Source organism: Musa acuminata, chromosome BXJ2-5 (genome assembly GCF_036884655.1).
Source record: "Musa acuminata AAA Group cultivar baxijiao chromosome BXJ2-5, Cavendish_Baxijiao_AAA, whole genome shotgun sequence".
NCBI lineage: Eukaryota > Viridiplantae > Streptophyta > Magnoliopsida > Zingiberales > Musaceae > Musa > Musa acuminata.
Window position 1 is genome coordinate 30753782 of NC_088342.1, and position 144179 is coordinate 30897960.

At 39.6% G+C, this 144179-nt stretch overlaps 1 protein-coding gene across 1 annotated transcript; it reads right to left on the minus strand.

Moving 5' to 3' along the window:
- Window positions 1-33535: 33535 nt before the first annotated feature.
- LOC135612628 (sucrose nonfermenting 4-like protein) lies at window positions 33536-98785 on the minus strand. Its single transcript, XM_065109135.1, has 14 exons — window positions 98464-98785; window positions 97982-98391; window positions 97313-97400; window positions 96951-97136; window positions 75328-75435; window positions 75158-75217; window positions 65274-65363; window positions 62975-63109; window positions 50680-50818; window positions 50383-50556; window positions 49564-49627; window positions 49349-49418; window positions 33965-34082; window positions 33536-33881 (listed from the first exon to the last, which is right to left on the minus strand). The coding sequence occupies exons 2-14, from the start codon at window positions 98104-98106 to the stop codon at window positions 33784-33786; spliced, it is 1455 nt and encodes a 484-aa protein (XP_064965207.1). The 5' UTR covers window positions 98107-98391; window positions 98464-98785; the 3' UTR covers window positions 33536-33783.
- Window positions 98786-144179: the final 45394 nt, after the last annotated feature.

Here is a 144179-nt window from a genome sequence, read left to right on the forward strand (position 1 = left end):
TGTGTTTCCTCAAAGGGACAGATCGGAGGAGATTGAGTACCCCTAAAGACTAGTGTTTCGGGTTCTGGTTCAGGTTGAGGGGGATCGGTTCTTCTAGGTATTCTAACCCAATTACTGTTTCTATAAACACATCTCAATCGATGAAGTAGATTTTTGTTTATTATGCTAAACCTATCTACTTTCATCACTTCTTCATCGGGTGGTATTGGAATATCGTAGGCTTTAAGTATTCTAGTGATTATACCACCATATGGAAGCATCATGTCTCTCTTAGATAGTTCTATCATGTTTTGTTGTATAAGGTATACAAAATAGATGTTATGTCCTTTCATGATCCAATACATGGTTCCTAATTCTATTTGACTTACTTCATCATGATGGTATTGTTTAGGGAGAATGATGCTAGTTAGGATATGATGAAGTACTTTAGTATTTAGTGGTAGTAGATGTTCACAGCTTTTAGGAACTATCACTAGGTTGGGATTACCGAAAACTGTTCCTAAGGCTTCAACATATGTTGTCCCAACCGTTCATTGTCCCACGATCCTCTAAAATAAAGTCCTCTATTTTTATGGGAATGTCTATCATGTCGTAAATGAAATTATTCGTAATGGAGATGTGTTGTCCTAAGAGATAGGCAGACATTCTTTCTTCTTCATCTACTTGTAGATTGTTGTAAAACAGTCTAACAAGTCTTGGATAGATGGGTTCACTAATTTGTAAAATAGAGAGTAGATCTAGGTTTGCAAACCATTGGATTGTCTCTAAGTCTCTTAGTTCATCTAAATCTACATGTTTTCCCTTATTGACACTTCTAAATTCGAAAGAGGAAAATTTTTCAGCATGATATTTTGAATCGAAAAGGGTAAGATCAAAGTCTTCCACTAATCTCCTCTTCCCTTTGTCCCTTGAGGATCTTCTAGAGCCCATAACTACTGTTATTTAAGAGGATAGTAATAAGCAAGAGTAAATGAATCAAAAACAGAATTTAGAGGCTTCTTAGAGAATACCTTAAGTGAGATCTTCAAGAGAAGGAGAGATTGTTGATCTTTTATTTCGAAATAAGGAGTATTTGGGATGCTAAGAGGGGAGAAATGGAGGTGGAGAAGCTTTGGAAGAGTAAAGAGGGGAAGGGAGTGAGTTGGGGTCGGTTCCACTACCGGCCCTAGCTTGGTTTAAAAGGGGGCAGGATTGCGGGCGGTTGCACCGCTGGCTGGGGCGGTGCAACCGCTTGCAATAAGTGATAGCCGGAGGTGCTACCTCCAGCTAGGGCGGTGCCACCACCTGCAGGCGGTGAGCACTCGTTTTGACTACTGTGTGATCTAATTTGAATGTTTTTGACTTGAGAAGAATTTTTATTTGGAGCAGTCAACTTTACTTATGTAATTACGTAAGAATTTTCATTTTAAGATGAGAAATTTTGCACGATCAAGATAGATCTAGTGACGTGCATACTCTACTTCAAATGTCGTACGCATGTTTATGACAGATTATCCAAGTTGGTAAGCTTTGCAAGTCCATGACAAACTTTGCTTACAAGACATAAGTTTATGATATAGTTGGATTCGAACAAGTCAATTTGATGGGTTCGGAAATCCATAGGATATGTGAAGGGAGAATCATGGGTTTCTAATTCTGAGGGATCGGATAGGATTGTATCTGCATTGCTCTTGTAATTTTAATTTTTTAATCCTCTTTTTGTTATTTAGGCTAGGGAGCATCGCGTGTTCTTTTTGGATCTCGAGTTATGAATATCGAGTATCCAAAGAGCAGGATATTATTTCATGCTCCCAGCTTGGGATGGTTTACTTCTCTACAAGACAGGATAATTTTTAGGTACCCATTTACTTTTGGGTGCCTCAAAAACTGATCTACATCGTTTATCATGTTGCATAGAGTTTATCATGATTCCTTTAGGAACCCAAATTAATTTGTTCAGACTAATTTTCTTGTATGGACAATAATACGTTTTGTGTCCATGTTTACAACAAAAGTTGCATTTGCTTTGGTGTCGAACAAGTAGGATGAGGCCTTTTATGAAGGTGGTTGGATTTTGGTGAGGATTTCTTATAAATTCAATTCCACTTCTTTTGGGAATGTGACCCTTGTTTGTAAGGATCATGTTCAAAGACTTGCTACCAACCTCGAATTTCTTCAAGGTGTCCTTAAGTAGCAAGTTTTCCTTTTGGATAGTTTTTAGATCATGGCATTTTATACAAGAACCTAAACTATCATGATATTCAGTTTTTAACTTATCGAAATTACAAATAAGACTATCATGCTCCTTTTTTAGTAATTTATATTTTCTACTAATAATCTTGCATTCATCAAATAAGTCATGGAAGGCATTTAATAACTCATCAAATGATAAATCTGCATCAATTAAATTTGTTACCTCCTCTCCGATGGCCATTAAGGCGTAATGAGCAACTTGCTCGGTGTTGGACTCCTCTTCTTCGGACGCGCTCGAGTCATCCCATGTTGCTTTGAGCGCCTTCTTCTTTGATGTTCTCTTCTTGGCTTGGGGACAATCACTTTTGTAGTGTCCCGGCTTTTTGCACTCGTAGCAAATAACTTGGTCCTTTTTGGGTTCAAGTTTATTTTTTGTGTCATTTTTAAACTTGTTTCTCTTAATGAATTTTTTGAATTTCCTTGTTAGAAGTGCCAAGTCATCGTCACAGTCCTCATCACTTGAGTTTTCTCTTAAGTGATCATCTAAAGTTCTAAGTGCCATATCCTTCCTGTTCTTCGGAAGGATGTCGTCTTGCTCTTCATGAGCCTTGCATGTCATTTCATAGGTCATTAATGACCCGATTAGTTCTTCAAGAGGGAAGTTGTTTAAATCTTTAGCCTCTTGAATAGCAGTGACTTTAGGTCCCAACTCTTAGGAAGGGATCTTAGAATCTTATTTATTAGCTCAAAATCCGAAAAACTTTTGCCGAGTCCTTTTAGACCATTGACGACATCCGTGAAATGGGTGTACATATCCCCAATAGTCTCGCTCGGTTTCATTCGGAAAAGTTCGAAAGAGTGTATCAAAAGATTGATTTTTGACTCTTTCACTCTACTTGTGCCTTCGTGAGTCACTTCGAGTGTATGCTAAATATCAAACGCGGTTTCACAAACCAAAACACGATTAAACTCATTTTTATTAAGCACACAAAATAAGACATTCATAGACTTTGCATTAAGAGTGAAGGTCGTCTTCTCCAATTCATTCCAATCGATCATTGGAAGAGAAGACTTCGAAAATCCATTTTCGACAAGATTCCAAAGTTCAAAATCCATTGAAATAAGGAAGATACTCATTCGGGTCTTCCAATAGGTGTAGTCCATCCCATTGAACATGGGTGGACGTGTAATAGAATGGCCCTCTTGGTTTCCGGCGTATGCCATCTCTCTTGGGTTTTAATCCGTTTGAGAGTTAACCCCGCTCTGATACCATTTGTTAGGATCAAGAGCACTAAGAGGGGGGGGGAGTGAATTAGTGCAGCGGAAAACTTTCGACGATTAAAATCGCGTTCGTACGATAAGAGCGATTTCGATAGAAAATCCGATTTGTAAATCACTTTAACTTGTAATCAAGCAAGATGCAGTTAAAGCAAGTCTATGAAGGCAGTTTGCAGTTGTGACGGAAATTAGAATGTAAGCGTAAACTGAAATATGATGTTCGTACGATAAAACTTTAAATTAGAGTGGCACAGCGGAAGCGTGGTGAACCTAATTCATTGGTGGCAGAATAGTGGTAGAATAATGGGTGATGTGAATGAAGAAGATATTTGATGTACGAAATTATTCTGACGATCAAAAGATTTCTTTTGCCACCTTTGTGTTGGAAGTAGAGGCCGAGCACTAGTGAAAAAGAATAAAAATATGATTAGAAATGAATCAGAAAGTGATAACAAGAGGGTCAAGACATTTGAATTTGAAAAAGGGAAGTCACCACAAAAGACCTAATCATGTGTGAATTGTGGGTTAAATAATGAAATAAGTCTGTGTTTTCAAGTGATTGGAGCTTGTTTTACCTACGGGAAGTTAGATCATAAAGTAAGAAATTTCCCATTAAACAAGAAGAAAGAGTAACTGCCTCCTAAGTCAACAGTGTTAGGAATGAGTTGACATTAAGAGGCGGGGGGGGGGGGGGGGGGGGGGGGGGGTGGTGGGGGGGGGGTGGGGGTTGAATTAGTGTAGCGATAAAAATTACGTCGGTTTGAAAATCTCGTTGCGATTAAACTCGTTTTGGAAGATATTAACTTGAAAGCATATAGAAGAGTGTAGTGGATGCACTGGGTGGTACCACCGCTTGTAGCCTGACACTAGGTGGTACCACCACCCAATCTGGCGGTACCACCGCCTAGAATACTTGTCTCAAATATTGTGCCATGATGGTTTCACTTGTTTAGTCATTGTTTGGGCCTTTCTCTTTGGCCCAACACAACCCAAACTTAGGTCCAACTATCCCCTAATTGGGTAGCCCAATTCTAATCTCAATTATGTGCTAACTATGAATTTTAAGACATTTACTAAGCTAAATAAGTTCGTAAGTCTAGGTTTCTTTCCGATGAGCTTCCGACGATCTTCCGGCGAACTTCCGATAATCTCTTGGCAATATTCCAGCAGACTCCCGACAAGCTCCTGGACTTCACGATGATCTTCTTGGTGAGTTCCAAAGAGCTTCTTCGGCAAGCTTTTGGACTTCTCGGTAAATTCTGATAAATCTTCCGACGAACGTTTGGACTTCTGACGAACTCTCGGACTCCCAACGAAATCGTGTCCTTGACTCTGAGACTTCATTTTTCTTTATGCCTTGCTATCGTAGTTAATCCTGCATAAATAAAAACCTACTTCGATCTAGACAATTATTACAAAGCTTGAATCATGTTGTTCGGCATGTCATTGGTTCCTCGACGCTTCGTCTGATTCTTCGGTGTATCGTTCTCTCTTGCGGCCTATTGCCCAATAGGCTAATTGACCTCCGCAACTCCGATTTCCTTGGCATAATTTCTGCTCCTTAGCCTGATGCCCGAACCCATGGACCGAAGCCTTCTATTGATATGTCGATCGATCCTTCGGCTCGACGTCCAATCTTCTGACACAGTTTTCTCCGACCCAACATGATTTTTCCTGCTTCAATTGTCTCTTTTGATCGAAGCTACCTGCATCACTCAAAATGCATATCAAATCATAAACACTATCAATTGATTTCATTATCAACATATGAGATTCAATAAACAGCCCATGCTAGAGTATATGCTATAACTGAATATGATTCTAAAGCTTCTGAATCAATGGTCGAAGGTATTATCTATGTGTCTGAAAAAAAAAATTTATTTGACCATGGTTCCCATCCATGTTTTGCTTTGTATTTTGCTTATCACTTGAGCATTCTATCTAGACCACTAGATTATATGCTATATGTAAATACGACTATTGGGGATTTTTTTGACAATAAACTTGATCCGATCATCTTGTCTGATTTCCATTGGAGAATACAAACTTTTTGTTGATTTGGTTCTCCTAGATATTTGGAGTTTTGACATTATCCTTGGTATGGATTGACTATATTTTTATAATACCAGTATATATTATTATATAATAATAATCACTTCTTGGCATACTAGATTAGCCCATCTTTTATTTTGAGAGTATTAGACATGATTTACCTCCTTGCCTAATGCATTCCAGGTGACTTACTTGGTTTGCCTCCAGATAGAGAGGGTAAAATTTCTATTGATTTGGTCCCCAAGACAACCCTAATATTTTAGCCTCCCTATAGAATGTCACCACTCGAGCTAGAGGAATTGAAGAAGTAACTACAAGAACTATTAGATAAGGGTTTCATTCGACCAAATGATTCACCATGAGGTGCTCCGGTGCTATTAGTTAATAAGAAGGATGGAACATTGAGGCTTTGTATTGATTATAGACAGTTAAATCAAGTGACCATAAAAATAAGTATCCCCTACCAAGAATTGATGATTTGTTTGATCAATTATAGGGTGCACGAGTATTATCCAAGATTGATCTAAAAGGTCAGGTTACTATAAGTTGAAGATCAAGAAGGAGGGTATTCTAAAAATAGCTTTTAGAACTCGATATGGTCACTGTGAATTATTAGTAATGCCTTTTGGTTTGACTAATGGTCCTACAACTTTTATAGAACTAATGAATAGGACATTTCAGCCACTCTTGGGTGACTATGTAATTATATTCATTGATGGCATATTAGTGTATTCAAGGAGTAATCAGGAGCATGAGAAATATTTGAGAAATATATTATCCATAGTAAGAGAAAAGAAGTTATATGCAAAGTTTAGCAAATGTGAATTTTGGTTGAATGAAATTGCTTTCTTAGGCCTTGTGATTTCAAGGAAGGGCATATCTGTTGATCAAAAGAAAATGAAAGCTGTAGTTAAGTGGGAAGTACCAACAAATGTGATGGAAGTTAGAAGCTTCTTGGGCATGACAAGTTATTATAGGAGATTTGTGAAGGGATTCTCTTGAATTGCTCAACCTCTTACCAAACTCACTCAAAAGAATGTGAAATTTGTATGGGATGATGATTGTGAGCAAAGTTTTCAAGAGTTAAAAAGAAGATTGACTAGTGATCCGATTCTCACTATTCCAAGTGGTAACGAGTGATTTGTAGTTTATATCGATGCTTCAAGAAAGGACATTGGATGTGTTTTAATGTAAGAAGGGAAAGTGATTGCTTATGCTTCTAGACAACTAAAGAGTTATGAACTGAATTATCCAACTCATGATTTGGAATTGGCAGCAATTGTTTTTGCTCTAAAGATTTGGAGGCATTACTTGTATGGGCGAACATTTAAAATCTTTACTGATCATAATAGTTTAAAGTATATTTTTACTAAAAAAGAGTTAAACATGAGGCAGTGGAGATGGATAGAACTTATAAAGGATTATGATTGTATCATTCATTATCACCCGGGTAAAGCTAATGTTGTAGTTGATGCACTTAGTAAAAAATCTACACATTTTATGTCGACTTTGGTTGTGAAGCAATGAAAGTTATTGGAAGAAAATTATGATTTGAATGTTTTGAGAAAAAGGCAAGACTCGATGATATTGATGGACTCCATCCAATTGCAATATGGTCTCATTCAATAAATTAAAGAAGGATAACTATGAGATCGACGCTTAATCTACTTAAGGAATGAGGTAGAAAATGGATTGAAGTCGAATTTTCAAGTTCCAGCGGATGACCTATTGAGATTTGGGGATAGAATATGTGTTCTAAATGTCCCAGTTATTTAGAACCAAATCCTGAGGGAATGTCATAATTCAAAGTACACTATGTATCCTGGTGACACTAAAATGTTTAGAGATCTCCAAAGCCATTATTGGTGGGAAGGCACGAAGAAAAAGATTGCAATATATGTTTCAAAATATTTTACTTGTCAACAAATCAAAGCAGAACACCAGAAACCAAGGGGTTTGTTGCAACTTCTAGATATTCCTAAATGGAAATGGGAATATGTTACTATGGACTTTGTTTCAGGACCACCCCGAACTTCTAGAAAGCATGATGCTATTTGGGTTATCAATGATAGGTTAACGAAATCTGCACATTTCCTACCGATCAATATGACTTATTCTCTTGATAGGCTTGCATATTTATATATCAATAAAATAGTAAGACTTCATGATGTTCCAAAGGAGATAATCTCTGACAAAAACTCCAGATTTCTATCTAGATTGTGGAGAATGTTACAGAAATCTATGGGTAGTAAAGTCAAGTTTAGCAATGCATATCACCCTCAAACTGGGAAGAAGTTGGCGACATAAAATTATTAGCACTAGACAAAGTACAAGAGATTACATAGAAAATTCAAGTTATAAGGAAAAAGTTAAAGACTGCTTAGAGTCATCAAAAGAGTTATGCTGACAATAGAAGACGAGATATTGAGTTTCAAGTCAAAGATTTTGTATTCTTGAAGGTCTCCCCTTCTAAAGCAGTTGTAAGATTTGGGAAGAAAGGAAAGTTAAGCCCAAGATTTATTAGACATTTTGAGGTTCTTGAGAGAAATGGTTTTGTCACTTACAAGATTGCCTTGCCACCATTGTTGTGCCATATACATGATATTTTACATATTTCAATTATAAAAAAGTATATACCTGATCCCTCTCATATCTTTAAGTATGAGCCGATGATAATCGATAAAGACTTATCTTATGTGGAAGAGCCTACTCAGATTGTTGATAAGAAGGAAAAGATCCTAAGGAATCAGGTCATCCCTCTAACTAAAGTGATCTGGTGATATCATTATGGGGAGGAAACAACCTGAGAGCTTGAGGAAGAAATGAAGAAAGCTTGTCCTCATCCTTTCGTTGAAGGAGGTATGATAAATTTAGAGGACTAAAATTTTCTTTTAATGAGGGGAGTGTGTAATATCCCCCATTTTTTAAAATTTTGTAGATGCTTGTTTGTAAATATGAGGATTATTTAATATTTTTTATATTAAATAATTTTATATTAAAAGTTTATGGCTAGGGACCTAAATGTGAATCTTAAAAAATTGATATGATTTGTCAAAGATTCACATTAATTTAAAAAAAATGGAGGACATGTGTCACTAGCTAACTTAAGTATGGTGCCACCTATGTTTGTTCTATGGATGACACATAAGCTCTTTTCATGCATGTGTGCTACCTTGCAATCCTTGTGTTAGCTAAACCTAAGTAATTAGATGACAGATTAAAGGAAAACTTAACAAATGAGGGATACTTGTTGCAACCAGCATGAGTTTGAGAAGAGAAGGGAAGAGGAATTGAAGTAGTAGAAAAGAAGAAGCTTTGCTTTACTTGAGGTTTTGCATCAATTCCCCACATTTGGGAATCAAACTTCTCTAAGACAAGTATTCTAACCCCATCCCATAGTAATCCTAATATCTATTTTTGTTTTATTTCTACATAATTTCTGTTTCAATTAACTCAACAGATTTTGCAAAATATGAACTATAATTTCTGACCTTTTGTTGCTAAACTGATTATAACTTTCTGTTGGGAACTTAGATTCATGTAAAGTATGATTTATAGGAAACTAAACTCAAAATTATTTCTGTTCTATCCTGTTTTGAAATTTTTGGAATATAAATACAAACTAAAATATCTATTTTGATCGACCCTGTGGATTCAATAAAATAGAGTTGATGTTTTCAGACCTTTCGCAATGAAATTTTTTTTAACTCCATGTTGTAAACTCCAATTCATGAAAAACTTAATTTACATAAAACTAAATTGATGTATCTTTCAAACAACACCTATTTTGTATAAATTGGAGCATAATTGGTTATCCAAATAATTCATACAATATGCCTCTCATATTCTGCCAGAATCGAGCTTTGGTCGATTTCGCTTATTCTTGTTTCTTCTCTTTAGAAATTGATTTCAGCAAAAACCCTTACTTTAGTTGAGCTTTACATTATTGCTTTAAGTTCTTATATATATTTTTTTCCTTTATTTATTTGTATACCTGATTTTATTATGTAAAGTTCATGTTTGTATCGTAATGTTTCGTATAGGCACATATATTCCGTTGTTCCGCATGTGTTTCCGATATGTTCAAATTTTATTATTTACACTATCCTTTTGCACTCCGGTGTTTGTGGGATAAATGTGAACCTTTGCCAGAAATAGTAAAGGGAGTTATGCTTAGAGCACGCGATGCTCTACCGACCCCCTATGACGTCACTCAAACGTGGGTGGATGGAGCTCCTAGACGTAGGAGACTTATGTTTGGTGGTCATTCAGAAATGGATGAATCATATTATGTTATGATCCCACTTCACATTTTATGTATTTGATATGATATCCAAAGCTTTGGTTATGTGTTTCTATGTGCGCTTTGGATAAAAATGAAATGAATACGACATAATATGTGTCATTTGAGCTTCTATTTCATATTTGTTCTTTAATGTGCTTCGAAATGTTTATACGTCTTTGATATGCTTTGAAATATTCCATATGTCATGAATATACTCCTTATGCTAATGATATGCTCCAATTAACCCTTACTCCATTGTTATAAACAAAACATACTTCGAATGATACAATATTGTAATTCTGCATTCGACGAGTGGCTATCTTTGAACTCTTGTATCTTCGCCTTGTATTTTGAAATATTATTTGTTCGAAATTGTCCTCTTTGTCATGGATATGTTAGTCGCTTGCTGAGCTTTATATGCTCACTCTATTGCTATACAATTTTTTTTAGGATAGCTTGTTGCTCGTTAAAATGTTTAAATTAGGCTGAGGTAGTGAAAGGGTAGAAGATTTTTGGGGCAAATCTTTCGTAGTTGAAAGGTGGTTGATCTATAAGTACATTTTGTATGTAATGAGATATTATCAACAAATCTGGATTGATGTATCTTGTAAATGTTTGAAAAGTACCTATCATATTGGGATTTTGAGAATGTTAAGTTTAAATTGTGTAATGATATAAATATGTGGTACATGTTGGTTTTGTGATTGTATCGATTCCCACACTTATGGATTTATAATGTGGTTATAGTTTAGTTGAGTTGGCTTTAGATTTTATGAATCATTAAGTGATATAATGTATGATTATAAACTGCACAGGTTTTATGAATTGTGGATTATAGAGGTGAATTCTGACTTGAATGTTTTCTTAGTGGCCTCAAATGTGTGTTTGGATCCTGGATTGTTTATTGAATTATAATATTATCATTTTTGAATTAGGTTCACACCTCTTTTATGGGAATTAAATTCAGGGGGCGTGACACTCTCGAGTAACCTATGACCGGGATTATTTAGGATTTGTATTTAAAGGTGAATCAGTCTCATTATCGTGATCTCATCATGATTCCCGTTGCATAGATCGAAGGATATCACAATATATATATATGTGTATATGCAATAATTAATATAAAATGATAAAATACCAAATAATAATAATAAGTAAAAAGACTGTGTGTCAAGTCACACGTGCCATCACTCACGTGATTGGCTTGCAGGTCACTTATAGCTAGCAATCTCTCACTTGACCTAAAGTCAATCACCTATGTGTTTGATTCTCATCAGACCCTTGTGACGCTAAAAGACAATTTAAGAAAATGGCTTTGTTAGTGGATCTGCGATGTTATCTTCGGATGGAACTCTTTCGACTACTACATCTCCTCAGGCAATGATTTCTCTAATAAGCTGAAACCTCCTCGGAACACTTTTGATGAGACCCGAGTTCCCTTATTTGAGCAATCGCCCCGTAGTTGTCGCAATATAAGGGAATCGACTCATCGCCGTTGTCACCCCCTCCCCCGAATCGATAATATTAAAATTTTCTATCACAATCAATCTAGGATCCAAACTAACATTTGAGGACACTGAGAAACATTTAGTTAAATTCACATCCATAGAAACTATGCAGTTTAAGTTGAATCTCAGATTTTGATGATGAAATCAATTGATAGGTTAATTGATCTAATCTATATTATTGAGATAAGTGTGTAGGATTAATTATAATAGATTGAATACATAAAGCAAAGTCTACCAGAGTTAAGATTTGATGGGTGTTCGAGAGTCCGCCGAGAGTCTGAAGATTCGTCGGAAGTGCTTCCGGAACCAACCGAGAAGAAATCGGGGACTTGTCGAAGTGTTCGGAAGTCCGCCAGAGAGATCGTCGGAGGTTCGCGGAGATCACCGAGAAGGTTCGGCTACTTGCCAAAGACTTGTTGAACTCGCCACAAGATCGGGAGCCTGCTGGGAGTCCACCGGAAGAAATCCGATGGTGTATCGGAAGTTCGCCGGAAGTTCGTCGAAAAGCTCGCCGGAAGGAAACTCGACGTTGCTGGACTATGTCTTAATTTCATAGTTTGCATGTAATTAGGGTTAGGATTAAGGGTTAATCCTATAACCTGGTAAGGGGCCAACTAGGCCCTAATACAAACTGGTTTGGACCAAATTAGGAGCCCATCCAGTGACCCGTAAGGTCAAGCGGTGGCACCGCCGGACTGGGCAGTGGTACTGCCTAGAACCCGAAAGGTCGAGCGGTGGCACCGCCCAGAACCCGAGAGTTCCGACGATGGCACCGCCAGTACACTGTCAGTGTTAGACACTAACAGGCGGTGGCACCGCCAGCACCGGGAAACCCAAAAGCAATTCAAATTTGGAGCCCAAATTTTAATCCTTTTGGGGCCTATAAATACCTCTCAATTCTCAATAGAGAATACAACCTTTGAGAAGTTAGAGATTGAGATAAAGCCTTAGCAAAGTCTTTAGCAAGTCTTGTTTTCAATAGCTTAAGTGTTCACCTCCCTCTTTCTCTTTGAAAATATGTAAGAGTGTGAACCACTTGTAAAAGGTTGTAAGAGGGGTATTTGTCCTTCCCCTTCAAAGTGATTTGCTAGTGGAAGTTGGGAGCCTCATCGAAGAAGGCTTCGTAAGTGGATGTAGGTCATTTGACCGAACCACTTTAAATTGGTGTGTTCCTTGAATGTGTGAGTGTTTACCTTTCTGAAACTGTTATTTACATAGCAGCAAGCTTTTGGTTTTCATCTCCTTACTTTAATCGAGCTACTTTTACTAAGTCATTCTTTGTCGAATTGAAATCTCTACGCATTTACGAAATCATTTTCAAACTTACAAGTTTTAATCCGCTGCACTAATTCACCCACCCCCCCCCCCCCACCCCCCCCTCTTAGTGCCGCTCCGATCCTAACAGTTTATAATCATGCATCACATCACTTGATAATTCACATTTATGGAAACATAAGACAACTTAACAAAATATTAACAACACTTACAAATCCACAAGCTAAACAATTTATACAATCAGTACTCCAATCAATTACCACAATTTCTTATCATCATAAACTAAACATTCCATAATTCCAAATGTGAGAGGTTTTTTAAAACTTTTACATGTTACATGATATATCCATTAAGATTTATCGACAACATTTCATTACATACAAAATATGCTTATATAACAATAACCACAATATATCAACCAATGAGATTTGCCTACAATTCTGAATAGCTCTCCACTGTCTCGGCCCAATTCAAACATCTCAAAGTGACAAGCTAACATAAAAGATTTATATAACAACGGAGTGAGACAAAAATAGCTCAACAAGTGACAAAACATATCCAGAATGAAAAAGGATAGTTTCAAACAAATAACGTATCATAATGCAAGGCAGAATACAAGAGATTCAAGGATACCATCTTATTAGATACAAAATCGTAAATGTCATTTCAATCAAAACATATTTGGTTCATAAAAAATGGAGCATAGAGTAATTGGAGTATATCAATAGCATATGAAATGTTTTGGAGCATAACAATGGCGTATGGAACATTTCAAAGCATATCAATGGCAAATGAAACATTTCGGAGCATATCAATGGCAAATGAAACATTTCGGAGCATATCAATAACAAATGAAACGTTTCGAAGCTTATCAACGACGTATGAAATGTTTCAGAGCATATCAATGACAAATGGAATATTTCAGAATATATCAATGGTATATGAAATATTTCAAAGCATATCAATGGCATACGAACCATTTTGGAGCATATCAAAGAACAAATACAAAATAGAAGCTCAAACGTCGAATTTGACATTGCATTCATATCATTCTTATCCAAAGCATGTATAGAAACACATAACCAAAGCTCTGGATATCATATCAAACATATAGAAGGTGTAGTGGGACCATAGATAGAATGTGATTCATCTATTTCTGAATGACCACCAGACCGAAGTCTCCCATGTCTGAGAGCTCCATCCACCCACGTCTAGGTGAAGCCAAAGGGGGCCGACAGAGCATCGCAGGCTCTATACATAACTCCTTTTACCATTTCTATCAAAGGTTCACAACATCCCACAAACACCAGAGTACAAAAGGACAGTGTGAACAATAAAATTATCACATATCGGAAGCGCATGCGGAACAACAAAACGTACATGTTCCTTTATGAGTCAATATGATGCAAACATAATCTTTCACAAATGCATTCAAATTTAAAAGGAACTAAAGGCAAGATTATACAAGGATTTTGGCACATATCGGAAGCACATGTGGAACAACGAAATATACATGTGTCTATACGAAATAATGTGATACAATATAAACTTTATATAAAAGGTTTCAAGAATGTAAATAATTTAAGGACAAGATCATATGGGAATTCAAAGTAGCAATATAATGCTCAATTGAAGAAAGAATGCTAAATAAAATTAATTTCCAAAAGGAATAAAACAAGAATAGGGGAAATCAACCAAAGCTTGATTATTGGCAGAATTTGAGAGGCATATTGAACAAATGATTCAAACTATCAATTGTGTTCCAATTTGCTCTAGAAATATATCATTGAAAAATATTTCAATCTACTTTCAGATAAAATAAGCTTTATATGAATTGAACTTTCGAACAGAGAGTTACAAATAATTTGATAACCAAAAGTCAAAGAAAAATCTCTATTTTGCAAAATTCATAGGGTTGGCTTCAATAGAAAATTGGGTAGGCATTTGGCCTCTATATCTTTCAATCTAGGTATCAAAAGAAAGATTTATGAGTCTAATTTCCAATGAAATAAGTTTTGAATAAATCAGAGTTTCCAACAAGGACTTATAGGCAGTTTAGTATCAAAAGGTCGGAAGTTATGATCCCTGTTTCATAAAATCTATAGGGTCAATTGAACAGAAGTTTGGGCAGGCAAACTTACTCCAAATTCTTCAAATAAGCTATCAAAATAAAGGCTTACAAGTCTATATTTTGATCAAATAAGTTTTGTCCATATTGGAAATCTATGCAGGGATTTATAGCTAAAACAAGGCAGAAGGGTTAGAATCTTAGAAGTTTTCCATATTCAAATTGTTACATCTAAACAAGAGATGTGTCAAATGCAAGGCTAGAACAATTCAATGTTTCTTATATTCAAAGAAAATGCAGAGATAAAATCATCGTAAAGAAGGATCAAGACACTTGCAAAAGGAAAGATCAGAACACTTGCAATAGGAAAGATCAAAACACTGGTCTTTCGAAAGTTTTGATCCAAAGATCTGAAGAAGGTGTAAGCCCAAATCCTTCTTCTACTTTTCCTTTGTGTCCTCTCCCTATTTCATTTACCATACCTATCTTCTTTTTTTCCTAGCCATTGTTGCCACTGCCACAGTTGCAATTGCAACCGCAGCCATAACCCCTTTCACTACGCTACTTCCTTTCTCCCTCCTCTCATTTCTTCTTTTTCTTTCCCAAATGCAGCTGCAGCAGCCACCACCACTGTCACTGCCATAATTACAGCCGTAGTCGTAGCCACGGTCACAGCTATTCTCACAACCGCCCCTTCCACTGCACTACTTTCTTCCTCTTCTTTCATAGACGCAGTTGCTGCAGCCGTAGCCGCAACCACGACCGCAACCCCTTTTTGTTTCCCTTCCTTTCTTTCTCTTTACCAAACACAGCTGCTATAGCCACCGCTGCTGCCACAACTACAGCCGCCTTCCCCTCTTCCTCTTCTTCCCTCTCTTCTCCCTCTTCTTCTTCCTTCTCTTCTTTCCCAACTGCAACTGTCGTAGTCGCAGTCGCAGCCATAGCAATGGCCACAACCACCACAACCGCAGCCTCTTCTTCCTCCCCTGCTCTTCTTTCTCTCTTTGTTCTTGATGAAAATAATAGAAGATAAGAACAATTATTGAAGAAGCTTTATTGAAGTAGCTTTAGCTTAAATATATTAACATGTCCCTCTTCTATTTATACAGATTAGGAGGAAGGATTTCCCTCAACAGAATGGAGGATTTTCCTCAACAGAATAGAGAAATTTCCTCATATAATTTAGGAAATCTTATCTTCTATCATGCCCCCGTAAGTTGGTGCTCCTATTAAGAATACTAATCTTGGATCGATGTAAAGAATGGTTTACGAATGAGAGGCATGAGTAGAGCAAGAGTAGATCGCTGCTGCTACTGCGATTGCTGTTGCTGTGAGGGCATAGGCGTTCCTTTCGTTCCCCTTAAGTCCGCCCTTCGTTTTCCTTAAGTTCGCCGACTGTTGGTAGATCAACGAAGACTATCGCGGTGAGGAAGACGAGGATTGGCCGTGGAGCCTCTTAGGAATTTGGCTACAGCAGCGTTGGTCACTGGCCGAAGGCAAGGGCGAAGCTTTGCTTTTCTCAGCGGCATTGGTCGCTGGCCGAAGGCAAGAGCGAAACTTTGCTTTTCTCACTGCTCTGATACCATGATGAAAATAATAGAAGATAAGAACAATTATTGAAGAAGCCTTATTGAAGTAGCTTTAGCTTAAATACATTAACATGTCCCTCTCCTATTTATACAGATTAGGAGGAAGGATTTCCCTTGGAGGATTTTCCTCAATAGAATAGAGAAATTTCCTAATATAGTTGAGGAAATTTATCTTCTATAAGTTCTCTTCCAGCTGCAGCTGCCACCGCCGCAGTTGCAGGCCCTTCTTCTTTCCCTTCTTTTCTTCCCTCTCCTTCCCTTCTTCTTCTTCTCTTCTTCTCCTTCCTCCCCTTCTTTTCCCCGACGCACTGCCTCTCTTCTCCTTTGTTTCCTCCTGGGAAACAGAGGTGCCGTAGCCTCTTCTCCCGCTTCTTCTCCTCCCTGACGCCCCACACCTCTTCTCCTTTGTTTCCTCCTGCAGGAAACAGAGGTGCAGCAGCCGTAGCTACTGCAGCTACCTCTCTCTCCTCTCCCTCTTCTCTCTCTTCTCCTTCTTCCTCTTCTTTTCTTCTCTTCTCCCTCTTCTTCTTCTTCTCCTCCCCGACGCCCCACACCTCCTTTGTTTCCTCATACAGGAAACAGAGGTGCTACAGCCCTAGCTGCAGCCACCTCCCTTTCCTCTCCCTCTTCTCTCTCTTCTTCTTCTTCTTCCTCTTCTTCTCCTTCTCTTCTTCTCTTCTTCCCTTCTCCTCCCCGATGCCCCACACCTCCTCGCTCTTCTCCTCCCCGATGCCCCACACCTCCTCGCTGCAGCCCTTGCCGCAACAACCTTCCTCTTTTCTTCTTTTCTTCCCTTTCTTCTCTTTCTTTTCTTCTCTTCTCCCTCTTCTTCTTCTTCTCTTCTTCTACTCTTCTTCTATTTCTCCCCCCCATAGCTCCTCTGTTTTGCGTTGGGGCGGTTGGATAAAAATGTTATTTCCTTTTTTTTCTTTGTTTTTTCTACAGCCTAATAGTTTAATAACTATATTTACATATAAGTTCTCCGATTTACAAATATGTCCTTATAAATAAATTTCAGAAGTGAGGGATATTATAGCTGCCCAGCACGATTCCTAGATCCGTGATAAACTTCTTTATCCAGACTCCCTCCTTTGCTGTAGGAATGTGTTAGGATCAAGAACGACACTAAGGGGGGGTGAATTAGTATAGTAGATAAAAACGTCGGTTTTGAAAATCTTGTTTGATAAAATTGTTTCGATAAAGTGAGTTTAACTTGAAAGCATACGGAAAAGTCCACTAGCGGTCTTCCTTCAATAGGCAAAGATCAACCACCTTTTTACAACTCTATTCTCCTTTTGACAAGCTCAGGAGAGAACTTTTACACCCCCACTACCTCCTCTCTTAAACTTTACTAACACTTAGAGTTTGAGAGGAGTTCTCATAAGATTACAACAGCATTTACTTCCATTTTTTGCTCCCAATTCTTTAATAATCTAAGTAGGGATGAGAGGGGTATTTATAGGCCCCAAGTGGATTCAAACTTGGAATAAAAAGGTGTCTCATCCCTAGTTTTCAGGGTATTGGCGGTACCACCGCTTGTGTTGGGCGGTACTACCGCTTGTGGTGTACGGTACCACTGCCAGCAGCACTGACATTAGGCGGTACTACCGCTTGACATTATCTCTGAGATTGTGCCATTGATGGTTCCATCTGACAGGTCATTGTTTGGGCCTTTCACTTGGCCCAACACAACCCAAATTTGGGCCCAATTGGTCCCTAATTGAGTTGGCCCAATTCCAACCCAATTATGCCTAAAACTTACTTCGATCTAGACAATTATTATAAAGCTAATCAAATATTGTCTGGCACGTCATTGGTTCATTGATGCCTCGTCCGATTCTTTGACGCATCGTCTTCTCTTGCGGCCTATTGCCCAATCGGCCAATTGACCTCCGCAACTCTGATTTTCTTAGCGCAATTTCCACTCTTATTGGCCCAATGCCCGATCCCATGACCCGAGGCCTTCTGTCAATACGTCGACCAATCCTCCAGCTCGACGTCCAATCTTTTGACATGTTATACTCCGGCCCAACATGATTCTTCCTGCTTTAATTGTCTTTCCCTGATTGAAGCTTCCTACGTCACTCAAAACGCAGATCAGATAAACACTATCAATTGGTTTCATCATCGAAATCCAAGATTCAATAATCTTCTCCTTTTTTATTATGACAACCAATTGATGATGGAGTTAACCTTAACTCCTCCTATCGATATGCCATATTGATAGAACCTTGAATTCAAGTTAAATTCAAGTCAAAGTAATATTTCATCATTGCATGCATCATTATCATAAGTTGAAGTATTGCATGCATAATACCAAATCATCATGTATATTTTTAAAATATAAAATCATCATTACATGCATGGTTCCAAATCATTATTCATAATTACATCATACCATGCATGATTATCATCATATCTTCTCCCCCTTTGTCATCAACAAAAAGGAGAAGTGCATCTAGGCAGTTTTTGAAATATGTAAGTTTTACAACATACAAGCTGGCAAATTTCTTTCTTCTCTTTTGAGAAGTGCATTTTTTTTTGCTTCCTTTGCAAGTTAGCAAGTTATGCTTCTTGAGATAGCACTTTTACTTCTCTTGAGATTGCAAGCTAGCAATTTTGCTTCTTAGCAAGTTGTTTTTCTTGCAATTTGTAAGCTAGCAAATTTAGCTAGTTTTACATCGTTTTAGAACATGCAAGCTAACAAATTTTACTCCCCTTTGTCATTGTCAAATAAAAGGGAAGAATACAATATTATAATTTTTTTTTCTTTTACATCAATTTTTAAATCATGACAAAGATAAAGTATCATTCTTATTTTAATATGTTTGTGCATCATTATAGTTTTAAATTAAAACATGCATAATTTTAAAACCTTACATTTCATCCTTACTGCATGATACCAAAAATAAATCAATCATCACTGTGGGCATATCATAATACTCAAGGATTCATGATGCTAAGATATTAAAATTTTTAAGCATTTATTAACATTTTGATCATGATACCAAACATTCATCATTTCTCTCATGCATGAAACTAAAGCATTCATGATACCAAACATTAAATCAATATTTTTAAGCATTTATCACTTCATGATTGTTGGTACCAAACATTCATCATTTATTTTCTCCCCCTTTGTCATAGGCAAAAAGAGGGGAATAATAATATAATGGTGCAATTCATTTTCATTTTCATCAATTTTCATATCATCACATAAAGAATAACAAGAAAAATTAATTTGGTGATGAGTTATACTTTATGAACACAATGGAGTATTAAAACATGAAAGAAAAATCAATTTATGTATATAATGTTCCAAACATCATAGCACATCATCTCAAGTTGTGAGTATAAAAAAAAAATAATCAAGGAAACATTATGATTCATTTGGACAAATATTCTCTTTAATAGAATGAGAGAATCATTCGAGAATAAGGAGTAAGAGATCTTGATTCATATAAAGAAAAACTCATCAAATTGGATCAATTTATGAATACCAAAAGATATGATTCACTTTGACAAATCTCCTTTTTAGTAAATAACGAAAAGAATTCTTAGGAGAATAAAATGGTAGAATATTTTGATTCATGCATAATAAATCTCATTATTTATATAGAAAAGCTCCTCTTAAATATATAGTAAGTAGAATCATAGGAGAATAATGAAAAGTCTCGATTCATATAAAGAAAATCTCAACTTATCACAATTTGATAAATATTCTCTTAAAAGAGTGAATCATAAGTGCATATGTTTCATGTTGAATATATCATAAGTCATAAATACAATATGTGATTTAGTTGGATATATCATCTTGTTAGTAAAATGAGTCATATGAAAATAGATCCAAAATCATCATCCAAATTATTTTTTAGAAAATTCAATGAAGGCAACATAGATAGATTCTTATAAGATTAAAAATAGCTTAAGTTCTTTTAGTTCCAAATTTTGTGATTGATTTCATGCAAGCATGCCTTTGTCTTTTTATGCTAAATCAAAAATATGTATCATCGTTTAAAACTGAAAAAGTAACATTCATTATGACAAAGATCAATAATCCATAAATCACAAAAATCATCATGCATAATTTTGAAATATAAATTCATTAAGCATGATTTCATAGAACATAAGGCATCTTCAATCAAAAAGCAATACGGAAATCATCAAGATACACATTATTGCTTCTTAAAACATGTAAGGAATTAATCTTATTTGATGTGCAAGTATTATTACAAAACATGTAATTGTTAAGATCATATATATATATATATATATATATATATATATATATATATATATATATATATATATATATATATATATATATAACTAATTATGAAAAAACACTAAGTAATTTCATGGTAAGGAAAAAGAGATTCGATTGAGTTGCTTACCTTATTGACGAAAGTCACTAAGGCATAGTTTGTTACCTCGCCTTTGTTGGTTTACTCCTCGTCTTCGGATGCACTCGTTTCATCCCAAGTCACCTTGAGCGCTTTCTTGTTATTTGATAGTTTTTTCTTTTTAAGTTCACTTTTATTCTTAGTTTCATGTTTTATAATTTTTATAAATTTACTTGTGAGGAGTGTTGAATCTCGAATTTTGATGATGAAACCAATTGATAGTGTTTATCTGACCTGCGTTTTGAGTGACATAGGAAGCTTCAATCAAGGAGAGACAATTAAAAGCAGGAAGAATAATGTTGGGCCGGAGTAGAACATGTCGGAAGATTGGACGTCAACTCGGAGGATCAATCGACGTATCGATAAAAGACCTCGAGCCATAGAATCGGGCATCGGGCCAAGAAGAACGAAAATTGCACTAAGGAAATCGGAGTTGTAGAGGTCAACTGACAAATTGGGCAATAGGCTGCAAGAGAGGACGATGCGCCGAAGAATCGGACGAGTTGTCGATGAACCAATAACATGCCAAACAACAATTGATTAGCTTTGTAATTGTTGTCTAGATCGAAGTAGGTTTTAGGCGTAATTGGGTTGGAATTAGGCCAACTCAATTAGGGGCCAATTAGGCCCAAGTTTGGGCTGTGTAGGGCCAAGTGAAAGGCCCAAACAATGACCCAACAGATGGAACCATCAGTGGCACAGTCTCCGAGGCTATGTCAAGCGATGGTACCGCTAGTCTGGGCAGTGGTACCACCTAGACTCAATCTCCGAGACTGTCAAGTGGTGGTACCGTTAGTCTGAGCGGTGGTACCGCCAGACTGGACTATGGTACCGCTAGTACCCCGAAAACCGGGGATGAGACACTTTTAGGCTCCAAGTTTGAATCCACATGAGGCTTATAAATACCCCTCTCATCCCTAGTTAATACACATAAGCATAGAGAGCTTAAAATTGGGAAAACGCTGTAGCAATCACTTGAGAGATCCCCTCTAGTTCTAAGTTTAGAATTTTGTTTGGGGATGAGTGAATGCTTGTAAAAGGTTGTCTCTTAAACCTATGAAACGGAGAAGAGAGGTGTAAAAGGGTAGTTGATCTTCGTCCGTTGAAAGAATATCGTTAGTGGATGCCGGTGGCCTCGACGGAATAGGAATCGGGAGTGGATGTACGTCACGACGATCGAATCACTATAAAAATCTGGTTTGCATTTACTTCTTGATATTTACCTTTATTGCAAACTAAATCCCTACTTACACTACGCTTCTCTACATATTTAAGAAAAACGAAATGGTTTTCATTGAAATTGAATTTTTATTGTACGAAGATTTTCAAACCGATGTAATTTTTCTGCTGCACTAATTCACCCCCCTTCTTAGTGTCGACTCGATCCTAACAAGGAGTTCTATGTCATCATCACTTGATCTTTCGCTCGAGTGGTCTTCTATTATTCAAAGTGCCAAATCCTTCCTATTCTTTGTAAGATTGTTCTCAAGTTCTTTATCAGCATTACAAGTCATCTCATAAGTCATTAATGACCCGATAAGTTCTTCGAGAGGAAAATTATTCAAAACCTTGGCCTCTTGAATGACCGTTACTTTAGGGTCCCAACTCTTTGGAAGGGATCTCAATATTTTATCAACAAGTTCAAAGTTTGAAAAATATTTACCAAGAGCTTTTAAACTATTGACGACATCTGTAAAACGGGTGTACATGTCAACAATATTTTCGCTTGGCTTCATCTGAAACAATTCATAAGTATGAGCTAAAAGATTTATCTTGGACTCCTTTACTCTACTAGTGTCTTTGTAAGTGATTTCGAGTGTATGTCAAATATCAAAAGTCGTTTCACAAATAGACACTCGATTGAACTCGTTTTTATCTAAAGCACAAAATAAGACATTCATAGCCTTTGCATTTAAAGAGAAAGTCTTCTTCTCTAACTCATTCCAATTGTTCATTAGAAGAGAAGACTTTTGAAAGCCATTTTCCATGATATTCCATAATCAAAATCCATAGAAATTAGAAAAATCTTCATTCTAGTCTTCCAATAGGTGTAATCTGTCCCATTGAACATAGGTGGATGTGTGATTGAGTGACCCTCTTAATTGCCAATAATTGTCATCTCTCTTGGGTTTCAAACTAAACCGTGAGTGACCTTGCTCTGATACTAATTGTTAGGATCAAGAATGGCACTGAGAGGGGGGGGCGGTGAATTAGTGCAGCAGATAAAAACGTCAATTTTAAAAATATTGTTCGATAAAATCATTTTGACAAAGTGAGTTTAATTGAAAGCATATGAAAAAGTATAGCAAGTAAGGTAGTTTACAATTAAAATGAAAACCTTAAAGTAAATACAAACCAAATTTTTATAATGGTTCGATCGTCGTGACCTACATCAACTCCTGATTCCTCTTCCGTCGAGGCCACCGAAATCCACTAGCGGTCTTCCTTCAATAGGCGAAGGCTAACCACCTTCTTACAACTTTATTCTCCTTTTGACAAGCTCAGGAGAGAACCTTTACACCCCAACTACCTCCTCTCTTAAACTTTACTAACACTTAGAGTTTGAAAGGGGTTCTCACAATATTACAATAGCATTTTTTTTTTTTGCTCTCAATTATTGTGTAATCTGAGTAGGGATAAGAGGAGTATTTATAGGCTCTAAGTAGATTTAAACTTGGAGCCAAAATGTGTCTCATCCTCGGTTTTCGGGGTACTAGCGGTATCACCGCTTGTGTTGGGCGATACCACTGCTTGCATCACTGACACTGGGCGGTACCACCGCTTAGTCTAGCGGTACCACTACTTGGGAGATTGTGTCTGGGCAGTATCATAGCCTGACAATCTTAAAGAATAAGTCTGGGTGGTACCACCGCCCAGACTGGCGATACCATCGCTTGATATAGTCTCGGAGACTATGCCACGATGGTTTCATCTGTTGGGTTACTATTTAGGCATTTCACTTAGCCCAACATAGCCCAAACTTAAGTCCAATTGGCCCATAATTGAGTTGGCCTAATTCCAACCCAATTACGCTTAAAACATATTTCGATTTAGACAATTATTACAAAGCTAATCAAATATTGTTCGGTATGTCATTGGTTCATTGACGCCTCATCCGATTCTTCGGCGCATTGTCCTCTCTTGTGGCCTATTGCCCAATTGGTCAGTTGACCTCCGCAACTCTGATTTCCTTGGCGTAATTTCCACTCTTCTTGGCCCGATGCCTGATCCCATGGCCTGAGGCCTTCTATCGATACGTCGACCTATCCTCCAACTCGACGTCCAATCTTCTAATATGTTGCACTCCAACCCAACATGATTCTTCTTATTTTAATTGTCTCTCCCTAATCGAAGCTTCCTGTGTCACTCAAAACAAAGATCAAATAACACTATCAATTGGTTTTATCAATAAGATCTGAGATTCAACATAATATACTCCGTCTCTATGGTTGAGTCAGTAGTAGTATCTTGCTTGGAACTCTTCCAGCACACTACTCCTCCATTCAGGGTGTACACATACCCCAAATTCGACTTGCTATCATCAACATCGGACTAGAAACTCAAGTCTGTGTAGCCTTCAACCCTAAGGCTACTACCTCCATATAACAGTAAAAGATCCTTAGTCCTTCTCAAGTACATAAGGATACACTTTACCGCTTTCCAGTGCTCCAAGCTTGGATCCACTAGATACCTGCTCGTGACACTTAGAGCATGCACTATATCAAGCCTGGTACATAGCATGACATACATGATAGACCCTATCATTGAGGCATACGATATCTTATCCATGTTTACCTTTCCTTTGGGAGTCTTTGGGGACATACTCCTAGAAAGCAATATTCCATATCTCATTAGTATGAAACCTCTCTTGAAATTTTTCATGCCAAACTTTTTGACAATGGTGTCTATGTATCTGGACTCAAACAAGCCAAGTATCCTCTTAGATCTATCTCTATAGATCCGAATCCCTAAGATATAGGATACTTCCCCTATGTCCTTCATGGAGAAGTGTCGAGATAACTAAGCATTTACTATAGATATCATTCCTACATCATTCACAATGATCATGATGTCATCCACATATAACACTAAGAAGGTGATAGCGCTCCCACTTACCTTTATGTACACACAAGGCTCATCTTCATTCTTAACGAAGTCATAAGATCTGATTGCCGCATCAAATCTTATGTTCCAACTTTGAAAAGCTTACTTTAGTCCATAAATAGACTTAAGCAACCTACACACCTTATCTGGACAATCCTTAGACACGAATCCCTTAAGCTATATCATATACACCTCCTCCTCGAGGTTGTCGTTAAAGAATGCAGTTTTCACGTCCATCTGCAAGATCTCATAATCATAGTGTACTGCAATGGTCAATAGAATTCAAATGGATTTTAGCATGGCTACAGGTGAGAAGGTTTTGTCATAGTCAACCCATTTCCTTTGACGATACCCCTTAGCCACTAGCCTTGCTTTATAGGTCTCTCCTTTTCCATCTACTCCGATCTTCTTCTTGAAGATCCACTTAAAACCGATGGGTACAATACCCTCGGGTGCATCAACTAGGTTCCAAACCTTGTTGGAGTACATAAAATCCATCTCAGAATTCATGACTTCTTGCCACTTCCCGGAGTCTATACTTGTAATAGCCTCTTCGTAGGTCTGAAGATCAATATCCTCAACATCCTCTCCTTTAATGTGTCCCACATATCTCTCAGGGGGATGAGATACTTTACCGGACCTACGTAAAGTTAGAACTTATGTGCTAGGTACTTGAACAGACTTGGGCTGTGGAGTGGTGCTTGAGCTTGGTTCTCTAACTCTCAACTCTATCAAGCTCCCAATGTCTCTGCCAAGAATGTGTTCCTTCTCAAGGAACACCGCTCTCTTGACTACAAAGACCTTTGGGTCCTCGGGATGATAAAAATAATACCGACAAGTTTCCTTTGGGTATCCCATAAACTTGCACCACTCCGTCCTCGATTCTAACTTATCGGGGTTGTGTCTTTTAACATGGGCAAGACAACCCCAAATCTTAACAACCTTAAGATCAGACTTTTTCCCTTTCCATATCTCATATGGTGTAGACACTACCGACTTATTTGGAACTCTGTTCAGAAGGTAAACTGTGGCCTCTAGAGCATATCCCCAGAATGAGATGGGTAGGTCAACGAAACTCATCATGGACCGTACCATATCTAACAGTGTACGATTCATCCTTTCATATATACCATTGTGCTGAGGTGTATAAGGAGGTGTCTAGTGGGATAGAATCCCATGGTCCTTGAGGAACTGAGTGAACTCTGTACTTAAGTACTCACCTCCTCAATTTGATCGAAGAGTCTTGATACTCTTCCAGTTAGTTCTCTACTTCAATCTTATACTCTTTGGATTTCTCAAAGGCTTTAGACTTGTACTTCATTAAGTACACATGTTCATACCTTGAGAAATCATCAGTAAAAGTAATAAAGTAGGAGTAACCACCTATGACATGAGTTGATATAGGTCAACATACATCACTATGTATGAGTTCCAAGAACTCAGTGGCTCTCTCCCCAGTTCTAAAAGGAGAGTTGGTCAGTTTTCTATGAAGGCAATGCTCGCAAGATGTATATGACTCATAGTCGAATGGATCTATATATCCATCCTTTAGTAACTTTTGAATCCTTCCCTCACGGATGTGACCTAGCCTATAATGCCACGGGTATACACTATTCACCTCATCTCGTTTCCTCTTGGACACACTAACATTCATGATATGTGGAGTAGGGTCTAGTATAAATAAACCATTATATAATGTTCCTCTCGTGATGATCTTATCATCTAATAATATTAAATTATTATTTTCTAAAAAGCTAATTTATATCCACTAATTGTCAAACATGAAACGAAAATAATTTTTTTTATAATAGAAGAAACAAAATAGCATGCATCCAATGCAATAATAGCTCCACTAAGTAGATGTAGGGTGACCTCGCCAATAGCTAATGCAGCAACTTTTGCTCCATTGCCCATCTTGAGGTTCATCTCGCCTCTTGCCAATCTCCTAGGTCTTGTCAGAACCTGCAACAAATTGCAAATATGATAAGCATTACCTATATCCAATACTCATGTGTTATCATAAGAGTCTGACAAATGAAGACTGATCATGAATGTCCCTAAAGCTTCTCTAAGCCTCTGTTTCGCCTTCTCTACAATGTGTTCTTTGCAGTTCCTCTTCTAGTGCCCATCTTTGTCGTAGTGGAAGCACTAGCTTTTATCTTTTACCGGGTCTTTCTTAGCAACCTTTGCTTTACCTAATCTGCCCTTGCCCTTCTTAAGGGACTTTTCTGTTTTCCTTTTCTTTCTGGTCTCACCAGTATAGAGAACTGACTTCTCTTTCTTGATAGTGCTCTCTGCCTCCCTCAACATATTGAGGAGATCAGGGAGAGTCACCTCAAGCTTATTCATATTAAAATTTATTATGAATTATGAAAATAAATCTAGTAAGGATTAAAGCATAAGGTCCACACACAGGAGATCCTCTAGGACCATTCCTAGACCTATGAGTTTCTATATCCACTCAATTATTTTTATGACTTGGTTCTGAGCCGGTGTCCCCTTAGTCATCATAGCACAGAAGAGGCTCTTGGATATCTCATATCGCTGAGTCCTTCCTTGTTCCTCAAACAGTTTGCGGATATGTAGAAGAATGGATCTAGCATCCATCTTTTCATGCTGTCTCTATAACTCATGAGTCATGGAGCCTAACATGTAACACTAAGAAAGAGTTGAGTCATCTATGCACTTCACATAGCGAGCAATCTCATCCTCGCTTGCCCCTTCCTCGGGCATGGGCATCACTGTATCAAGGACGTACGTGATTTTCTCCGCCGTGAGAACAATTCTCAAGTTGCAGAGCCAATCCGTATAATTCGGACTAGTGAGGTGGTTGACATCAAATATGTCACGTAAGGGATTTAAAAGCGATATTTTCTAAAAATAAAGATACAGCAGAAATAAATAATATATAGATTTTATAAAAATAAACAAATAAGATATAGACTTTCATCTTAATGTGCTCCCACTATTTTACTAGCAAGTCACACGACACGTGTGAAATGGAAGTCTCCGACAGACTTTTAGTGGGGATCGGGATCCAATCAGCATCTTAGTATAACCTCGAGGGACTCGACCAATCACACTAAGCCCAAAAGGTAGGTAACTCTTGCCGATCACAACTCCTTGTGATTCTCATCCTGTTCGGCCTCTAAACCACCATGGTCTCGAGGGACTCGACCAACTATGATGTTCAGTTAAGTCAACACCATCGTTATAAGATGAGTCAGATTCAATGATATACCCTCGAGGGACTCAACTAAGCATACCATGTCCTCAGGTCACCGGTGACATCTCTCGTCGTAAGCAAGATAGCGAATTGCGATATAGGTGAGCCTCGAGGGACTTGACCAACTCAACCTACATCGAGAATTGGTCCCTACCTATAACGATGGAATGCCAGGTGTGTAATCACATCAAATATTTAAGTTAGGAATTGATTTTCTTTCCTTACTTGTTATTATAATTTAAGGAAATCTTAATCTACTTCCTTGTTTGTTGATATGAATTAAGGAAATAATTAGTAAGTATTCCAAATATGATGATATCATATTTGTTAGTATATTAAATGAAAATAATTTATATTAAATAAATACGAAAATTAAAATTTATTTCCCTTAATAGAGGCTCACCTCCTCCTATTTAAAGGGAGGGATTTCTCTCCTTCGTTCCTCACCTAGTCGAGTCTGGCAGCGGGAGGAACGAGGAGTTACACCCTGTTGACGAGAGAACGAGGAGTTACACCCTATTGATAAGAGGTAGGTTTCCCTACCTTTCTTAAAAGTTTTAGCTTTTATTTTGATTCTTTAAATATTGAAAGTTTTATAGTTTGAAAAATATGTATCAATTCTTTAAATGTCAAAATTTTTATATTAAAATAATCAGTTAAAGTTTTCATAATATTCTTTGACCCATGATTAAGGTTTTTATTGTAGAATTAAATATGTTAAAAATGTATATGTTTTATATGATATATTTTCTGTATTACAGTTTATCTTTAATCTTATCTGGATTAAAATCTTGTTAAACTAGAATATGTTATCTAAAATCTCTTTTTTGATATTTTTTGATCTGAAATTTAAAATATATTATTCTGAATGATTTAAAATATGACTAGAATATGTTAAAATTTTATGTGTTGAAAACATGATTTTTATTTGAATTTAGAAAGTTATTTCCTTGTGTTAAAACTTATCTCCTAGTCCCTCTTTTAATGTCTTATGATTTCTAGTTAAATTGAGAATGTTATTTCTTTGTATTAAAGCTTTTCTCCTCATCTATCTTTTAATGCATTATTATGTTTTCATATATGTTGTTAATGGGTATATGCTATGACTAGTCCATGGGCCAGGGCTGGGCCAGTTTTATGTAATGCATGCTCAATCATGTATAATGCACATGACCAGTAGATGGATTGGCTCAATCTAGCCCAATATTATTGTTGAACTTGAGCCTAAATATTGATTGAATTAAATTAGACTTGATTAGTCTAGATCAATTCAGGGTGATTCCGAATTGATTGACTTATTCAAGTTAGTTTAACCTAAATTGAACTTAATCTAGTCTAAATTATACTAGTCTAGGGTGGTTCCAGACCAGTTAAATAAGGATTAGAGATCAGTTCAGTTAGGCTCTAGTAAATCGAGTTCAATTGAATCGATTAAACTAGAGTTCAAGTCAATTGAGGGTTAATTTATATTATTTGATATTGATGATTTTTGAAAGAGATGTTTTAAATATGTTATTTCATCCAGAAATGGATATGACCAGTGTGAGACTATATTCCTGCCGAGAGCAGGTAGGGCGATTCCCTTCGGGGATTAGCGGGCCGTCAGACGTGGCGGCTGGACGGTTCCTCCATCCGCTGTTGGGAGGAACGTGTCCCCACTTTGGCGGGTGTGGGACACCACTCCATCCGCTGTTGGGAGTGTGATATGAGTTTGCCTCCATCCGCTGTTGGGAGAACACAAACTCATCCCGTAGGATAAAGCCTCTCCATCCGCTGTTGGAGGAGTGCTCCTTCGGGTATTTGATATACGCCAATGGGATGATTGATTGAATTTTGATCATGTATTTATTTTGATTTGACTTTTGGGGTTCCTACTCAGCATTACTGAATTTTCTTTGTTTTTGATTTTCAGAGCAGCCTCCTTCTAGTACTAAATCAGATTCCAATGGAGAGCGAACTTTCCTCTACCGCTAGGTAGAGCTACTTGGATGACTCTTGAAGTTAACTCTTCTATTTGTAATTTGATGAATAAATGAATTGTAATAAATGGTTATAGATGATGAATAAAGTGATGTTTATTTATTTGGCCTGTGTGAAAATATATGGAAAAAAAAAAATCCAGGATGTGACAAGGTGGGTCAATCTAATTGCTTCACGTTTACCAACTTAATATTGTCGAGAAAGGGGTTTCTTTGATTTGGTCTCTTAATATGATATGTCAAACACATACATATTTAATATATATCTACATCGCATGTAAATATATACATATCTAGTAAGTGTATAAGCAATCACACCAGATGATCATAGACCATGACCTAATGTGATCAAGCCCGAGCTAGTGAGCCTAATCACTTACATCAAGGTCTATGTGTGCAGCGATGCATCTCCATGCCTTATGATCGTTCATTTCGTCCTCGTCGGTTTTGTCGGCATCTCGACGACACATCTCAATGCATCGCGATCGTCCGTCTCGACATCGTGAGTCCCGCTATCGCTTCCACGCTCCCTCTGTGCCTCCTCGTGTGATTATAACTTAATCATAGGCACGCAGGTCTAACAATAAACGAGAAATAAAATAAAGACTCGCAGGCCCCAATAATAATAATCACACGTACACACATCACACGGTCCATGATCATCCGTCCACATATCATACATCACATGTACACATCATCATGTAGGACTACTAGATAATAATAATAATAATCAATTAAAATTTTTAATTAATTAATATTTTTTGAAATCAAAGACATGTAGGAAATTTTTTAAATTATGAGGGGTATTTTTGGATAAAAAATTTCTTAAAATTCATTATAGCTTCAATTTTCTTCTGCCTTATTTTTAAAAGCTCATGTTCCATCTACTCCTAGAATATTTTGTTATCAATTAATACAATCACAAAGTTATCGAATGATAGAATATTCAGTTCACAAGACCCATAAAAATAATTAGTGCATTAGTTAAACCAAAAGATATCACCAAGAAAGTTTCTTATTAACTATTTCTTGTTCTAAAGATAGTCTTCTATATATCTCCTTCTCTTATTTTTCAATGAATGATATCTAAATATCAAATCAATCATCCAATATACTTGAAAACTTTAAAATTTTTCAAATAAATCATCTATGTAGGATATTTATTTTTGCTGATCACTTAGTTGAATTATCTATAATTAATATTTAATCTCATCTCACCATATTTGTTTATGAGGATATTTGTTATTCATATTTCCTCTTCACAATTAAAATAAGGATAACCGATAGATATGCATTTGGTCGAATAAAATCATTATCTAATAGTTCTTCTATTTGCCTTTTTTTAACTCCTCTAGTTCAATTGGAGCCATTTTATATGGAGATTTAGAAATAGATACAGTGTGATGGTGAAAATAAATAGTGAACTTGATTTTTCAATTATAAGGCCATTCAAGAAAATTCTCATAAAAGACATGTAAAGTCTCTCACCATAAAGATATCTTCCTACCCAAGCTTCATAAATATTTTTTGAAATATAAGCTAAAAATCTTTATAATCTTTCGTCAACCATCTCTAAGCATCTGGTGTCGAGAAAAGAGGAGGAAGCTCTATTAGATTCTAGTGAACTTAAAAAGGCAACTAATCAAGGGAGTGAAAAGGTAACCACCTTTGAGAAACAATCGACGTTAGCATAGTAGACCGTGAGTTACTCTAAATCTAAAAGACCATTGAAGTCTTAGAATTATGTAACTTCTGACTCCACAAGGATATGTTTTTTAAATATGTGCTTATCCAGTGTAGGCATTTCTATTAATACTAAATAAATTAGCATCCCTCAAAAGATTGAGATATCATGAGCTTTATTAGATTAGTTGGTTATTATAGAAGATTTAACGAAGGATCTTCAAATATAGTAGCTCCCTATACTAGATTGACACAAAGAAAAAAAAGTTTATTTGAGATGATAAATGTCGATGGAGTTTTGAGGAATGAAAACAGAGATTAACTAGTGTCTTTGTTTCAGTGATTCCTATAGGACAAGGATTTGTGACATTTAGTAATGTTAAATGTATGTTTAACACAAAATTAGATATTAGTAGAAAATGCATCTAAACAATTAAAAGCACACAAAAATAATTATCCCACAAATGATTTAAAATTAGCAACTATTACTTTTTTCATTAAAAATAGAGATATTATTTTTATAGATAGTTTTTTGAGATTTTCATAGGAGCCTTAAATACATCTTGACAAAAAAAAATTAAATATAAGACAAGGTATGTGGATGATTTCTTAAAAAAAATATGATTTGAATATTAATTATCACCATAGCAAAGCCATCGTTGTAGTTTATGCCTTGAGTAGGAAGTCACCTAGTATTTTCATTCATTTAAATATTTCAAGAACAAGGTTGAATCGATCCAAAATGGAGGTAAGTTCTCTGATTCTCATCGGTTTTTAGTTATCATATAAATTTTATAGTTTAACATTTAGAAGTTATATGATCTGATTTAGATAAACTGTAAATTTTCTGAAACTTTAGATTTATTATTTGTTATTTTTAGATTTAAATATACAAAATCTATGATTTGTTAACTGTTTAGAAACATAAATTTAAATCAAATTTGAATTATATGTATCCTCTCTGACATGAAATTTATTCATATGATTTTATCTGAAATATTCATTTATTTATTGAATTTTTAAATTCATAAAACATAGTTTATTAATACTTTAATTCATAAAATTATATTTTTTAATTGCAAAAATTATATTTCAGTTCTTAATCATCTAATCTGATTCCTAAAATTTTATATTTTATTGATATTTTTATATTGATCGGATCATGCTAACCGAACCCAATCAGCCTGCACGGTAGTGCAACTCGGGTTGAGCTTAAATCCTGGCCCATAGCTTGGCCCAGCACAGTTTGGCTCGGGCTCACTGCGTGTGGCTTAGAGACCGGCGTGGGACCAGTGACGTAGGTGACCAGATGGGCAGGATGATTCCAACAGGTTAGGCAAACATTAAGATCTAGGAATTAATAAGAGAGAGAGAGAGAGAGAGAGAGAGAGAGAGAGAGAGAGAGATCATCAAGGTTGCATTCTATGAATACATTGCGAACACATGTATGAACAACTGATTGGAAGTTCCATTGCAGAAGTCCAGCTTAAATTGGACTGACAAGCAACACGACAGGACCATCACAGTTTAAAAAATAAAATTTTCCTCTATATAATAAGCAAACTTGATGCCCTTCTCAACCATTAATTGTCAAAGATGAGATCAAAAGTACGATTAAATACTCCCGAATGCTGTTTCATTAGAGTCTGAACCACCGTTGCATTCTAGGAAGACCACGGAACATTGTAAACAATCCTTTTTCTTCACTGGTATGTTCCAACACAGGATTAAGTTGTTGAATACAGCTTATCAAGTATATAACTATCTTTCCATCATAATGCTGACCCATCAGCTTAATGATCACTATAGGGTAGTACTCTACCCAAGTCATTAGCACTAGACTACTAAATAGAGAATAATTTTCCTAACTGAGTTCAAAACCTTTCCCTCTAATTTAGAGATCTTGTCATGACCTTTCTTAAAGACACGACTCTGAACCATTATAGCCCATTGATTTTTTTTTTTTCAAAGGATAAATGATAAAGATCAGATTCGAGCCCATGACTTTTCGATAAACTATCGAAGTTTTAACCAAGTTAGCTGACACATTCGAAATTAAAATAGAAAAACCATTTGAACAAAAATAATTTCATTTGCCTTTCTGAAGGTAGTGGTTTGAACACATTGACAGAAAGTTGAATGATCGATTGCTTCGTGACACTTAAGCCAAGCTGAAGAAGAACCTGAATACATCACTCAATGAAATGATGCCTTCCACACGGTTGCTTCCAGCTTCGACGACAAAAAGGCGTCGAACCCCTAAAAAATTTCATTAGGTAAAACTCAAAGCATAATATTCAATAGGGAAAGTGATGTTTTTAACTTTTTATGTGGTTCAATACCAGGATTAGCCAATTGCTCCATTACTTTCTGTAGAGAATCTGAATGAAGGCACATTTGGCATCTCTGCCCTTTGTAGAATCCATAATGAGAATTTGACTCTTGTCTGAGTTGCAAAGCCTGAAATTAAAGACAAAAAAACGATTACCTTTGAATGTATACATCAAAGTGAATTGAGTAGAGGCCTAAGTGACTGAACAACGACAACAACAATAACAATAACAAAATCATATATTCCAATTATTTGAGGCTGGTTACATGGATTTTTTACCGCCATTAAGACCGTAAAAAACCATAAGTCCTAGATGACTAAACAAAATTTTCATAATTTATCCACTAACTCTAACCTACTCTAAGCGCATAACATGATAGTTCAATTTAACAACATGGCAATAGCATAACATATTCACATGGACTGAAATTGATATTTATAGAAAGGAAGAACAAAAGAACTGGGAAACGGAATTGGATGTGACTAATTCCAAATATCCCATACGAACCAAACGAAACTAATTATGGAAGCCATGACCTGAAGCTATGGTATTTATGGACTCCGATGATCCATCAAACTTCTATAACTTCCACCCATGAAGCAATAAGATGATTGCCTTCTCAACAAGTTAAGAGATATTTGAGATACAAAATGAAGATAGGAGGATGACAGAAAGGAAAATAGATTGCCATAGACCTAGGCGTTCAGGAGCAATATATTAATTCATCTTTTATGTTCTTACTAAACAATCAAGTGAGACCAGATAGATGCTATATTGTAGAGACTCTAGACTACAAATAAAGGGGTCAACTGTAGCACTTCAGATCCAGAAAAGGGAAGGCCAGGCAGTTGTTATTTGTAATAAAACATAATTAAAGAAACTAGGCATAAGTGTTGAAGTAATCTTTGATAACTAGAGCTACCAACATCTTAGAGTTGGTAAAGTGTTGAAGTAAATATATCATATGTCCTTTTGTGTGACAAGTTAGATTCATAACTTGTAATTCTAGACTACTCATTTCTAAAAGTTTACCAAACTGAATTAACATATTAGATTTACAGAGATTTTTTTAAGCCTCAGAAAACAGATTGTGGAGTTGTTACTTGTTACTAAGACAAGAGAAACCCACAGTCGAGTTCCATTTTATAAGAATTGATCTCCTAGACTGATAGGAAAAAATGCTAGAAACAATGGATAGAAAAAGAGAAAACAAAAGGTAACGTTGATCAGGGTTTGCCGTGCTGCAGTATATCGCTCAGTATGGGCAATACATACCGGTTCAACAAGGGATCGATACATGGACAACCTTGTACTAGATAGTCCAGTTAAATTAATAAAATATTCAAAGAAATGGTGGGGCCTATGTCCAAATCAGCATAAAAAAAAAAGATTAGGGCTTGCGAACACATCGTGCAAGGTATCGCCGCCTCATGGTCACCGCTTTGCCTCTACTACCACTGCTACTTCGCCATCATGTAAGATGCCACCACCTTGCTGTCGTTGCTTCTCCTCTACTATCACTATTGCTTTGCCGTCATCTTAAAAAAAAAGGTAGCCTTTTTTACCAATGGGAAAGAAGCCATTTTAGAATATGGACACAAAATGGTAAACAATGGGGGTACAAGAGAAGCTAAGGTCGAGCCCACCACCCAAAATATCACTTTGGTTTGGCCTCTAATTGGTTGACCTCACAAACATTGTGATCCAACAGTTTTCTGTTATACACACATTTTCTATTGACCTCCTAGCAAAAGAAAAAGGCAGACACAATTTGCTAATAAGAGAAGAAATTGACATATCATATGGTACTAATTTTAAAGAGCAAAAGAAAGGGAAGAACTGATGGAAAAGAAAACAAAAAGAAATATGTTTAAGGACATAGGAACTCATCCACAAAGCAAGACAATGATAGAACAGTTTAAGCAGAAACAGAGGAAAGGAACAGCCCCCCTGATGCATATCACATCCGCCAATGGCAACTTAAGTCATTATCTAAGTATTAACAGCAGCACTTATTAGGCAATCCCTTTTGTGTTGTTTGAGACATACCTGAGATAATCTAACAGTTGATATATGTCAGATGTAATTTCTTTTGTTCACCAGCTATTTGGTAGAAATGATATGCTGGCTAACCTGATTAACCTATTGAAGAGCCAATAGCTACGATTTTACCAACTCAAGCTGACAATCACAGCACTGTTTTCTATTATCATAATTATTGAACAAAGAGTATAAGTTTGGACCAGCAGATCATAAAGAACTCAGCAATGGATGAGGTCCTGTCACGTGCAGTAACATGATAGAACATGACAGATCAATGGCCATTCAGAAAAGAATAAATAATGGACTAGTGATTTGAACTAAGTGGTAAAATATGTAGTAACATGATACCTCAAGCCTCACTAAAGAAAATGAAGAATCTGCATAGTTGAACAAATTAGCCAACAATGAGATGACTTGTGTCTTTTGGACCACATTAGCAGTACCACCCCATCTTAGTCACTCATTAGTCGTGTAGGTCATGCAAAAGAAAAAAAAAAATCAGAGCATCCTTACAAATTCGTCAACTTGAGTAATGCACCATAGACAGTTTGCAATCTAAGGAACTGTTACCCTTGGTTAACTTGAAGTATACAGATCATACAGATTTACTACCAATGGGACCACAAAGGACACTAGGCCATATTTAATGTCCTAGTAAGGATGGAATTTAAATAAGGGAGATTAGGATAGAAAAAACCAAGGATTTGATTCGTACCGCCCGTACCAGGCAATATGTACCGGTCCGCCAACAGACCGGTATGTGGACTGCTCGCTACTAGGCGGAACACTTGATATAGCCCCGTATCGGACGATACGTAGCTGTATCGAGTAGTAACAGTCAATTTTTGACCGTTACCGCTCTATCACGGCCTTAGCTGGAATTGCCTAAGGCGTGAGGCACCCTTGCGGCCAAGACGCGAACTTAGCTTGTGTTGCCTAAGTCGCGAGGCACCCTTGCGGCAAAGACGCAAACTTAGCTTGTGTTGCCTAAGTCGCGCTTCGCCCTTGCGATTTGCGTCCGCAAAGATCAGCCCACTTGTAACCTCTCGCAAGTCCCGAAGGACCTGTAAAAGAGAATGTTGATTAGTTCAAAGATCGAGCGACAGACAAGTCCCGACGTCTCACGAAAAGGGGAAGCTTTACAAGCAATTCAACGAGCACCTTGCGTGCACAAGAGAAAAGAGGGAGAGGAAAACAAGGATTTTAGAGGGTTGAACAAATAGCTGCAAGTCCACAAATAGCTGCTCACCGGGTGCCGGGCGCGATAACAAGTTCCCGTCAAGGTAACGTGCGAACTTACAAAAGGTTGTTCAACGCCCGACACTATACCGAAGCCCCATCCAGCCCTGTGCCACCTGGGGGGTTCCAGGGTGCTGAGATGGCCGACGTTTCGCGTGCAATAGCGGGCTGCAGAAATCAGCCCGTGGCACACAAAAACGGAGCTGTTTTGGGGCTGTTTTGCTCGGTTCGGTTAGCGGTCGCACTGTAGTATTGCAACTTGTTCGAACATACATTTTTACAAGCAAAATGACTTAAAACCAAGCCAAAACATGCTACCAAACAGCTGTACATGTAGATTAGAACGACGAACGGTTCGTTGAACGTAGTTGTTGCGGGTGCGCGACGATTGTTCGTGACATTCTCCCCTACTCAAACTATCGACGCCCTTGTCGACGCTTGTTAACTAGTTGTTGATGATTGCTTCTTCATATCGTAGGGCGTCTTCAGGCTCCCAACTGGCTTCAATTCGGGGAAGCTTTCGCCACTTCACCAAGTACTCGGTTTGCTCAGCTCCAGTGGGTAGCTTTATCTAGCGGTCCGCTAAAATAGTTTCAACTCGCTTCTCGTAGGAGGCTATGGTGGGGGGTAGCCGAGTTGGAACACTTCGGGAAGCATCTTACGGATCCGAGTGGTAGGCTTTCAAGTTGCTGGCGTGAAGAACATTGTGAATTTTGAACCACGCCGGCAGCTGCAACTTGTAGGAGACGTTGCCCACCCTGCTGATAATTGGGAAGGGCCCTTCATACTTGCGCACCAATCCTTTATGTACTTTATTCCTAAAGAATTGGAGTGATGCTGGTTGGAGCTTGACCAACACCAAATCGCCGATCTTGAACTCTTGCGGTCGCCTTCCCAAGTCTGCCCACTTCTTCATTCTTTTTACCGCCTTCTCCAAGTAAGCCCGCGCAATATCTGCATTTCGGTGCCACTCCCTTACAAAGTGGTATGCTGATGGACTACTCCCAGTATACCCAATTACCATGGTATGAGGAGTTGACGGTTGTTGCCCTGTAATGATCTCGAAGGGGCTCTTGTTGGACGCAGAGCTCCGCTGCAAGTTGTAGGAGAATTAGGCAATGTCCAACAAGTTCACCCAACCTCGTTGGTTGGCACTCACTTAGTGCTGAAGATATTGCTCTAGGAGCGAGTTTATCCTTTCAGTCTGGCCATCCGTTTGGGGGTGAAGGCTTGTGGAGAAGTATAACTTCGACCCCAACAATTTGAATAGCTCGGTCTAGAATCGTCCCAAGAACCGAGCATCTCGATCACTGATGATATTGTGCGGGACTCCCCAATACTTCACCACATCCTTCATCATCAGCTTGGCTGCCTCTTCTGCTGAACAGTGTAGAGGAGCAGCAATGAAAGTTGCATACTTAGAAAATCGATCGACCACCACGAGTATCGATCCGAGTCTCCATACTACGGGCAAGCTTAATATGAAGTCCAAGGAAATGCTCTCCCACGACCTTTTTAGTATGAGCAACGACTCCAAAAGTCCCACCGGTTTCCGTTGCTCCACCTTGTCTTGTTGGCAAATGAGACACGTTCGAACATATTCCTCCACGTCAGTCCCCATATTCGACCAATAGAAGGCCCTCTCCACGAGAGCCAAGGTCCTATGAATGCCTGGGTGTCCAGCCCAAAGGGAATCGTGACACTCTCTTAATAGTTCACATCTCAGATTGTCCACTCGAGGAACATAGACTCTATTCCCTTTGGTGTAAACGAGTCCCTCCTGGACCCAAAACCGTCGTGCCTTGCCTTCTTTAATGAGCTGTATCAGGACTTCTGCCTGGAGATCACTGTGCAGTCCATCCTTGATCCTGGAAAGGAAGTGGAGTGCAACTGACTTGCTTGGCCTTTGCCCTCCAATTGTACGACATTCACACGCTCCACTTTCCGACTCAATGCATCGACCACGACATTCGCCTTTCCGGGCTTATACTCCATTGCCATATCAAACTCAGCCAGGAAGTCCTACCATCGTGCCTGCTTTGGGGAGAGTTTCTTCTAAGTTTGGAAATAGCTCAAAGCAATGTTGTCTGTCCTTAGTACAAATCGCGATCCAAGAAGGTAGTGTCATCAAACTCGTAGAAAGCGGATCACCGCTGTCATCTCCTTCTCATGCACCGGATATCGCCGCTCGGTCTCGTTGAGTTTGCGGCTCTCATAGGCCACCGGATGACCCTCCTGCATGAGTACTCCCCCAATAACGAAGTCTGAAGCATCTGTATGGACTTCGAAGGGCTCCCCATAGTCTGGCAATTTGAGCACTGGTTCTTCCAACACAGTAGCCTTCAGATCTTGGAATACAATTTCACATTTATCAGACCACCTCCAAGGCTGCTCCTTCTTCAGCAACTCCGTCAGTGGAGTTGCACGCTTCGAATACCCCGCTATGAAGCATCGATAGTAGTTGATGAAGCCAAGGAAGGATCTCAACTCTAGCACCTTCTTTGGAGTTCGCCATTTTGCAACCGCTTGCACCTTCGATTTGTCCATCCGAATGGAGCCATCACCGATTCGATGCCCTAAGAATAAGATCTCCGTTTGGGCAAAGTAGCATTTCTCCCTCTTTACGAACAAAGTGTTCTCCCTGAGAACCTTGAAAATTGTCCGAAGGTGCTTGACATGCTCCTCGAGCGTTTGACTGTAGACGACGATATCGTCTAAGCAGACGACCACGAACTTATCTAAATATTCCTTGAATAGCTGGTTCATGAGGGTGCAGAACGTGGCCGGAGCGTTGGTTAAGCCAAAAGGCATCACCAAGAACTCAAACGCTCCATACCTGTTCACACAGGTAGTCTTCGCTTCGTCGCCTTCAGCAATACGCACCTGCCAATACCCCGACCGAAGGTCGAGTTTTGAGAAATACTTGGCTTTGCCCAACTGGTCGAACAAGTCCGCGATGAGCGGGATGGGATACTAGTTCTTCACCGTCACTTTGTTGAGGGCTCGGTAATCGACGCATAGTCGAAGGCTCCCATCTTGTTTCTTCTGGAAGAGAACGGGAGCTCCGAATGGTGCTTTAGAGTTGCGGATGAGACCACCGCTTAGCAGTTCACCCAACTGCTTTCTGAGTTCTGCAAACTTTAGCGGGGGCATGCAGTAGGGTGGTCTCGCTAGAGGCTTCACTCCTGGCTCCAGCTCGATGTGATGATCCACGCCTCTGTGTGGCGGCAAAGTCTTCGGCAACTCGGGCGGCATAACATCCGTGAACTCCTTCAGGATGTTCGCCACCACAGCAGGTTCATGAGTGGCCTTCTCGTCGAGTGGCTCTAGCTTCATAGCAGCCACGAATGTTAGTTCGTCTTTTCGTACCCCTTTCTTCAGTTGTAATGCCGATATGTGTTGGGGTTTCCTGGTTCCTCTCCGAGAGACGGGAACCACACAAGGGTCATCTCCTCCCATCACACATAGGGAGTTAAGAAACGGCATTGGCCACCAACTTCGCCGCGTGCATAAATTCCATTCCAAGAATCACTCGGAAGTCATCTAGTGGCACCGCCATCATGTTTGTGCTCCCGCTCCATGTTCCGATCTTGATGGGAACTCCCTTTGCCAACTCGGAGATTCGCCTGGCCTCAGAGTTCACCGCCTTCATTCAACTCGGGCTCTTCTCTAAGATCAGCCCAAGTCGCTTTGCTTCTTGATCGACAATAAAATTGTGGGTAGCGCTCGTGTCCACCATGGCACGGGTCGTTTGGCCATTGAGCTTAATGTCTACGTACATCAGCTCACCACTTCCTGGTTTTTATAGCCTTATCTTCGTGTTCTCCCCCACTTGACCCCGCATGGCGTTCAATAAACGCATCGCTCCCATCCGGGGTCCTTGCGACTCCTCATCGTTGCTGCTGGATTCAAAACTACTCGAACTAAGAGCGACAGCCTTGCCCTAGTCCGATTTCGGGGGATAGATGGAAGTTGTTAAAGCATTGAGTGCCTGTTTTTGTGGGCACTCCCTCACCATGTGCGGCCCTCCGCACAAGAAGCATCCACCAAGTTTCGAGGCCTTGCCTTTCGGGCTTGGCCCTTTGTGGGAACTCCTCTTCTTTTGTTCGCCCCCGAGCTCCTTCCCTCGAGAATATTTTGGAGGGCGATTGCTTAAAGGTTGTTTCCTTCTTCCTAGATCTTCAGAGGAAACAAAGTCGGTGAGCCTTTCTGCGACCGCAATTGCCCCGATCACATCGGTGACATTCCTTCGATGTAGTTCTTATTGAGCCCATGGCTTCAAACCATCAAGGAAGCTGAACAGCTTATCCTTCTCGGACATGTCTTGGATGTCCAGCATTAGCGCAGAAAATTGCTTCACGTAGTCTCGGATGGAAGTATTTTGGCGGAGTTGTCACAGCTTCTTGCAACGAACTCTGTGTTCTCCGGTAGGAACTGAGTTCTCAACTCCCGCTTCAGGTCCTCCCATGTGTCAACTCGACACCGACCTTGTTGTATCTCCTCCCAACGGGTTCGTCACCAAAGTTTTGCATCTCTGTTCAGATACATTGTTGCTATAGAAACTTTAGTTTCTTCAAAATCAGGCCTCGTAACTCGAAAGTATTATTCCATGTCGAACAGGAAATTCTCGAGCTCTTTGGCATCTCTGGCCCCTCTATAACCATGAGGCTTAGGTGCCCTCAAGTTCTGTGGCTACGCAACGCGGGTGTTGCTTCCTCCCGCATTTAGTGCTCTCGTGAGCATGGTCACCCTCGAAGTGAGTTCCGCCACAACTTCCTGCAGGTGTTGCACGGAGTCTTTGGTGTCATGTGACAGTCGGTCGACTAGGGCCTCGACCTTGTCGATCCAAGACTCTGCTTCTTCTTGCGAGCTCTCTACCCCAACAAGCCTTCGTTGGCTATGGTAGAGTTCCTCCAAGCTCACTTCAAGAACATCCAAGCGGGTTTCCACCGTTGTGAGTCTCTCCTTGTGACTCTTTTTCCCGGTAGGCGCTCCAGATTGCGCCTCCTCCGCTCGCGGAGAGTAGCCAACTTCTCGATCATCATGTTCGCTATCGTGCTCCTCATTAGTGGCTCCAACAGCATGAGAGCAAGTGTGCACTTGTAGCTCACCTGCGGCTGCTTGGGGCAAGGGTCCGGCTTGCCCTGTCTTGCTTGATTCGCTACGATGCTTTGCCATGGCGAAGTAGCGAAGTTGAGAAGTTCCTTCGCATCTCGCTCGTAGTGCTTGCCCGCTCTGATACCACAATGTCATGGCCTTAGCTGGAATTGCCTAAGGCGTGAGGCACCCTTGTGGCCAAGACGCGAACTTAGCTTGCGTTGCCTAAGTCGCGCTTCGCCCTTGCGATTTGCGTCCGCAAAGATTAACCCACTTGCAACCTCTTGCAGGTCCCGAAGGACCTGTAAAAGAGAAAGTTGATTAGTTTGAAGAATGAGCAACGGATAAGTCCCGACGTCTCGCGAAAAAGGGAAGCTTTACAAGCAATTCAGCGAGCACCTTGCGTGCACAAGAGAAAAGAGGGAGAGGAGGAAAACAAGGACTTTAGAGGGTTGAACGAATAGCTGCAAGTCCACAAACAGCTACTCAACGGGTGCCGGGCGCGACAACAAGTTCCCGTCAAGGTAACGTGCGAACTTGCGAAAGGTTATTCAACGCTCGACACTATACCGAAGCCTCATCCGACCCTGTGCCACCCGATGGGTTCCAGGGTGCTGAGATGGCTGACGTTTCACGTGCAGTAGTGGGCTGCAGAAATTAGCCCGTGACACGCGAAAACGGAGTTCTTTTAGGGTTGTTTTGCTCGGTTCGGTGAGCGATCGCACTGTAGCGCTGCAACTTGTTCGAGATTACATTTTTACAAGCAAAAGGACTTAAAACCAAGTCAAAACATGCTGCCAAGCAGCTGTACATGTAGATTAGAGCGACGAACGGTTCGTTGAACGGAGTTGTTGCGAGTGCGCAACGACCGTTCGTGACAGCTCGATTCAATTAGTAACGATCAAAATTTCAACCGTTACAAGCCAATAACGATTAAAATCGATCATTACTTACCTGTAATAGTGTTTCAACGGTCAAATTGACCATTGGAGCCCTTTCTCACCGGTTTTTAAACTCATCCTCCCTCCTATTTTACTCTATTTTACTCTCGTACTCTCTTAAACTATATCAAACTCATTTTTTCTCACATTCTCTTTCTTATTCTTATATTTGCACTCTCCTAAACTCTATAAAGCAACGATTTGTGAATTGAATTAAGGCTGATTTTGGAGGATTCAAAGGAAGAACTTTTTAATCAAGAGTTATGTATTCTCTTTCTTTAATTAAAGAGTAATTAAGATCTTTAATATTACGATTAATGTGTTTAATATTGATTAATTCGAAATTAGATACTTAATAGGTCAAATGTTTATATTTGATGCATATTAAATATTGAAAGATATTTATGATGGTAAAATAGGTTTAATTAGGTTTTATTAAAGTTATTTAATACTGCGATTAGTGATTTTAATTATGATTTAATCGAAATTTAATCAATTTTGGATCAATTCAATGTCTTTAATATCTATTAAGGTGTTTGACATGTTTATATTATCAAAAGAGAAGTAATTAATGGGATTTAATGATGATTTATATATTTATGTATTTAACGATGATTTCATCATCATTAAATCATGTGATTAATGTATTTAATGATGATTTCATCATAATTTGATGTATATTGGATCAAAATTATGTATTTAATGTTTCTTTTATATGTTTTATATATTTATGATGGTAAAATAGGTTTAATTAGGTTTTATTAAAGTTATTTAATGTTGCGATTGCTGATTTTAATGATGATTTAATCGAATTTGATCGATTTTTGGTCAATTCAATGTTTTTGGTCAATACCGAATGAGAGTGCCCATACGGGGCGGTACATACCGGTCCGTCAGCATACTGGTACACAAACCGCCCACTACCGAGCGGTACCATCGATTGAGGCGTTATCATCGTCGATTGAGGCGTTATCGTCGACGGTGATCGAGGGAGAAGAAAGAAGAGGGAGAAGGGGAAGAAAGAAATAGGAAAAAAAAGGAGAACCTGGATATCACCGCTCTCCTCCTCGTTTGTCGGCGACTTCTCATCTGTGCGTGGGAGAAGAGGCATCGGCATCACGAGGTAGAGAGAGGCAAAGATTTTTTTTTTTTCTTCTCTTCTCAGGCGATATCGCCTGCAAATTTTTTTTTTTATCTACAACGTCACAATTTTTTTTTTTTAATCTACGACATCGCCCGAGAAGGGAGGCAATGTCACTATTTTTTTTTTTTATCTGCGGCATCGCCCCGTATAGAGGTAAATCGAGTGATTTACCTATATATATATATATATATATATATATATATATATATATATATATATATATATATATATACCAAGCGATATACCGAAATACACCACTTAGTATATAGTACTGTACCATACCAAATAAGTCGAAATTTCGATACGGTACAAAATTTCAATCCTTGTTTTTAATACCTATTAGGGTATTTGACATGTTTATAACGTTGAAAGAGGAGTAATTAATGAGTAATTAACTATGTTAATCATGTGATTAGTGTATTTAATGATGATTTCATCATAGTTTGATGTATATTGGATCAAAATTATATATTTAATGTTTCTTTTATATATTTCACATATTTATGATGGTAAAATCGGTTTAATTAGGTTTTATTAAAGTTATTTAATGCTGCGATTACTGATTTTAATGATGATTTAATCGAAATTTGATCGATTTTAAGTCAATTTAATATCTTTAATACCGATTAGGGTGTTTGATATGTCTATAGTGTTGAAAGAGAAATAATTGATGAGTAATTAACTGTTAATCGTATGATTAGTGTATTTAATGATGATTTCATCATTATTTGATCTATATTGGATCAAACTTACGTATTTAATGTTTTTTTTATGTGTTTCACATATTTATGATGGTAAAATAGGATTAGTTATGTTTTAATAAAATTATTTAATGTTGGGATTAGTGGTTTTTAATCGATATTAGGTTAATTCAACATGTTTATAGCTTATTTGATTTAAATTTGGTAGAATCATGGTTCCAAAGGAACAGCCACATGATGATACATAAGTTCATACCCGAAAGATGGATGGGAACCGTCATCATTAGCAATGTATTTATTGTGACTACATTGGCAAAGGTGGAGGAATAACTCAGGTGAAGATGCATTTGGCCAGCGGGTATCCTGATGTTGCAAAATGCAAGAAGGTTCCGACGGAGATCCGTAAATTATTTTAACACAAGCTACAACAAGCAAAAGAAGATACATTAAAAAAGAAGACAAGAGTTGAGAAAGAATACTGTAAGGCTATGTACTAACCAGTTTATGATCAGTATGAGGGTCGCGACGATAAAGTCGACCCGGATCTCATAGTATGACGATTGGTGCATTAGTATATCGTCGATGAAGCAATAAGGCATCGACGACCTGACTCACAATTGGAGCATGGCGGTGATAATAAAATCCAGAGGTCGGCTAGCATGAGGCAACCAACTACTCCTCAGTTATGAGAGGTCTTGGCAGGAGATTCGCACTAGATATTATTGATATTGATCCGCAAGCCTATCCCCCACAAACAGCGAAACAAACATGGATTGACGATGCATATACAAAAAAAAAGTAACGGGATATTAGGAAAGCAATTTCAAAATGGTTCAACTTCCACAAGATTCCAGCCAACATAGCCTAGGGTCCATATTATCAAAGCATGGTCTCCTCTATTCAAAAGTCTAGCACGGGGATCCAACCTCCAACACTAGAAGAAATTCACAATGTGTACTTAGATAAAGAGGTGGTAGAACTGAAAGATTGGATCAAATCCTTCAAGAGGCAATGGGACGAATATAGGGTGACACAGATTGATGATGTGTGACAGTTAGACGAATAAGTATCATCAACTTTCTTGTTTATTGCAACAAAAGGATATTGTTTCATAAGTCGGTTAATGCTTTTGACAAGATCCAAGATGCAGACTATATTGAGAGCTTGATGGACACCATAGTAGAGGAGATCGGACCGCAGTATATTGTCCAAATAGTAATCGACAATAGAGCGAATTTCAAGAAGACCGGTTTGCAATTGATGGAAAAAAGAAAAACATTGTTTTGGACTCCATATGCAGCTCATTGCATGGATCTAATGTTGAAGGATATTGGTGAGCTGGACACAGTGAAAAAGTGTGCAGTTCGAGCACAGTCAATTATAAAATTTATATATAATCATCATTAGGTCCACTCTTTAATGCAAAAGTATGTAAACGATGAGATACTCCAACTGGAGTCACTCAATTTGCCATCAATTTCATTGCATTAAGGTCATTACAGCAAAAGAAGCATGACTTGAAAGCAATCGTCACCTCACATTCCAGATATTCTAGATCGAGCGATAGAAAGAAGATAAAAAAGACCATTCTTTCCTCTAGATTTTGGGAGACTACGGTTGAAATCATAAAAGGTGTGGAATCACTTTATGTTGTTTTTCGTAAGGTCGATATGGACAAGCATCCACAATTGTCGTATCTTAAATATATGCTGATTTCAGCAAGAGAGAAGATCAGGAAAGCATTCAAACATGATTTTAAGGCCAACCAATACGTACAAATCATTGATCATCAGACTGAAGTTCATATAGATCAAGATATCCATAATGCAGGTAAATTCCTATTCAAAATAATTTAATTTATTTTTTTTGTACAATAAAAAATCATACTAACAAAATTATGTCTCACAGCATATTATCTAAACCTGACAATTCAATATTAGTATGCTCTCGAAACGTAAAATAATTTACTAACGATACTACGAAATGTTATATATCGACTCTTGCTAAACACTACTGATGCAGCCGATGCTCTTACAGAGGGTCATTTATTTCGAGAAACAGTTGGTTCATTCTCCGACGTTGTAGTTGTATCGTATCGTTACACTATGAATCCTGATGAGAAAAAGTTACACATATTGATTATCAATTATATTTGATGTTAATTATTTGTTATGCTAATAAAGTCTTATTTATATCTTTTTGCAGTCGAGTGGTGGCTATAATTTGGTAGGGATGCACCACATTTAAGGAAGATTATTGTTCGTGTACTTTCACAGACGATAACATCTAGTGGTTGCGAACATAATTGGCCAATGTTCGCATTGATTCACACAAAAGTAGGCAATAGACTCTCGTATAGACGATTAGAGAAACTCGTATAAGTCCATTATAACATGCTGTAAAGGTTATGGTGTGCCGAGCTAGATAAGGAGCCAGAGGAACCAGAGATTGATCCTATCGACCTCCAATTCTACAATGAAGATTCAGAGCCGATGTTAGAGTGGATTGAAGCGGCAAAGAACCAAGAGGATCCTCTACTTGATGAGGTGGGAGATCCTCAATGTCCTTCACGTTTTATCACCGAGGCAATAAAAGAAGAGAAAGCACAATCCTAGTAGGTGAAAAATCTCTCTCGGTCACAACATAGCGGAAAGAGTCAAACAACATCAAGTCAAACTGCTCGAGGAACTACAAACACCCAACTGTCACAATCGTTCGCCCAGCATGCAAAGGCAAAAGCAAAGGGGAAGGTAGTAGCATTAGCCGCATCATTAGAAAGAATCGAGTCGGGCGATGAGACACCTTCACAATCACATTCAGCAACTCGCTCGGTCTAGAGATATGACAGCAACACGGACAGCAGTGCCTCGACGGATGATGGCGGCGACGCTAGGCAATCATTGGTCTCGTCTACACAACTTGAGGATGGTGCATGGACTGAGGAGCAATGTTTTACAAATGCCACCCAAGAATTACATCATGGAACTCGACAAGATACTGGTCAAGTTTATGTGTGAAAGGAGAAGAGAAAGGGGAAGGCAGTGGATGAATTTGAGCAAATGCGACAGAACCTACACAATGTAGACACAGAACGAAGCTCATCGTATTCACAGCCATCGTATTATGGAGAATCTTATGGCCAACAATAGTACGATGATAGTTGGTTATACTTCTCCGAGCAACAGTATGATACGGAGCAACATATCAGTAGCGAAAATAGAAGCTCTGACATTCACCAATACATGTATCAGGAGCCACCTCAGACACATGTGATTCAAGACGATCAACCTATGATCATCACCACATTGATGCACCGATGGCAAACGATGTATCAATACACTATGTCGTGGGATCAATTTCAAGATTGGGTCCAACAAACATATCATATTAATGTGCAGATACATAGGATCGAGGACCTCGATCCATCACCCATGGAGGCCCGTTATTCGTTTTGGTGGTAGAATCAACAATCAAGTATATCTACATATGTGATTATTTAATTCATTTGAATCTTAAAATTTATATTGTAACAAGATAATCTAACAATTCAAATGATTTTTTTAGATATTTCGATATTTACAGAACGACGATCCGTAACGGACCGAAATTGCGAACCTTGCACAAGGCTATTCCTCAAAGCCCGAAAAAGATATATGATAATATTTTTACCTAATTTACATTAATTTTGCTAAACCTATACTAAATGTATATTTTTCAGATATTTTCGGATGATTTTACACCTAAATTAGGTGTACCGCTCAGTACGTCGTATTGTACTATACCAAGCAAAGCTCGGTACACCGGTACGGTACGAAATTTGAATCTTTGGGAAAAACAGCTACATCACAAAAGAAGATTAAGAAGGACCTACATATGAACTAAGTTGGTTAATATTCATAATCAAGGATGATCATTTTATGCAACTCTGGTAACCTCCTCCATATTAGTTATTACAAAGTAAGGTTGTTTGGAGCATAACAAAACTTTATTATATCATAACCCACACTGGTGTATAAAAATAAAATAGAGTGACAACAAAATTTAGATGACAAAGCAAACAAGAATAAGTTCTTAATGAAAAAAAAAAAAACCACTAATTACATCATGATCCACCAAGTAATAAAATGCTACAAAGACAAAATCCACTCTACATGAAAAGCCAGAAACATTCATGATGCAACAATTTCAAAATAAAAGCAAGTTAAAGTGAAGAGGTTCCAGCTTTTACCTGGTAAATTCTCATGTCATCCAGGTGAATTCGTGCATAAGCATTGTCTTTAGCCAAAGATGTAATGTCACTGCAGTCAGAATAAAAGAAGAACAAAATCTTAAAATAGAATAAAGTAACCGCAATGCTCCACCTGTGCTCAATCAAATAGCACAAGTTACTAAAAATAATATTTTAAATGAAAATTTCCAACTTCAATAGCAAAGATGTAATACCTTCTGGAGTATGCATCCAGCAAACAGTCATGATCATCAATTATTGGTATTGAACTAACTTGAGCTACATATAGAATAATGAGTGAAATAAGAAAAACATATTCTGTAATAATAGATAAAAAGGGTAAACCAAAAAATGAATTGTGAAAGGACCATGCATTTATAGATCGCAGGAGAAATCAATATATGTGCAGCATAGAGTAACAAAATTGATTCGAGGATTACATTAAGGTTACAAATCAACGAAAACATGAAGTCCTCCAAGTCACATAGGATTTGAGAAGTTCAAACTGGATCTCACTCTAATTAATTATCCCCACATGAGGAATTTAGTGACTCCTTTTCAACAAGGAATACACAAATCAACACTAGGAATATGAAAAAAAAATTGAGTTTGAAGTGTAACACAAACTTACCATTTAAAAAGATGCAACATATGATGATAACTTTAACAGCAAATAACCTGAATAGTTTTCTATGTACGGAGAGTTGACATGCATGGGCTAAAAACCCAAGTAATGCAAAAGTTAGCCTCATCTATATCTAATTCTTTGCCATCAACTCATCAAAAGACAAAATTTTAACAAACCAACAGGGAAAACATATTGCTCGGAAGATCCACACTGTGAGTACAGAACTTTATAGGTCATATTTGCATGCATAGCCCTCAAAAGATTCAACTCATATTCTCATAAAGTGGCCCCTCTGGAATGTATTATAAAACCTGAAACACAGCAGATCTTATAATGCTATGCAAAGATAACATTTTATGTGTATACATATACTAAAAAAATTGATCGAAAATGTAAACAGTCAAACCTTGCACTAACAGTGCTAGGGCAGAGCTAAGTGATTCATTTGGTCTAAGCATTGCCAAGTGCTTCCCATTTGATTCACCGATTCGTTGAATCCATGTGCCCACAGGAATAGTGCATATTGCTTGTTGCAAAATGGGCAATGAAACAGAAGAATGTCTAAAATGCCTGCAGATACCTGAAATTTTAAAACCAGAATTGCTGAAAATGCATCAATCTCACTGTCATTAAGCCAAATAAACAAGAAAATTGTAGAAATAGGTGCAAGGTTAACTGAGAATAGTCAAATATTAGAGCTTACATTTCATTATTTCTGAAAGGGATGCAAGATAAAGCAAATGTGGAAATGATTCCCCACGTGATGAAATAATTGGTACTGTTGCTACCTGATTTTGCAATATCTTCAATGCAACATCTTTCAATGAATCATAGGGCTCAGCCTGTAACAATGTAAATGATTTAGTAAATGACAGCAATTATAACATTTATAAGATAAAAATCTGACATAGTAAAGATACATGGATGGTAGCTTCAAAATAAATATGATAAAGAAAACAACAAAAAACTAGGCTAAACTAAAGGCAATCAACTTGAACTTAATGGTAGATGAAGAACAATAAATTAATCGATCCGGAAAGTAATCAATTTAAATGTCTAATTAAGAAAAGCATATATTTATGTGAACAAATGCATATGCACTACATTTGTAAAAAGGTTCCCTGATGAAACTAATATCATGATTATGAACACAGCTTTTGCTAGAACCAAATACAGAACATACTTGGGTACAATAACTTAAGAAGACTAATTTTTTTATTAATATTTCATAATAAAAACAAGCATGCATGTTCAACTCTAAAATTTTCTTTACACAATCACATGTGATGAAATATAAATATAGAAAGCAAGAATGCAGGAAAATAAATTGACTCTAGTCAATAATGAAAGATGACAATTTAACAATTAATATTTGTATAAGCACCCATTAAATTAAGAAGGGAAAAAACAAATCTAATGAGCAACACATGATGTTTTGCTACTTGACTGTTTGGAGTGTCATCATGTTTCAGGGCCAAATACTGTCCATACTTGATTAGTAGGATTTTGTGACAGAAACCCCCCCTATAATCAACCAAATCTTGAGTTAATTACTAACAGATCTACATTTGGCACTTCCATATATTCTCCTATAGAAGTGGAAACTAGAAGACAGGTTAGATCAAAGGCTTCTCCAGTCACCTTTAAGCAACAGGGCCAACAATGTTGGACTAGGAATGACTGACCCATAAAAGCAAAAGATACCTATCAGTTCTGATCAGTTAGGAGCTGACAGGACAGACATTGACCAGCAAACTAGCTATTTTCTCATTTGCGACAAGTTGAGGAGAGAAATAGAAACATATTGGTGAGATTTAGAGAGGACATGTAGAAAACAAGCAGAAGAAAAAGAAAGGGACAAAATAAGTGACAGGAGCCTAAAACATTAATTTTTTACTTTATTTGTAAAAATTTCAGACATACTACTCAGAAGAAAAAAATAGCTACACATCACTTTTCCATGATCAAACTGTTTGGCTTGATGTAGAGCTCATGTCTAACAAAAGAAAAAGAAATTAGCAGCAACCAATGTCCTGCTAAGAGTGCTTAATAGGTTCTCGATATTAAGAGTCAGAGGAACCTTTTGCAGGGTTATGTGGCACCTTCCTCAAACTTTAAAATGACTTCAGGATAAGAAAAGCACAATGAAATATTTGGCTAAGCGTCTACCTATTGTTAACGCAAAATCAGTCCCTTACTATAATGATAACCAATATAAATCTGATGATTGATTCTGCCATATCGAAGTTACCCTTCTTTAAGTGAAAGTTGTAACTCCATGAAAACAAGAGAGCAAGAATGAAATATAACTAAATTAAATGTATTGCACATAAAGAGAACAAATATCCAAGTATATCATTTAACTGATTATCTCCGTTACATACAAGAGTGGCAGTGTTGTCAAAGGCACTAGGCACTAAAAGGTATCCAATTATGTCATTTAATTGACAATCTTAGTTACATATAAGAGTGGTAGTGTTGTCAAAGGCATTAGGCACTAAAATGTGCCAAGGCTCCAAAAAGCCTCAGGCGCTAGGCGCTTGAGCAAAATAAGGCACCCCCCCAATATAAAAAATTATAAAAGAAAGGTTTGTAATTTCGATCTATACCGGTGTACCTAGTCCTGCTCGGTACAGTACGTACAGAGGTGTACCAATAGCAAGGTATATAATTTCAAATAATATTGCTCGGTACAGGCGGTACATACCGGTCCGTCAGCAGACCGGTACACAGACCGCCCGTTACCGGACGGAATGAAATTTATTTATTTATTTATAAATATTTTTATAAAAGGCGACGTCGCGTCACCTTTTTCGGCAACGTCGCCGAGCGATGCGACGTCGCCTTTTATAAGAATATATATATATATATAAACGAGGCGACGTCGCGTCGCCTCGACAACGTCACCCTGCATGGGAGAAAAGGCGACGTTGCCGAGGCGATGCGACGTCACCTTTTATAAAATATATATATAATATTTTATATATAAATATATATTTATTAATTTACATATATATATAAACGAGGCAATGTCGCCCCGCCTGAGAGAAGAGAGAGGTGAAGTCGCCGAAATATATATATATATATATATATATATATATATATATATATATATATATATATATATATACCAAGCGGTATACCGTTCAGTATACAGTATCGTATCGTACCGAGCGAACGTCGAAACTCCAGTACGGTACGATATTTCAATCCTTGACCAATAGTATGTTGGGGCATCCCAACAATATGCCCAAAATCATAAAAAAACCTCCAAAAATACTTGAAAATAGAAAAAAAAGTTAGATTAGAGTTTTTAAGTTAGAAATAAATATAAATTTAGTATATTTTTTGTAAAAATAATATAAATTTGGAAAGAATAGTGTCACATATCTTTTTCGAGCTTTGAGGAGTAAGCTTTGTGGTACGTTATGGATCGTTCTCTCGTTTATTAAATTATTTTTTATATAACTTAAGCTTTAAAATTCAAATAAATTAAATAATCAATTGATGGATATACTTGTTCTACCACCAAAAATATATTTGTCGCCTTATCGGACCCAATCCTAAGATTGATATCATGACATAATATAATGATATAACATATATCATTGGTGCATCAATGTGGTGATAGTCGTAGGTTGATCATCATGAACCACGTGTACAAGAAGGCTCTTGAGGCAATGACGAATGTGGTATATATTTGAATGGAGCATAGGGAATTGTCACGGACAAACTTCTAAACAGGATGTTTGATGTAATGCTTATGTATGTCCGTGTCTTTTGGTATGTTCATGCTTTGTACACCATGTAGAGGGCTGGCCGAAGGCTTAGTAGTCTCATTTTAGTTAGGTTGGTGGTCGCTTTAGGCTTGTAAATAAAGGTTGTGTCATGAGGACATGTGTGAGAGATTTTCGGTCTGTAATAAACCATTTTACCCTTTGTTGTGCAACTGTTCAGAGCTTGTAAAGTCTGTTTGTAATTTGCATTGTCTATGAAGTGTTTTCGGAGATGTTTGCTTGTGGATCCCGAATGAGGCGTTTTCTCTAACCCGTTCTCTCTTTTGTGGGTCCTAAGGGACATGGGAGGCTTCGGGGAGGCTGACCTTTGCGGACGGACACGCAAGGGTGCCGCACGACTTAGGCAAAACCAGCTAAGTTCGTGACAGATGGTATCAGAGCGGGACAAGCACTCATAGAAACACTTAGCATGCAAACGTGGGGGACCTAGCGGGGCTGCGTTGAGGGCAGTCAGCACACGCACGACCGTTTGAAGAAAAACGGGCATGGAGATGTAGGGAAGAGGAGTCGCTTGGAGGAGCGGGCATCTGACATTGGCATTCAGAGGAATGGCCAACCCTTCGCGCAAGAGGCACTACGAGAACAGGCAAGCTTGGAAGAATGCGGAGCGCACAAAGGTTGGGATGGCTGAGTTTGAGCTACGGCTCAACGTTGACAACTATACTTGATGGTGCTCAAGACAAACGAGGCGCTTGGTAAAGGATGAGACCATGCAAGGTGGAATGAGTTGTTCAGCGACCGAAAGAGTTGTGCAAAAGCTCACAGAGGTGAGGGGAATTGCTAACTCAAAGAATTCGGTACTCATGCATGGGCTTGTATACGGACGATGGAATGTTCGCGGCCATCCCAAGGCGACCGAAACTCGACGCCATGGAGCATTGAAACTTTCTCTTCGGCATGTGAAGGATACGTCCGTAGGAAGCTGAAGGGTGCAACTAGTTCAGCATGTTGCTAGGCCTTGAGGGGTGCAGCGTGTTGAATCTCGTATTTTGATGATGAAACTACTTGATATGTGTTTATGATTTAATCTGCGTTTTGAGTGACGCGGGATGCTTCGATCAGGATGAGACAATTAAAGCAGGAAAATCATGTTGTGTCAAAGGAACATGTCAGAAAATTGGACGTCGGGTCGGTGGATCGGTCGACGTATCGACAGAAGGCTTCGGGCAGTGGACTCGGGCATCGGGCCAAGAAGAGCGGGTATTGTGCCAAGGATATCGGAGTTGCGGAGTCAACTGGCCGATTGGGCAATAGGCTGTAGGAGAGGACGATGCGCCGAAGAATCGGACGAAGCGTCGAGGGACCAATAACATGCCGAACAACTTGGTTAATTGCTTAGGATTAATTGTCTCGATCGAAGTTTTGTTTTAAGTGTGCAGGATTAACTACGATGGAAGAAAGACATGCAGCAGGAGTTGCGCCGGAGTCAAGACAATGATCACGTTGGGAGTTCGAGAGTTCGACGAAAGTTCGGACAGTCGTCGGAGGTTCTGCGGGAACAAATCCGAGAAGTCCATGAGCTTGCCAAAGAAGCTCGTCGGAACTCGCCAAGTGGATCGTCGCAAGTCCAGGAGTTTGCCGGAAGTCCGCAGGAGCATCACCGAAGGTTCATCGGATGATCGACGGAAGTTCGCCGGAAGCTCGCCGGAAGAAGCGATTGACGCACCGGAGCAAGTTGCAGTAATTGTCTTAGGAAATATCGTAGTTAGCACAATGATTAAGTTGGAAATGGGAGGTGATCCCATTAACTTAATCTTGGGGCAATTGGGCCCCTGAAAAACCCAAATTGGGCCGAATGGATCAACCCATTCGGACCCTGATTTCTGTTGGGAGGTGCAACCGCCCAAGCCAGGAGGTGGCACCGCCTGGGCTAAGTCTCCGAGCGAGACTGGGCGGTGCAACCGCCCCAGCCAGGAGGTGGCACCGCTTGGGCTCAGTCTCCGAGCGAGACTGGGCGGTGCAACCTCCCCTGACAGGAGGTAGCACCGCCTGAGCTCGGTCTTCGAGCTCTGGCAGGAGGTTCAACCGCCTCAGTAAGGCGGTGGCACCGCCTGAGCTCGGTCTTCGAGCTTTGGCAGGAGGTGCAACCGCCCCTGACAGAGGTGGCACCGCCCAGAGGCTCAGTCTTCGAGCTCTGCCAGGCGGTGCAACCGCCTCAGTCAGGAGGTGCAACCGCCTGATCCCGGAATTCCGGGAATTGACAATTTTGAGCTCCAAATTTGAACTGGGTTGGGGCCTATAAATACCCCACCCATTCAGCACTGAAAGGGCATGAACTTACACCGAAATCTTGATCTTGTTCTGTGATTTTTAGAGCTCAAAATTGTTGTAAAGGCCAAAAGTTCTTCTCCCTCTTTTCTTCCAAGTTCTGAGTTGTAAAGAAAGGAGAGAAAATTCTGTAAGGGTTGTCTCCTAAGCCCGTCAAAAGGAGTGAAACTGTAAAAGGGTGGTTGCCCTTCGCCTATTAAAGGAAGGCCTCTAGTGACGTCGGTGACCTCGTCGGTGGAGGAAGCCAAAAGTGGAGTAGGTCAAGATTGACCGAACCACTCTAAATCTCGGTTTGCATTTACTTTGAGCATATTATCTTTACTGCAAACCTCCTCAAAAGCTTACTGCTTTCTGCGCATATACGATCGGGTTTCAAGCTTTGCACTTTCCGAATCAGCGTTTAGACGTAAATCTGTTTTTTCGTACGATCATCATATTTCAGTTTGCGTTTACGTTTTGATTTCTATCATAACTGCAAACTGCCTTTATATCCTTGCTTAAACTGCATCTCGCCTAATCAAGTGATTTACAAATCATCATTTAGACGTAAATCAGTTTCTTCGTACGAATATCATATTTCAGTTTGCGCCTACTATCGGATTTGAATCATAACTACAAACTGCATTTATATCTTTGCTCCATCTCGCTTAAACAAAAGTTAAAGTGATTTACGAATCGGCTTTCTTATCGAAATCACTTTTAACGAACGAACGTAGTTTTTATCATAGAAGGTTTTCCGCTGCACTAATTCACCCCCCCCCCCCCCTCTTAGTGCTCTTGATCCTAACACAGCGGGGGCTGTATTGACGTGGAGTCGCAATCTAGCAAGTGCGTTTGCAGGAGGCAGAACAATGCATAGTTTGTTCAACAGATCGGAGTAGTCCAAGGGAATGGTGGTCTCCAAAACGAAGAGAGATGTTGCTCCAACGGGACAGTTATCCAGGAGGGATAAGTCCTGGCTCTCCAGAGGGAGAATCATGTGGGACGGACCTCACATGTTGAGGAGTACCTCAACAAACAACAATTCCACGAAGCTCAATGGACTGAGCAAGCGGCGAGGAGTCGTCGCATGATCTCGCTCAAGAGAATGCATTGGTGGATGCATTGCGAGATCAAGTGGGGGAGCGACCCAAAGCAACTCAAATGAAGGCACACTTGGAGTCGATATGGAGATCGGACTCGAGGGAGGGCTGACCCGTGGAATGGTAGGCGCGAGGGCCACCATCGACTCAATGCAAAAACAAGGAGCGGAGCAACTTGGGTGTCACTTGGCGAAGTACCCAAGCCGCATGAAGGGAGCCAGCATAGAAGCTGGAACATGGAGCAGAGGCACAGTGCTTTCCTTAGATAGAGGTCAAGGGCATGAACTCTTGCAGAGGTAAGAGTAGGATCATGTTGTTCCATGGGTCCTTCATTCTGACGGAGCGGACTCATCTTGTATGGTGCCAAAGACGAAGGGAGCTTCTGGGCACATGCACCTTATCTCGGAAAAGCATTTGATGGAGGAACTAAGGCGACTCAATTTGAGGAGGCAAAGTTGGGTTCAGAAGGCCTTAGCATGGGGCAAGAGGACGCAGAGGCGGGTACTCTTGAAGAATATGTCACAGCGTTGCAAATCAAGTTGCTAGGCAGGAAGCGGTGCGCAGCAGAGATTGTGCTGGTAGGGGCAGAGGCCCAGGATCCAGACAATGGGGCACTAATTGCAACGAAGTCGGGGGACTTCGGGAGCTACTAGGCGACGGACTGTCCTAGAGTGATGCTTCATCTAGGTGTGACCCAAGAGTGGGTGGATGAAGGTCGATTGCCAAAGGAGCGAACAAAATCGAAGGTGGAAGAGACCCTGCGATGTATCGGCAGAGGCCACACATGAAGGGTTCACAATTCGAGTTCATCCCATAAGGATCAGAATGCAATAGAGATGTCACCAGGAGGCGACATGGTGCAGCGGATCGTGGTGGAACAGTTCGTGGCAATGCAATACACACGACATAGTCCCGCGAGGGACTAGATTATACGGAGGTATGATCGGGAGCTATTGGAAGCTCCACTTCGGTGAACAACATAACGGTAAGAAGGGCTATGGATTCAAGGAGTGAAGGCCATGGTACTGCAAAGGCGGGTCTTCCGTGCGTGCATCGAATTTTGCATCGGATGAAAACCTTGGTCATCAGCATATAGGGGCTGGGTTCCACCAAGGGAAAAGTTCGAATGCAAGTACCAGTGAGTCCCATGGGAGGGACTTGATCAAACAGAGGTATGATCGAAGCAGTTGGAGAGTTGGACTGCTCCAGAGCTCATATTCGCTTAAGGGAGCCCGACAAGTCAGAGGACAAGGTCGAGTAAGCGAACGTTGCTACCAAGGAAGCTAAGGAGAACAGAATCGGTGCAAACCCTATAATGCGATGGCAGAGGCCATGCATGGGAGTTGCAGTCTGTCTTTCCATCGACCAAAAGGGAGCTGCTTGGAGAACACAGAGGTGTTGAAGCAGGGGTCGAAAGGGGCGAGGAAGCGACGACGAGTCCAGAGGGACTTAGCTACCCAAAATCAAGCATCATTTAGAATGAAGGTGGACTCAGAGGAGTGCCACGGAGACATATCTACTGACCGTGAAGAAAAGGGATGCAGATACGAGGCGACGAATAGTAAGGCCATGGGCATGGCAGCGCCATGGTACCGCAGAGGCGGGACTTCCGTGAAAGTCATTGATCCCTTGCTCTCATGGAGGGAGAGAGAGCGCTTGGTCGTGAAAGGGGTCGAGGAGGTGGAGCATACAGAGGCAAACTCAAAGTACCGAGACAAGGCTGAAGGGCAGAGGCCAAGGAACTTCGTAAGACCGGTGTCAACGAACTTCTCATCATGATAGCCGAAAGTAAAGGACTTCGGGTCAGGCAAGAGTGCATGACCAAGGAACGAAGCAGGCAGTATACGGTGTTGTACCTTTGCTACTCAGTGGAGTAGGCGACAGGGTTGATGGAGAAGACGGTACAATCCCAGAGGCGACCAAACCTATGAGAGAATTACTCCAAGTTAGGGTGAAAAATTCCTGCATTCTAAAAGTTCGATGGCATTGAGAAGGTGAATCACAGTAACTTACTCAACGCAAGGAGTGCAAACACTTCAAGTGCTTCAGAAGTGTGAGCAAAGAGCCGGCGAAGGCCAGTAACCAGCTTGATGCATGGAGTACAACCTCGAGGAGGCGGGCAAAGTCAAGTAACATTTGCCTTCTCAACCCTTAAGAGAATGGGCGAAACCGAGTACCCCAATTCTCTTATCTATCCAGTAGAGGAGCTCTGCACAAGTTCAAAGACCCTTCGAAGATAATGGAAGACAATAGTTGTCAAATCCTCACCAACGGTGATCAGTGTTACTGAGAGTAGATTGTTCGCTTCATTTCCCAACGAAATGCCAATCGAAAGCGGAAGTGATGCGAACCTACTTGGATGTGATAACTAAGTGAAAGAAGAGTCAATGAGCAAATTTTGTGAAGGAAGGACCCAAAACTTCAGAAGTTTGCGAGACGATGCTCGTTAAAGCTCCAACAAGCATCCACCCAGTTCAAGCAGCATGAGGCATTTGAGAGACTGGCGTAGTAAGGATGGTCTTTTCCTTCATCTGGAGGATCCGCAGGAACCAACAGGGATCAACACAACTCAGCCAACCCCACACTAGAGTCAGAGTCATTGGCGAGTTGAAGCAGCATAGCGGATTAAAGGTTCGACTACTCAAAAACAGCAGTGGAGAGCAGCTGGGAGCCAAGAGGCGCATTGCAGCTGGAGCAGAAGATTGAAGACTCAGCAAAGGCGAGGAGTTGCAGTGTCGACAAAGGCTTCGACGAGGACGTCGAAGGAATAAGTGGGGGAGAATGTCACGGACAAACTTCTAAACAGGATGTTTGATGTAATGCTTATGTATGTCCGTGTCTTTTGGTATGTTTATGCTTTGTACACCATGTAGAGGGATGGCCGAAGGCTTAATAGTCCCATTTTAGTTAGGTTGGTGGCCGCTTTAGGCTTGTAATTAAAGGTTGTGTCATGAGGACACGTGTGAGAGATTTTCGATCTGTAATGGACCATTTTACCCTTTGTTGTGCAACTGTTCAGAGCTTGTAAAGTCTGTTTGTAATTTGCATTGTCTATGAAGTGTTTTCGGAGATGTTTGCTTATGGATCCCGAATGAGACGTTTTCTCTAACCCGTTCTCTCTTTTATGGGTCCTAAGGGACATGGGAGGCTTCGGGGAGGCTGACCTTTGCGGACGGACACGCAAGGGTGCCGCACGACTTAGGCAAAACCAGCTAAGTTCGTGACAGAATGTCAAAACTTCTACTTTTGCTACTGATTTGTTGCTCCGTATCGTAAGATCGATAATTGTATGGTCAAATTGACCTCTTGAAATAGGGCGATCTCAGCCCTTGATCAGTAACGATCGAATTTCGAACATTACCGCTAGGTATAGACCCTATATTGCCCGATATGAGGACAAGTGACCGACACCGCTTAGTAGAGGGCGGTCCACGTACTGATACCCTATCAGACTAGTACATACCACTCGTATCGAGAGGTACGCATCAGTACAACAAACCTTAATAAAAAAGTATAATAAGGAAAAGATAATAATTAGAATAAAATAGACAGTACATGAGTTCCATATCATTTCATATTCAAAATACTAATACTAAAACCTCAAATTATGCATATTTAACCACTTCCCGTAGGGAAGAGATTGCGGCAAGGAGACAGATGGAGGCACCACCGAGTCGATTGCCAACAAGGAGAGTCGGTCACTGATGGGGAGAAGAAGTGGTCTTCACTTCGCAAGTCTTGATGTAAGTTTTCCTACAAAGAAGTGGTCGAGGGACATGTGCCACACTAGGAGGTTTTAATTTGGACATGATTAAATCAAATCAAGTGGCTTGGGTCAATTTAGACTTGATCAAATTAGATCAAGTGGCCCGAACCAAACTCGAGATAGGATATGATCCAACCTAGCAAAAGTGATCAAATCAGACACTTGCTTGGGCCGCCAAGCACCCAGGCACAAGCGCTCACCTAGGTGGTGCTCAAGCCCAAGCACCTCGCTTGGGTAATCTTGAGGTGCTCACGGGAGCCCGATGAATTCACTACAACAGACAATTGATCTCATCACTTCGGAAAATTCACTAAAAGAGATATCCAGAACTCTTAGACAATACAAACATGAATAATAAACAAAATCTATACACAATATACAATGTGAAGCTTGGACACTAGGTAGACTAACATACACAGATAACTCTAGTAGAATTTTTTATCCTAATGCATATTTTAAATGGTCCAAAATCTGGTCAAGTCCAACAATCACTAGGCTGATGTAGATACATTTGCCAACTACTAGAGATCCTTGGACCGATTAATGAGGTCGTCTCTAAGTACAAATAAGAGTGATCCAATATATATAAAATGTTGCTCCCCCCATTCTTAACTCAACTAAGAAACTGATATAGCTTAGGAATCCCACCTGTGTGCTTTGAAATAGCTTTCCATATGCTATCCAAAGTCAACATAAGAGCCTTGCCCTGATGATGTGGCCATAGCATGGACCCACCAGGCCCTCCATGTTACTGGCCATACTAGATCTTAAACTTAAAAAAAGCTGCAACATGCTGAAATTGTGCACCAACAGTCTGCCCATAGCTGTAGCAAACGATGACACTGACTCAATTCCTTGGCTTCATTAATAGCCCAGAGTTTGTGCCAGAACTGCAAAGGTTAATGCTAAGCCTTGAACTGATGGAGATGGGTCCAGGGTGAAAAAAGATGTCAAATTCAAACCAAAACCAGAGGAGAAACCCAGGAAAGTTTAGGGCTGATTTTTGTGTTGGATGATTATAGGTGACCAAAGTCTGAAGTTAATTAAATTGCGTTAATGGACCCAAACACAAATACTATAATTCTTCTTATAGAAAACCATGGTGGTCATGCACCATCATGGCACATGACACATTTGTACTATTTTGATGCTAGGCATCACCTGGTATGCCATTGACACAGGCTGTCTGGCTTGGAATGGACAGTCATAATATCCTTTTACCAAATATAAGACCTAAACGATACTGCTTTAATGAGCCTTTGATCCTATCAATCATAACTACTTATATATTTTCCTAATTTGGAATGTATGTTTGAATTGGTCTTATTATCTCATGCCTTCTTGCTGCAAAACGTAGGCATCATAAGTCAAAGCTAATTTTAACTCATAATACTCTGTGACACTGTTTTTGTTTCTGCATGACAATATAGTAGACCAAAATTTCTACAGATCATAGAACGTTATTGTAAAAGAAACCTTGTGACATTGACAAATAGCTTTCATATAGTCGAATGCCTTGTCAGCATTGCAATATAAAATTTAATACCTACAAATTATTGTATGCTATTGATAAATATTTATTGTGCATGGTTTGTCCATCCAAATGTAGTATGTCATTCTCTCATGCACAAGCAATGTGGAATCAAATGTCAAATTATTACCCTAGACTCCAGCAATATATCCTAGTCAGGAAATTCTTCTATTGCACTTCTGATACATTCACAAAGGTACCAAATGATGCTATATGATGACTCCTCAATGTCAGTAACATCAGTTAAAGCTATGTGCATTTCTTCAAGGCCCCTTAATGAGAACATACTAATAAAACTATAAAAGTATGTCAGTAAAATGATTCACTGACCTACAGATCAACTAAATTGTCCAGAACCTTCTTATAAAAAGTGTGCTATATAATAATTCCTGCCAAACAGAAAAGGCTTCATTTGACTCATTTCTGGTGTCTTTTGCAACAATTAATGAAATCACAAACACCTATTAGATCAAAATCAAAATATTTGAGACCGATTATTCCTTAGGTAGTAAGGAAGAATGGATGGAAGAGACAGTAATGACAGAAGAAGGTACATGGATTAATTGTCTCTGAGATTGTCTTTGATGCATAACTATTTGCCTGCTTAGGTGTTGTTTTGCCTCTTTCCAAGCAGAAATAGTATGGCTCTCAAGCTCTTCCTCCGCCAAATTGGAACCATGATTACTGAGCTGCCAGAGGGAAAAGGTTAGAGCAATAATAAAACACAATATGAAATAAGAAAAACAAAAATGTGAGAGAAGAATAGTTAAAAGAGGTATCAAATCAATAGTTCAAACTTCAAAGAAACGAGCCAGCTGAGAATTTCATTGTTCACTGGCATGCCCCATGTACATCATGTCCCAGCAAACTCCATATATTGTCACAAGCCCACCAGCTTGGTACAACATGAGGGGTCCATGCCAACAGAGTGCCAGGAAACCCTTGTCAGAGAGGCCTGTGCCGCTACCACAGTGGCATGGCCAACACATGTAGAGTCCAACAATTTTAATACCACTACATAGCTCCATAGGCATACCAATCCAATGAAAAACCAGAACATGGAGTAGTATTGTTTGCAAAGGGAAATAGAATTTGACTCAAGGAGATCAAAAGAAATTCTTTTATGGCAGCAAGTGCAACTAGTTATATACAAGTTATGAGCCAAGGTAGTTGTTTTCTGTACTTGTGCAACAAACAAATAACAATAGTAAATGCATTGGTTTGTTAAATATTCTTTATCAGAAAACTTCTTCATCCATGATTGGTGCCACTATGTTTTAGTAAATTGTAATATGTCTTTTATTCTTTCTTTTTCTTTTTATTTGTGTTACTATTTTAAGAAGTATTTTCCATCAAAATGCTTATAAATAGGACATCAAATTCAATATTCAGAAGTCCTAGGATTGTAACTGGCCCAATATGAACAATGGATGTTAAATCTCCATTTTATATAATCATAGTAAAATTGATGCATGAGGATTATGCAAGGGTTATCATATATGATTTTTGCATTAAAGAAATCATGAATAACTAAAAGTGTTGGAAACTACACAAATTTAAATTATTTTTATGGTATGTAATGTACCTTGGTGCCAAGACACTTCCGTTCGATATCATTAGATTCAATGTCAACATTATTGGTGAGAAGGGATGAAGAAAGAGAAATATTAAAGTTGTTGAAATATGAATAAGCTGGGTGTTGAGAGGGTAAAGTTGATGTAAGAATAAATTAGATGAGAGCTGGACAAAAGATAAAACAGATGACTTATAAATCCAAGTTTCAAAAATTAGGATTGGGTTAAGGATCAACCATCTTAGTGTAGCAGAACATTCCATAGAGGAGTGTACATGCAAGAACAGAAAACAAAAAGTCACCAATGTTTACTGGTCTGATTGGCCATCGAGATGCAGACCTAGCTAATTGCGATCAGGTCAAACTCAGTATAGGTGTAATATCGGAGGTGTACCACTTGGTACACAGGTCATATTAATCGGAATTCGACTGTTACCAAACAATACCAATCGGTGAACAATTTGACCGTTGGGGCCTAGTTGGAGGGTCGATGCAGATCTATTTAAACAAACTCTCGCTCATTTCTCCTCCTCTCTCACTCTGTCACTCACATTCTTTCTTAAACTCAGTCTCCTAATTCTTTTGATTCCTTGGGTTAAACGAGTAGATCTTCTCTAACTGCCTTAGAAACTGATTAAGGATGGTTGATTGGCAACTGAACAGGGGTTTAATCTCAATATTGATTGTAACTGTCTTCGAATCAAGATAACTTGAAACATGATCTCTATGTTAATTTCATGTAATTAGGGCTCAAAAAAGTCTCAATTGCTATTGCCTCTCGAGAGGGACGTTTTCAATAATCTGTGTCTCATTTTTCCCAAAAAAATGCCTAATTTGATTGTACACAACCATAAAAGGGAAGAAATTAGAACAAAATAGGTTTTTATTTCTAGGGTTATTTTATTGTATTTACTGAAACCCAGCACATACCGGTGTACGAACACTCGGTACACCGGTATGGACCAGTATTGTACCAGTTCACAGCAGAACCATCGAGATTGCATACTTTGATTTTCATCCTAGAACAGATAGAATATGTATCAGTTGATAAATAGCAGTCCCATAAACCACACATAAAGAACAGAAAGTCAGCCATCAGGATCCACTCAATTTAAAGGCAATCTTCCAGAATATATCAAATGAAAGAAACTTTGAATTGAAGAAAACAATTTCAGTTAAGGATCCCATAGCTAACCTTCAGAAAGATTCAAGAAGCAACCACAAGAAAACATTAATACTTTTAAATGGAAAAAATCAGATAATTTGTATTCCACTCGTACCGCTTTCAGAATCAATATAAAATCTAATGGACTGAGTACTCCAACAAATTCTCCCTTGTATGTGTCCAATAAAGGAGCAACAGGAATTCCCTGACGAAAGTAAGGTTTAAAAAGAAAAAGCACACATCAGTTACTGAAAAAGAAATGATCAATCAACAAAAGTACCAAGTGAAACATCTATAGCCTTTTGCATAATTTTTTTTTTATTTAAATTTTTTTTTTTTCTGAGAAGCTCACTATGTCTAAGGCATAACAGCAATATCTAGGAGTGTACAGTAAAGCCCAAATAACCATTCAATTAAATAAAAAGATAAGATGGATAAAAATAAGCAATATGTGAAATGCTTAATACATAATAATCCATTGCAGCTACAATGATGCCCTAAAACATTGACATAGAAAGTACAGCACTATATATAAAGATCAAGTATTAAACAGACTAAGATTATGGCTTGCCAGCTCTAACAGTTTTAATTTCCAAAGGAATAGGAAATGAAATAATATAAACAGATGCAGAAATCTATATTCAAAAAAAAAAAAATCTATGTAAAAGATAATAGAAACAATGACAACAGAAAGCCCAAAATCCTATTACCAGTGGTTCACTCCATAGATCCTTTCTGCCATTTAGGACAGCAAGGAAATCATCTTCAAATCACCTTGCATAATTTAAGAAGTCTTCTTAGGCCTTCCACTCATCCTATTGAAACCTCAAATTTTAACAAACTTAGCATTCCTTACTGGTGGAAATAGAGATATCATTTAACACAGATAAACAATGAACTGTCATCACCTTATCCTTGAATGATGAATCTGAATGAAGATCCTCTTTAAACATTCCAAAACAATACAAAATATATATTTCCCTAGTGATTTAATGAAATTTCAGCAGGCACAGGTACTATGATACTGAGCCATTCATGATGCACCTTTTCATTAACTATAATTTGGACAAATCATTTTTTGGCTTGTTCGGCAGCATAATGTGATTGGTTGTGTGGAGCTGAGTCAAGCTGTGATGATATAATGCAGAAATCCCTTATACCAACCAGCACCACATGGTGTCATCAATGCCAGAACCCCCGTCACTAAGGAAGTCCTTGGCTCTAAGAACCATGATCCACCATATTTGGCTCTAATAACAGCATCGCTAAAGAAGGCTTGACAAAGAACCCCTCGAACCAGCTGAAAAACTTCAACCCTCAATCCTGGCACTCCTTTAATTAATTATAATGGGATCAACGCCAGTTGATATTCTATTTATAAATAGCAGAGACTTGTTGACAGAAATATACTCATGACAATCGATTACATCTATATTAAACAGTTACTTGAACATCAATAATAGACATATGACCAATGTCTTGTAGAGCATTCTAAAGACCTTACTCATGGTACTCATTTGTGGTTCTTCAAAACAGGTACAGAGTAGACAAAATCTAAGGCGCAGAGTTTTCATCCTAGAGACATATATTATTTTATTTTCCTTGAAAAATCAGTGACCTTCAGATGTTCTTAATTTGGCGATGTCCTTATAAGAATACCAACCAGTAATGTCATATATAACTCATAATCCTTTCATTTAGCAAGGATTACTAAAATACTGCATCACTCTAGTATTCAGCAAGAGATATTTTGCTTTTCTTAGTCACTAAGGAAAATGAGCTGAGCCTCGGGGAGCCGCTCATAGTATCACCAATAATTGTGCGAAGGAATATGCTTTCCTTCGTCAGGAAGTTAGGGAAATATCTGATGAAAGGATAAGGATGCGATGGGGCCCAATGAGCACCCGGTTCTATCCTCTTCCTCTATATATTCTCTAGCTTAGTCTCTTGCAAGGCATGGGTCGAAAAACCAGAGCCTTACTTGAGAAGAAGATTATCCTCTATCCTTTAGCCTTACTTGAGAAGAAGATTATCCTCTATCCTTTGTAAGCATTTCAAGCTTTGTTCATACCAAATCTATTGTAAGAATCTTAAGCTTTCTATAGTTCTTTGTGCTTATCATTTCTTACTTGGATCCTGCTTCCCGCTTCCGTCGACTTTCTGGTATCAGAGCCGGTTGTATTCTGTTCTGATATAGTTTCTAACTAAATTGCTATGATGTTTATGCTAAGTTTGCTTTGTAAAACATCACTTACGGTTTAAAACTTGTAAGGAGCCCGAGGAAGGCAGCCAGGTCAGGGAACCGCAGTAAGACCTTTGACGCAAGCTCTCTAAAGTTGAAGACCTTACTACTAAGAAAGGCCTATATCTCTACAAAAGCCATGGCGAAGGTAACACGGTTACATTCTACAAAAGCCTCGTCCTTTACCGTCGACTTTCTGGTATCAGAGCCGGTTGTATTCTGTTCTGATATAGTTTCTAACTAAATTGCTATGATGTTTATGCTAAGTTTGCTTTGTAAAACATCACTTACGGTTTAAAACTTGTAAGGAGCCCGAGGAAGGCAGCCAGGTCAGGGAACCGCAGTAAGACCTTTGACGCAAGCTCTCTAAAGTTGAGAACGTAAGTAGATTAAAACAATGCATATTTAGCATATGTCTAAGCTTTGGGAAGAAGCTATTCAAAAATGGTATACAGACTCCCATACCTCCCATCTGGACTACCTAAATCTAGCGGAGACTCCAAAACCCACTAAAAAGGAACTAGCTCACAACATCTCTGTCATTTACGACCGAACTTGTCTTTCAAGTAGAGTAAATCTGAGAAACTTCAAACTTTTGCTTGAAGAAAACCGCAACCTTGAGCATAGGGTTAAGAACCTCGAAGCCTCAATAACAACGCTGTCTTCCTTACTCATCAAGAACAAGCCCCTTACTCAAGTTGATGTTCAAAAATTGGTTTTAGAGATAACTAAGCAACCCAAACTCATTGAGGAAGAAGCCTTACGACTTTCACAGAGCCTGGACCAAAAACTCCAAAGGATTGAAATTCTATTATCCAAAATAGAAAAACAAATCTTTGGATGAGTCATATATCCTCCAGGAGTACCGAATCTTACAAAGAAGCTCTTAAAGCTACTGAATCTATTGAACCCCCATCACTTGGATTTCTCAAGACAAGTGATTTTCAGGGAACTCTTAGCCATCAGGTAGCCGTAATCAAGCAGCATAACGTACAAATTCAACTTCTGGTACAAATTGCTGAAAACATAAAAGGAATACGAACGGAGCTACAGACAATACGGGAGTTGCAACAATCAAAGGCGACGCAATCCCAAGTGGTACCGGACGAACTCATCACCAAACTAGCAAACCTCAACCTAGGCCCCTCTGAAAGGCCTAAGGAGACAAAAGGAAGAATATTAGTCTTTAAAGACCCTATAAAAATCTTCCAAGAAAACAGAAGATGACTTCCAGAACACAGACCCAAGAGGTATCTACGTCAACTCCTCTTGTAGAAGACCAAATCAGGAACTACAGAAGAAACCAGAGGAGAATATTCAACGCTAGAAGACGACTTGGGCAACTCATCTTCAGAAATACAGACTTAAACGCACAGATTCTGGAACAACAAATAGACCCTCAAGCGCAGCTGCAATTATCCATGAGGGAAAGAGCTGCAATAGCACCTGCTGAAGTATTGTACCACTCAAGGAGAGATAGTGTGCATCACAGGGTCTATACGCATCGATCTGAAGAGGCTATGTTGGTCACCAACAATCAAGAAGACAGGGCTTTCATTCAGGAGCCAAGCTTTGACCAACTGACCAGGAGCGGGATGAGGTATATTCATCTCGGGATCCTACAAACAAGGGTCCAGACACTCCACAGACAGGAAGAGGGAACACTGGCACTATTAGTGTTCCGAGACAACAGATGGGCTGATGACAGGTCCATCATTGCCACAATGGAAGTAGACCTGACTAGAGGAAGTCAACTGGTCTACGTAGTACCAGATACCATGATGACAATAGGAGATTTTTACCGTAATATACAACTTTCTATACTAACCCGTGGATATGACACATGGCAGAATGGAGAAGCAAATCTGCTAATCACCAGGGGAATGGTAGGGCGACTTTCAAATACCCCGAATGTCGCCTTTGCATATGAAATTTCAGGGGTGGTGGATTACTTGACAAGCCATGGCGTAAGGGCTCTGCTAGGAAGGAGGTATTCCACAGCAGAAATCAGAGGAAGAGACTGGATGATCAGACCCACACAGGTTTCAATTCCCATACAACCTGCTGAACTCAGGAGCCGAAATCTAATTGACGGAAGAATTTCAATTAGCTTTGACAATTATAAAGCAGCATCAACATCCAGCAGAATCCGTTACAACAACACGGATGACGAAACATTCAGTGATGAAGAGGAAATCCGAAGCCACACAATAGCTGTCAACGTTCAATTAACCGACAGCGAGGACGAGGCTGAGGAGCTAAAGGAAAACCTTAATTCCTACTTCCAAGGCACCCACATCACAGAAGAGGAAGTAGAGATGCCGTACCCTCGGAAGCATCAAAAGGAATTAATCGCAGCAGGACTAGAGGAGGAACTGATAATGGAATACCCACAGTTAGCAAAGCTATCTCAACAGGTATATTCATCATCTGCTATATCAAATTACAGGCCACCGACAGACTCAACCATGGGACCTGTAAACTATCCCCCGGCTGTAAACATAGAATCCACAAGCCGGAAACAAGAATACGAAATACTATCAGTACAAGAAGGAGAGAACCAAAGCGACGCAATATATTCAATATCTGAAGGAGAGAATACAGAAGACCTGCAGCATGGTATTCACTCCTTCACTCATAAAATCTTTGCTCTAATAGAAGATAGTAGAACTTGGTGGATAGGACCTGAGACAGGGTACCGAGCAAGAGTACAAGTTTCCCAAGAACAAGCTGAGTGCAGACATATATGGGAAATCAACACGGAGCTACAACCAGAACTTGAAAGATGCAAGTGCTGCAAGAGAAAGTCACAAAGAAGGCATAGGAGACACTGTCCCTTATGCAAGATCACTTCGTGCGGGATGTGCAGTATATATTACTTTGACAAGAGAACCCCCGTAATGATGGAGGAACCACCAAGGTATGAACCTAAAAACCTGCTTCAAACACAACAAGATTTCATTAATCATTGTGAAGCAGAAATAAGGAGGCTCAAAATGGCGGTTGAATTCGAACAACAAAAGGCTAAGGAGCTTGAAGAAATGCATGCTCTCCGTGATGTCATTGAGCCTTTTGTAGTTAAAAACCATCCTTTCCTTTCCTTTTCTTTCTGCTCCTGTTATGGGGTCCACCGTGGTTCCAGAATTAACAATTATAGCAGTGGTACGGTGCTTGCTTTTGCTTGGTCTGATAACCCCTATTTCCAGTAATGCTCTTACATGCTTTGAAAAGGCTTCCTTTGCTTGTGGTGTCAAATGTCTGAGAGGCTTGTCTTCTACCACAAAATCTTGATTTTTGATTTCCAACTTGCATGTTATTTCATTCTTTCTCCAATGTTTGAGAGGGTCCTCCCCAATGTAACCTTGGGCCTTTAGCTGATCTAGTAGGCTTCCGAACTTGGCTCTTATTTTTTCATTGCTCTGCTGGGCTTCTGCAGAGTAACATACTGACTCCTGGATTTGAATATAGTCATCCTCTTCTAGGTCTAGTTCTTCTATTGCTGCGGCTGTCGAGATATAGGGCAGAGTATTAATAGTTGTCAAATTTTTGTAGAATGTAACCGTGTTACCTTCGCCATGGCTTTTGGTACTAACCGGCTCTGATACCAGAATACAACCGGCTATGGATTGAGCATGCATTTCTTCAAGCTCCTTAGCCTTTTGTTGTTCGAATTCAACCGCCATTTTGAGCCTCCTTATTTCTGCTTCACAATGATTAATGAAATCTTGTTGTGTTTGAAGCAGGTTTTTAGGTTCATACCTTGGTGGTTCCTCCATCATTACGGGGGTTCTCTTGTCAAAGTAATATATACTGCACATCCCGCACGAAGTGATCTTGCATAAGGGACAGTGTCTCCTATGCCTTCTTTGTGACTTTCTCTTGCAGCACTTGCATCTTTCAAGTTCTGGTTGTAGCTCCGTGTTGATTTCCCATATATGTCTGCACTCAGCTTGTTCTTGGGAAACTTGTACTCTTGCTCGGTACCCTGTCTCAGGTCCTATCCACCAAGTTCTACTATCTTCTATTAGAGCAAAGATTTTATGAGTGAAGGAGTGAATACCATGCTGCAGGTCTTCTGTATTCTCTCCTTCAGATATTGAATATATTGCGTCGCTTTGGTTCTCTCCTTCTTGTACTGATAGTATTTCGTATTCTTCCGGAATATCCAATTGTTCAAATATTGCTACTCTTTTAATATTTTTCCTGTCATTAGGGCATTCTCTTGCAAAATGTCCTTCTTCTCCACAAAGGTAGCACTTGCATTTCTTATTTCTTATCAAATGCTTCCTCTTTTCAATTCTTGCATGAGATGAGTGGGGTTTACCCTTGTAGGTAGTCGATCTTCTTACCCCATATTTTCTTTCGGGTTTGTTGTAATATCCTGGGATAGGAATCTTACTGCAAAAGGATAGGTCTTTTAATGCTCTTCTGAATGCAGCATCCTTGCACTCTGCTTCTAAATATTTGTAGGAAAAAAGAATCCTTGGGATTACCCCTATGGTGTTTCCCCTGTATTTTGCTTCAAATGCCTCTTTGATCCTTTTTCCTAGCTCCCCTGGCATTTTGGACCATAACTTTTCGGATAATTCTGGTCCTAAAAACATCCTACCTGTTTTGGATGCCAACCTCATATAATCATTTAAGAACTGAATAATATGGTTGAGGTTAGTGCAAGATAACCTTTCAAGATCTCTGTAAGCCTCTTCTTGTGCTGTTGTAGATCCTTGAAACGGGTCTTCAAGTATAAAAATCGTCCTCAGTTGTGAGAGAATATTTTGTGTTCCTCCCATTCCATCCGCATTAGCTAGTAGTAGTTGGTATTCTTCGGGGTAGGCCATCCGCCATTGGATCCATGCTAGTTTTTCTGCTTCTCCGAGCAGATTTTCAATAAATTCCATTTTTGCTAGAGGATCTGTGAATCCTTGTAAAGATACTAAATTCTTTGTTATTGATTCCCACCTCATAAACACTTCATCGAACATTCCCAGTTGGGATGGGATTATGAACATCGCTCCTTGCTGTTGGAAGGCCGAAGGGAGGTTCCAAGCTTCCGAGAAGTTCTTCGCCTTGAACCTTGGCTGTCTTGAGTGTCCTTCGTATTCTGGTTTCCGGCTTGTGGATTCTATGTTTACAGCCGGGGGATAGTTTACAGGTCCCATGGTTGAGTCCGTCGGTGGCCTGTAATTTGATATAGCAGATGATGAATATACCTGTTGAGATAGCTTTGCTAACTGTGGGTATTCCATTATCAGTTCCTCCTCTAGTCCTGCTGCGATTAATTCCTTTTGATGCTTCCGAGGGTACGGCATCTCTACTTCCTCTTCTGTGATGTGGGTGCCTTGGAAGTAGGAATTAAGGTTTTCCTTTAGCTCCTCAGCCTCGTCCTCGCTGTCGGTTAATTGAACGTTGACAGCTATTGTGTGGCTTCGGATTTCCTCTTCATCACTGAATGTTTCGTCATCCGTGTTGTTGTAACGGATTCTGCTGGATGTTGATGCTGCTTTATAATTGTCAAAGCTAATTGAAATTCTTCCGTCAATTAGATTTCGGCTCCTGAGTTCAGCAGGTTGTATGGGAATTGAAACCTGTGTGGGTCTGATCATCCAGTCTCTTCCTCTGATTTCTGCTGTGGAATACCTCCTTCCTGGCAGAGCCCTTACGCCATGGCTTGTCAAGTAATCCACCACCCCTGAAATTTCATATGCAAAGGCGACATTCGGGGTATTTGAAAGTCGCCCTACCATTCCCCTGGTGATTAGCAGATTTGCTTCTCCATTCTGCCATGTGTCATATCCACGGGTTAGTATAGAAAGTTGTATATTACGGTAAAAATCTCCTATTGTCATCATGGTATCTGGTACTACGTAGACCAGTTGACTTCCTCTAGTCAGGTCTACTTCCATTGTGGCAATGATGGACCTGTCATCAGCCCATCTGTTGTCTCGGAACACTAATAGTGCCAGTGTTCCCTCTTCCTGTCTGTGGAGTGTCTGGACCCTTGTTTGTAGGATCCCGAGATGAATATACCTCATCCCGCTCCTGGTCAGTTGGTCAAAGCTTGGCTCCTGAATGAAAGCCCTGTCTTCTTGATTGTTGGTGACCAACATAGCCTCTTCAGATCGATGCGTATAGACCCTGTGATGCACACCATCTCTCCTTGAGTGGTACAATACTTCAGCAGGTGCTATTGCAGCTCTTTCCCTCATGGATAATTGCAGCTGCGCTTGAGGGTCTATTTGTTGTTCCAGAATCTGTGCGTTTAAGTCTGTATTTCTGAAGATGAGTTGCCCAAGTCGTCTTCTAGCGTTGAATATTCTCCTCTGGTTTCTTCTGTAGTTCCTGATTTGGTCTTCTACAAGAGGAGTTGACGTAGATACCTCTTGGGTCTGTGTTCTGGAAGTCATCTTCTGTTTTCTTGGAAGATTTTTATAGGGTCTTTAAAGACTAATATTCTTCCTTTTGTCTCCTTAGGCCTTTCAGAGGGGCCTAGGTTGAGGTTTGCTAGTTTGGTGATGAGTTCGTCCGGTACCACTTGGGATTGCGTCGCCTTTGATTGTTGCAACTCCCGTATTGTCTGTAGCTCCGTTCGTATTCCTTTTATGTTTTCAGCAATTTGTACCAGAAGTTGAATTTGTACGTTATGCTGCTTGATTACGGCTACCTGATGGCTAAGAGTTCCCTGAAAATCACTTGTCTTGAGAAATCCAAGTGATGGGGGTTCAATAGATTCAGTAGCTTTAAGAGCTTCTTTGTAAGATTCGGTACTCCTGGAGGATATATGACTCATCCAAAGATTTGTTTTTCTATTTTGGATAATAGAATTTCAATCCTTTGGAGTTTTTGGTCCAGGCTCTGTGAAAGTCGTAAGGCTTCTTCCTCAATGAGTTTGGGTTGCTTAGTTATCTCTAAAACCAATTTTTGAACATCAACTTGAGTAAGGGGCTTGTTCTTGATGAGTAAGGAAGACAGCGTTGTTATTGAGGCTTCGAGGTTCTTAACCCTATGCTCAAGGTTGCGGTTTTCTTCAAGCAAAAGTTTGAAGTTTCTCAGATTTACTCTACTTGAAAGACAAGTTCGGTCGTAAATGACAGAGATGTTGTGAGCTAGTTCCTTTTTAGTGGGTTTTGGAGTCTCCGCTAGATTTAGGTAGTCCAGATGGGAGGTATGGGAGTCTGTATACCATTTCTGAATAGCTTCTTCCCAAAGCTTAGACATATGCTAAATATGCATTGTTTTAATCTACTTACGGTTTAAAACTTGTAAGGAGCCCGAGGAAGGCAGCCAGGTCAGGAAACCGCAGTAAGACCTTTGACGCAAGCTCTCTAAAGTTGAGAACGTCGACGCAAGCTCTTCTGAATGCTCTTCTTACCCCATATTTTCTTTCGGGTTTGTTGTAATATCCTGGGATAGGAATCTTACTGCAAAAGGATAGGTCTTTTAATGCTCTTCTGAATGCAGCATCCTTGCACTCTGCTTCTAAATATTTGTAGGAAAAAAGAATCCTTGGGATTACCCCTATGGTGTTTCCCCTGTATTTTGCTTCAAATGCCTCTTTGATCCTTTTTCCTAGCTCCCCTGGCATTTTGGACCATAACTTTTCGGATAATTCTGGTCCTAAAAACATCCTACCTGTTTTGGATGCCAACCTCATATAATCATTTAAGAACTAAATAATATGATATGCAAGACACAGAAAAGCCAAACTTTAGCATAAAATCACTTTTTCAATGTAAATCAAAATCCGATAAAAGAGATACCTGCTCGTAGAGGATATGAAATGCTTGTTTTACTGGCAAATTGCTATCAAGAGCAATGACCTAAAGAACAATGTCAATAATGAATCAAGAAGTCAAAAAATGCAAGTCAGAGTTTATAATATGCTAGAAGCCACATAAATCTTATTCATTAATAAAAGGAAATAATGTACCTTTCCTGAATCTGGAAGCAATTCATAAGCAGTACGGGTGGACAAAAGTTCAAAAATATGATCACGAAAGCGTCCAATATCAGCCTCTGGAACCCTCAAAGTTGTCTCCTGCAACAAAACATCTGGCATTGAAATTGTTTGTTGAACAGAAATGAGAATGAATCAAAGATCAAGATGTAGCATTTTCTAACCAGTGGGTTCTTTCCCCTTTGATAGTATAACAATGTTCAATTTGATCATTGGAAGTTATGCAAACAAATTTCTTGTTACAAGCACTATAAAAGTATAACTATGTTGGTTGTGCCTCTGGTCACTCTGGATTTAACCAAAGTTCAACATGGCAATCCTCTGTTTCAACATGTTAATGGGACATCATTTCAATCTATCAAGTTACCTAATAACCAAGCTCCTGAGTTGATGAGTTGAGGCATGTGTCCTGAATTGTTTCTATATTGCAACAGAATTATCATTACTTAATAGTTACTTCTTATCTATGTCTCCCTCTCATCCTTATGAAGCCAACTATCCTTGAATTAAATTAAACCCTGATTCAAATCATATCCTATCAAAAAATAATTCCATGAATTCAAGAGAGCAAGACAACCACATTCAGAAAGCCTACAGATGATGGAAAATTGAATGCTTACCAAGGTTTGCAGTATCGACTGGTATTGGTTTGGTACAGGTGGAATTTACCGATCTGAAATGTTATCGGTAAATATCAGACCTCTTCCAAGCGGTACAGGTTCAGGTTCCGATTTCCTTTTTTTTCTTTTTTTTTTTTTTTGAAACGATACATACTGACGTACCGACACTCGGTACACTGATACTTGATACTGACCAGTATGATACTGGTTTGAGCCATAACCAGCACAGTACCGAAACTCAAAATTGCAAACCTTGAATCAGGGTATGGCCAGTAACAGAAATTGAATCCTAATGGAATTATCAGTTAATATTCTTCTTGTTCATCACATGAAATTGAATCCTACAAACATCTGTTAAGCACCATGAATCACATGAACGTCATGTAACAGAAATTATCAGTTTATATTCTTCATGTTCATACTTTGAGACATGGTATTCGGCGAGGTAGGCAATACTGAATGATACCGCCTAGTATGGGCGGTACGTATCGGTCCGACGACATACCAGTACGCGGACCGCCCGCAACCGGACGGAACGTTTAAAAGTGCGGGTAATATCAAGCGTTAACGGTCGAAATTTCGACCGTTACCGTCGAGCACAACTCCGTAACGGTCGAAATCGACCATTACCGCACTATAACAGTGCTACAGTGCTCCAACGGTCAAATTGACCGTTGGAGCCCTTTCTCATAGTATTTAAACCCTTCTTCTTCCCTATTTCACTTCATTAGATTCTCATGCTCTTTTAAACTATCTCAAACTCTTTTTTCTCTCCTAAACTCTACAAAACAACGATTTGTGAATTCAATCGAAGCTAATTTAAGAAGATTAAGAGGAATAACTTTCTAATCAAGAAGTATGTATTCTCTTTTTTTAATTAGAGAATAATTAAGATATTTAATATTATGATTAGTGTGTTTCATGCATATTAAATATTAAAAAATATTTATGATGCTGCGATTAGTCATTTTAATGATGATTTAATCAAAATTTATTCAATTTTATGTCAATTCAATGTGTTTAATACCTATTAGGGTGTTTGTCATGTTTATAGTGTTGAAAGAGAAGTAATTAATGAAAACTTAACTATGTTAATCATGTAATTAATGTATCTAATGATGATAATGGAAAACCCTATCCTAACTTTTTTTTTATTTTCAAGTATTTTCGAAGGGTTTTACACCCTAAATTAGGTGTACCGCTCGGTACGCCCTGGCGTTCCGCTCGGTACACGATACTGTACCATACCGAGCCAACCTCGAAACATCGGTACGGTACGATATTGCAAACCTTTTATTCACAATTGAACCATTACCTTCCTGTTTTGATCTTCATACCAACCAACAATGTACAGTCCTCTGTCCTCAATAACAATGGATCTATATATATTTGCAGCTCTCTCAAAAAGTAAAACCCCTCAATTTATTTAAGCAGGCAAGCATTTAACATATTGATATGTACAAAATTCAGTTGTCCAACTAAAAAGGATCCTATTGTTGCTTTGTTGTGTTTGATAACTTTTCACTAGCAGTGTCATCAAACAGATTGTGAAATGTTACCCTAGTTATTATGATCCTTAGTTTAATTCATAATTCTATTGTCCTTTCATCATCAACATCATCATCATCCAAGCTTTCAGTAGATGGAAATGACAAGAGAACACATGTCAAAGTCGAGACTAGTTACCGATAACATCTCAGATCACTAATTACAGTATTAAAATATATATATAATTCAGGGCTTTGCGCTTTCTTGAACTTAGTTCCACTGCAAAATGAATTAGAAATGATGTACTGGGTTTAATTCTAAAGGATCCTAATTAGACATAGATCTAGGCCTTCATTATATGGGTTAAGTTCCAACTCATTGTGTTGTTGAAAACAAGGTTTGTCGTGTTGTGGTATATTGTGCAGTATGGGTGGTACATACTGGTCCGATAGGGGAATGATATGCGAACCACCCAGTACCGAGTGGTATATACTAAATGATCTCGTATCGCTTGAAACAAGGCCTGTACCGGTTGGAGCGATCAAAATTTGACCATTACCGACTTGTACTGATCAGTAACAGTTAAATTTTGACTATTATCAATGGATGGCTTAGATTCAACCAATTTCAACAATCAGACCCATTTGGAAAGGTTTTTAAACTCTTTCCTCCCCCTCATTCACCCATTTTCACTCTCTCAAACTCTCTCTCTCTCTATCTCTTTCTCACTCATTTCTTTCTCTCATTCTCATATTTGGACCCTCTTAAGACTTCACAACGCTGCGATTTGTGGTTTGGATCAAGCTTAGAAGACTAATTAGGGAGGATTAACACCTAAGTAAGAGGAAGAACTCTCTAATCAAATATATGTATTTTTTACATGATTTTCAATGATTTATGAGATGATTAAGCATATTCTATGTTCGCAATATCTAATATGTTATTTGAGGTCTTTATGATTATAGAATGGTGTTAATTAGGGAGTAATTAAGGCTTTTGATGTTGTGATTAGTGTATTTAATGTTTATTTTTTTAAAATTAGACATTTAGTGGGTCAAATCTTTGTATTTCATAATATTAAGGTGATTTACATGATTGTGATAGTATAATAGGTTTAATTAAATTTTAATTAAATTTTTTAATACTGTAACTAGTGATTTTAATGATGATTTAATCAAAATTTTGACCCATATCGAGTCAATTCAATATCTTTAATATCTGTTAGAGTGTTTGATATGTTTACAGTGGTGAAAGAAGACTAATTAGAGATTAATTAACTATGTTCATGCTGTGGTTAGTGTATTTAATGTTGATTTAATCAAAATTTGACCTATATTGGATCAATTAAATATCTTTAATGCCTATTAAAGTGTTTGGCGTGTTTATAGTAGGGAATAATAAACTGTTAATGGTGTTATTAGTATATTTAATGATGATTTCATCCGAATTTTACTTATATTAGATCAAATTTACGTATTTAATGCCCCTTAGGGTGTTTGACATATGAATAATGGCAAAATAGGGCTAATTAGGGTTTAATTAAGTATTTTAGCACTGTAATTAGTGTATTTAATGATATATTAATCGTTATTTGATCCTTTATTAGGTCAATTTTATGTTTTTAATAATTATTAGAGTGTTTGACATGCTTATTGTGGTAAAGAGGGCTAATTAAGGAGTAATTAGTATTTCTAATGTTGTGATCAACAAGGTTTGACTTATCGGTCTGAGCCGGTGTGCTGGTCGACAGACAGCACGACACGTGCTGCTCCGTACCGGTGTACCGACACACGGTACGCCGATATGTACTGATGCTTCGATGAGGAAGAAAAAGAGGTTAAAGAGGAAGGTTCGATGGAGGAACAGAGCAGGAAAGAGAAAGAAAGGAAGAAGAAGAAGAAAGAAAAGGAGAAGTGCAGCGATACTTAGGAAGCAGCGACGGCAAAATCGAAGGGAAGCAGTAGCATCACAACAGCGAAGAGATGATGTCACTACAACATCGCAACGGCGAAGTGGCAGCACCGCTGCAGCATCGCAGTGGCGAAGCCGCAAAGAGGAAGTGCCGTTGCAGCATCACAGCGGTGAAGTGACAAAGAGGCAATGCTGCTGCAGCATCGCAGTGGCAAATCAGCAAAGAGGTAATGCCGCTGCAGCAACGCAATGGCAAAAAGACACTGTCACGGCTTCGTACACGAGAATAGCCCTAATATGCATTTTTTTTACACTAAAATGAACTGAGGCCCACCACTTTTTGATTTTTTTTATTATTTTAATGCAGACTACCGGAAATGGGGTGGTTCATGTATTGGTCCATGTCCGAACCGGTATTTACTGCCTAAACTGTACCATTTCGAGCGGTACAATAATCCCTAGTGATTAATATATTTAAGTATGAATTCATCGTAATTGCACCTATATTGAGTCAATTCTATATATTTAATGTCGAATAGGTTGATTGACATATTTATAGTGGCAATAGGGTTCATTACGTACAACCGGATCCTCGTTATTTCAAATTAGAGCAAATCATAGCTTGATTATTTAATTCAATTTTGGTATGAATATGACACCAAAGAAATAGGCACATGATTAGGACAAACGTAGCTTGATTATTTTATTCAATCTTGATAGGAATATGACACCAAAAGAACAAACACATGATGACACATGAAATCTTGATAGGAATATGACACCAATTCTATATATTTAATGTCGAATAGGTTGATTGACATATTTATAGTGGCAATAGGGTTCATTACGTATAACCGGATCCTCGTTATTTCAAATTAGAGCAAATCATAGCTTGATTATTTAATTCAATTTTGGTATGAATATGACACCAAAGAAATAGGCACATGATTAGGACAAACGTAGCTTGATTATTTTATTCAATCTTGATAGGAATATGACACCAAAGGAACAAACACATGATGACACATGAAATCATGCTCGAAAGATAAACGGGAATCGTTATCATTGGTAGTGCATTTATTGTGACTACATCAGCAATGGTGAAGAAATCACACGGGTGAAGATGCATTTGATCGATGGGTATCCCGATTTTACAAAATGTAAAGAGGCTCCAACGAAGGCTCGTAAATCATTTCAAGACAAATTACAATAGGCAAGGGAAGATACAATTAAAAAGGAGACAAGAGTTGAGGAATAATACTACAGGCCTATGCATAAACCAATTTATGATGAATAAAAGAGTCGTGACAATGATAGCAACTCAGATCTCAAAGCTAGTACTTGTGCATCACTAGAGCATCAAAACATATACGAGGAAACAATGATGGATCGACGACCTGACTCTCAATGGGAGCATGGCAATGGTAGTGAGTCTACGTCACAAGAATTCCAGAGGTCAGCCAGCATTAGGTAACCAACTGACCCTCCTCCTTAGTTAAGTCGAAATGGTAACATGAGGCAAGGTAGAATCAATGGTTTTATCAAAAGACTTGGCAGGAGGTCAACACTAAATATTAGTGATATTGATCCGCAAACCTATCATCTACAAACAGCAAAGACACGGATTAACGATGCATATACAAAAGAAAGAAGAGGGATATTAGGAAGGCAATAGCTACATGGTTCAAATTCCACAGAGTTCAAGCATACACAGCCCAAGGTCTATATTGTCATAGCATGATCTCCTCTATTCAAAAGGTTGGTGATAAGACCCTAAAGTCTTATCGTAAAAAAGAAGAAGGGAAAGGGGATGATAATGATCGCTTCGAGGGGATCGGCCTCCTTGATCGCTTCGAGGGGATCGGCCCTCCTTGATCGCTTCGAGGGGATCGACCCTCCTTGATCGCTTCGAGGGGATCGGCCTCCTAGGGTTGTCCAAAGACAGAATAGTATTTTTCATAGATTACTGAAAAGAAGCAGTTACATCCCTATTTATAGAGTTCCACCCAAAGTCCATCAGGACTTGAAGTCTAATAATAAATAAATATTAAATAAACCTCTACTTGACTCTAATTGAACTAAATCGACTCAATAAACAACTGGACTAAACAGACTCAATAAACATTATTCAAAAGCTCAGAAAAAGGGTCCTAATAGTTCCTCCCTCTTCAAATCAGCCTTGTCCTCAAGGCTGAGCAGCATCAATCTCTAGGAGCTTCTCTTTCAGCACTTTAGCCATAGACTATCTGTAACGCATCACAACCCGTTGATCAAGTAAGTATGATCTCCACTTTTTAATAGTGTAAGCAACAAGTCGGTCTTTCAATGTAGAAATCGTTGCATGAAACTTCTGGCCCTGTATAATCAATTTTATCTTTGAACCTTTGCTATCACAAGTGAAAATCCGTCCATCAACGATCTTTACTTCGAATCTGTCGTAGTCTTCAATGTGGTGGGCCAATCGGTCAACAGTCTCACTGTCCATAAAATTGTTAGTGCTACCAGTATCAATCAAAACTATAACAGGCTGATGTTCCAGAGTTTCGCCAACTTCCATAGTTTGCGGGTTAGAGTAGTCGGCTAATGCATGCATTGTATATATGATAGGTCCAACATCTTCATTAGAATTTATACCTTCATGATCGGAGTCCACATTCTTAGCTTTCGGTTCCTCTCCAATTGGTTCAATCATCAGAAGTTGCCCTTGTTTACATCGGTGCTCCATACTCCATTTTTCATCATAATACAAACCCCTTGCTGATCTTTCCTTGCTAATTTTTTTCTCATGTAGATTTGCAAATGAGATCGCAGCTATCATAGTACGGGGTTGACGAGCCTTAACTTCACACCGGATCTCTGGAATAAGCCCTTCAATAAATGTATCCAGAAGTTGTCGGTTCGACCAATCTCTAGCTTGATTTGATAATCTTTCAAACCTACTCTGATATTCTAACACTGTAGAAGTTTGATGAATTTTGACGAGCTGACAATCAACATTCTCATATTCGGATGGGCCAAAGCGAACAAGAAGCCCTCTTTTGAACTGCTCCCACGAAGGAACTCCGTGAAAAGTTTCATACCAATCGTACCACTGGAGTGCATCTCCCTCGAGTTGGATTGAGGCCACTTCTACCTTGGATTCTTCTGGGGTTCTATGAAAACGGAAAACATTTTCTGCCTTAGAGATCCAATTGGTCGGATCTCCATCTTTCCATCTCGGAAATTTCATCTTCATGTGTGAGTAATTTGTGTCATAATCTTGGGGCCCTTTTCCTGTATTTTCAGGTCTATGCAACGTAGAACTTGAGCTCCCACCTTGTTGAAATTTACTAAGGCTCCCCAGTAAGTCCTTTTTGAAATCATTAAGTACTTCTTGTAACCGGTTCTCAATTCTAATTTCCAATGCTTCCATTTGTGCTTTCACTGAGTTATCGATGGCCATTGCGTAAGACTGCAAATCTGTAATCTCAACTCCTGTTTTTGGTGTCGGACAAGGGCATCAACACTGTAGATGCGAAGTTACCGAGGAGGTGGACGCCAAGGGCAGTGCTGCGGTCGCTGCATTGGAGGAAGAGTAGCTGCCCTATTTTTATCGAGGCGTGGGGTGAGAGCGCCGAGGTTGGAAGGCGACTGCGTTGATGTGGCTGCAGTTGGGGGCAGCTTCGCCAAGGGCCTGTCGCTGCGGTGGTTGCGACGATGCGAATGGAAGGCAGCGTTGCTCTGTCTCTACCGCACTATGGAAGGAGGCGTTGGTGATGCCGAGGAATCACGTGCGGTTGAGGATGCGACGGTGCCGTTGAAGCAGTCGAGGTTAAGAAGAGGAGTCGGTACATGCGTCACCGAGGTTGAGGCTGCAGTGGAAAATAGGAATCGACGGTGGCAGGCTGGGCGGCAAGCGGCGTCGTCGCTGGCTGGGCAGCAGCGGCGACGGTGGTGGCAACCGGCGTTCGCAGCAGCAAGAGGACCGGCGACTGCTTTGCAGCAGCAAGAGGATTGCTCTGTTTCGGTCACCAAGGGGCAGAGCAAGGGGGAGTGGCAGCGGTCGTTCTCGCCCGAGCCAAGGGGGAGCGGCAGCTGGGAGGCGAGCGGCGGTCGCCTCACGGTGGCTGGCAGCGGTGGTGGGTCGGCTGGAAGGCGACGGCGCTCGAGGCGCGGCTACGATCGACGAGGGGCTGCGGCAACAGAGGAAGCTCTGTTTCTACAACCGCTGCAACGAGGGGCTGCGGCAACCGGCGGCTGCGGCTGCGACCCGGGGGGGGCTTGGTTAGGGTTGCCTTACAGCGGCTGTGATCGAGCGATCGGGAAGCAGCGGCAGCGGTGGAGAAAAAGGCAGCGAGCGTCGTGGCTGGCCAGGAAGTTGCGATGGTGGAGATGGGAAACAGGGTGCTCTGTTTCTATCGCACCACAGCCGGAGCCACTGGCGATGCTGGCAACAGCGGTGCGGCGGTGAAGGAGGCAGCAATGGTGGCGCGGCTAGAAGCAGTGTCACCAACGATCGCTGACGAGGGGAGGTCGAGCGACTGCGGCTGCGATCCAAGGGGAGGCGGCAACGACAGTAGGGTTGGGATGGACGCTGGCAGCGTCGTCTCCTGGCCGGGGAACAGCAGCGGCGGTGGTCGCCGGCCGGGAAGCGGGGCGATGGTGGGCGCTGGCCGGAGAGCAGCAGCGGCGGGTGGGCTGGCCGGAAGCAGGGGACGCAGGGGTGGCTGCGGCTTCTTCTTCCTCTATTGTTTCTTCTTTTCCTCTTTTTTTTTTATTATCGAGATGGGGCAGCGAGGAGGTCGAGCGGTGGTCGAAGGTCGCTGGCCGGGGAGAAGCAGCGACAACTGTGAAGAAAGAGTTGCCTTGTAGTGGTGGTGGGGAAGAAGGGAAGCAAGGCTGCGGCGGGTTGCGCCAAGGATCGTGGCTCTGATACCAATTGATAAGACCCTAAAGTCTTATCGTAAAAAAGAAGAAGGGAAAGGGGATGATAATGATCGCTTCGAGGGGATCGGCCTCCTTGATCGCTTCGAGGGGATCGGCCCTCCTTGATTGCTTCGAGGGGATCGACCCTCCTTGATCACTTCGAGGGGATCGACCTCCTAAGGTTGTCCAAAGACATAATAGTATTTTTCATAGATTACTGAAAAGAAGCAGTTACATCCCTATTTATAGAGTTCCACCCAAAGTCCATCAGGACTTGAAGTCTAATAATAAATAAATATTAAATAAACCTCTACTTGACTCTAATTGAACCAAATCGACTCAATAAACAACTGGACTAAACAGACTCAATAAACATTATTCAAAAGCTCAGAAAAAGGGTCCTAATAGTTGGCACGGGAACCCAACCTCCAACAATGAAGGAGATCCACAACGTGTATTTAAATGACGTGGCAGAACTGAAGAGGATTGGATCAAATCCTTCAAGAGGCACGGGATGAATATGAGTGACATTGATGTGTGACAATTAGATAGGCCAACAAGAGTAAGTCTCGTCAATTTTCTTGTGTATTACAACAAATGTGTGGTTTTTCACAAGTCAGTTAATGTTTTCGACATGATTCAATATGCAAACTATATTGAAAACCTAAGGGACACCATAGTAGAGGAGATCGAACCATAGTACATTGTCTAGATGGTCACCAACAATAGAGCCAATTTCAATAAGGTCGATTTACTATTCATAGAAAAAAGAGAAACATTGTTTTGGACTCCATGTGTAGCTCATTGCATAAATGAAATGTTAAATGATATTAGCGAGCTATCATCAGTCAGCAAGTGTGTAGCTTGGGCACAGTCGATCATAATATTTATATATAATCATCATTGGGATCACTCTTTAATACAAAAGTATATAAATGGTGAGATACTCCGACCTAGAGTCAGTCAATTTACTATAAATTTCATTGTCTTATAATCAATACAGCAAAAGAGGTAGGGCCTTAAGGTAATAGTCACCTCGCAGGAATGGTCCAACTCAAGTATTCAAGACCAAACGATAGAAAAAATGTGAATTTTTTTCTAGATTTTGGGATACTATAAATGAAATAATAAGGGTAGAACAACTTTACATTGTCGTTCGTAAGATTGATATGGACAAGTGTCTCCAAATGTCTTATCTTAGATATATGTTGATTACAATAAGAGAAGAGATCAAGAAAGCATTCATAGATGATTTGAAGGTCGAGCAATACTTACAGATCATCCATCACAAGACCAAAGCTCATATGGACCAAGACATCAATAATGCAAGTAAATTCATATTCAGTATAATTTAATTCATAGTTTTCAATATTTAAAAAATTATTACTAATAAAATTATTTGTCTTGCAACGTATTATTTAAATTCGGTAATTCAATTTCAATATAATCTTAGAACGCAAATAGATTTAGTTAGCACTAAGAAATGTTATATATCAACTCTTGTAAAACACTACCAAAGCTATTATGGAGGGTCAATTCTTCCAGAAAACAATCGGTTCATTCTCTGACGGTGTAGTTATATCATGTCATTACAATATGGATACTAGTAAAAGAAAGTTAATGATTTAAAAAGCACTAAGCATCAAAAGACGCCAAGGTCCCAAAATGTCCGAGGCGCTAGGCGCTTGCCCAAGCAACGCAAGGCTCTCTAAAATATTAAAATATAAAAAAAATATTTTTAATATTTTAAAATATTAAAATATTAAAAATATATTTTAATATTTTAAAATATTCTCTACTATTAACAGCAGTAGAGAAGAGTATAATGTAAGGAGACCGAGGTGAGAAGCTAAGTCATGGTGAGAACTGAGTCGCAGACAGGAGGTTGTTGTTTGAGCCCAGCAGCAACGGGCAATAGCGGAGAGCAGCGATAGCTGGCAACAACGGAGAGCAACGGCACTAACGGCGACAGCGAGGAGAGGCAGCAGCAGCAACAGTAGCGGCAGCAGTAGCGATAGTGAAGAGAGGCAGCAGCAGCGAAGAGAGGCAACGACAGTAGTAGTGACAGCAGAGAGAGGTAGCGGCAACGGTAGAGAGAGGCAGCGGAATCAATCGTAGGGTAAGGGGAAGTCGTGAGGAGGGGGAGACTGATATGCGTGCATTAGTTAATTCAATCGAACCAATTAATCGGGCGCTCGTTGCCTCTCTCCGCTACCGCTGTTACGATTGGTCGCCTGGTTTAAACCAAGCGCTCGCCCGAAGCGCCCGGTGCTTGGACTCGGGCGAGCACCTAACCGGCACCTCTTTGAAGTGCGTCGCTTGGCCATTAAACGAGGCATTTGAACCTCGCCTTGCCTCGCCTGAGTGCCTTTTAAAATCACTGGAGAAAGTTACACACATATTGATTATAAACTATATTTGACATTAATTATTTATTATGCTAATAAAGTCTTATTTATATCTTTTTATAATCAAGTGGTGGCTACAATTTGGAGGGGATACACCAAATTTAAGGAAGGTTGTCGTTTGTGTACTTCCGCAAACGACAATATCGAGTGGTTGGAAACATAACTGGTCAACATAGATATTGATTCACACAAAGGTCCGCAACAGACTATTGTATAAACAGTTAAAGAAATTAGTATATGTCCACTACAATATGCAACTAAGGTTACAATACACCGAGTTAGACAATGAGCTAGAGGAACTAGAGATTGATCTCATTGACCTCCAATGCTACAATGAAGATTCACAACCGATGTTAGAGTGGGTCGAAGCAACGAAGAACCAAGAGAATCCTCTACTTGATGAGGCGGGAGATCCTCCACGTCTTTCTTTGAAACCCTAATTTAACTTTTTTTTTTTTTTTCAAAATTTTTTGGAACTATTGTCGAACATTTTTCCATGCTATCAGTATGCCCCGCCGTACCGACACATGGTACGTCGACATAGAGCGATACATGCCATACTATCGACCAACCAATACATTGGTTCGGACTGGCAAGGCGAACCTTGGTTGACAATATACAATTGTGTGATTGAAAATATTTTCTTTTATATAAATCTATTTCAAAAAAAACTTTTATATAAAATCTTTTGATGCAAATTGCACAAAGAATTGTTTTAGAAAAGCTCTTAGGCCGTTGATCATGTCCTATAATCTAAAATGCACAGAGAATAAATGGTTTTGATTTTAATATCTTTTACGGTTTATGATCTTTAAAGAAACTAATCAATTTGAAGTGTTTCTGGATCCTTTTCACTTCTTTGATGCTCCTTACACGTAAAACTAGGTATCAAACCTAACCATGATGAAAACGACAACTTATTTGATCCCTTCAAAAGTTTAAAATTTATTTGTTAACTAACTTCCCCCTCTTTAGCTAATCTACTAGCTATGTGAACGACAAGTTTTCTTTTAATATTTGGTAACACTAAAATGTGCAAAGCACTTAACTTTCTTATGCACATGAAGCACTTTGTTTTGTTCTTAGATTATTAGATCAATATCCTCTTCTCTCTTTTTCTTTCTTGTTAGAAGATATGTTCAATCCTTAATTAAACAACTAACCCATCAAAACTTAAATAAGGATTCTATATGCTAAGATTGAACATAACAACATATTTATCTTATCAAATAATAAATTTATCCACATAAAGTTTTATTTGAACCTATGTAAATAATATGAATGAAATATTTATCTAAAATAATAAATCAAAGATAGCTCAATATGTCACATCCCAGATTTATAAAAAGAATAATAAAATCAGTATTTTATTATCCATAATTTACATAATAAACTCTCCTTTTTTTTCCTTCATCCTTGAATTCAAATCATTGTTTTTACAATAGTAAATGTTCTATTAACTAGAAAAAGAATGACATCTTCTTGGTAGAGTCACAAGTCTCTTCCACCCAAGCTTCAGATCTATTAAAAAGTAGTAGATTACTCTGAAAATAAATATAAAATAAAAACATATCAGCAATCACACATGCTGGTAGGAACTTTGAAAAAATCATAAAAATAATCTTTAACATTCGTGTAATATAAATAAATATCAATAATTCAATAAGAAATCAATAAAAATGATAATATATCGATTCATTATAAAACTTATGCATCAAAAAAATAATAATAATTTCTTACATAATAAACAAAATCATGCATCAGCCACATACAACACATACATAATAATTAGATAACAAAGGCATACATTATACCCGATGGTACACTCTCTTAACAGCGGATGGAGTGGTATCCCTCACCCGCCTAAGTGGGGACACGTTCCTCCCAACAACGGATGGAGGAACCGTCTAACCATCACATCTGATGGTCCGCTAATCCCCGAAGGGAATCGTCATGCCTGCCCTCGATAGGGATACATAAACATTCATGATCATTCATTTACACTTATCTATTCACTCACGCATGCATCAAGAAATCAATATGATTAAATATTATGAGAGACCATACTTGATGTAAATCTACTAGACTATGTTCATTGGTGGCACCGCACTGTAATGAGCCCACAGCTCCTTTCATAGGTTGCACTTCCATTGTGAACTACTAGCCTAGTTACATCTACTACATTATAACAATCATATCAATATCATAAACTTAAGAAAAGTAGAAAATCAATAATCATTTTCAAATGATATCTTCAGATAAAACCTTTAAGTTCATCAAATCATAAATGCATGAAACATCAATCTCTCAATAGTCCTCAATCAACCAAAACCCTAATTGGAATAGCTCAATTGACTTAAAACAAGCTCAATTCGATTATAACCTAACAGAACCAATCTCAAATCCTCAAATCCTTATAGAACCGGTCTGGAATCACCCTAGACTGGTCTAATTTACATTTGATTGATCTCGATTAGGTCGAGTATGTTTGAATTAGTCAAGTTAGTCTGGAATCACCCTAAACCGATTTTAACTGATCAAACCTATTTGATTTAGTCAATTAACGAGCTCAAACCAATAAAGGAAGAGGAAATTGGACTATGTCATGTAATGCTAGCCCAAACCGAACCAACCCACCTAAGTCTTGGATGGGTCACATGCGCTGCACATGCCTGTTCCAAGTAATAAGTTGAGTTGAGGTACAACATGCTACATAGAGGAGCGACGATGTGTCTACTGCCAATGGCATAGCTAGGCAGGCTTAACTTCATGGACTAGGCTAAGCCTCACTTATAAGTTGGGTTGAGCCTTACCACTGAACTAGGTCATGTTTGACTCGCGAGTTGGTCGTACCTAGACACATAAGTTAGGGTCATACCTGACCACATGGATTGGGTCGTACCTAGCCGCATAAGCTGGCCCATGCCTGGCCATATAGGCTGGGTCATACATGGCCACATGGACTAGATCGTACCCAGCCACATGGGTTGGGTCATGCTTGGCCACATAGGTTGGGTCATACCTTGTCACATGAGCTGACTCCTACCTGGCCACATGGGTTGGGTCATGCCGAGTCACATGGGCTAGGTTGTACTTGGCTATACGGGCTAGGTCGTACATGAACACATGGGCTGAGTCGATCCGGTTTGATAGATCAACTTGACTCAACTCATACCCCAATTAGACTCCTCTTATCAAATTAGATTTCAATATCTAAAATTATTAAAGAATAATTCAAATCTATTAATTAAACATTTTAATTCATGATCTCAAATTTAAAACTAATTACATTATAGAAATTCACATATAATTCTTGAAACGTAGAATATCTAATTAAATAAATTAGACCTATTATGCTAATCCAAAAATAAGAATTTGAATAATTAAATCAATATTAAAATTCACTTAACTTAAGATATCAATATAAATCAAATAATCATTCTAACATCACAAATCAATTATCATTATTTACTAATCATGAAATTTCGAAATTAAAACATCATTATACATTAGAAAATTATAACAATCTCAACATTAAGATTTCAAAACATAAATCAAAGTTAATTAAAAAAAAGAAAGGATCCTACCTCTCCTCGACTATCCTTTCCTCGATATCATCTCCTCGGGAAGTCCTCTCATCAATCCTCCCATTGTTAGGCTCGATGAGGAATGAGGGAGGAGTCGTCCCCTTTATATATAAGAGAAGGAATAATTTAATTTAATTTTTTTATTTTTTTTATTTTTTTCACACACAAAGAAAGAAATATAATATTCATTTCTTATAGTTCACACACGAAAATAGAATATAAACTATTTACTTCCTAAAAATCAAATCATTCATTAGGAAATAAATCAATTAATAATTTGATTGATTAGTAGAATTCCTAACTTATCCACATGATTAAGAAAATCAAATTGAATCATTTCCTTAACTATAGTACACAAACATAAAAGTTAATAATAAAGCAATACATCATTTATAGTAATTAATTTATGTTAAGGAAGAAATTATTGGTGATTACATTTCTCCCCCACTTAATAGAAATTTGGTCCCCAAATTTGATTAAAAATAACATTAATCAATATAGTTAGCTTTTGAAATACTAAGTCAAAGGACAAAACTAAACTAGCTTGAAAAATATTTTGATTAAATATGCCACTTGAAAACTTTTAAGTCAAAAATATTTTTTTTAACATAAAATATATAACAAATTAATGAAACTTATTGAATAAATTTGGTTTTAGATTACCCATAACAAGTATATCAAATTCTATATCTAATAAATCAATAAAAATTTTAATTTTTAAAAATTAATTGATTGTCGACATAAAATATAAGTTGAAGTACAACTCAACAAACAAAAGCAATTGAAATAATGAAAATTTATCCAACTATTCAACATATATTCTTTTATAATTTCAAATGATTTATATATTATATGTGTCAAAAAAATAACATTATATTTAATTCTCATTAGACTCATCATTGCATTAAACAAATAATATCTAATAATTAATTTGACACTAAATCAAAACTCTATTTAAATTAATTACTCATACGATTAAGTTTAAATATCAATGCACGATCAAATTTATTCAACTTCAAAGGCACATATTTTATTAATATCAATAATAACTTCTACAAACCATCCTAGCACATGTCAAATCTAATCTCAATTTTAATAATAATATATGATAATAAAAATTATAAAGGTAAATACTTTTTAATTTATATTTTTAAAAGATCCTATAAAATTTTAAACTTAAAATTATCAAAACTTTTACATCCGAGAGAATAATTGATACTTAGTATAATCTTCAATTAGTAAAACTAGATATATTAACTATAAATATTCATAACAATGTAAGACAAAACTGTAAAAGATAATTAATCATCAATCCTAAAGAATCCACACAGTAACAAATATGTTTTATTAAATTTACCATATTCATAATTATAGATAAAATAATATTCTAGAACAAAGGGTAACAAAAATAATATGTCAAACTATAATAGAAATTATGTAAAACTTCCTTTATTATAATCTACTTTAAATTTATAACAAAATTATATGAATGAATTTTAGATCCCTAACATAAAAATGATATGGTCAAAATAATAAATGCTATAAGACTTATGCAATAAACTTAATTTATTTATTTTTTATAAAATAAAATATAAATCTAAATATTTTACAGTGAACATAAGCATCATATAATATTTCTAGTCAAATTGCCAAATTATTATTTTTTTTTTTTCAGTATTAGATATAAATCTAATATGTGCATCTTCACGAATAACTAAGTTAATTAATAATATTTATTTATCATATATGTCTCAAAAGGAAAATAATACATTCTATAATTAAATTAACAACTCTTATCTACTCTGCAAAAAGGAGAGAAGAGGGCAATGGCAAAATCATATTCAAAATGTAGAGGCATATTCCACGTGATGGATTCCTCCCAACAGTGGATAGAAATAATCTATATCGTACTCCGAACAGCGGATGGAGTGATATCCTTCACTCGCCTAAGGACACGTTCCTCCCAATAGCGGATGGAAGAACCGTCTAACCATCACGTCTAACGGTCCGCTAATCACTGAAGGGAATCGTCATACCTGCCCTCGGCAGGGATACATAAACATTCATGATCATTCATTTACACGCATCCATTCACTCACGCATGCATCAAGAAATCAATATGATTAAATATTATGAGAGACTATACTTGATTTAAATTTGCTAGACTATGTTCATTGGTGGCACCACACTGTAATGGGCCCACAGCTCCTTTCACAGGTTGCACTTCCAATGTGAACTACTAGCCTAGTTACATCTACTACATGATAACAATCATATCAATATCATAAACTTAAGAAAAGTAGAAAATCAATAATCATTTTCAAATAATATCTTTAGATAAAACATTTAAGTTCATCAAATCATAAATGCATGAAACATCAATCTCTCAATAGTCCTCAATCAACTAAAACCCTAATTGGAATAGCTAAATTGACTTAAACCAAGCTCAATTCGATTATGACCTAATAGAACCAACCTCAAATCCTTATATAACCGGTCTAAAATCACCCTAGACTGGTCTAATTTAGATTTGATTGATCTCGATTAAGTCAAGTAGGTTTGAATTAGTCAAGTTAGTCTGGAATCACCCTAAACTGGTTTCAACTTATCAAACCTATTTGATTTAGTCAATTAACGAGCTCAAACCAATAAAGGGAGAGGAAATTGGACTATGTCATATAATACTAGCCTAAACCGAAACAACCAACCTGAGTCTTGGATGGGTCATATGCACTACACATGCTTGTTCCAAGTAATAGGTTGAGTTGAGGTACAACGAGCTAGATAGAGGAGCGACGATGTGTCTAATGCCAATCACATAGCTAGGCAAGCTTAACTTCATGGACTAGGCTAAGCCTTACCACTGAACTAGGCCATGCTTGGCTCGCGAGTTGGTCGTACCTAGACACATGAGTTAGGATCATACCTGACCACATGGATTGAGTCGTACCTAGCCACATAAGCTGGCCCATGCCTAGCCACATGGGCTGGGTCATACATGGTCAATGGACTAGATCGTACTCAGCCACATAGGTTGGGTCATGCTTGGCCACATGGGTTGGGTCGTACCTAGCCATAAAAAGCTAACTCCTACCTGGCCACATAGGCTAGGTCATGCCGAGTCACATGGGCTAGGTTGTACTTGGCTATATGGGCTGAGTCACATGAACACACGGGCTGAGTCGATCCGGTTTGACAGATCAACTTGACTCAAGTCAGACCTCAATTAGACTCCTCTTATCAAATTGGATTTCAATATCTAAAATTATTAAAGAATAATTCAAATTCATTAATTAAAAATTTTAATTAATGATCTTAAATTTAAAACTAAATTACATTATAGAAATTCACACATAATTTTTGAAACATAGATATATCTAATTAAATAAATTAGAACTATTATGCTAATCCAAAAATAAGAATTTTAATAATTAAATCAATATTAAAATTTACTGAAGTTTAAGAGATCAATATAAATCAAATAATCATTCTAACATCACAAATCAATTGTTATTATTTACTAATCATGAAATTTTGAAATTAAAATATCATTATACATCATAAAATTATAACAATTTCAACATCAAGATTTTAAAACATAAATCAAAGTTAATTAAAAAAGAAAAATGATCCTACCTCTCCTCGGCTATCCTTTCCTCGATATCATCTCCTCGGGAAGTCCTCTCCTCAATCCTCCCATTGTTAGACACGGTGAGAAATGAGGGAGGAGTAGTCCCCTTTATATAGGAGAAGATGAGATCTCCCCGAAAGATAAGTAATAATTTAATTTATCTTTTAAAATTTATTTATATTTTTCTTTTGCACACAAAGAAAGAAATATAATATTCATTTCTTATAGTTCACATACAAAAATGGAATGTAAACTATTTACTTCCTAACAATCAAATCATTCATTAGGAAATAAATCAATTAATAATTTGATTGATTAGTAGAATTCCTAACTTATCCATATAATTAAGGAAACCAAATTTAATCATTTCCTTAACTATAGTACACAAACATAGAAGTTAATAATAAAATAATACATCATTTATAGTAATTAATTTATGTTAAGGGAGAAATTATCAGTGATTACACCATATGTCCTTGCTCTAAATATTTCAAAAATAAAAATATCTATAATTACAATTTACAATTGACTTCATCACAAACAATGACCCCACAATTTTCTAATAGTTAATAACTAGATAAGCACAAAGAACAATAACACAAATTCATATCAATGGAAGTTTCAGATATACCCATTAAGATATGGAACTCGGTTTTAAAGGGATTTTTTATCACAGAACATTTTCATAAATAGACTTATGATGCAAAGAATAAAAATTCTAGGGAAAGAAGTTCCTATGAGTTGGAATGTAGGGAGATGCAATTCAAGATTGGCCAATTTTTCATCATTTGCAAGATTATTGTCTCCAAAATCTCATAACAAGGACCCAACCAAAAAACCCTTTAATTTTCAAAGCATCAGCCAAAATCAGTTGGATTCACCAAAAATAACCGAATTCGTCTATTCCAATTCTCTCAGCTAACCATACTTGTTCCAATGTGTTACTTATATGCTCCCACCAATTCTCAACAGGTTACAACCAGTCCTAACCAATGTTTGGGCAAGTCCCAGTTAAAGGTTTAAAAAAGTCAGCAATCCTGATCAAGATTGACTGATTTTAGTTGGGGTTATCCACAGGATGCACAAAAGATGTGATAAACCTGTCGGGTCAATCCTCTTTAACCGTAGTCTGAGAAGAGAGAAAGAGAAGAGAAATAGCCAAAGTCACCATGAAGAATGGTGAACCACAATAACAGTAGGATTGACAACTCCTCAAAATGTCATGCGATGAAGACTGCAACAGGTGGAGCAAGACACCAAGAGGAAGTGCTCATGAGAGTAGAAGGCAGACTCTACAAGGGCAAATCCCCATAGAGTCCACATTTTTTATGGAAAAGAAAGATATTGATCTTAAATAAAAAATAAACACTAAAATAGTCAACACAAGCTAACATATAGTGCCTCAAATAGGGTTCAGGCAGGCGCCTTCTATTAGGTGTTGCTTAGTCGCATAATTGGGCCCAAGCGCTTGCCTGGCCTAATTTGAAACCCGATTAAAATTAATTTGGCTTGAAGTGAACCCAAATGTTACAATCAATTCAATCAAGCCAAGTCCCATCCCCAATCTCATTTCGTGAGCCCATTGGTGAGAGAAACCATGTTCTTGTTCCCTTGATTGCTCGATCTCCTTATTGTTGTTTTCCTATCCTCTTCAGATGCTTTCCCCCCTCCTCTTCACCAACAACCAAAGCTCCTTGTCGCCGCCTCTTCAATGATGATTCCCGTCACTCCTCCCCATATCCATGCATAAGGCAGCCCTCCATTGGTGGTGTCATGGTGAAAACTCCTCCCCATATCCATGCACAAGGCAGCTCTCCCTTTCCCATTCGCTATCACTCTCCCTCTTTTTCCCTCTCCTCCTTCATTGTCGTACCCGTTGAGACTCCTCGACACCCCCCTCCCTTCCACCTCCTCCGTGCTTCTCACCCCCTTCCCACCCCTCTCCTTCCTCCAGCTCTCTCTCTCCCTCCTCCGTAGTTGCCCCATCAAGCCTCCTTCATACCACCCCTCCCCCCTCTCCTTCCCTCCTACTGCATGTCTCCCTCCTCCACCATCGCCCCCTACCGAGTGTCCCAACAACCCCCTCCCCCTTCCCTCCTCCATGTTTCTTCCTCCTCGCCCTCTTCTTCCCTGCCACTATCGCTCTCCTTCTTTCTCCTCTGCATCCATTATTGCCCCTAAGCCTTCTTGATAATCTCCCTTCCTCTCCCTCCACCTCCTCTTCCTCCTCGCTTTTCCCCTAGAAAGCCCTTGTAGCTGACATTCTCAGTTTCTCACTCTATCTGCTTCTCCCAGTAAACATACCTCCCCACCATTCCCCATTGAATATCATATTATTTGTTCTACCAAATATTGTGTAAATTGAGATGCAGCACACTTTCTGAAATTCTCCCATGATAAGACTTCCATGTTCAGGGTTTAATCAGGAAATGACTCAATGAAACAAGAAATTTGTTGAAAATTCAACCATCTAATGAGTAACATCACTAAAAAGAGTAACCTAGTGCACAGGGCTTCTATCAATGCGGCATCTGAAGAGATCCAATGATATGTGCAGCCACACCAATAAAGTACATAGGTTGCTTATGTTGAGAAGTACCACTGGTCAAAAAAAAGACAGAAATACAACTCAATTTGTCATTCATTTTTTTCCTAAGAGCTATCTACAGCCAAGCATTTAAAAATGGGTCCACACTCAAGGACTCCAAAGACCACAGTGAAGATCCTAACAAGATGAATATGCAACAAACAAGTAGCTATATCTTATCAAGTCTCTTGAATCTATATATTGTCTCAGTAAATGCAAACATAATAGATGCAGGAAATAGTTAAACAATGTTCTAAACACGTCCAACTTAGTGATTTGGTGGCAAGCATTACAATTCAAACCATATATACATATTTAAAGTACAAAACTAAGCATATACTTAGCACAAAGATGGTGATGCATGCAAGTATATTCCATAAAAGCACAACATATGTATGCAATAAAGTGAGTCATGGACATGGATTACATATGGATGCAGTAACATACATGCAGACTTACCACATGCCGGAAGTTCCAATTGTCTACATCCATGTTTATCCGGTTACTAGGTTTCTCAAGGCCTAAGGCAGTCAGTATAGGATTAGATTCTTGGGGGAGAATAAGAGTGTTCACTATCCCATAATTTCCCACCACATGAGGTTGCTGATCATCATGCCGCCATTCACCGTCAACAAAGAACTTATACTGCAGATAATAGTAATAAAGTTCATGAATTGGATGCCAATGTTCATAAGAGCAAATAATATTATATCAAGAGACATGACATGTTTAAAGAATTCAAAATGCATATGATAAGTGGACAACATGATGTTGACATGGTCCATCCATGTCAAACTCTGATATGACAGATTTATGCTGACCTGATGAATGCCTGGTGTTAAGCTGTAGACAGCTTGAAATATGTTAGGACAACCCTCCACAGGGAACATTGGATAACGATCAGTCCACCTATGATGAAAATTAAAATAGATAAGCTGTAGCGTTAAAGATAAAATAACAACAAGCTAGCCTGTATTCTTTCAGATTCCAAAGTTTAATACATCATAAGGATTTCACAAGCCAAAATGTCTTGACTAACCAGAAAATTAAAATTGTATATCCCTATATGGATATACGTCAGACAATTACACAAATACAAGCAATCATAGTTGCACTGCCTATTTATATGTAGTCCAGTATGGTTGATATGTCATGGCATGCGCACTACACTTCCATTCACCACAAGTAACCTTGACACTCTGCATGTGTTAAAGAAGAACATTTCCATTTTAAGAACAGGATTGACTTTTATTAATCAAAACCAAGATGTATAAGAAAAGGAACTTGATGTAGTTTCCCACTGTATGGCTGCAAGCGCATATACTGAAGCTAACTCTTTAGAATTCTGAGAAGTATCTAATCGCACTTTCTAACAAAAGATAATTAAACCAGTCATTTTGGTGGTATTTCTTTAATTCACAATTACACAAATAGAAAGCAAAATAAATTTTAAAAAAACAAAACGGAGTGAAAAAAGAAAGAGATCCCACCCCGTAAAAGAGCCAATCAGGGAAACCGTTCTCCCACCATAGGGCCAGACAAACTTCGTTGCTATAAGCACCTGACCGGAAATTCCAGCTGTATCGTGTGTACAGTCGGTTCTAGAAGAGAACATCAGGTCAAAACCTTCAGAAATTGATATCGAACTGAAAATGCCCGCAAAACTTCTCCCACAACTTCGGATTTAAAGATCAATCATGCATAGCATGTCATGTTTTACTGCGATGGTTCTGTTACAAAAGCAAATGATGAAGGAACACTTCGTCGGACTAAAGCCCTAAATTTAGCTTCTTCTTGCGATGGTAACTTCCCCGACTTGCAGAGCACCCATTAATGACCACTCCTTTTATGCCAGAAAGTCACAAGGCCACCGACTACCCCTCGAGTTGCCAAAGAATACCTGCAAAGATGCAGTCTTATTCACTAAAATTCCACTCTTCCTTTAACGGAATAAAAAAAATACCAAATTTACCCGATTCGAACTTCTTCTTCATCAAATTTCTACCCCAGTTCAAACCCACGACAGATGCCCCTCCAACTTCAGACAAGCAAGTAAAGCATCAAAAACGGGCCCTCAAAAGCCGCAAATGATCCAACCCCTCAATTTAATGCGACAAGGGAAACCAAAGAACGGAATGAAAACCCTAATCTTCGGCAAGAACGAGATCGCCAGAACAAACAAAAGTGTCTGACGACGAAATCAAGGAGGCCCCTAATCGTAGCGAATGAGAGACGAGGATTAGTGGAGACCGAATTGTGATGGATTGCACTCGTCGGAGTGACGAGAAAAAGAAAATAGTATTCCATTTCCAAATGGAATATTCTTTTTTTTTTTTAGTTCCGACGGCAGGGGGTAGTTGAAATGCGACGGGGCGAGTCACAAGCACGTCGAGGGGATCAGGACCGCGATTCCCAGATCGTGCGGTGGATGTTCCATGCCTTCTGAAACAGCTACTGCGTCCCGGACAGCTGTTTTTCTGTTATAGTTAAGTAATGCGGGGACGTGGCGGAGCTTCAGTGGCAAATTGCCGAAAACGTGAGGCGCGCCCTCGGTGGAGCCAGCTTATCCCAATGTTCCCACGTCACCACGTGCTGTACAGGCCAACCAAGTATCACATTTGGAACAAGTTATAAATTTGAGTTGTTAAATGCATGGATAAAAAGCAGTCGTTCTTTAACAGGGTCCAACTAATTTAGCTTTATAATCTTAGTTTTGTTAACTCAACGAGTCATTTCACTAATTAAAAACTATATAAGTAAATATACACATACATATATATAAATGTATATATATACATGTAAGTATATATATAAATATATGCATACATGTATATATATACATGTATATATATATATATATATATGTATAAATGTATGTATATATACATGTAAGTATATATATAAATATATATATATATATGTATATATACATATATATATATATATATACATATATATATGTATATTTATTTATTTATTTATTTATTTATTTATATATATATGTGTGTGTGCATATATATATGTATATAAATGTATAAGTACTTGTATATACAAGTGCATATACATATAATATATATATATATATACACATATATATATATATATATAACATATATATATATAACAAATATATAGATATATCCAATCCCTCAAGGACCATGAGATTCTATCCCAATTGATGTCTTCTTATATACCTCAACTCAATGGTGTATCTGAAAGGATGAATCGTATACTTTTAGACATGGTACGGTCTATGATGAACTTTGCCGACCTACCCATCTCATTCTTGGGATACGCCATAGAAACCGCAACTTACCTTCTGAACAGAGTTCTAACTTAGTCGGTAGTGTCTACACCATATAAGATATGGAAAATGAAGAATCTCGATCTTAAGGTTATTAAGATTTGGGGCTACCCTACTCACGTTAAAAAATGCAACCCCAATAAGTTGGAATCAAGGACGGTGCAGTGCAAGTTCGTGGGATATCCCAAGAAAACTTGTGGATATTATTTCTATCATCCCGAGGACCAAAAGGTCTTTGTAGCCAAGAGAGCGGTGTTCCTTGAGAAGGAATACATTTTAGGCGGAGACAGTGGGAGCGTGATAGAGTTGAGCGAGGTTGGAGAACCTAGCTCAAACACCACTCCACATCTCTCGAGTCTGTTTAAGTATCTAGCACACAAGTTCCGACTTTACGTAGATCCGGCAGAGTATCCCAACCTCATGAGAGATATGTGGGATATATTGAGGAGAGAATGTTGAGGATATTGATCATCCAACCTACGAAGAGGCTATTACTACTAGTTATAGGTGCCCTACAAGCCAATTACGTGAGTGATGACACGTGTGACTTGACATGCATTCTTTTTGCTTATTATATTTTGGCATTTATTACTTTATATTGCTTGTTGCATATATATATATCTATACATATATATATGTATACATATATATATGTATACATATATATATGTGAGATCTATGCAATGGGAATCAGATCATAATGAGATCATGATAATGAGACTAATTCGCCTTTAAACATAAATCCTAAATAATCTTGGTCATAGATTACTCGAGAGGGACATCGAGATAACCGAACAAACTGGTGTGTTATATACTCATTCATATGATAGATGCAGTTGATCTCATAGCTGCTCATGTGGGGACACTAGGGATACAATACAGGTGCTCATTGGGGAATGAGTTCACTGATTGATCCGTTTACGGAATGCTGAATGGTTGATGATGCATTATTGTCAGACAATGATTTTGTAGTCCCAGTGGTGTATCTGGTCCTTAGACATGAGACACCAAGAATGTCTTGTATGATGCTCCACTCTTTGATACCAGACTTATAGGTTTGGATGTTCCAGATCTAACACAGTTGGTCATCGGGAGTGGTAGTCAACCTTACGAGAGCTATTGAGTGTCGATAGAGGATTATCCACTCTCGATGTCATGAGAGGAATGTCTCATGTGTTCTTGCTTAAACAAATCCTAGGCCAAGGTCATTCGGATTGAGAGAGAAAGAGTTCTCCGAGAGAATCCGATTAGAGTGAGACTCGAGTAGAAACTGTATGGGTCTGATAGCACCATGCCCAATATACGGTCTTTGGGATATTAGATGGATGAGGGACTATAGGTACACGATAACTAAGGACAGATATGTCCAATGGATTGGATTTCCCTGTATTATCTAGGGACTGCGGCATAGTGGCCTAGTACAATTGATGCCAAATTTGAAGCAATGGAATCTCGGATTGAATCGCGGCTTGAATCGCACTTGGAGGACAAATTGCGCGCTTTGTTTGCAGAATTCAGAATTGGACAACCACTGAGTCCAACCAAATTTCAGCAAGGAGAGAGTTCAGAGAGGCCTCCAAAGAAGGAGGGACAGTCCTCGGATATGCTTCAGCCACGTATGAGGGTGGACTTCCCGCGATGGGAAGAAAGAGACCCGACGGGGTGGATTTCACGCGTCGAATGTTACTTTCGCTACTACCGAACGTTGGATGATGCTATGGTGGAAATTGCTGTCATCCACTTTGAAGGAGATGCTATTCAATGGTACAATTGGCTGGAATACAATCATGGGGCTCCATGTTAGAACCCTTGTGGATTCTAAGCTTGGGGTTGATCTCTTTAGGGGATCGGCCTCCTTGAAACTTTATAGGAGTTTCTTCCTCTAAGTTGCTGCTCAAAGGCTGCTAAAAATATTCATCTATTGCTTATCAAAAGATGATGAATACATGACTATTTATAGGGCTTCTAAACCCCAACTCCTAATAGTACTCCTACTCAAGACTCCTACTTCTAACCAACTCCTAATGCTTCTCTAAGAAGTAACCTCCAAACTAATCCTAACCTTAGTCGACCTCTTCACCTCTTTAATAGGGGTCGGATAGGTAGGTTTTACATGAATGCCTCTTTCAACGAAACTCAATTAGGACTCTCCTAGCTAGAGTCATTGTTGAATCTCGGATTTTGATGATGAAACTAATTGATTGTATTTAGATGTTTAACTGCATTTTGAGTGATGTAGGTCTACTCGATCATGATTAGACAGTTGACGCAGGAGGAATTGACGTTGCGCCGGAGGAGATTACGTCAGGGTATTGGACGGCAGAAGGCTTCGGACGTCGGGCATCGGGCCAAGGAGAGCGAAATTGCGCCAAGGATATCGGGGTTGCGAAGGTCAACCACCGATTGGGCAACAAGCCGCAAGAGAGGACGATGCACCGAAGAATCGGATGAAGCGCCAACCAATGACGTGCCGGGCAACAGAATGTCAATTCGCGTTGTAATAATTGTCTAGATCGGAGTAGAGTTTTAGCTTGTGTGTGCAGGATTAACTACGATAACGACGAAGACATAAAGCAAAACAAAGTGTCGGAGTCAAGCACGAAGGATTCATTGCGAGTTCGAGAGTTCGACGGAAGTCCGAAGGTTCATCGGGAATGCTGCCGGAACTAGCCGAGAATGAGTAGGGAGCTTGCCGAAGGGTTTTTCGGAAGCTCGCTGGAAGGTTCGTTGGAAGTTCGCGGAGCTCGCCGAGAAAGATCGGAGCTTGCCGAAGAAGCTCGTTGGAACTCGTCAAGATCAAATCGTGAAGTCTAGGAGCTTGCCGGGAGTCTGCAGAATGGTTTCCGAGAGTTTTTCGAAAAACCGTCGGAAGTTCGCCGGAAGCTCGCCGAAAGAAGTCTTGACTTACAGACTTTGTAATAGCTTAGAAAATGTCTTTAAATTCGTAGTTAGCATGTTACTTAGTGTTAGGATTAGGTATTAATCCTATAAACCAAGTAGGGGCTAATTGGGCTCTAGTTCGGACTGGTTTGGGCCAATTTTGGAGCCCAACCAGTGAGCTGAAATAGTGTAGGCGGTGGCACCGCCAGATTTGGCGATGGCACCGCCTAGCACCCGAGAGCCAGGCGGTGGCACCGCTTGGCTACGCGGTGGCACCGCCAGCATCGGGAACCAAAGAGAATTCAAATTTTGGAGCCCAAATTTGAATCCTCTTGAGGCCTATAAATACCCCTCAAATCTCAACTGAGATAACAACCTTTAGTTTGAGTTAAGAGCCTTAGAATAGTCTTTGCAAGCCTTATTTTTCATATTGCTTAAGTGTTCACCTCCTCCCATCTTGTTGAAAAGAATTGTAAGAGTGTGAACCACTTGTAAAGGTTGTAAGAGGGGTATTAGTCCTTCCCCTACAAGAAATTTGCTAGTGGAAGTTGGAAGCCTCTTCGAAGAAGGCTTCGCAAGTGGATGTATGTCATTTTGACCGAACCACTTTAAAAACTGCTGTGTTATCTGGTTTGCATCCTACTCTTGCCATTTACATACTGCAAACTTTTCTACTTAGTTACTATGCTTCCATACGTTTCTAAGTTATCAAGCCTCTAAAATCGGTTTCCATTGATATTGCTTTTCATCGTACGAAAGATTTATCAAAACCGAAGTTTTAATCCGCTGCACTAATTCACCCCCCCCCCCCTCTTAGTGCTGCTCCGATCCTAACAATTGGTATCAGAGCCTGATATTTCTCATTTCGGATTTACACCCGAGAGAAATGGCTCTTCATGGCTTTCAAGAGGGCTTATCGGTTTTTCGTCCACCGTTGTTTAACGGATTGAACTACACTTATTGGAAAACTCGAATGAGTGTTTTCTTGATTTTTATGAATTTTGATTTATGGAATATCGTTGAAAACAGTTTTCAACTTCCCTCTAAACCGATGAACGAATGGTCGGATTTGGAGAAGAAGTATTTTTCTTTAAACGCAAAGGCTATGAATGCCTTATTTTGCGCTTTGGACAAAACTAAGTTCAATCGGATTTCAACATGCGAAATGGCTTTTGATATTTAGCGAACACTTGAAATCACGCACGAGGGAACTAGTAGAGTCAAAGACTCGAAAGTTAACATTTTATTGCATGATTTTGAGCTTTTTCGAATGCAACCAAGCGAGACTATAGGCGACATGTACACCCGTTTCACGGATGTCGTCAATAATCTAAGTGTTCTTGGTAAATCTTTTTCGAATTTTGATCTCGTGAGCAAGATCTTAAGATCACTTCCAAAAAGGTGGGATCCTAAAATAACCGCAATACAAGAAACAAAAAAATTAAATATTTTTCTACTTGACGAACTAATTGGTTCATTGATGACATATGAAATGGTTCACAATACACATGATGAACATGATGAACAAAATCACCTTCCAAAGAACATGAAGGATTTGAAACTCCGGACAAATGAATACCACTTGAGCGATGACTCAAGTGATGAGGACAATGTTGAACTTGAACTTCGAACACTAAATCTTAATAAGTTTATTAAACAAAAATCTAAAATAAACAATGAACTTAAACGGAGGAAGAGGCCAAAGAAGAGGAAGGCAACCAAGGATAAATCAGAAACTTCCAAAGGCGAAACGGCGAATTGGGCTTTGACGGGCTTCGACTACAAGGTGAGTAACTCAACTCTCTTGAATTATTTTGAAATTACTTAAAGCCCTTCATGAGTGCTTAATTTAGATAGTAGGAATAGGAAATAAAAAAAAATTATTTTTCAAAAATCATATCATGTTTTTCTTTGTAGCATCTTTGAAAAATTAAAAAATTTGATCATGAAAAGTATATTGCAAAGGTTTCATGCATGTTATGCTTTGAAATGTTGAATGATGTAATATTAGGGATGATAATATGATATGTGATAATGTTTAGGATTAATCCATACATATGTATACGTCATGCATGAGTTTTTGAAGTAAATGTTGATTTGAACCTCTCATTTTAGATTAATATGCTTTTGGTCTAATCGTTTTTATGATGAATTAAGATTACATTCTCATAACATATTAAGATGACATAGTGCATGTACATCTATGTATGAATTTCTTGATAGTCTTTTGATGATAGACCTGATATCATGATGTGTTTGGTCTTAACGGCTTCATGACGAAACTTATGTTTCAATTTTAAATGATGATACTTGTTTTCATAAAAAGACTTGAATACCCTCACATGAAATCAATTATATGAAATGGAAATAATTTTCTATCATATTGAGATTAATGAATTTATTTTACCAATCTTGTGAATCTCATGAAAATAAACATGATGTCATTTAAAGCTCGGTAGTTGATGCACATCCGTCAAGTTCCGTCCTTCTTGCGTACAAGTAGCACTAATGAAGAATAGGGGCAGCAACTTGGCCGAATCACCCCTATTTCAAGCATCTCCTTTACAATCTTTTCAATTCCATCCTTTTGGAGGTGAGGATAATGGTACGATCGAGTGTTCACTGGTGGTTTGCCTGGAAGAATTGGAATCCGATGGTCATGTTGTCTTGTAGGAGGAAGACTGCGCGGTTCAGTAAAAATATCAACAAATTCAGCAAGCAATTGGGAAAGATTTTGATATTCAATTTCTATTTTCTTCCCCTCTGGTTGCTGCTGGAGACATTTACCTTGTGTAAATCTTTCTCCATTCGTTAGGTCGAAACGGTAGTTACGTTGCTTCTGCGCTTCCCATATAGGATGATCTGTTCGCCTTTGCAGTAGAATTTCTTAATTAATTTGAAAAAGTTTCAAGAAATTTCACCTAGCATCATCAGTCATTCTATGCCAAGCATGGCCTCATAATCATTAATTGGTAGGAGGAAGAAGTCGGCGATAATTTCTTGGTCTTGTAGTAATAGTTTCACCTACGGGCATCTTTGGTCATACTTTAGGATTCTGCCGTCGGCGACCTTTACGTCAAACTTATTGCAACCTTCGATGTGGAGTGTCATCCGAGCAGCAACCTTACTGTTTAGGAAGTTATTAGTTCTGCTCATGTCGATGAGATCAGTGATCGAGAAGGCCTCCAACTTTCATAGTTTGCGGGTTTGAGTAGCCGGCTAGCGCGTGTACCATAAAGTCGGTCGATTGTGGCTCTTCTTCTGCATCTTCTTCTTTATGTTTAAGGCTCTCTTCTAGATATTCAATGACCTCTTCTTCTACTGGTTCAATCACAAAAAGTCTCCTTTTTTTATAGTGATGCTCGTGGCTCCACGGCTTGTCGCAATGGCAATATAACCCATTCATAGATTGCTCCCAAAGCTCTTCTCATGTCAACTTTTTTGGTGCAGGGGCTCAACTAACAGCACGGGGGGCTAAGGGCTTCGGTATTACTAGTTGAGGAGTGACCCTAGTTCTCGAGGGTTCATGGTTCAATCGCTCCTCTTGAAGTCGTGCGAAAGAGATGACTGCCATAAGCGTGTATGGTTGTCACGCTTTAACTTCTCCTCGGATCTCCAACTTCAAGCCCTCAATAAAGGTCCCTAATAGCTATTTTTTAGACTAATCATGAGTTTGATTAGATAACCTTTCAAACCTAGCTTGGTACTCCTGAATGGTGGAGGTTAGTTAGATCTTTGCTAGTTGTCCGTCAATGTTCTCGTAATCGATTGGTCCAAAGTGGATCAGCAGTCCTTTGAATTATTGCCATAAGAGGACTCCATGAGTATGTTCAAACCAATCAAACCTCTATATGGTATCCCCTTCAAGATGTATAGCCATAATTTCCATCATAGATGCGTTTGTAGTTTTATGGTACCGAAAATATCGCTTCATGCACGAGATCCAACCAATCGGGTCTCCTTCCCGTCTAGGGAAGTCCACCCTCATGCGTGGATAGTAGGGATTAGTCATAGAGTCTCCCCTCTCTTGGAAGTCATCTCTTCGATTAGAGCTCTCTCCTTAATGTGATTTCTTTGGGCTCGGTGGTCGGCCCAAACTGAGTTCGGTAAAGAGAGTTTGAATCTCATCCTCCATTCGCGTCTCGAAGGCTTCAAATTTAGCATTGATTGCCTCCTCAGTTGCCATAGTATATGCTTCAAGATCTATAATATTAATATCTCTCTTTTGTTATTGGGTTAAAAGCATGTATCGGTTGAGAGAAGTGGTGGCCGAACGGGTTGGTGGATTGGTGTGTAAGAGCAGAATTATCGTCGAAGAAACAACGGTTTCACGATGAAATTTCTAACAAAAACTGAGAGATTTTAGGAGGAAATTTGATAACAAAATCTTGGTTTAGATAACAGCAATGATGACAAATTTGATTAAGAAGATTTCGGTAGTATAACAGCAAGGAAATCGGTGCAAGTTGCGATAGTAAAATTCTCGTCGAAAAATTCTAATGGTTTGCGACGAAAATTTACAGTAACACAAGAATGTTTTAGAGATGAATTCCTCAATAGATCAATCTTAGATGGAAGCCAAGATGATCTATGAAGCTTATAAGAAATTTCATTTAAAAAGGATAGCAAATAGATCGGTTAAAGGCAACAATATGCAGTTGAAATTTTCTGCAACAATCCTTCATTCGCAAAGATGATAACTTTTACGGTGAAAGGAATTCGTAGCACGGGATAGATAAAAAGATTTCTTCTTGGTATTTTAAATAGAAAATTACAGCAGCAAAAGGTATTGGTGATAAGAGAATACCAGATCTCTTGATGCAATTGGAGGTGATGATAGTAGATTGATTTGATCAACGGTAGAAGATGACGATAGAGATGGCGACATCAAGAGCAATTGTGAATTGCTTGGTTATTGGTAGGTGGCAGGGGTGGCATCAAACGCAGCAAGATCACTGCTCTGATATCAGATGATAGAACCCCAGAGGAATTCTATGTAGATTGATCTTTGAGGGGGATCAACCCTTGAAACGCTATAGGGGTTCCACCCTCCCAGAAGTCTGCCAAATGGTTGTAATTGTAGATGTATCTTATTCTCAAAGAGATGGAGGCTACATGCTTATATAGGACTCCAAACCCTAGCCCTAGGGGCTGCTTCCAAAGTGAGTTATCCCTTTTGCCCTCAACCCTAGTCGACCGGCCTAGTAAAAGGGGGGGTGGTAGCTAGGAAGCCCAAAGGCCCAAATATAAACCCTAGCCACTCTTCTTTATAGGATAGAGACAACTAGGTGGGGTTTATAACAATCTCATATATTTTTTATTAGCTGCTTTTTGATTGAGTAGGATCCAACCTTGCTAAGGTCCTATTAGAGTACTTGAGTACAGAGTTCACCTAGTTCCTCAAGGACCATGAGATTATATCCCAATGGACACCTCCTTATACACCTCAGCTCAATGGTGTATCTGAAAGGAGAAACCGTATACTGTTAGACATGGTGCAGTCCATGATGAGTTTCAATGACCTACTCATCTCATTCTAGGGATATGCCCTAGAGACCGCAACTTACCTTCTGAACAGAATTCCAACTAAGTCGGTAGTAACTACACCAGATGAGATATGAAAAAGGAAAAAGTCCGATCTTAAGGTTATTAAGATTTGGGGCTACCCTATTCACGTTAAAAGATAACCCCATTAAGTTGGAATCGAGGACGAAGTGATGTAAGTTCATGGGATACCCCAAGGAAACTTGTGAGTATTATTTCTATCATCCCAAGGACTAAAAGGTCTTTATAGCCAAGAGAGCGGTGTTCCTTGAGAAGGAACATGTTCTTGGCAGAGACAATGGGAGTATGATAGAGTTGAGTGAGGTTGAAGAACCTCGCTCAAGCACCACTCCACAGCCCGAGTCTGTTTAGGTACCTAGCACACAAGTTCCGACTTTACATAAGTTCGACATAGCATCTTATCCTCCTGAGAGATATGTGAGACATATTAAAGGAGAGGATGGTGAGGATATTGATCCTCGACCTACGAGGAGGCTATTGCGAGTATAGACTCTAGGAAGTAGCAAGAAGCCATAAATTCTGAGATGGATTCCATGTACTCCAATAAGGTTTGGAACCTAGTTGATGCACCCGAGGTTATTATACCCATCGGTTGCAGGTGAATCTTCAAGAAGAAGATTGGAGTAGATGGAAAGGTATAAAAGCAAGGCTAGTGGCTAAGGGGTATCGTTAAAGGCAATGTGTTGACTATGATGAAATCTCCTCACCCGTAGCCATGCTAAAATACATCCGAATTCTATTGGCTATTGCAGCACACTATGATTATGAGATCTGACTGATTGACGTGAAAACCACATTCCTCAATGGCAACCTCGAAGAGGAGATATATATGATACTGCTTGAGGGATTCGTATCCAAGGACTACCCAGATAATGTGTGTAGATTGCTTAGGTCTATTTATAGACTAAAGCAAGCTTCTCGAAGTTGGAACATAAGATTTGATGAGGCAATCAGATCTTATGACTTCGTTAAGAACGAAGATGAGCCTTGTGTATACACGAAGGTAAGTGAGAGCGCTATCACCTTCTTGTTGTTATATGTGGATGACATCTTGATCATTGAGAATGATGTAGGAATGCTATCCATGGTAAAGACTTGGTTATCTAGATACTTCTCTATGAAAGACTTAGGGGAAGCATCCTATATCTTGGGGATTCGGATCTATAGAGATAGATCTAAGAGGATGTTTGGCTTATCCTAGTCTAGGTACATAGACTTTATTATCGAAATGTTTGGTATGAAAAATTCCAAGAGAGGTCTCATACTGATGAGACATGGGATATCACTTTCTAGGAGTATATCCCCAAAGACTTCTGACGAAAGGGCAAACATGGATATAATACCTTATGCCTTAGCGATAGGGTCTATAATGCAGGTCATGCTATGTACTAGAGTTGATATAATGCATGCTCTGAGTATCACAAGCAGATCCAAACTTGAAGCACTAGAAAACAGTAAAGTGTATCCTTAAGTACTTGAGAAGGACTAAGGATCTTTTACTGATATATGGAGGTAGTAGCCTCAGGGTTGAAGGCTACACGGACTCATGTTTTCAGTCCGATGTCGATAATAGCAAGTAGAATTCATGGTATACGTACACCCTAAATGGAGGAGCAGTATAATGGAAGAGTTCCAAGTAAGATAGTACTGCTGACTCGACCACAGAGGCGAAGTACATTGCTGCAGCAAAGGCAGCAAAGGAGAGAGTCTAGATGAAGAAGTTCTTCATAGATCTGGGAGTCATGCTGAGCAGCAAGGAGTCAATTTCCTTATATTGCGACAACAATAGGGCAATTGCTCAAGCCAAGAAACCTAGGTTTCATCAGAAACATTCGGAGGAGGTTCCACCTGATCAGAGAGATCGTGACCCGAGAAGATGTAGCAGTGGAAAGAATTCCATCCGAAGATAGCATCACAGATCCACCGATAAAGCAGTTGTCTTAGATTATCTTTGAGCATCACAGGGGTCTGATGGGGATCGGACACATAAGTGCTAGTCATAGGTGCCTTACAAGCCAATCACGTGAGTGATGACACGTGTGACTTGACACACAATATTTTTCTTATTATATTTTGATATTTTATCACTTTATATTAATTGTTGCATATACACATATATATATTGTGATGTCCTTGGATCTGTGCAATAGGAATCATATTATGATGAGATCACGATAACGAGACCGATTCACCTTTAAACACAAACCCTAAATAATCCCGGTCATAGGTTACTCGAGAAGGATATCGAGATAACCAAACAAACTGATGTGCTATATACTCATCCATATGATGGATGTAACTAGTCTCATAATTGCTCATGTGGGGACACTAGGGATACAGTACAGGTGGTCATTAGGGAATGAGTTCACTGATTGATCCGCTTACGGAATGTTGGATGGTTGATGATGCCTTATTGTTAGACAGTGATTCCGTAGTCCCAGTGGTGTATCTGGTCTTTAGACTTGAGGCACCAAGGATATCCTATATGAGTACTTCATTCTTTGATACCGAACTTATAGGTCTGGAAGTTCCAAATCTAGCACAATTGGTCATCGGGAGAGGTAGCTAACCTTAAGAGGACTATTGAGTGTCGATAGAGGATCATCCACTCTCGGTATCATGAGAGGAATATCCCATGTATTCTTGCTCAGACAAATCCCTAGCTAGGGTCATTCGGATTGAGAGAGAAAGAGTTCTTTGGGTGAATCTGATTAGAGCGAGACTCGAGCAGAAACCGTATGGGTCTGACAGCACCATTCCCGGTATATGGTCTCTGGGATATTAGATAGATGAGGGACTATAGGTACATGGTAACTAAGGATAGACATGTCCAATGGATTGGATTCCCTTGTATCATTTGGGGATTGCAGCGTAGTGGCCTAGTATGTTCGCATTCGATGAGTCGAGTGAATTATTATGGAGATAATAATTCACTGAGCTAGAAGGAGTTCTAACAAGTATTGTTAGGATCAAGAGCACTAAGAGGGGGGGGGGGGGTGAATTAGTGCAGCGGAAAACCTTTTACGATAAAAATAAAAACTGCGTTCGTTCGATAAAAGTGATTTCGGTAAGAAAGCCGATTTGTAAATCACTTTAACTTTTGATTAAGCGAGATGCGGCAAAGATATAAATGCAGTTTGCAGTTATGATTCAAATCAGATAGTAGGCGCAAACTGAAATATGATATTCGTACGAAGAAACTGATTTACGTCTAAATGCTGATTCGTAAATCACTTGATTAAGCGAGATGCAGTTTAAGCAAGGATATAAAGGCAGTTTGCAATTATGATAGAAATCAAAATGAAAACGCAAACTGAAATATAATGAACGTACGAAAAAATTGATTTACGTCTAAACGCCGATTCGGAAAGTGCAAAGCTTGAAACCCGATCGGATATGCGCAGAAAGCAGTAAGCTTTTGAGGAGGTTTACAGTAAAGATAATATACTCAAAGTAAATGTAAACCGAGATTTAGAGTGGTTCGGTCAATCTTGTCCTACTCCACTTTTGGCTTCCTCCACCGACGAGGTCACCGACGTCAACTAGAGGCCTTCCTTCAATAGGCGAAGGCCAACCACCCTTTTACAGTTTCACTCCTTTTGACGGGCTTAGGAGACAACCTTTACAGAATTTTCTCTCCTTTCTTTAAAGCTCAGAACTTGAAAGAAAAGAGGGAGAAGAACTTTTGGCCTTTACAACAATTTTGAGCTCTAAAAATCACAGAACAAGATTAGGATTTCGGTGTATGTTGAGTGCCCTTTCAGTGCTGAAAGGGTGGGGTATTTATAAGCCCCAACCCAGTTTGAATTTGGAGCTCAAATCTGTCAATTTCCGGAATTCTTGGATCTGGCGGTTGCACCGCTTGGCAGAGCTCGAAGACTGAGCCTCTCGGCGGTGCCACCTGTGTCAGGGGCGGTTGCACCTTCTGCCAGAGCTCGAAGACCGAGCTTAGGCGGTGCCACCGCCTGACTGAGGCGGTTGCACCTCCTGCCAGAGCTCGAAGACCGAGCTCAGGCGGTGCCACCTCCTGTCAGGGGAGGTTGCACCGCCCAGTCTCGCTCAGAGACTGAGCCCAGGTGGTGCCACCTCCTGGCTAGAGCGGTTGCACCGCCCAGTCTCGCTCGGAGACTTAGCCCAGGCGGTGCCACCTCCTGGCTTGGGCGGTTCAACCGCCTGACAGAAATCATGGTCCGAATGGGTTGATCCATTCGGCCCAATTTGGGTTTTTCAGGGACCCAATTGCCCCAAGATTAAGTTAATGGGATCACCTCCCTTTTCCAACTTAATCATTGTGCTAACTATGATATTTCCTAAGACATTTACTGCAATTTGCTCCGGTGCGTCAATCGCTTCTTCCGGCGAGCTTCCAGCGAACTTCCGTCGATCATCCGATGAACCCTCGGTGATGCTCCTGCGGACTTCCGGCAAACTCCTGGACTTGCGACGATCCACTTGGCGAGTTCCGACGAGCTTCTTTGGCAAGCTCATCGACTTCTCGGATTTGTTCCCGTAGAACCTCCGACGATTGTCCGAACTTCCGTCGAACTCCCAATGTGATCATTGTCTTGACTCCGGCGCAACTCCTGCTGCATATCTTACTTTCATCGTAGTTAATCCTGCACACTTATCTCAACATATAGATTAGATAACAAATGACAATTGACTTGATCATCAAAATCTGAGATTCAACAATCTCCCCCTTTTTTATGATGACAGTCAATTGATAATGGAGTTAACCTTAACTCCCCCTGTCTATATGCCATACTTGAGATAAGTCATTCTTGAATTCAAAACCTTTGAATTCAAGAGACATATTAATAAGTTAAAATCATTTAAACTTATCAATACTCCCATCATGATTCCCATCATGATGTATCTCTCTGAAGATGATGTCAAGACTTGACATTCATTTTTAAATTTTACATTACAAGTTTGAATGATGGTAATAGTAGCAATTCATCATATTGTAAGAAATCAACATGTAAAACTGCGAAGTAAGATTTTGATATCATTACATGATGCACACATTTCAAATGTTTTAGCAATTTGAGCATTTCATCACATGGTAAGATATCAATACGTAAAATTACGATGCACATTTTTTGTTTGATATCTTGACACGATACAAACAAGGATTTTGATATCATTACATGATGCACACATTTCAAATGTTTTAGCAATTTGAGCATTTCATCACATGGTAAGATATCAATACGTACAATTATGATACAAGTTTTTTTGTTTGATATCTTGACATGATACAAACAAGGCATAATGCAAATTATAGCAATCATAGCATCTATTCATATATCTCTTGGTGATGCAAGCATGACATTAATACTCATATATTTCTCCCCCTTTGTCATCAACAAAAAGCATGGTAATTGTGATACCAGGAGAACAATATAAGTAAATTTGTAGATCGCTTTGAATACTTCTTCCTTTTTATTTATTATAATCTTTTGCATGAAGGAGGAAGGTCATTTGTGATACCAACTATTTGTGAGTTTACTTTGAGTGAAGTTAAAACCGATGAGAGATTAAATCATGAAGTTAAAATCAATGAGAGATTGAATCATGCTTCATTTTTACAGGTATCAGGATATGTATGTGAAACAAATCTTTGCAAAAAAAAAACACTATCATCCATATTTCAAAATGGAATTCATGAGCAGGAATTATTTCATCAAATCCATTTCAAAAAAATATTTTTCATATAATAAGTGTATGAGAAAATCCGATTGTTAAGATACCAATTGTTAAGTGAATCCGAAAATAAAATTAACACTTTCATGCATTCGGACAAGACTATGCTATAGATTTTCAAATACAATCATGAAGACAAAACATGCTTATTGTTATGGAAATTTTTTGTATTCAACACATAATTTCCAACATGTTATTTAGGCATGTAATGTCAATCAAGTGATTTGATCATTCAATAAAGTCCAAAAAATAATTTTAACTAGTTTATGTATTCGGACACATCAACATTCCTAATTCTCTTCTTTGTTCTTCACTTAGAGGTTTTATAAAAATATCAGCTAGTTGATGTTTAGTGTTATGACAATAATAATATCATGGCAATGTCATGACTCATTAACTGCATTGGTATATCATTTTCTCAAATTATATTTATCATGGAAACCAAGGCACAAGGTTTTCAAAGTAGTTATAAAAACATTTAGTTTCAATGTAAATTCTGATAATGAAATAATGAGATTAAATAATGAGAGATGTTTGTAACTCTGCATATGCTCACAAATAAATACATCAGGTATCCATATCAAGGGTCAAGGCAAAGGGCATCATGGTGAGTAACATAAGGAGTTTACAATAACAATAGGTGATTGTGTTCATATATACACATACAAGCTTATTCATGAGGTGGAAAATTAAAGTGCCTAAATAAAGAGTCAAATTGTCAATAAATTTGCTGCAGCTCAGATAGGATTTGATCTTGTCGATGTTCAAGCCGTTCTTGTCTTTGTTCAAATCGGTCGATCCGAATCCCAATATCTTCGATAGATGATGTATGAGCTTGCTCAAATGAATATGTTTCCTCAAAGGGACAGATCAGAGGAGATTGAGTACCCCTAAAGACTGGTGTTTTCGGTTCTAGTTCAAGTCGAGGGGGATCGGTTCTTCTAGGCATTCTAACCCAGTTACCGTTTCTATAAACACATCTTAATTGGTGAAGTAGATTTTTATTTATTATGCTAAAGCTATCTACTTTTATTACTTCTTCTTCCGGTGGTATTGGAATATCGTAGGCTTTCAGTATTCTAGTGATTATACCACCAAATGGAAGCATCATGTCTTTCTTAGATAGTTCTAACATGTTTTGCTGGATAAGATAACCAAGACAGATGTCATGTCCTTTCATGATCCAATACATAGTTCCTAATTCTAATTGGCTTACTTCATCATGATGGTATTGTTTAGGGAGAATGATGCTAGTTAGGATATGATGAAGTACCTTAGTGTTTAGTGGCAGTAGATGTTCACAACTTTTAGAAACAAATGCTAAGTTGGGATTGGCGAAAATTGTTCCTAAGGCTTCAACATATGTTGTCCCAACAGTTTCATCATCCCATGATCCTCTAAAGTAAAGTCCTCTATTTTTTATGGGAATGCCTATCATGTCGTAAATGAGTTTATCCGTAATGGAGATGTGTTGTCCTAAGAGATAGGTAGACATTCTTTCTTCTTCATCTACTTGTATATTGTTGTAAAACAATCTAACAAGTCTTGGATAGATGGGTTCACTAATTTGTAAAATAGGGAGTAGATCTAAGTTTGCAAACCATTGGATTGTCTCTAAGTCTCTTAGTTCATTTAAATCTACATGTTTTCCCTTATTGACACTCCTAAGTTCGAAAGAGGAAAACTTTTCAGCATGATATTTTGAATCGAAAAGGGTAAGATCAAAATCTTCCACTAATCTCCTCTTCCCTTTGTCCCTTGAGGATCTTCTAGACCCCATAACTACTGCTGTTTAGGAGGATAGTAATGAGCAAGAGTAAATGAATCAAAAACAGAATTTAAGGGCTTCTTAGAGAATACCTTAGTGAGATCTTCAAGAGAAGGAGAGATTGTTGATCTTTTGCTTCGAAATGAGGAGTATTTGGGATGCTATGAGGGGAGAAATGGAGGTGGAGAAGCTTTGGAAGAGTAAAGAGGGGAAGGGAGTTAGTTGGGGTCGGTTCCACCACCGGCCCTAGCTCGGGTTAGGAAGGGGGCAGGATTGCGGGCGGTTGCATTGCTGGCTGGGGCGGTGCAACCGCTTGCAATACGTGATAGCCGGAGGTGCTACCTCCAGCTGGGGCGGTGCAACCGCTGCAGGCAGTGAGCATGGTTCTGACTGCTGTGTGGTCTGATTTGAATGTTTTTGACTTTGAGATGAATTTTTATTTGTGGAGCAATCAACTCTACTTACGTAATTACGTAAGAATTTTCATTTTAATATAATAACTTTTGCACAATCAAGATAGATATTTTGACGTGCATACTCTCAATGTGGTACACATATTTGTGACAGATTGTCCAAGTTGGTAAGCCTTGCAAGTTCATGACAAACTTAGTCAGTTCATGATATAGTTGGATTCGAAAGTTACGAATGGATGAAATCGATGGGTTCGAAAATCCAGAGGATATGTGAAGGGAGAATCATGGGTTTCCAATTCTGAGGGATCAAATGGGATTGTATCTATATCGCATTTGTAATTTTAATTTTCTAATCCTCTTTTTGTTATTTAGGCTAGAGAGCATCACGTGTTCTTTTTGGATCTCGAGTCATGAATATCGAGAATCCAAAGAGCAGGATATTATTTCTTGCTCCCAGCTTATGATGTTTTACGTCTTTACAAGAAAGGATGATTTTTAGGTACCCATTTGCTTTTGGGTGCCTAAAAAATAGATCTACATTGTTTATCATGTTGCATAGAATTTATCATGGTTCCTTTAGGAACCCAAATTAATTTGTTCGGACTAATTTTCTTGAATGGACAATAATGCGTTTTGTGTCCAAGTTTGCAACAAAAGTTGCATTTGCTTTGGTGTCGAACATGTAAGATTGGGCCTTTTATGAAGGTGGTTGGATTTTGGTGAGGACTTCTCACAAATCTGATTCCACTTCTTTTGGGAACATGACCCTTGTTTGCAAGGATCATGTTCAATGACTTGCTACCAACCTCGAATTTCTTCAAGGTATCATTAAGTAGCAAGTTTTCCTTTTGGAGAGTTTCTAGATTATGGCATTTTATGCATGAACCTAAACTATCATGATATTCAGTTTTTAACTTATCAAAATTACAAGTAAGACTATCATGCTCCTTTTTTAGCAATTTATATTTTCTACTAATAATCTTGCATTCATCAAATAAGTCATGGAAGGCATTTAATAATTCATCAAATGATACATCTGCATCTATTAAATTCGTTACCTCCTCTCCGATGGCCATTAAGGCGTAATGAGCAACTTGCTCGGTGTTGGACTCCTCTTCTTCGGACGCGCTCGAGTCATCCCACGTTGCTTTGAGCGCCTTCTTCTTTGATGTTCTCTTTTTGACTTAGGGGACAATCACTTTTGTAGTGTCCCGGCTTTTTGCACTCGTAGCAAATAACTTGGTCCTTCTGAGGTTCAAGTTTATTTTTTGTGTCATTCTTAAACTTGTTTCTTTTAATGAATTTTTTAAATTTTCTTGTTAGAAGTGCCAAGTCATCATCACAGTCCTCATCACTTGAGTTTTCTCTCAAGTGGTCTTCTAAAGTTCCGAGTGTCATATCCTTCCTGTTCTTTGGAAGGATGTCTTCTTGCTCTTCATGAGCTTTGCAAGTCATCTCGTAGGTCATTAATAACCCGATTAGTTCTTCAAGAGGGAAGTTGTTTAGATCTTTCGCCTCTTGAATAGCAGTGACTTTAGGATCCCAACTCTTAGGAAGGGATCATAGAATCTTATTTACGAGCTCAAATTCGAAAAACTTTTTCCGAGTCCTTTTAGACCGTTGACGACATCCGTGAAACGGGTAAACATATCGCCAATAGTCTCACTCGGTTTCATCCAGAAAAGTTCGAAAGAATGTAACAAAAGATTGATTTTTGACTCTTTCACTCTACTTGTGCCTTCGTGAGTCACTTCGAGTGTGTGCCAAATATCAAATGCGGTTTCACAAACCGAAACACGGTTGAACTCGTTTTTATCAAGTGCACAAAATAAGGCATTCATAGCTTTTGCATTAAGAGCGAAAGCCTTCTTCTCTAATTCATTTCAATCGATCATTGGAAGAGAAGACTTCGAAAATCCATTTTCGACAAGATTCCAAAGTTCAAAATCCATAGAAATAAGAAAGATCCTCATTCGGGTCTTCCAATAGGTGTAGTCCGTCCCATTGAACATGGGTGGACGTGTTATAGAATGACCCTCTTGGTTTGCGGCGTATGCCATGTCTCTTAGGTTTTAATCCGTTTGAGAGTTAACCCCGCTCTGATACCAATTGTTAGGATTAAGAGCACTAAGAGGGGGGGGGGGGGGGGGGGGGGGGTAAATTAGTGCAGCGGAAAATCTTTTACGATAAAAATAAAAACTGCGTTCGTTCGATAAAAGTGATTTCGGTAAGAAAGCCGATTAGTAAATCACTTTAACTTTTGATTAAGCAAGATGCAGCAAAGATATAAATCAGTTTGCAGTTATGATTCAAATCAGATAGTAGGCGCAAACTGAAATATGATATTCGTACGAAGAAACTGATTTACGTCTAAATGCTGATTCGTAAATCACTTGATTAAGCGAGATGCAGTTTAAGCAAGGATATAAAGACAGTTTGCAGTTATGATAGAAATCAAAACGTAAACGCAAACTGAAATATGGTGATCGTACAAAAAAACTGATTTACGTCTAAACGTCGATTCGGAAAGTACAAAGCTTGAAACCCGATCGTATATGTGCAGAAAGCAGTAAGCTTTTGAGGAGGTTTGCAGTAAAGATAATATGCTCAAAGTAAATGCAAACCAAGATTTAGAGTGGTTCGGTCAATCTTGACCTACTCCACTTTTGGCTTCCTCCACCGACGAGGTCACCGACGTCAACTAGAGGCCTTTCTTCAATAGGCGCAGGCCAACCACCCTTTTATAGTTTCACTCCTTTTGACGGGCTTAGGAGATAACCCTTACAGAATTTTCTCTCCTCTCTTTAAAGCTCAGAACTTGAAAGAAAAGAGGGAGAAGAACTTTTGGCCTTTACAATAATTTTGAGCTCTAAAAATCACAGAACAAGATCAGGATTTCAGTGTATGTTGAGTGCCCTTTCAGTGCTGAAAGGGTGGGGTATTTATAAGCCCCAACCCAGTTTGAATTTGGAACTCAAAACTGTCAATTTCCGAAATTCCGGGATCTGGCGGTTGCACCTCCTGACTGAGGCGGTTGCACCGCCTGGCAGAGCTCGAAGACTGAGCCTCTGAGCGGTGCCACCTCTGTCAGGGGCGGTTGCACCTCCTGCCAGAGTTCGAAGACCGAGCTCAGGCGGTGCCACCTCCTGTCAGGGGAGGTTGCACCGCCCAGTCTCGCTCGGAGACTGAGCCCAAGCGGTGCCACTTCCTGGCTGGGGCGGTTGCACTGCCTAGTCTCGCTCGGAGACTTAGCCCAGGCGGTGCCACCTCCAGGCTTGGGCGGTTCAACCGCCTGGCAGAAATCTGGGTCCGAATGGGTTGATCCATTCGGTCCAATTTGGGTTTTTCAAGGGCCCAATTTCTCCAAGATTAAGTTAATGGGATCACCTCCCTTTTCCAACTTAATCATTGTGCTAACTATGATATTTCCTAAAACATTTACTGCAACTTGCTCCAGTGCGTCAATCGCTTCTTCCGGCGAGCTTCCGGTGAACTTCCGTCGATCATCCGATGAACCCTCGGTGATGCTCCTGCGGACTTCCGACAAACTCCTGGACTTGCGACGTTCCACTTGGCGAGTTCCGATGAGCTTCTTTGGCAAGCTCATGGACTTCTCGGATTTGTTCCCGCAGAACCTCCGACGACTGTCCGAACTTCCGTCGAACTCTCGAACTCCCAACGTGATCATTGTCTTGACTCCGGCGTAACTCCTGCTGCATATCTTACTTTCATCGTAGTTAATCCTGCACACTTATCTCAACATATATATTAGATAACAAATGACAATTGACTTCATCATCAAAATCCGAGATTCAACAGGTATGACTCACGACCAGCTCGATATTGGGCCTAGAGGGTGACACACATATGGTAGACATTACGATGAGTAGAGGTCCAGATATGAGATATCTGCCGGAGCCCCTATCTTATTGGATATCCAATAAGCCCTTGAATTATTGGATCCTATGGATAAGATACAATAAGACCCAATAAGAGATTATTGGATAGAGATACAATAATCTAAGAAGCTTGGGTAGTTGGATGGAGATCCAATACCTAATAGGGCTGTATCCATTAGGGTTAAGTTGATAGGGGACCTTTATAAATAGGAGAGAACTAATGGTTCATAGGCTAGAGCCTTTTTGGGTTGCCTCTTCTATTCTCCTCCCCCTCTCCACCTCAGATAGTAGGCCTGGAGACTAGAGGAGCATCGTCGCATCCCTATTATGTGGGAGAAGGGCACTTGACCTCCTTCACCCTCTCCTAGAGATCTGCAAGGATTCAAGGACATATGATCTCCTTAAGTAACACAATCTTTCATATACGTAGTTTTAGGTTTTGTGATTTTTACGCACCAATCTTCGCACGACGATGAACATATCTTTGGGAAATTGGGGATTTTGTTTTTAATGTTCTTCTACTGCGCATGTGATGTCGCCCCCTAAGATTTTCCCATAATTAGAACCTACAACGAGTTGCAAATATGATAAGTATTACCGGTATCAAATACCTAAGTGTTATCATAAGAGTCTGATAAATGTAGACTAGTCATGAATATACTTGAAGCTTCTTCAAGCTTCTATTTCACCCTCTCTGCAATGTACCCTTTGTAGTTCCTCTTCCGGTGTCCATCTTTGCCGTAGTAGAAGCACCGACCTTTGTCCTTTGCTGGGTCTTTCTTAACAATCTTTGCTTTACCCAGTTTGCACTTGCCCTTGCCCTTCTTAATGGACTTTTTCCCTTCTTAAGGGACTTTTCTATCTTCCGTTTCTTTTTGGTCTCACTAGTATATAGAACTAGCTTCTCTTTCTTAATAATGCTCTCTACCTCCCTCAACATATTAAGGAGCTCAAGGAGATTCACCTCAAACTTATTCATATTAAAATTCATTATGAACTATGAAAATGAATCTATTAAGGATTAAAGCAAAAAGATCTATACATGTTATCTTCTAGGACCATTCCTAGACATGTGAGTTTCTCTATCCACTTAATCATCGTTAGGACATGGTTCTAAACTGGTGTCCCTTTAGCCATCCTAGTGTGGAAGGCTCTTGGATATCTCATATCGTTGAGTCATTCTTTGTTCCTCAAACAATTTATGGACATGTAGGAGAATGAATCTGTCATCTATCTTTTCATATTGCCTCTGTAACTCAGGAGTCATGGAGCCCAACATATAACACCGAGCAAGAGTGGAGTCATTTATGTACTTCAAGTAGTGAGCAATCTCATCCTCTCTTACCCCTTCCTCGGATGTAGGCATAACTATATCAAGGACTTATGCAATTTTCTCACTGTGAGAATAATTCTCAAGTTGTGGAGCCAGTCCATATAAATCGGACTAGTGAGGAGGTTGACATCAAGTATACCATGTAAGAGATTTGAAAGCGACATTTTTTGAAAATAAAGATGCAGTAGAAATAAATAACATGTAGATTTCATAAAAAAAAATAAATAAATAAGATATGAAATTCTATCTTAAAAAACTCCCACTATTTTTTTGGCGAGTCATGCGACACTCTCAGCACGTGAAACGGAAGTCTCCCGCAGACTTCTAGTGCAGATCGGGATCCAATCAGTGTCTTAGTGTAATCTCGAGTGACTCGACTAATCACACTAAGCGCAAAAGGTAGGCAACTCTTACTGATTACAACTCTTTGTGATTCCTGTCTTATTCGGTCTTCAAACCACCAGGGTCTCGAGGGACTCAACCAACCATGATGTTCGGTTAAGTCAACACTATCGTTATATGAGTTTGATTCAATAATATACCCTCGAGGGACTCGACTAAGCATACCATGTCCTCAGGTCATCGGTGGCATCTCTATGTCATAGGCAAGATAGTAAATCGCGATATAAGTGAGCCTCGAGAGACTCGACTAACTCAACCTACATCAAGAATCGGTCCCTACCTATAACGATGGAAGGCCACGTGGGTCAATCTAAATGCCTCACATTTATCGACTTAATATTATCAAGAGAGAAAATTTTGATTTGATCTCCTAATATGACATATCACATACAAATATATTTAATATATATCTATATCACATGCAAATATAAATACATATCTAGTAGGTATACAAGCAGTCACATATCAAATGAGCAATCACACTAGATGATCATGGACCACAACCTAATGTGATCAGGCCCGAGCTAGGGGACCTAATCACTCACATCAAGATCTATGTATGCAGTGGTGCATATCCATGCCCTATGATTGTCCATCTCATCCTCATCGATCTCGTCGGCAACTCGATGCATCTCCATGCATCGCGATCATCCGTCTCGACCTCGTAGGTCCCGCTATCGCTTCTATGCTCCCACTGTGCCTCCTCATGTGATTATAACTTAATCATAGATATGCAGGCCTTATAATAAATGAGAAATAAATTGAAGGCTCGCAGGCTCCAATAATATTAATCACAAATACACACACATCACATGGTCTATGATCATCCATTCACTTCATACATCACATGTAAATATCATTATATATGACTATTGAATCTCGTATTTTGATGATGAAACCAATTGATAGTGTTTATGATTTGATATGTGTTTTGAGTGACGTAGGATGCTTCGATCAGGGAGAGACAATTAAAGCAGGAAGAATCATGTTGGGCCGGAGGAAAACATGTCAGAAGATTGGACATCGGGCTGGAGGATCGGTCGACATATCGGCAGAAGGCTTCGAGCCATGAATTCGGGCATCGAGCCAAGAAGAGCAGATATTGCACCAAGGATATCGAAGTTGTGGAGGTCAACTGGCCGATTGGGCAATAAGCCGCAAGAGATGACGATGCACCGAAGAATCGGACGAAGCGTCGATGAACCAATGACATGCTGGATAACATGATTCATGCTTTGTAATAATTATCTAAATCAAAGTTATTTTTATGTATGCAGGATTAACTACGATAGCAAGGCATAAAGCAAAATGAAGTCCTAGAGTCAAGGACGTGATTTCGTTAGGAGTTTGAGAGTTCATCGGAAATCCAGACGTTCGTTGGAAGTTTTATAGGAACCAGCCGAGAAGTCCAAGAACTTGCCAGAAGAAGCTCGTCCGAACTCGCTAAGAAGATCATCGTGAAGTCTAGGAGCTTGCCGAAAGTCCATTGGAACATTACCGGGAGATCGTCGGAAGTTTGCCGGAAGTTCGCTGGAAGCTCGCCGGAAGAAACCAAGACCTAGGGACTTGTTTAGCTTATATATGCCTTAGATTTCGTAGTTAGTACGTAATTGGGATTGGATTTGGGCCAACCTAATTATGGCCAGGTGGGCCCATGTAAGGATTGTGTTGGGCCCAATAAAAGGCCCAAATAGTGACCTAAGAGATGACACCATCATGGCACAATCTCGGAGACTGTATCAGGCGGTGTACCGCCAGTCTGGGCGGTGGTACCGCCCCTGGTAGGGTGCCAGGAAGTAGTATCGCTAGTTTGGGTGGTGGTACCACCCAGTGGCAGGTTGCCAGGTGGTGGTACCGTCAGATTAGGTGGTGGAACCGCCTAGTGTAGTGTTAGTGTCAGACTAACACTAGCGGTGGTACCGCCCAACACAGGCGGTGGTACCGCTTGTACCTAGGAAACCCAGGATGAGATGTTTTTAGACTCCAAGTTTGAATCAACTTGAGGCCTATAAATACCTCTCCCATCCCTGGTTAAAAAATACAAGCACAGAGAATTTAAAGAGGGAAAAATGCGGTTGTAATCTATTATGAGAATCCTCCTCTTCTAGTCTAAGTATTAGAATAGTTTGAGAGAGGAGTGAGTGCTTGTAAGGGTTGTCTCCTAAACCCGATAAAAGGAGAAGAGGGTTGTAAGAAGGAGGTTGATCTTTGCCTATTAAAGTAAGATCAATAGTGGATGCCGGTGGCCTTGACGGAAGAGGAATCGACGGAGTGGATATAGGTCATAATGATCGAACCACTATAAAACTCGGTTTACATTTCTATTTGAGCAATTTATCTTTACTGCAAACTTTACTTCCTTACTACTTCCAATACATTTACGAACGTGTTTCAAGTTAAGATCTTTACGAAACAGTTTTCGTTGGAATCAATTTTAATCAAAACGAAATATTTTTTTGAATCTGTGATTTTACTACTACATTAATTCACCCCCCCCTCTTAGTGCCGATTGTTTTCCTAATAAGGACTACTAGATAATAATAATAATAGTTAATTAAACCTTTTGATTAACTAATTTTTTTTGAAATTAGGGACATATAGGAATTTTTTGAATTACGAGGGGTAGTTTTGTAATTTAGATAAAAGGACAGAATTCAGAATTTCTAAAATTTTCGAGGGGCAAAACTATCTTTTGCCCAAAAAAAGAAAACTCTACTTCCCCTTACGACGGTCGCAACTCTTGTGGCTGCCGCCTCCCTACTACCAGCGATAGTGCGACGGCTACAACCCTTGCAGTTGTCGCCTTGCATGCAAGCGTTGCCTCGCGTGCATGCGGCCGCTAGTGCGACGCTAGTGCGGCGACCACACCCTATTGTGGCAGCCGCCTTATACACATAGGCGGTTGCTGCCTTGCGTGCAGTCGACTACCACGCGCAAGGCGGTTAGCTCGTAGGCGACTTGCCGATGAGTTAGTGCCACCAGATGGCGCCGCCTTTGCCTGCGTGTAGCCTGCGCACATGCGGGCAGGCTGCGGCCTTGGCATGTAGGTAGCCTGCCAACGGGTGCCCTACTCGCAGGCACCACTGGCCATCGCCATGCAAGTGGCGGCCAAGGTTGCAAGTAGCCCTTTTTGTCGCTTTGCGAGGGCAGCAATAGTTGTTGTTACTTTTTTCTTTTGTATTTTCATCAACTATTTTGTCATCAAAAGTTTTTCTAAAACACAACACATGTAGTTCAAAATCAATCTATTGTATGAACAACCTGGCTCTGATACCACTGTAGGGAATTCTAGGGCGACATCATATACTCAGCGGAAGAACATAAAATAAAATCCATAAATTTTTCATAAATTGTGTTCATCATCATATGAAGATTGGTGCATAAAATCTGTAAAATCGATAAATTACATATACGAAAGATTATGTTTTACCTAGAGAGATCGTGTATCCCTAAATCCTTGCAAATCTATAGAAGAGAATGAAGGAGGTCAAGCGTCCTCCTCTCTAGTGGTGATCCACACAGCAGGGCTACTAGTCATAGGTGCCCAGCAAGCCAATCACGTGAGTGATGGCACGTGTGACTTGACACAGAATCCTTTTGCTTATTATATTTTGACATATATCACTTTATAACTATTGCATATGTGCATATATATATTGTGATGTCCTTGGATTTGTGCAATGGGAATCAGATCGTGATGAGATCATGAAAATGAGATCGATTCACCTTTAAACACATATCCTAAATAATCCCAGTCATAGGTTACTAGAGAGGGACATCATGATAATCGGACAGACTGGTGTGTTGTATACCAGTCCATATGATGGAGCAGCTGGTCTCATAGCTGCTCGTGTAGGGACACTAGGGATACAGTACAGGTGCTCATTGGAGAATGAGTTCACTGATTGATCCGCTTACGGAATGCTGGATGGTTGATGATGCCTTATTGTCAGACAGCGACTCCGTAGTCCTAGTGGTATATCTAGTCCTTAGACTTGAGACACCAAGGATGTCCTGTATGAGTGCTCCACTCTTTGATACTAGACTTGTAGGTTTGGCTATCCCAGATCTAGTACAGCTGGTCATTGGGAGTGGTAGTCGACCTTACGAGGGCTATTGAGTAACGATAGAGGATCATCCACTCTCGGCGTCATGAGAGGAATATCCCATGTGTTCTTGCTTAGACAAATCCCTAGCCAGGGTCATTCAGGTTGAGAGAGAAAGAGTTCTCCGGGAGAATTCGATTAGAGCAAGACTCGAGTAGAAACCGTATGGGTCTGACAGCACTATGCTCGATATACGGTCTTTGGGATATTAGATGGATGAGGGACTATAGGTACACGGTAACTGAGGACAGACAGGTCCAAAGGATTGGATTTCCATGTATCGTCTGGGGACTACGACGTAGTGGCCTAGTACGCCCGTAGTCGATGAGTCGAGTGAATTATTACAAAGATAATAATTCACTGAGTTAGAAGGAGTTCTGACAGGTATGACTCACGGCCAGCTAGATATTGAGCCTAGAGGGTCACACACATATAGTAGGCATTGCGATGAGTAGAGGTTCGGATATGAGATATCCGATGGAGCCCTTGTCTTATTGGATATCCAATAAGCCCCTGAATTATTGGATCCCATGGACGAGATCCAATAAGAGCCCATGATAGATTATTGGATAGAGATCCACTAATCTAAAAGGCTTGGGTTATTGGATGCAGATCCAATACCCACTAGGGGAGGATCCATTAGGGTTTGACAGGGGACCTCTATAAATAGGAGGGATTCAGAGCCTCATAGGTTAGAGCCTTTGCTTGCCTCTCCTATTCTCCTTCCCCTCTCCACCTCAGAGCAGGCCTAGAGTTTTGAGGAGTGTCGTCGCAGTCCTGCTGTGTGGATCACCGCTAGAGACGAGGACGCTTGACCTCCTTTTCCCTCTCCTAAGGATCTGCAAGGAAACAGGGATATACGATCTCCCTAGGTTATACAATCTATTCTATACGTAGTTTTTCAGTTTTACGGATTTTGCACACCAATCTTCGCATGACCACGAACATCTCTTTGGGAATCGGGGATTTTTGTTTTCTTGTTCTTCCGCTGCGCATGTGATGTCGCCCCCAAAGATTTTCCCAAGAGTGGTATCAAAGCCAAGTTGTTCGTGCGATAGATTGGTTTTGAACTACGTGTGTTGTGTTTTGAAGAAACTTTTGACGTCAAAATTGTTGACGCAATAGCGAGAAAGGGCAGCAACAGTTGCTGCCCTCGATCTACGTGCGTGCAGCGCAGCTACAAGCAGGCAGCACAGGGGCTACGTCCGCAGTAGTCGGCCGGTGCCCTGCTTGCAGCAGGCTTACGACTGGAGGGGTTGGCAACCCACGGGCAGAGGCACCTACGGTCGCTTCTCCCATGTGGTGAGGCACCGTAGGGCAGCGGCACGCCGCTGCCGCCGCAGCTCCCGCGGGCGAAACCCCCCCGCAGGGACGGTTTCCCGGGGGGATAGCACCGACTGCGAGCATTGCCCCGCGGGCAAAACTGCTCGCGGAGGCGGCTGCGCCCGCAGGGGTAGCACCGCCTGCGGGTGCTGCCCCGCGGGCTGAATCGCCCGCGGGGGCGCCCACCTACAGGGGCAATGCCGCCAGCGGGCGTGTCGCCCGCAGGTGAGGGCAGCGCCCCGCCCTCCGCCGTATAGACTGCTGCCGGTAGGGTGGTGGCGGCGGTAGCAGCAGCAACGAAGAGGGAGAGGGGCTTAGGGTTTTTTGTGCAAAAAGGTAGTTTTGCCCTTATGAATTTGAGAAATTTCAATTTATGTCTTTTGTCCAAATTATGAAAATACTCCTATGAATTCAAAAATTCCCTATATATCCCTGATTTCATAAAATACTAATTAATTAAAAGATTTAGTTGATTATTATTTTTATCATTATCTAGTAGTCCTATATGATGATGATTATTTATACATGTGATGTATGATGTGTGGACGGATGATCATGGACCGTGTGATATGTGTACTTGTGATTATTATTATTGGGGTCTGTGAGCCTCCATTATATTTTCCATTTATTGTCGGGCCTGCGTGCCTATGATTAAGTTGTAATCACATGAGGAGGCGCAGTGGGAGCGTGGATGTGATAGCGGGACCCATGAGACGGACGATCGCGATGCATGAAGATACATCGAGATGTCGACGGAACCGACGAGGACGAGATGGACGATCACAGGGAATGGAGATGCACCATTGCACATATAGATCTTGATGTGAGTGATTAGGCCTACTGGCTCGGGCCTAATCACATTAGGTTGTGGTCCATGATCATCTGGTGTGATTGCTTATACACATACTAGATATGTATATATATTTGCTTGCGATGTAGATATATATTAAATATGTATATGTGTGACATGTCATATTAGGAGACTAAATCATAGAAACATCTCTCTCGATAATATTAAGTCGGTAAACGTGAGACAATTAGATTGACCCACGTGGCCTTCCATCGTTATAAGTAGGAACCGATTCCCGGTGTAGGTTGAGTTGGTCGAGTCCCTTGAGACTCACCTATATCGCGATTCGCTATCTTTCTTACGACATAGAGATGTCATTGGTGACCTGAGGACATGGTATGCTTGGTCAAGTCCCTCGAGGGTATACAATCAAATCAGACTCATCTTGTAACGAAGGTGTTGACTTAACCGAGCATCATGGTTAGTCGAGTCCCTCGAGACCATGGTGATTCGGAGGTCGAACAGGACGGGAATCACAAGGAGTTGTGATCGGCAAGAGTTGCCTACCTTTTAGGCTTAGTGTGATTGGTCGAGTCCCTCGAGGTTACACTAAGACGCTGATTGGATCCTGATCCCCACTAGAAGTCTGTCGGAGACTTTTGTTTCACGTGCTGAGAGTGTCGCGTGACTCATTAGTAAAATAGTGGGAGCATATTAAGATAGACGTCCATATCTTGATAGTTTATTTCTTGCAAAATCTGCATGTTATTCATTTCTGCTGCATCTTTATTTTTAGAAAATGTCGCTTTCAAATCCCTTACGTGGCATACTTGATGTCAACCACCTCACTGGTTCAAATTATACGGATTGGCTCCATAACTTAAGAATTGTTCTCACGGCGAAGAAAATCGTGTACGTCCTTGATACAGTGATACCTACGCCCGAAGAAGGGGCAAGCGAGGATGAGATTGCTCGCTACGTGAAGTATATTAATGACTCCACTCTTGCTCAGTGCTATATGTTGGGCTCTATGACTCTTGAGTTACAGAGACAACATGAAAAGATGGATGCCAGATCCATTCTCCTACATGTCTGCAAATTGTTTGAGGAACAGGGAAGGACTCAATGATATGAGATATCCAAGAGCCTCTTCCGCGCTAGGATGATTGAGGGGACACCGGTTCAGAACCATGTCCTAAAGATGATTGAGTGGATAGAGAAACTCACAGGTCTAGGAATGGTCCTAGAGGATAACTTGTGTGTGGACATTATGCTTCAGTCCCTACTAGATTCCTTTTCACATTTCATAATGAATTTTAATATGAACAAGCTTGAGGTAACTCTCCCAGAGCTCCTCAATACGTTGAGGGAGGTAGAGAGTACTGTAAAGAAAGAGAAGCCAGTTCTCTACACTGGTGAGATCAGAAAGAAATGGAAAACAGAAAGGTCCCTTAAGAAGGAAAAGGGCAAGGGTAGACTAGGTAGGTAAAACAAAGGTTGGTAAGAAAGACCCAGCAAAGGACAAAGGCCAGTGCTTCCACTGTGGTAAAGATGGGCACTGGAAGAGGAACTACAAAGAGTACCTTATAGAGAGGGAGAAATAGAAGCTTGGAGAAGCTTCAGGTACATTCATGATCAATCTCCAATTGTCAGATTTTTGTGATAGTGCATTGGTATTGGATACCAGTATTGCTTATCACATCTACAATTTATTGTAAATTCTAGCAAAGCCGAGAGGAGATTGGCAAGAGGAATATTGCATAAAGGTTTGTTTATGCTAGACACTACTCCACATATCATGAATGTAAGTGTGTCTAAGAGGAAACGAGATGAGGTGAATAGTGCATACATATGGCATTGTAGGCTAGGTCACATCCATGAGTGAATGATTCAAAAGTTGCTAAATGATGGATATCTAGATCCATTCGACTATGAGTCATATACAACTTGCGAGCCTTGCTTTCATGAAAAACTGACCAACTCTCCGTTTAGTGGAACTAGAGAGAGAGCCATTGAGCTGTTGGAACTCATACATAGTGATGTATGTGGACCCATGTCAACTCATGCCATTGGTGGTTACTCCTACTTCATTACCTTTACTGATGATTTCTTAAGGTATGGATATGTGTACTTAATGAAGTCCAAGTCTGAGGCCTTTGAGAAATTCAGAGAGTATAAGAATGAGGTGGAGAACCAGACTGGAAAGAGTATCAAAACTCTTCGATCAGATCGAGGAGGTGAGTACTTAAGTACAGAGATTACTCAGTTCCTCAAGGACCATGGGATATTATCCCAATGGACACCTCCTTATACACCTCAACTCAATGGTGTCTCTGGAAGGAGGAATCGTACGCTATTAGAAATGGTACGGTCCATGATGAGTTTCACTGACCTACCCATCTCATTCTGGGGATATGCCCTAGAAACCGCAACTTACCTTCTGAACAGAGTTCCAACTAAGTCGGTAGTGTCTACACCATATGAGATATGGAAAGGGAAGAAGCCTGATCTTAAGGTTGTTAAGATTTGGGACTGCCCTGCCCATGTTAAAAGACATAACCCCGATAAGTTAGAATCAAGGATAGAGTGATGCAAATTTGTGGGATACCCCAAGGAAACTTGTGGGTATTATTTCTATCATCTCGAGGACCAAAAGGGTTGTAGCTAAGAGAGCAGTGTTCCTTGAGAAGGAATACATTCTTGGCGGAGATAGTGGGAGAATGATAGAGTTGAGCGAGGTTGGAGAACCAAGCTCAAGCACCACTCTACAGCCCGAGTCTGTTCAGGTACCTAATACACAAATTTCAACTTTTCGTAGGTCTGATAGAGTATCCCATCCTCCTGAGAGATATGTGGGACATATTAGAGGATAGGATGTTGAGGATATTGATTCTCAGACCTACGAGGAGGCTATTATGAGTATAGACTCCGGGAAATAGCAAGAAGCTATGAATTCTGAGATGGATTCTATGTACTCCAACAAGGTTTGGAACCTAGTTGATGCGTCCAAAGGTATTGTACCTATCTATTGCAAGTGGGTCTTTAAGAAAAAGATCGGAGTAGATGGAAAGGTAGAGATCTATAAAGCAAAGCTAGTGGCTAAGGGGTATCGTCAAAGGCAAGGTGTTGACTATGACGAAACCTTCTCACCCGTAGCAATGCTGAAATCCATCAGAATTCTATTGGCTATTGCAGCATACTATGATTATGAGATCTTGAAGATGGATGTGAAAATCACATTCCTCAATGGGAACCTCGAGGAGGAGGTGTATATGATGTAACCTGAGGGATTCGTGTCCAAGAACTACTCAGATAAGGTGTGTAGGTTGTTTAGATCCATTTATGGACTAAAGCAAGCTTCTCGAAGTTGGAACATAAGATTTGATAAGGCAATAAGATCTTATGACTTCGTTAAGAACGAAGATGAGTCTTGTGTGTACAGGAAGGTAAGTGGGAGCGCTATCACCTTTTTGGTGTTATATGTGGATGACATCCTGATCATTGGGAATGACGTAGGAATGCTATCCACAGTAAAGACTTGGTTATCTAGACACTTCTCCATGAAGGACTTAGGGGAAGCATCCTATATCTTGGAGATTCGAATCTATAGAGATAGATCCAAGAGGATGCTTGACTTGTCCCAGTCCAAGTACATAGAAACCATTGTCAAAAGGTTTGGCATGAAAAATTCCCAGAGAGGTCTCATACCGATGAGACATGGGATATCGCTTTCTACGAGTATGTCCCCAAAGACTCTAGAAGAAAGGGCGAACATATATATTATACCTTATGCCTCAACAATAGGGTCTATCATGTATGTCATGCTATGTACTAGGCCTGATATAGTGCTTGCTCTGAGTGTCACGAGCAGGTATCAGGCGGATCCAGGCTTGGAGCACTGGAAAGCAGTAAAGTGTATCCTTAAGTACTTGAGAAGGACTAAGTATCTTTTACTAGTATATGGAGGTAGTAGCCTTAAGGTTGAAGGCTACACAGACTCAAGTTTTCAGTCTGATGTCGATGATAGCAAGTCAAATTCGGGGTATGTGTACACCTTGAATGGAGGAGCAGCGTGCTGGAAGAGTTCTAAGCAAGATACTATTGCTGGTTCGACCATAGAGATGGAGTACATTGCTGTATCAGATGCAGCAAAGGAGGGAGTCTGGTTGAAGAAGTTCATCACAGATTTGGGAGTCGTGTCGGGTAGCGAGGAGTCGATCTCCTTATATTGTGACAATACTGGGGCGATTGCTCAAGCGAAGGAACCTAGGTCTCATCAGAAATCTAAGCATGTTCTGAGGAGGTTCCACCTTATCAGAGACATCGTAACCGGAGGAGATGTAGCAATGGAAAGAGTTCCATCCGAAGATAACATTGCAGATCCACTGACAAAACCGTTGTCTGATTTTATCTTTGAGCGTCACAAGGGTCTGATGGGGATCAGACACATAGGTGATTGGCTTTAGGTCAAGTGAGAGATTGCTAGTCATAGGTGCCCAACAAGCCAATCACGTAAGTGATGACACGTGTGACTTAATACAGAATCCTTTTGCTTATTATAATTTGGCATATATCACTTTATGACTATTGCTTATGTGCATATATATATATATTGTGATGTCCTTGGATTTATCCAATGGGAATCGGATCGTGATGAGATCACGAAAATGAGATCGATTCACCTTTAAACACATATCCTAAATAATTCCGGTCATAGGTTACTCGAGAGGGACATCGTGATAATCGGACAGACTGGTGTGCTGTATACCCATCCATATGATGGAGCAGTTGGTCTCATAGCTGCTCGTGTAGGGACACTAGGGATACAATACAGGTGCTCATTGGAGAATGAGTTCACTGATTGATCCGCTTACGGAATGTTGGATGGTTGATGATGCCTTGTTGTCAGACAGCGATTTCGTAGTCCTAGTGATATATTTGGTCCTTAGACTTGAGACACCAAGGATGTCTTGTATGAGTGCTCCACTCTTTGATACCAGACTTATAGGTTTGGCTATCCCAGATCTAGTACAGTTGGTCATTGGGAGTGGTAGTCGACCTTACGAGGGCTATTGAGTGTCGATAGAGGATCATCCACTCTCGGCGTCATGAGAGGAATATCCCATGTGTTCTTGCTCAGACAAATCCCTAGCCAGGGTCACTCGGGTTGAGAAAGAAAGAGTTCTCCGGGAGAATCCGATTAGAGCGAGACTCGAGTAGAAACCATATGGGTCTGATAGCACTATGCTCGATATACGGTCTCTAGGATATTAGATGGATGAGGGACTATAGGTACACGGTAACTGAGGACAGACATGTCCAAAGGATTGGATTCCCCTGTATCGTCTGGGGACTACGATGTAGTGGCCTAGTACGTCCGTAGTCGATGAGTCGAGTGAATTATTACAAAGATAATAATTCACTGAGTTAGAAGGAGTTCTGACAGGTATGACTCACGGCCAGCTCGATATTGGGCCTAGAGGGTCACACACATATGGTAGGCATTGCGATGAGTAGAGGTTTGGGTATGAGATATCCGACGGAGCCCTTGTCTTATTGGATACCCAATGAGCCCCTGAATTATTGGATCCCATGGACGAGATCCAATAAGAGCCCATGAGAGATTATTGGATAGAGATCCACTAATCTAAAAGGCTTGGGTTATTGGATGCAGATCCAATACCCACTAGGGGAGGATCCATTAGGGTTTGACAGGGGACCTCTATAAATAGGAGGGATTCAGAGCCTCATAGACTAGAGCCTTTGCTTGCCTCTCCTATTCTCCTTCCCCTCTCCACCTCAGAGTAGGTCTGGAGTTTTGAGGAGCGTCGTCAGAGACCTGCTGTGTGGATCACCACTAGAGAGGAGGACGCTTGACCTCCTTCACTCTCTCCTAAGGATCTACAAGGAAATAGGGATATACGATCTCCCTAGGTTACACAATCTATTCTATACGCAGTTTTCAGTTTCACGGATTTTGCGCACCAATCTTCGTACGACGACGAACATTTCTTTGGGAATTGGAGATTTTGTTTTCTTGTTCTTCTGCTGCGCATGTGATGTCGCCCCCAAAGATTTTCCCAACAAGGGCTACGATGATGCTCCTCAAATCTCTTAGCTTACTATCTGAGGAGGAGAAGTGGAGAGGAGAATAAGAGACGACAACTAAGAGAAGCTCTAGCATATAAACCTTTCCTCCTATTTATAGAGGCCCATTATTAACTTAACCCTAATGGATCCTGCCTTATTGAGTATTGGATCTCCAACCTGTTAGGATCGAGAGCACTAAGAGGGGGGGGGGGGGGGGGGGTGAATTAGTGCAGCGGAAAACTTATAGCGATTTAAAACCAAAAGCCGCGTTCGTTCAATAAAAACTATTATGATGCAAAAGCTAATTCTCAGTTTGTATCTAAGCGCAGTTTGCGTCTAAGCGCAGATTGCGTCTAAGCGCAGTTTGCGTCTAAACACAGTTTGCGTTTAAGCGCAGTTTGCGTCTAAGCGCAGTTTGCGTCTAAACGCAGATTTACGTCTAAACGCAGTTTTACGTCTAAACGTAGATTTACGTCTAAACGCAGTTTTACGTCTAAACGCAGATTTACGTCTAAACTCAGTTTACGTCTAAAAACGTCTAAGCACAGTTTGAGCAGTTTTACGTCTAAACACAATTTTACGTCTAAACGCAGATTTACGTCTAAACGCAGTTTTAAAGGGAGCTGAACTTTAGAAACTCGTTCGTAAAAGCGCAGAAGACAGTTTTGCAGAATCAAGGCGTAAACGTAAACTGCAATGTAAATATCGTACGAAAACACTAGTATACGTTTGAAAACAGATTCGGACAGATCAGCACTTAAAAGCTTGTTCGTGAAGGCGTAGAAGACAGTTTTGCAGAATTAAAACGTAAACGTAAACTGTAATGTAAATATCGTACGAAAACACCGATTTACGTCTGAATGCAGATTCGGAAAGAACAGCACTTAGAACTTGTTCGTAAAAGCGCAGAGAGCAGTAGTTATGAAGGAGGTTTGCAGTAATGATAAAGTGCTCAAAATAAACGCAAACCAGAGATTTAGAGTGGTTCGGTCAGTCTTGACCTACTCCACTTTTGGCTTCCTCCACCGACGAGGTCACCGACGTCAACTAGGGGCCTTCCTTCAATAGGCGAAGGCCAACTGCCCTTTTACAGTTTCTCTCCTTTTGACAGGCTCAGGAGACAACCTTTACAGACCTTTCTCTCCTCACTTTACAACTTAAAACTTGAAGAACAGAAGGAGGAGACTTAAAGGCTTTACAACACTTTTGAGCTCTTAGAATCACAGAAAAGATCAAGATTTCGGTGTAGGTCTGTATCTTTTCAGTGCTGAATGGGTGGGGTATTTATAGGCCCCAACCCAATTCAAATTTGGAGCTCAAAACGATCAAATCCCGGAATTCTGGGATCAGGCGGTTGCACCTCTTGACTGGAGAGGTTGCACCGCCTGGCAGAGCTCGAAGACCGAGCTCAGGCGGTGCCACCTCCCTGACAGTCTTACTCGAAGACTGAGCTCAGGCGGTGCCACCTCCCGGCTGGGGAGGTTGCACCGCCCAGTCTCGCTGGGAGGCTTAGCCCAGGCGGTGCCACCTCCTGGCCTGGGCGGTTGCACCTCCTGGTGCAATCAGGGTCCGAATGGTTCATTCCATTCGGCCCAATTTCAGTCTTTCAGGGGCCCAATTGCCCCAAGATTAAGCCAATGGGATCACCTCCCATTTTCCAACTTAATCAACGTGCTAACTACGATTAAATCTAAGACAACTTCTGCAGCTTTGCTTCGGTGCGTCAATCGCTTCTTCCGGCATGTTTCCGGCGAACTTCCGTCGATCATCCGATAAACCCTCGGTGATGCTCCTGCGGACTTCCGGCAAACTCCTAGACTTTGCGACGATCCACTTGGCAAGTTCCGACGAGCTTCGCTTGGCAAGCTTCTGGACTTCTCGGATCTGTTCTCGCAGAACCTCCGACGACCGTCCGAACTTCCGTCGAACTCTCGAACTCCCAATGTGATCATGAACTTGACTCCGACGCAACTCCTGCTGCTTGTCTAACTTTCATCGTAGTTAATCCTGCACACTTATCTCAACACATAGATTAGACAACAAATGACAATTGACTTCATCATCAAAATCCGAGATTCAACAATCTCCCCCTTTTTGATGATGACAATCAATTGATAATTGAGTTATCCTTAACTCCCCCTGTCTATATGCCATAGTTGAGATAAGTCAACCTTGAATTCAAGACCTAAGAATTCAAGTGACGTATTGATAAGTTAGATCAGTTAAACTTATCAATACTCCCATCATGATACTCATCATGATGTATCTCTTCAAAGATGATGTCAAGGCTTGACATACATCAACAAGTTTGTATGATTGTGTTTGTAACTATTCATCATGTAGTTTGAACATTATCATATAAAGCTGTGAAACACTATTACATGATGCACATATCTGAAATGTTCTAGCAAGTTTTGCATTTTCTTCACATGATAGGATATCAATTTAGGGCATAATGCAAACTTTAGCACATGTTCACATATTTCTTGGTGATGCAAGGATGGCATAATCATACCAGTTTATCAATTCAGTGTTTATCAAGGATGGCATAATCATACCAGTTTATCAATTCAATGTTTATCAATTCAAATTCATATATTTCTCCCCCTTTGTCATCAACAAAAAGTATAGCAATTATGATACCAGGAAAATAATATTAGCAAGCTTATAGAGGAATTTTAAGAGATTGCTTTAAATACTTCTTCCCCGTAAAGATTTTGTAGAATGGAATACATACTTCATCAAGTTTATTCATGAAAATCTGTTTTATAGCATTCGAATAAATAAGATACATTCGGACAAGATTTTGTTGCATTTTTTCACATAGAAACATGGCAATCAAGTGATTTGATCATTCAATAAAGTCCGAAAAATAATATTAACTAGTTAAAGTATTCGGACACATCAACATTCCTAATTCTCTTCGAATGAAATCAAAGCACAAGGTTTTCAAAACTTTTTAGTTTCAAAGCACAACATTCTTAATTTGGACACATCACATACCAAACAGATATCATAAAAATCTGAGATAACTTTTACCACAAGGAGCATGATATATGTTTACCACGATAGATGTTTACATCAGAAGTAACATAAGAAGTTTACAACAACAACAGGTGTTCAACAAGTTCATTGATGAGGTGGAAAATTAAAGTGTCTAAACAAGGAGTCAAATTGACTATGAATTTGCTGCAGCTCAGATAGGATTTGATCTTGTCGTTGTTCAATCCGTTCTTGTCTCTGTTCGAATTGATCCATTCGAATCCCAATTTCTTCGATGGATGTATGAGTTTGCTCAACTGGATGTGTTTCCTCAAAGGGAAGGGTCGGAGGAGATTGGGTACCCCTAAATACTGGTGTTTCCGGTTCTAGTTCAGGTTGAGGGTGATCAGTCCTTCTAGGGATTCTAACCCAGTTACCGTTTCTATAGTAACATCTTAGTCGGTGAAGTAGATTTTTGTTTATTATGCTGAATCGATCTACTTTCATTACTTCTTCTTCTGGTGGTATTAGAATGTCGTAAGCTTTCATTATTCTAGTGATTATACCACCATATGGGAGCATCATATCTTTCTTAGATAATTCTAACATGTTTTGTTGAATAAGATAACCAAGACAGATGTCATGTCCCTTCATGATTGAGTACATAGTTCCTAATTCTAATTGACTTATTTCATCATGATGGTATTGTTTAGGAAGAATTATACTAGTCATGATATGATGAAGTATCTTAGTGTTTAAAGGCAATAGATGTTCACAACTTTTAGGAACTAATGCTATGTTAGGATTGGCAAAGATTGTTCCTAAGGCTTCAACATAGGATGTTCCAATACTTTCATCATCCCATGATCCTCTAAAGTAAAGTCCTATGCTTTTTATGGGAATACCTATCATATCACAAATGAACCTATCAGTGATTGAGATGTGTTGTCCTAAAAGATAGGTGGACATCCTTTCTTCATCATCTATTTGTATGTTATTGTAAAATAATCTAACTAGCCTAGGATAGATGGGTTCGTTAATCTGCAAGATTGGAAGTAGATCTAGGTTTGCAAACCATTGGATAGTCTCTAAGTCTCTTAGTTCATTTAGATCTACGTATTTTCCCTTGCTGATACATCTAAGTTCAAAAGAGGGAAATTTTTCAGCATGGTATTTTGAATCGAAAAGAGTGAAATCAAACTCTTCTACTAATCTCCTCTTTCCCTTGTCCCTTGAGGATCTTCTAGATCCCATAACTACTGCTGTTTAGAGGGATGATGATGAGCAAGAGTAAATGAAGAACGAAACAGAATTTAAGGGCTTCTTAGAGAGTACCTTTGTGAAATCTTCAAGAGAAGGGAGGATTCTTGATGTTTTGCTCCGAAATGGAAGGTATTTGGAAGGCTTAGAGGAGTGAAATGAGAATGGAGGAGACTCGGAAGAGTAGAGGAGGAAATTGGAGTGAGTTGGGGTCGGTTTCACCGCCGGCCCTAGCGTGGGTTTAAAAAGGCAGAGTTGCGGGCGGTTGCACCTCTGGCTGGAGCGGTGCAACCTCTGGCAACCCGTGACAGCTGGAGGTGCCACCGCCAGCTGGAGAGGTGCCACCGCCTGCAGCCAGTGGGCACCTAATGTGATTTGATCAGGGAGCCTTTGTCTTTAGGAGAGTTTTTCAGAGTAATTAATGTTTATTAAGATAGATCTTTTAACGTGCATATGTCGTACGTATGTTGATAGTTTGTTTGGTACCCCTTTTAAGATCATGACATATTTAGTTTCTTCATGATACAAGAATTAATTCGTAGATGATAGTGTTGACGGGTTGGAAGATCAAGGGGATATGTGAATAATCATAAGGTTGTATCCAAATCATATTTGTGATTTCATAACTTCCACTTGTTACTTAAGCGTTGCGAGTTCCTTTTTGACTCTTGGTTTATGACTATCGAGAGTCAAGGAGCAGAATATTATTTCTTGCTCCGGCCTAAAATTTCAATGTTTTTATAGGAAGGGATGATGTTTAAGTACCCATTTGCTTTTGGGTGCCTCATAAATAGATCTACATTTTCTATCATGTTGCATAGAGTTTATCATGGTTCCTTTAGGAACCCAAATCAATTTGTTTGGACTTATTTTCTTGAATGGACAACAATGTGTCTTGTGTCCAGATTTGCAACAAAAGTTGCACTTGGTTTGGTGTTGAACATGTAAGATGGGGCCTTTTATGAATGTGGTTGGATTTTGGTGAGGACTTCTCACGAATCCAATTCCACTTCTTTTGGGAACGTGACCCTTGTTTGTAAGGATCATGTTCAATGACTTGCTACCAACCTCGAATTTCTTCAAGGTGTCCTTAAGTAGCAAGTTTTCTTTTTGGAGAGTTTTTAGATCATGGCATTTTATGCATGGGTTTAAACTATCATGATGTTCAACATTTAACTTATCGAACTTACAAATAAGACTATCATGCTCCTTTTTTAGCAATTTGTATTTACTACTGATAGTCTTACACTCATCAAACAATTCATGGAAAGCATTTAATAATTCATCGAATGATAAATCTGCATCTATTGAATTTGTTACCTCATCTTCGATGGCCATTAAGGCGTAATGAGCAACTTGCTCGGTGTTGGACTCCTCTTCTTCGGATGCGCTCGAATCAACCCATGTTGCTTGGAGCGCCTTCTTCTTTATTGTTCTTTTCTTGACTTGGGGACAATCACTCTTGTAATGTCCCGGCTTTTTGCATTCATAGCAGATTACTTGGTCCTTCTTGGGTTCAAGTTTATTTTTTGCATCATTCTTAAACTTGTTTTTCTTAAAGAACTTTTTAAACTTTCTTGTTAGAAGTGCCAAGTCATCATCACAGTCCTCATCACTTGAGTTTTCTCTCAAGTGGCATTCAGAAGTTTTGAGTGCCATATCCTTCCTGTTCTTTGGAAGGATGTCTTCTTGCTCTTCATGAGCTTTACAAGTCATTTCGTAGGTCATTAATGACCCGATTAGTTCTTCAAGAGGGAAATTTCGCAGATCTTTTGCCTCTTGAATAGCAGTGACTTTAGGATCCCAACTCTTAGGAAGGGATCTTAGTATCTTATTAACAAGCTCAAAATCCGAAAAGCTCTTTCCGAGTCCTTTTAGACCGTTGACGACATCCGTGAAACGGGTAAACATGTCGCCAATGGTTTCACTCGGTTTCATACGAAAAAGTTCGAAAGAATGTAACAGCAAATTGATTTTTGACTCTTTTACTCTACTTGTGCCCTCATGGGTCACTTCGAGTGTGTGCCAAATATCAAATGTAGTTTCACAAGTTGAAACACGGTTAAACTCGTTTTTATCAAGTGCACAAAATAAGGCATTCATAGCCTTTGCATTAAGAGCGAAAGCCTTCTTCTCCAAATCATTCCAATCGATCATTGGAAGAGAAGACTTCGAAAAACCATTCTCGACAAGATTCCAAAGATCAATGTCCATAGAAATAAGAAAGATTCTCATTCGGGTCTTCCAATAGGTGTAGTCCGTCCCATTAAACATGGGTGGACGTGTAATAGAATGGCCCTCTTGGTTTCCGGCGTAAGCCATCTCTCTTGGGTTTTAATCCTTTTGAGAGTTAACCGGGCTCTGATACCAATTGTTAGGATCGAGAGCACTAAGAGGGGGGGGGGGGTGAATTAGTGCAGCGGAAAACTTACAGCGATTTAAAACCAAAAGCCGCGTTCGTTCAATAAAAACTATTATGATGCAAAAGCTAATTCTCAGTTTGTATCTAAGTGCAGTTTGCGTCTAAGCGCAGATTGCGTCTAAGCGCAGTTTGCGTCTAAACACAGTTTGCGTTTAAGCGCAGTTTGCGTCTAAGCGCAGTTTGCGTCTAAACGCAGATTTACGTCTAAACGCAGATTTACGCCTAAACGCAGTTTTACGTCTAAACGCAGATTTACGTCTAAACTCAGTTTACGTCTAAAAACGTCTAAGCACAGTTTGAGCAGTTTTACGTCTAAACACAATTTTACGTCTAAACACAGATTTACGTCTAAACGCAGTTTTAAAGGGAGCTGAACTTTAGAAACTCGTTCGTAAAAGCGCAGAAGACAGTTTTGCAGAATCAAGGCGTAAACGTAAACTGCAATGTAAATATCGTACGAAAACACTAGTATACGTCTGAAAACAGATTCGGACAGATCAGCACTTAAAAGCTTGTTCGTGAAGGCGTAGAAGACAGTTTTGCAGAATTAAAACGTAAACGTAAACTGCAATGTAAATATCGTACGAAAACACCGATTTACGTCTGAATACAGATTCGGAAAGAACAGCACTTAGAACTTGTTCGTAAAAGCGCAGAGAGCAGTAGTTATGAAGGAGGTTTGCAGTAATGATAAAGTGCTCAAAATAAACGCAAACCAGAGATTTAGAGTGGTTCGGTCAGTCTTGACCTACTCCACTTTTGGCTTCCTCCACCGACGAGGTCACCGACGTCAACTAGGGGCCTTCCTTCAATAGGCGAAGGCCAACTGCCCTTTTACAGTTTCTCTCCTTTTGACAGGCTCAGGAGACAACCTTTACAGACCTTTCTCTCCTCACTTTACAACTTAAAACTTGAAGAACAGAAGGAGGAGACTTAAAGGCTTTACAACACTTTTGAGCTCTTAGAATCACAGAAAAGATCAAGATTTCGGTGTAGGTCTGTATCTTTTCAGTGCTGAATGGGTGGGGTATTTATAGGCCCCAACCCAATTCAAATTTGGAGCTCAAAACGATCAAATCCCGGAATTCTGGGATCAGGCGGTTGCACCACTTGACTGGAGAGGTTGCACCGCCTGGCAGAGCTCGAAGACCGAGCTCAGGCGGTGCCACCTCTTGACTGAGGCGGTTGCACCTCTCTGCCAGAGCTCGAAGACCGAGCTCAGGCGGTGCCACCTCTCTATTAGGGAGGTTGCACCGCCCAGTCTTGCTCGAAGACTGAGCTCAGGCGGTGCCACCTCCCGGCTGGGGAGGTTGCACCGCCCAGTCTCGCTGGGAGGCTTAGCCCAGGCGGTGCCACCTCCTGGCCTGGGCGGTTGCACCTCCTGGTGCAATCAGGGTCCGAATGGTTCATTCCATTCGGCCCAATTTCAGTCTTTCAGGGGCCCAATTGCCCCAAGATTAAGCCAATGGGATCACCTCCCATTTTCCAACTTAATCAACGTGCTAACTACGATTAAATCTAAGACAACTTCTGCAGCTTTGCTTCGGTGCGTCAATCGCTTCTTCCGGCAAGTTTCCGGCGAACTTCCGTCGATCATCCGATGAACCCTCGGTGATGCTCCTGCGGACTTCCGGCAAACTCCTGGACTTTGCGACGATCCACTTGGCAAGTTCCGACGAGCTTCGCTTGGCAAGCTTCTGGACTTCTCGGATCTGTTCTCGCAGAACCTCCGACGACCGTCCGAACTTCCGTCGAACTCTCGAACTCCCAATGTGATCATGAACTTGACTCCGGCGCAACTCCTGCTGCTTGTCTAACTTTCATCGTAGTTAATCCTGCACACTTATCTCAACACATTGATTAGACAACAAATGACAATTGACTTCATCATCAAAATCCGAGATTCAACACAACCAACTACCCAAGCCTCTTAGATTAGTGGATCTCTATCTAATAATCTCTCATTGGCTCTTATTGGATCTCATCTATAGGATTCAATAATTCAAGGGCTAATTGGATATCCAATAAGATAGGGGCTCCGAAGGATATATCATATCCGAACCTCTACTTGTCGCAATGCCTACCATATGTGTATGACCCTCTAGGCCTAATATTGAGCCGACCGTGAGTCATACCTGTAAGAACTCCTTCTAGCTCAGTGAATTATTATCTCCATAATAATTCACTCGACTCATCGACTGTGGACGTACTAGGCCACTACATCGTAGTTCCCAAAGACCGTATACCGAACATGGTCCTGTCAGATCCATACAGTTTCTACTCGAGTCTCGCTCTAATCGGATTCTCTCAGAGAACTCTTTCTCTTTCAATCCGAATGATCCTAATTAGAGATTTGTTTGAGCAAAATCACATGGGATATTTCTCTCATGACACTGAAAGTAGATGATCCTCAATCGACACTCAATAGCTCTCGTAAGGTTGGCTACCACTCCCGATGACTAGTTGTGCTAGATTTGATATCTCTAGACTTATAAGTCTGGTATCAAAGAGTGGAGTACTCATATAGGACATCCTTTGTGTCTCAAGTCTAAGGACCAAATCCACCACTAGGACTACGGATTCACTGTATGATAATAAGGCATCATCAACCATCCAGCATTCAATGAGCGAATCAATCAGTGAACTTATTCTCCAATGAGCACATGCATTATATCCCTAGTATCCCCATATGAGTAGCTTGTTAGGATCGGAGCGACACTAAGAGGGGGGGGGGGGGGGGGGGGGGTGAATTAGTGCAGTGGATTAAAACGTCGGTTTTGATAAATCTTTCGTACGATAAAAATCGAACTCGGAAGTGCTTAACTTGAAAGCATATTCGCAAAGTTGTGCAGCCAAGGTAATGAGGAAATAAAGCAAGTAAGAAGGTTTGCAGTAATGTAAATAGCAGTAATGAAATGCAACCAGAGATTACGCTGATTTTAAAGTGGTTCGGTCAAATGACCTACATCCACTTGCGAGGCCCCTCTTCGATGAGGCTCCCACCTTCCACTAGCAAATCTCTTGAAAGGGAAGGGTAAATACCCCTCTTACAACTTTCTTTACAAACGGTTCACTCTCTTACAGATTTTCAGCAAGAAAGAAGGAGGTGAACACTAGTAAATTGAAAACAAGACTAGCTAGGACTTTTCTAAGACCTTTCTCTCAATCAATTGCTTCTCAAAAAGTTGTAATCTCAGCTGAGATTTGAGGGGTATTTATAGGCCTCAAGAGGATTCAAATTTGGGCTCCAAAATTTGAATCCTCTTTGATTCCCGATGCTGGCGATGCCACCGCTTGTCAGTGGCGGTGCCACCGCCTGTCAGTGGCGGTGCCATCGCCTGTCACTGTCAGACACTGACAGTGGACTGGCGGTGTCACCGCCCAGCCAAGAGGTGCCACCGCCCAACCAGGCGGTGCCACAGCCTAGCTCTCTAGGTTCACTGGT

Excerpts from the sequence above, each read along its gene's own strand:
- LOC135612628 (XM_065109135.1), bottom strand. The coding sequence starts at position 98,106 with ATGTTCTCTTCTAGAACCGACTGTACACACGATACAGCTGGAATTTCC. Across the intron at positions 49,628-50,382 it reads CCTAGCACTGTTAGTGCAAG|CTCAAGTTAGTTCAATACCA; the intron begins GTTTGACTGTTT and ends TTCTATATGTAG. Across the intron at positions 33,882-33,964 it reads GGAGCAATTGGCTAATCCTG|GGGTTCGACGCCTTTTTGTC; the intron begins GTATTGAACCAC and ends GAAATTTTTTAG.